Source organism: Lepidochelys kempii, chromosome 9, assembly GCF_965140265.1.
Source record: "Lepidochelys kempii isolate rLepKem1 chromosome 9, rLepKem1.hap2, whole genome shotgun sequence".
NCBI lineage: Eukaryota > Metazoa > Chordata > Testudines > Cheloniidae > Lepidochelys > Lepidochelys kempii.
The window spans coordinates 81,851,424-81,966,830 of record NC_133264.1 but is presented as its reverse complement, the minus strand read 5'-3'; the positions used below and the strand labels follow the sequence as shown (position 1 = coordinate 81,966,830).

At 44.6% G+C, this 115,407-nt stretch overlaps 2 protein-coding genes across 4 annotated transcripts; one reads left to right on the top strand and one right to left on the bottom strand.

The window, feature by feature from the left end:
- Positions 1–9,789: 9,789 nt before the first annotated feature.
- Positions 9,790–96,844, bottom strand: SLC16A2 (solute carrier family 16 member 2). Its single transcript, XM_073361105.1, has 6 exons — positions 95,860–96,844; positions 29,758–29,902; positions 19,052–19,514; positions 17,486–17,629; positions 14,200–14,428; positions 9,790–12,716 (listed from the first exon to the last, which is right to left on the bottom strand). Exons 1-6 carry the CDS (start codon positions 96,344–96,346, stop codon positions 12,496–12,498), a joined length of 1,689 nt encoding a protein of 562 aa, XP_073217206.1. The 5' UTR covers positions 96,347–96,844; the 3' UTR covers positions 9,790–12,495.
- Positions 96,332–111,316, top strand: LOC140917724 (uncharacterized). Of its 3 annotated transcripts, none has more exons than XM_073361107.1 (3): positions 96,332–96,652; positions 107,928–110,117; positions 110,706–111,316. In XM_073361107.1, the coding sequence occupies exons 2-3, from the start codon at positions 109,535–109,537 to the stop codon at positions 111,224–111,226; spliced, it is 1,104 nt and encodes a 367-aa protein (XP_073217208.1). In that variant the 5' UTR covers positions 96,332–96,652; positions 107,928–109,534; the 3' UTR covers positions 111,227–111,316. The 3 variants fall into 3 exon arrangements, with proteins under 3 accessions (XP_073217208.1, XP_073217207.1, XP_073217210.1); XM_073361106.1 differs by lacking the exon at positions 96,332–96,652 and adding an exon at positions 96,753–97,077; XM_073361109.1 differs by lacking the exon at positions 96,332–96,652 and adding an exon at positions 98,290–98,327.
- The last annotated feature ends 4,091 nt before the right edge of the window (positions 111,317–115,407 follow it).

Genomic DNA, 115,407 nt, shown 5'->3' with positions numbered 1-115,407 from the left:
CCCCACCCCGCCAGCTGCAGCCCCAGGCCCCCCCAGCCCCTTACCCTTGCCTCACTCCTCCTTGGAGCCACGGACCCGCTCCCGACCCCTGGGGAGGAATGCGGGAAGGCATGACCCTGAAAAGTTTGGGGATCAGTGCCATACAGACTAAATGGTGGCACAAACTCAAAATGCTTAATTAATACGATCTGCATTGTGCAGGGACTGTGATCCAGGTTATGTTCAGAGCTGAGCTGAAAGGATTGTAAACTAAATCACTGGCACTATGTCCTGCGGCTAACACCTCTCCAGGTGCTAGCTTTGATGATCGAAATCATTACACTTCCACAGAATTCTCACCTGGCCTTTATTTCTTCAGTGCCCTATGCCTGCTCACTGCTGGGCATTAACGGGGCAAACTGTTGCCTAATGGTGAGATGTGTAATCCCTTCAAGGGGTATGAGCAGCCATTTCTCTATGTATATATCTGTAAAAGAGGACCCACTAGATCAATGGATGTATGGGGATACTAAAAAAAAAGTCACCAAAGCAACTCTGTAGATGTATGCAGGGGGATAAATTTTCAGGACAAGATAGAAGTTACATCCACAAAAATGCGTCTGCACATACTGCACCCAGAAAAAAACCCGTCATAGTTGTCTCCTCCAGAGCTGTTAACTGTGTGCAAAAAACAGGGAGTAAAACATACAAGTGCCCAACTTGTGGCTAACTCTTCTTTCCCTGCAGCCTCGTGATAGCCAAAATAAGAGGACTGTGCTTATTAAATGAAGTGACAGTGCATTCACAGTGTTTCCATTCATAAAAATTGAAAACAAAATGAACCAGTTAGGGCATCTTGTTTCCCCCCCAGAACCTGCACAACATAAAGTCCTATCTATGAGATTCCCTTTGAAACGACATTTACCACTCCCTCCTCCTGCAACTTCTTTTGATCTATGGATATGCAAAAACTAATTCCACATTAGTGGGTTTTCCTGGGAGCAAGATTAAAAAATGACCGGTCTGATCTCTCTGCTGAAGATTTCTGTTAGTACCAGCTCTCACCTGCTGCCAATTAAAACACAAGACAGCAGAATAATTGCCATGTTACTATATTTCTTTTCAAGATTAACTTCGGGCATCATACAAATTTAATGTTCTGCTGTTGCTCTAACAGTCCACTACAGCTTCTCCTAGGTTTAATCACCCAATCTCTAGGAACAATTCTATAATCTGGTTTGTGGCAAGAGGTAATTCAGACACACTCTCTGACCCCACCCAACACAATGATGCTTGCCCTTGGGAGGCATTACCATATGTCAAGTTAATGCCAACAGGAAAGAAAAAAAGCACTACCCCACATATAGCGAGATGGGACACGTTGACTACGTGGTGTTCTTAAATGACAGGAATGGCTTTTGGACATAGGCCGCTTGTATTACCTTAATTCTTCAACCCACTCCAGAAACACAGTAGGTATGTTGTTACAGCATTTCCACGCAGCTCTAACTGGTAATAAGAAAAAGAGGACTAGTGGCACTCTAGAGACTAACTAATTTATTTGAGCATAAGCTTTCGTGAGCTACAGCTCACTTCATCCGGTGAGCTGTAGCTCACGAAAGCTCATGCTCAAATAAATTGGTTCGTCTCCAAGGTGCCACTAGTCCTCCTTTTCTTTTTGCGAATACAGACTAACACGGCTGTTACTCTGAAACCTAACTGGTAATATCTTTCTTACTTATAATTTTGGCTTCTACAAGGATTCCTCCCCCACTCTGGTCAGACTTGCTCTACTCTGGGTCATTCTGTTGACAAATGTTTAGTTGTCACAAAATTAAAGTTGTGGAAAGAGGAAACGCTAGTGTGGACACAATATTATGTACATTGCTCTATTACCTTGGCCTGGTGTCTCCACCACATTGGAATTTTCCACAGGGGTCATGCAAGCAGACTTGCAGTTGTGCCAGCAGGGGGAGCTGGAGGTATGGCATAGGTAGAGTTGGGGGAGGGAATTCTCATATCTTACCCACCTGATCATCAGTAGAAGTGACAGGGTACATAGAAGTAATGGCCAGAATAGTGGCTCCTACTCAGCTTGACTTTTGCAACCATTCTCGCTCCTCTTCCCACTGTCTCTCACTAAAAGGTTCTCTCTCCATTTTTCATCAATGATTTAGCAGGTAAATCATGAAGCAGAATTTTTAGCCATTAGTGCAGGATGCCTGGAGCCTGTCAGCTCTGCCATGGACTTGGTGTGTCGCATAGTTATGGGCCTACGTTTTTAAAAGAATCCATTCATAGTAGGCATCTGAGTATATATGTGCTCAAGTTGAGTATTCAGGAATGTTAGCACTGACAGTGAGGGGACCCTTTTCAACATGTACACTTCAATCTCTCTGCAGCTGAATTATTTACTAAACAGGGCTATTGCAAGGCTTAAATCAGCAAATGCTTTGTAAAGGGTTTGGAGAACCTGCAACAAAAATCACTCAGCCTGTGCAAAAGGGAGTGGAAGCAGCCCACACCTTCCCTGGATAGGGAGCTTTCAGGGTACGGCAATCGGTATGCTGAGAGAGGTAGTGTAGGAGCAAAGCTTCAGTTCTGTGCTCTACGGCAGTGCTAATCAAAGTGGTGGTCCACGGACTGAGACATTGGCTGCCGGTCTGTGCGCACACTGGAAAAAGAATTTGCCGGTCCCCCACATCAGATAGCTTGAGAAGCACTGCTCTACAGGACTGGACGGATACAGATCAAGGAAATAATATGTGCCATCAAGGAAACACTGGCAACTGACAGAGGAAAACAGATCACAATTGTTGGATGCTTTAGCCAGAAATTCAGAAAGGCCAGTAGCCAGAACCCATGAATCGCTGTTCCCCCAACCCCCACCCTCTTTTTGGTGTGGGTGGTTGAGTCAGTATTTGACAGCTGCAGTGTGAAATCTGCCAAAAGCAGAACCCAGTAACTGGCTAGGTTAAAAACAACCTCCAAAAACATGCTGTTAATGAGTCTGCCCCTCCAGAAAACTTCTACAGAATTTAATACAGATGAAACCACTGTGGAGTTCCATAGACATTCTAAAAGCCTAGAAAATTTAATGGGGGATTGAAAAGTTTCCCGCAGGATTTTTTTTTAAATTACCTCTGCAAAGTGTCTTGGGTTGTTTCAGTTTATATGAAAGAGTCTAGAAAATAAATGCTGTCTTATATTGTTATCTCTGAAGTTCCTTATCTTTGAAAATTCCACAACTGAATGTAGGCGTGTTTTGATATCAGTTTATCTGTCTCAGGGAGAGAAGCTCACTTGATTCAGAGTTTACATACTGGATCTATGGAAAGGCAGAAAAAGGCTGTGCGCGCAAATCAGGAGGGAAAGGGAAATACAGCAAAGAGAAAAAAAGCAAAAGCCCAGTCCGTTTTTTCTCTTTTAATTCTATACTTCCTTAAAACATTAACAAACATTTACAAAAATGTGTTTTTTTTATATCAACAATCAGAAGTTCTCATCTGAAAAGGACAGTTGTATTTTAAACACATCCAAATACTTCACTTCCAAGTACAAAACTTTAGGGAATATAAAACATTTATCTGGAGGAGACATCAAACTCTGGCCTTTAGCTTTTATAAATTAGATTTCTTTATCTGAATCTTATGATCTCATAAGGGCCTGATTCTGTCAAGTACGAATCACCCACTATATGGCTCTGATTCAACAAAGCACTTAAGTACTTGCTTTATGTTAAGCACATGGTTAAAATACAGCTCCATTCAGCAGAAGTTCTTAGCACTAATTCAGGAACACATCTATACTGGACAGAATTGACTTCAATGTTAAGTTAAGAACATACATAAGAACTCTGCTAAATAGGGATGGACTTAAGTACATGCTTAAGTACTTTGCCAAATTGGGGTCTAAGTGCTGAAATGCCCTCTGCTTCCATTGACCTGAAGCAATTTCAATGGGTGCTGAGGGTGCTCAGCACCTGGCAGGCTGCACCCTTCAGGTGATGAGCTGGATCTCCAAGCAGAGGACAAATGGGAGGATTTGTAAAGCCTACCTAGGAAAAATAAGCATTTTATCCACTCTCTTTCTGCTGGGGACTGCTGGTCATCACCCTCAAAGCAAGTTTTACCAGCAAATCAGCATGGAAAGCTGGCTAAAGCAATGAATCTCAGCCTCCAAAATGCCTTACAGGGATGCTGAAGGGGTCATCTTCCACCACCTCATTGGGGCTTGAAAGACATCCTGTGCACATAACCCAAATCCTCCTTTAAACAAACAGACACCCCTACAGAGAGGGCACAGGGGACCATTTGTTATAGGATTATGAAGATCTTCACAATGGGTTCAGAAACTCAGCTTTAAAAATTACCAGTCCCATCTGTTACCCAACAGCATACATTCAAACCTCAGCCTCTGGTGTTCACGCACAGAGTTGCTTTTAGGTGGCTGGATTTCAAGAGGGGAAAATGGATTGCCCAACATCTCCCAAGCAAAGTCCCTCCTCCAGCTTTGATGAATTCCATTACATGAAATTCCTGGGTCTGGTGAAATAGGATATGCTGGGAAAGTACAGGGAAATTTGATTTGATGTGCTCAAGAGGCAACAAAACAACAAACCCAAATGCATTTAAACTCTAGAAAGACCATTCTGGAAAGCACAAAGCCATTTCAGGATCAAAAGTTCATGCACAGATTGAGGGAAGGCTGGAAATCCTACCAAAAAGGACAGTTTGAAGTCTGTCTGTGATCAATGAAAAGCAGAGTATGTCAAATCCAAGCAGAAATCTGACTCGAGTAAACAATCAACCTGCACTTCTATTATAAAAACAACCCCTCTCCCCCCAAAAAACTGTATACAAAGTTTCATTCCTTACTAAACAGAATGGCTAATTCTAGAGACTAACAATACGCTTAATGCTTTACATTTACGATTGTCTTGGCAGTTGGAATTGAAAGTAGCTAAGAGAATGAACTTTGGAAAGTACATTATAAAATGAAAAAAATCTTTAGATATAGAAAACATAATTCAAAGGCAAATTTTTCGCATACTACAACCATGTTTTTTTTTTTTGTTTGATATGCACCTCTTGCATTTGACAAGGACTAGAGTGCATACACTGAACATGCTCTCTGTTCATTAGGTCCTGCATTTGCAATCAGTAATGCAGATGTTTTGTCGACAGATGTGTACCCTTGAAGGGAAAAGCACTTTGAATCGGAAAACTATGTGTGTAAGAGGTAAATGGAGCTGGCAGGCTACTATTAGGTTACTGAACGGTAAACAAACAGCACAGAGTTTCGTTTTTAAAACATTTATTTCAGAAATGATTCAGTTTCATAAGCCTGACTAGAAGCCTGCAAAATCTGCAACACAACAGGACAGAGTGTGGTTAGCGTCCCTGGTATTCCAGCTGTTTGGAGACTAAGAGTACATGATGGCAACGGTAAAGAGATTTCAACATTATTTACAACAATGAGACGGTCATGTGGGATCATTCTGCTAAAGTGAGTGCAGAGGCGATCTCAATGTCACTAGAACAAAAGTCACCGGGGCCACTGTTTTGCGACTCATGATGCCATTTGCACAAATGCCACACAGTGAAAACAGCAGCATCGGACACCAACTTGGCACAGATGTGACCCCACAAGATGCAACACACTGGAGAATGACACCTGCTGTCTGAAATGCACTAATGCCATCAGGAAGTCATGCCAGTGATGATGATTAATGGGAGGCAAATCTAGGAATTCAATAAATATGGAACTATGTTCTGCTCTCAAAGATGAGCTGGGATGTCCATGTATGAAGTAACTTCCGAGCCAGAATGCAAACCATGTTATAGGCTCTGGCTGACGAGAGTGGAACCTTCGGATACTCAAATCATTTCACCACTGCATAAAAACGTCACTATAGAGGGAGGTTTGCACTGTTACGCACTGGAACAATTTGGGATTGCCATTTTTCTCCTTTATGAATGAAGTTTCCCTGTAAGCAAGTTCTGAGAGGGTTGCCCTGGAAATAATGTGTGAAACTGCCTCATATGGTTTAATTGTTATGAACCAGTTCTGTCTGATCTGTTGGCTTAGGGACTCAATAAGCAATTTTACCAAATCAATGGATCAAAAACAAGGAACTATGTAAAAAAATTAAAAAAGGAACCAAGCAGGCATTAGTGCCACAGTTTAACTTTAGAATGTTGGTATTACCCAGACTTGTCAGCCAGATGAGTGTTTAAGGATGACTTGTATAGTGCATATTTCTAAATCCTCCAGCAGGTTAAAGGACAGCTGGAAATTAGAAGGGTTTTCCCTAAAATTACAGAATTTGACATTTCTGAAAGCTTGTTTTTCTCTAGGGAGATATATTGGCCATCAGCTCTAGTGAATGAATGCTGAGGGGATGGGGCAAAAGACATGAGGCACTGCTTTGTTTGGGGAATGTCCTCAGCTCTTTTAAGCTCATTCATATTTTCCATTTCCAGTTAGATGAGGAAAGGTTATTCTGCCCCACTGAAAACTAGTGCAGCGTAGAATCAAGCAATGCAATACAAATAATTAGTTTGTTAATAACTCTGCCGAAATTAGCATTATGGTTTCGCCCAAGAGAAATTATAAACCAGAATTGAAGTTCCGATCTCCTAGTTCAGAGGTTTTGGCTCAGCACATGGTTATTCTGAGGGACTTTTGGCAACGCCCATTCTGACCAAGTCAGGCATAATGCAGAGCAGCAACAACCCAGGCAGCTTGACAGGTTTGTATAAGCTACTGATGCCCAAATCAGACAGCCCTCCACACAACTATGTGCTAGGTGCTCACCTAGATAGACAGATCAGGTCCTTTTCTGCTCTGTTATTATGATGCAACCCCAGTGACTCACTTTTACATTGGTAACACAACAATAGTAATTGAGAGCAGAATTTGACTCCTTCATTGAGTCTGTGTTCATGCCACCTCTGAAATACGGATGGGTCTAAAAACTTCTTGAAGAAATGGGCCATCACTGGTTAGTGACATTCTAGCCCACCAGTGTGTATTGAAGATGAAATTCATCCCAGCACAGAAGGCTTCTGAAAGACTCCATATGCTCTGAAGCTCTTATATGGGATGTAAATGGCCTGAAGGGTTTTTTCACAGCTCCTGTAATGGGTAGATTTCACGGACAGGCAGTTTTAAGAATGTGGATTATTGAATTTTATTTCTTAATATGTATTTAGGGTAAACAAAGCTGAACATAAAACCTCAATGTCATTGATGCTGAAACGGTTTCTTTTATATAGAAAGTCTCAATCTTATTTTTAGAATTGATGTATCTCGAATAATTAATTTTGAATGATGGAATGCAGCAAATATCCAGACCACCGACAAATGGTAACCCCTCAGTTTCCCCACTTTCATATAAACTTAAACAGATTTTTAAAAGAAAACATGATCCTTTGATCCCTGCTAGCATGTTCCGTCTTCTCCCAGAGTGGCAGGAGTTAAATCTCATATACCAAGTTTTAGCAGCAACCACTGAGCATCTTGCAGGTAAGGGTTTAGAATGGAAACTCCAATATATCCTTAACTGGTGTGTCCATACAACATTTCCTATTCTGATATACTGTAATACAGGATTATGCATTTGTCTTCAGCTCTCTGTATCCACTGCTAACTCTACTGTGACACACAGTTCAGCCTACCCCTCCCTGCTTGATTTTCCCATGGTCTTATCGCTGAAAGAGAAGATAATTTCATTAACTGCAGCCTGTGCACTATCACTTAATACTCCAAGGTCAATACTGCTTAGGTGCTAGAGAGGCTTCAACTAGCAAACCCCTCACCCCAAACAAAACAGAACAGGAAACAGACATTTCAAGCTGTCATGGCGATGGCCTCTGCTGTCACACCGACATGACATGATTCCTAGACTTGATTTGATTCAGAAAGATGATAATTTAATAAAAGTATCTACTGATGAGAAAAAAAAAAAACCAAACAGGGCTGCCACACTTTGCAGAGCAACGGGCAGGCAAGGATCAAGTCTTCGCTGTCAGCTGGAGTACGACTTCACCCTGAACGAGAGGATCTAGTGATGCTGCACTCCAGGGGATGATCCTATAGTTTTTACTCTGGCAAGTTTGACTTCAAACAGGAATTCTGTCCTAGTAGGAATTTCAGAACCTAGTCCTTAGCAGGAACCATAAGCATATTAGCTCCCCAGACAATGCACTGGGAAGAGTAGCCCATGCATCTCACTTCATTTTGGCTACACTGGAGAAGCTGCTTGCAGTCATAGTTTGGCTTTGCAACAGTGGACTCCAATGGGCACAAAGCAAGGGCAGGGAATTTCTGGGAATTTAGTGCAATTGCTACAAGGTTAACAACACTCAGACGTTCAGCCTCATCTCTACTGCATACCAATAGTGTGCAATAATTTATAGAGGCTTCCTGACATTCCTTATTACTTACATAAGCAATTTACTGAACTATAAGCGAGGAGCTTATTTTACAGTTAAAGGCAAAATTCTCTTCCTGCATCTATCTGGCTTAAGACTGCTCCAATGTTTGGCTTTCCTTACTCTCATCTGTTTTTGTTCAGAGCACCAAATATCAGAGTCTAACTTCAATGTATGGATCATGAGAGAGGAGAATTTTGCCCTAATTCTTCAAATAAACATCTCTCCTGTAGAAGAATGTGGTCCCTTAATTGTTGATTAAGGGTACGCCTACAATCAGAAAAGCAGTTGAGGTTAGACTACTGTTTGCTAGCCCCCACCCTTTCCTCCCAAATCTAGATAAACTAAGTTTGTTTATCTTTACTATGGCACTCCCCATGTACCCTGCAGAGAATGCTAGCTTTGATACAGAAAGCTAAAATGAGGATACAGAAAGCTAAAATCTTCTTAAATAAGTGGATCATAATTTCATGGTGCTGTTACATTCTAGCCCATAAGAATCCACGTGCTTTGAGAGTTTTCAGAAAGGAGATTATTGCTCAATGGGAGATCTTCACAGGTAAGGAGAGTATTGGGGCATGCAACGCTGAGACAATTCTGGACTTATCTGTAATTGGTCTCCTAGGAGTTAGAAAAGTATTACTATTTAGAATTAATCTGTAGACAACACAGAGTGCCCTGTTGTTTGATAGGAACCCTGACATGCATCTGTTTACTGTTTCAGAGCACTGCTTGTGCTATCACAAGTCACTTATACCCTCTTTTTTACATTAACCCCCCTTCTACCTCTCCATAGCAAAGCCTCAAAATTGAGAATAAGCTAAAAAACCCTCGGCTAACGCAGACATCACACACGCGCGCACCCCCCCCCATAACACCCCCCCACAGGGCATACACACGCACACACCCCCCCGCCCCGCAGGACATGAAGGGCTTGAAATGCAAAGTCATCTTCGCCTCTTCTCCTAAACACAGAGATTTATGGTCAGACTGTGATGCTCTTATTCTGCCAATGGTCCCCTTGACTCCAGCGTAATAAAGAAATCCCCAGTGTGAAATCCCACTTAAGTCGATAGACTATTAGTAGAACAAAGGCATCACAGCCTGGCCCATATCAAGGCACTGATATGAAGTACAAGCCTGTTCAACAAGCACCTATCCAGGTGACGCAATCTCCCCAGGCTCTGATATGTGCCCAGTCTTGCTGGGTCGCCTGCTTCCTGGCATAGATGCCACAAAATAAGAAACCGGTTTAGCAAATTTGCTTCATATGTTAGACTGCGTCCATTGAATAACAGTAAATAAGGTCACAGAAAAGCATGCATATCCTTTGAGGACAGGGGAAAAAAAGACACATCTTGTTTGGGTTAAGTTATAAGTGCTACAAAATACCATTTAGTTCTCCAGATATTACAGGGCCTGAAATTTACAAAAGATCAGAACACAAGACCTTAGCTTATACAGGCAATGCTGGTAAAAGCAAAAGGGGCATATTGAGCCCTCAATCCACATGCCAAACTCCCACCAATGCAAACGTCAACAGGACTTGTAGGCATGGACTGGGGATAAGTCTATGGCTCAGTGTTTTGTCTTTAAGCTTACAGACTTCTTCACTCACAATGAGAACAAAGAAAGGCTACCATAGTACGTCCATCTGTTAATTTTTGCTCTAACATTTTTAATGGTAGCAATTTTTTTTTTAAAGTTCATGGCTTGTAAAAAAATGTTTGTAGATGTATGATCACTTCGCACGTAGAACACAATTTCTCCATTTTTGGCCAACAATATCCCCAACCCCCCCACTGACGTATCTACAATACAGAAACCTAGAAAAACCATCTGTGACTCAGATTTCCTATGATATTCAGGGCTCCCACTGGAGGTAGATCCGCAGGGAACCTCATTTCTCTTGGTTAACAAGCAGCTTACTGGTTTCATAACCGTGGAGTTAGGGAAGCTCCCTTTCTCTTCAGCCCTATATTGTATTTGCCACCCCTGCCCTGGTGATAACTAGCTTCTGTGCAGTGCTGAGTTTTGCCTTCATTCCATGCTGTGAATTTGCTTCTGCTGAATTTATTTTTATTGCGCGTTCTCTCCACGATCAAGATGTACTGAAGTCTTTGATTCTATGAACTAGATGCAGTGCAACCCCAGAGTTAGCAAGTTCTACAGAACTGGCTTTCTCTCTGCTAGCTCATAGGAGGGCAGAGAGCACCAAGGCCTTACGGGCGATTTTGATTTGCAACGATCCCGCTGGATAGCTGACACTACTCTTCCTACATCAAGCACAGAGCCGTTCACAGCACACAAATGCACAGTCAGAGATTAAAAGCCACATATTGCATCAGTGGCACTAAGAGAAAACACTCCTCTCTCACAATGCAAATCACTTAGAAGGACACCCAGCCAGCTCATCTATCGGCCTCTGCACAATCCCCGCCCCTCCCAAACCGACCTCTCACTCTGGCCCACTGCAGGGCTCCTGCATGGGCACAGAGTTGAATACTGCAGCAGACCAATTTTTGTTTTTAAAAAATGTTTGGTCTTTTCCCACAGCTCCTGTAACACTGACATGTTGATTATTGTTGAGTAACACAGAACAGACACATGTGAGTTCATCTGCACGGCTGTGCATTACCCCTCTGCTCACACAGCACACGTTTTGACAGCCCTACAGGTACGTTAGGGGATTCAGAATTCTGAGTGAAAACTAACCCACACACTGCAACGTAGTTACAAAAATAATACTAAATGAGGAGTTAACCAACTGGAATGGCTCAGGCCAATGCTGTCTTGTGTCAACATGAGGACTCAGCTCCAAATAACTGTTCCTCTTGGAGGATTCAATGCTAGTAATTTCGTTGCCTTGCAAATTTAGTATTTTAATGATTACAGCATCCTAAGTTAGCCACTGTTAATTCCCCTTGCAATGGATGGCTTGGAAGCCTACTAATTTAGTTACTGGTCAAGAAAACGGAGACGAATGACTGAGCCACTGGGAAATGGTACAGATTCCTGGCTTTCAGAGCAGTAAATTTGAATGGATGGAACTAGCCATCCATAGTAGCTGCACAAAGCCAATCATGCTTTTTTTACTTCCTTTTCTTCCCTTCTGTTTTGTCAGCACCCTCTCTTTTTCGTGCAGTGACCCAAAGCCCTAAATCTTTGGTGGGGACCAGTAACACACTGTGAGTCACAGCAAGTGGTCATAAGCATTCTTCCACTGTAATGCAGCATACTCCAAGAACAGATGGAAAGACAGGAGTGTTGAGACCAGTGAAACTCACATCTGAAGTAGCCAATGTGTTAACTTACCTTCACTGTCTACAGCCAATTAGGATAAGATTAGATAGTAAGCGGCTGTTCCCTTCTTGGTGTACATTAATATGGGACATCAAGGAGCGAATGGCAGGAATTTGAGTCTGCTGACAGACCATACTACCGAGGTTCACTGATGGTCCATAAAAGCATGCTGACAGCTTCAAAGATAGATTCTTTGAAGGACAGGGAGAGACAGAGCACTCTCATAAAAGATACAAAGATTACCCCCACTGGAATTCTTTTGCCTTCACATGGGATCAAAAAACAGTCAGAATTTGTTAACTGCAGATTGAACTGAGGTGGCATGGAATGGAATCCCACTCCAAGTCATCATCTAAGCAGCACTGACACTGCTGTGTGATAGGATAGATCTGAAACTAAAATCAAAAGGGTTAACAAGCTCCACGTGCAGCCTGTTTTAAAGGCGTTTAATTAACTGTAAACCATTGCTGTGACAAACAGAAAATTGGGGGCGTGGAGGGGAAATGGAGTTAGAGCTCTAGTGAGAATTCTCTTTAGAAAAGTGCTGGTGAAAGACACAACTTTCAAATCAAAACATCCTGAAAAATGGCTCCGCTAGCTAATGCTTGAACGAGGAGAACTCTTTTCTTTATGTATTTGGTGCCGCTCATCTGCAATCTGGGAATGTCCTGCTCCTTTTAGGAAAGGGCCTGTGCTCAGTCAAGCGAGAAGATGCTGGTGGTGATAACGTGTGTGTGTGTGTGTCTGGGTGTGGATGGCTGCATGAGGAAAGGCTTTATCCGTGTGCCTCAGTAGCAGGACAGCCTGGAAGAAGCTCACCGTTCATGACAGTCTCTGAAACCAACATCTTGTCTTTGCCAGAATCCATCTGCTGCTTCTTGAGCATTCTTTGATGGATCAGAGGAACAACAGACAGGACCAAGCCCCCAATAATTGGGGGAACTCCAGCTAAGTAAAAGGCTAAGTAGTAATTCCCAAAATAATCATGGAGGTATCCTGAAAAACAGAAGGACAATGGTTGTTGCTTCCGTCTGATGGCTAATCTAAGCTTCCTAAATCAAAAGAGGAGACAACTTAGTCTCTCTCCAACTCCATCATAAATTAGACTTGGAGGGATTTGATATTTAAAGCATGGAATAATATTGAAGTTTAGTTCCACAGAGTGGAATCTTCTGGTATTTAAAAAATTGTATCAGAACGGCATTTTCACACTTAGAAATTTAAGAATCAGAATCTCAAATGCTAATTGTTATTTAAATCAGAGCTGAAAGTAGAATCTCAGATTCACCACAAAAATAAAATCAAGGTATTTAATAATCAGACATTTCAGATAAATTTCTTAAATACTTGATTGCCAAACAAATATGACAAGTAAAGAGGGTAAGGACAATCTATAAGTGCAATTGGTTCGTTCTTAATTTCCTTCCTTTGTAATATTTGGTTTGCTGATGCATATTTTAGTTAATTTTTTGGTTGGGGAAGAAATGAACAGCTACTGACATGTACCAATTATAAATGAATCCCTCCAAACCCAATCATGACTCTGCACTTCTACTAGTTCAGTGAGTTCAGAGATGGCCAGGCTTCTGAGATTGATGCATTTACTGCCATCATAATTCTAGGGCTGTTGTAAACTCACTAGGAAGGGGCTGCTGGGAATTTTCCTACATAGGAATTGTATAAATGAAAGACACCTTATCCTGTGTTTGATAACCCACTTCTGATGAATAGTGCTATAAAGCTTATAATTCTGCAACAGCCAGAGTTTCTTGCTGAAAACAGCTGGTTATCAGTTTATGCCCAGTTATCTATGGATTGACAACCTTAATTAATTTTTTAGCTTAGCTAGTGCAACTGCAGATGCTCTTCTTGTTCAAGGGCCTGTCCTGCAGAGGGTTTACACACACATTCAATTTAAAAAACTTTGAGACAACTCCCATGCTTAAATATGTATCCGGTCTTTCTAGGATCAGGGCCTAAGCATATAATCTTTAGATTTGACTCAATTTAGGGCCTTATCCTTTGCCGATCAGGCAAAACTCCAATCCTAAATTTCATATGAGAGCAGAGCATAAGTGGCACCTACATAACTTTAAGTCCAGATCTCTGCCAGGTTACTGGAATGTTCACTAACTCTGGGCAATTTTGGTATTAATTGTGCTAAAAAAATCTGTTGATTAAATTGCCTTGAAAATGAATCATCCTCTGCTCATTTTTTCAATTACTCAGCTGCCAGAAGGGAAAACTGCTGGCAATTAAATAACAGAAAAAAGGGCTAACTGTAGACGTATTTCAGCCAACGTCAAAGTGGATACAGGATCAAATAAACGTAAGAAACTGCATCACATAATATGAGAACAGGTGAAGGTCACAATCCTACTCCTCTAACAACACATCATCCCTCCAATAATTTAATGCAAAGAAATCGAGACAGAATTCTAACTAAATATTGGGGCCCTATGTTCTGATGGTTACTGACCTGCTATTGGTGGGCCAGCTGTCATTGGAATGGCCATAAGTCCCAGGAGATAGCCAATGGCTTGAGAAGCTTGCATGGGTCCAACCAGTTCAAAGGCTATGGGGGCCATGATGGTTATAAAGAATCCATCACAAAGTCCCAGAAAGAGGCAGACGACAATGACCCCCTCAAATGCTTGGCACTGAGGGATCATCATGCACATGAGGCCCAGAAGCATGAAAGAGGCAACCTGAAGAGGCAAAGTATAGACATCACCAAGGTAACTGTGACAGAAGACAAAATCATGACTTCCTAATACAAATCCAAGGGCAGCAGGGGCATTAGAGACAGATTATTATTCCCCATAGTCCCAGTCTGTAGTTTTCTTCTGGTGACTTGAGAGCATTTCATTTTAAGAGAAGAGAGCTTTCTGGAGAAGTTATGCAAATAATTTAGGAACCCACTGCCAGCTCCCTAGCCTTCTGGCTACAAGTGTCTGGACCGACCTTGCCAAGTACGACATCCATTAAGCAACCAGTCTCTTTTCCAGACCCCACATACTCTCCAGAATGGCCACACCTTCTTCACTGCCCCCAATATTTGCTTCCAACTGAACTGCTTAATTGCCTGGCACTCTCCTAACCTTGACACGTTGCTTCCGGGCATCCCACCTGCCCTCTGCCTTGGAACACTCACTACTTATCCAACAGGGCCAGATTTCCAAAGGCATTTAGGCACTTAAAAATGCAGGAAGGCACCTCACAGCATTTGCAAAAGCACCTGAGCAGATTCAGCACCTAACTTCATTGAAATCTATGTAAGTTGCCTGACTCACTTAGGCTCTTTTGAAAATGCCAGTAGGAGTCTGGCCCTAAGTAAAAAGTGCTCCATGCTGTAAGGGTTAGCCCAGCCATTCTAAACAGCAGCAATGCAAAACTCTGCTTATCAAGCTCTGACTTTGCCTCCCCTATGCCACATGCTTGAGGTAACATGGCCCAGAACCCTAAAGAGAACACTTAACTACAGAGAATGAAGAGTTTGTAGAAATAACGAAGAGGAAAAACTTGCAGGGGAAGAAAAGCCCAGCATATTAGCAAACCTATTAAGTGTTTCACATCACGCAATACAAAGGCCCTCATTAAGGTGATTTTAAAAGGGTGCAAATACTGCCCATTGTATTTGGTTACCTTTTTACAGCCTGTAGGATCTTTGCCAGAGCTGCAAGAATAAATATTTAGATCTCCTGGTTCTTGGAACTGCATGCAAGCCTCTAGTCTTGGTAAAGCTATCTAGTTTGAAAGATAACACTAGTATTTCCTTTCCTGCCTAAACTATAGAAAGAAAAGGCAGGAATGCTACTCAGATTTTCTTTCTCCAGAAGCTACAACCCTAATAGAAATGAGGCAACACACCTATACAAGGGCAATAAAGACCGTAAGTGTTTTAGCCCCACATTGCAGATCTACCTGACATTACACGTGAGGCTAGATTCACAAAGGAGTGTATGCGGTTTTACGCTCAGCATCGACCTGCCTAACTTTCAGGTGCCTAGAAAATCACTCGGATTCACAAAGCCTGAGTTAGGCTCCTAGGAATGGGATTCTCAAAAGCCAGTCAGCTAGGTGGCTCTCCGCCTAAGCGAGCCAATGAGAGGTGCCAAGGCAAAGGATGGGTCTTAAACCCCGCCCCCTCAGGGAGTTAGTTCCGAAATTCAGACTACAGGGAGGCACCTCCCTCTACTTGGGATTCTCAGCTGCAAACCATTTTTTTTTTGGCCTACTCTGTTTTTGCAAGAAACTGCACCCGGGGGGGTGGGGGGGTGTTAGGGTACTCACCTGAGAGATGGAAGATCCCTGTTTGAAGTCCTTCCTCCGTTTACACAGAGGGGTGACTTGAACCAGGATTTCCCATGTCCCAGGTGAGTACTTTAACCACTGGGCACAGAAGTTAAGAGGGAGGTCCCTCTCCTCTTCCCCCATCTTTCCAGCTGTTTTGTGCAAACTTGCCTATATGGGCCCGATCTGGTAGGTGGGCTCTGCAGGTGAAGTAGGTGGAGGAATGCCTATCTCCCCCCAGTCTTGCATTGCTCTGGGACTTAGGGCTGCAACACGCATATATAGAGGCAGAAATATAAGCGCTCAGGGCACTTTTACTGCAAAATTTGAGATGCCAAGCAAGTTTAGGTGCCTACAGGGTTCAGCAGCACCTGAGCGGGGGTTTTGTGATTCCCATTTGGGCCTGTTTCTGGGATTTAGGCACCTAACTCCTTTTGTGACTCTAGCCCATGCTGCTTAGAAGGGCTCAATTCTGTCCTAGTATAAGTGGGAGCAATTCCTTTGAAGCAAGGGAAGTTGCTCCTCTTATAGCAGGACTGAATTTGACACTGAAAGAGAGACGAGAATATAGTTCTGTAGAAGACCTCTCGTACTTTAGTTATCCCAAAGGAACAGGTACCATGAAGGCAAACGTAGCAACAGCTCACAGTCAGTCACGGGGCTTGCCTACACGGTGTGGTAATGCACTCTTATGGGGTGTGATTTCTAAAGCACATGAATGTGTTGTGCACTAATTGGATCTATGGAGACCCTGCTGACAGTACCACTTTAAAGAGCAGGAAGGACCTTGAGTGAGCACCAGCAGGGGCTACACAGACCAATTAGTGCTCAACACGTTAGTGTGCTTTAGAAATCACACCCCCGTAGTGCACATTGCCACATGGTGTAGACAAGCTCTTTGCGATCAGAACCAGGGTTTTTTTTTGTTTTTTTTGTTTTTTTTTTTAATTATGATAAGGAATACAGAGCAGGACACCAGTGTTACCCCCTACTGTCAACCCAATGGTGCCCTGGGATCCTCTGTTTTTCCTTGGAGAGCCACTACACCCAAAACCTTGAGAAGGACCTTCTAAGAAGCCTTGAGAAGGGCTATCTGATGGATCAGCCACTTGATTTCAACGGTCTGCTCACAAAATCCAGAGAGGAAGGCAGTGTGTCTAGTGGTCAGGGAAAGATGCTAGGAGTCAGGACTCCCTGAGTTCTAGTCCTAGCTCTGTCAGAGAGGTGCTGCAAGATCCTGGGTAAATCACTTAACTTTTCTATGCCTCAACTGACCCTTCTGTAAAATGGATTTAATAATATTTCTCTACCTCTCGAGGGGTTGGGAGGGTTAATTGTTTGTAAATCACTCAGAGATCCCCGGATGAAAGGTGCTAAGTGCAGAGTACTGATATTTGTATGGACAAATCATCCCATGGTAGTAAAACGATCATTCTTAGCATGCACTTTTGTGAGGATTAGGCATAGCATACCTGCAAGAAAATCTTTTTCAGTCCAGGAATACAGTCACCAATCCGGCCAGAAACCAAGCGCCCAAGCCCTGACGTGGCTCCAAGGCAAACCAAGAGAATCCATTCTTTTTTGTTTTCCTTAAACTCCTCCTCCACATACTTTATCTAGGGGGGAGGGAGGAAAATAAGGACATTAATCCTCAACAAACCTATTAATTGCACACACCAAAAACGGACTTGCTGGGACTGTCAAACATTAAAACAGGAATCTCTAAGAGGAAGGTCTATTTCTGTGTACTAATTATAACCATGTATAGAATTCCCCTCAAGGGATTAATTGGTATTAGAGAATGGCTGCATAATGCTAGATCCACTGTAGGGCACCAAACATAATGGCAGCCCTTACGTAACAGGCTACCAGCATCGCCCACCTTATCAGTGATGTCCAGTAACTGCACAGACCTATTTCCCTCACGGCTTCTTATGGCTTCAATTCCACAAAGGTAACAGCACGGCCCTAAGTTATGTATTACGTGGTGGCTCTTACATTTCCTAGGTGGTTCTCTGCTTGAGCCAAATGGGTCAGTTTGGTAACCTATTCTCATAAACTGCAGCAAGTGCTCTAACCTCAGCACTCAAGGGCTTAAAGTCCCTCAGCCTCACGCCTCCAAAGTCCACTTCAGTGGCATGCGGTAATTGTCCTACCTGCCATGACTTACTACACAGATGAAGTCCATGGGGAGGCTCAGCCAATCAGAATTCTCTATTAGTGAAACACTCCAAAGCTAGCTCCTGCCTCTCACTATTTCTGTTCAAAGAGAAGCTTCTGCATCGCACTCCACCCTCTTATCGTCAAGACTATCCGCAGCTCCATCCATTCCTGTTTTCCTCTCATCCTGTGTCCTCCTTCACCTCTCACTTCCCTGCTCTCTTTGCTCCTCAGTTGTCAGCGTGGCCCATCCCTCTCATGTTTTTCAAAAATCATCCCACTTCACATGTGCCAAGCATCCTCCCACTCCTCCGCAAAACCCATTTCTTACCTGAAGCCTCCCTGTCCTGACCTTCTCACCCATAATGCCTCCCCATAGCTCCCTCCATTTTGAGCCTCTATTGGACTTCCCTGTGGTGGAGTGGAAGCTCTTTGGAGCAAGGGCCATGTACTGTCAGAGGCTTTGTGAAGCACTACATGCAATTACAGCACTTTAATCAATGGGACTTTTTAGCTGGAAACATGCTTGGGTGTGATTGTTCATAGCTCAGGGGGCTATCGAGCCACCTGTCTGAGCTGTGGAAAGGTCCTTCAGCATGGCACCCACCACCTTAGAATCTCTAGGAAGGAGCAATATTCTTAGTCTCTCCCCTCATCCCCTTGCATCTCCCACACATTGTGGTGATGCTCCCTCCTGCTGAGTACTGGAGATGAGGCTCCTACTGGAGCCTATCAACAGCACTCAGAGCACAGCCAAGATGTGGGGTGGGGCAAGGGCCTACACTTGAGGAGCAGACCTGCTAGAAAAAGATAGAGATACAAATAATTCTCCCCTCCCACACATGCGGTCACCTCTATCACCCCTAGAATGTTCTCACCAGATGCACGTAAGGTACAAAGTATCCCAGGACAGCTGTCGCAATCCCAAAAGCCCAAATTCGGTACGTCTGTCTCCGGAAAACCCTCATGTTGAAATACTTCCGCATCTGAGACCCGCACTGCTGTTTCATGTTCCGGCTGGCCAGTTTATCTTGTCTATCATGGTAAGAGTCACAAGATGGTGGCAAGATGGGCCGGAAAGTCAGAGACAAGAGAATCTGGATGAACATAAAGGCGCTGAGGACTTGGAAAGTGTGAGCTAGCCCGATGGTGCTCCCGATTGTTTTCAAAAAGAAGGGAAGGGACATTGAGAAGAGGCAGCTCCCTCCAGCCACGACGCCGTTTGCCAAGCCTAGACGGCGTTTGAAGTAGTGGCCGAGGATGACCAGGGAGGGCTGGAAAGCAAAGGAACTGCCGCATCCAAAGAGGATTCCATAGGTGAAATAGCGGACTTCAAGGGACCTATTGGTAAAAAAAAACCAAAAAACACCTTGGTTAAAATTGCAAAGAGTAACAGATATTACTGTGTATTATTTATCTTCCAGTAGAGCCTAGAGTCTCTAGTCAAGATCAGGTCCTATTTTGTCCTGGGCACTGTACAGATACATAGGAACAGACAGTTGCTGCCCTGAAGAGTTCATAATCTAGACAGACAAAGCAAGGTTTATCCCCATTTTACAGATGGCCCATTACATCTCATGGGAGATGAAGTCTGGCTTTGGAGGAGAATAGTCCCATGTACCAACTGAACTACAAGTCTCATAAAAACAATGAGGAGTCTGGTGGCATCTTAAGGACTAACAGTTTTATTTGGGCATAAGCTTTTGTGGGTAAAAAACTCACTTCTTCAGAATCAACATGATACTTGATACAACCCTCTGATATTTGGTGCAACTCCCATGAGGCACCGTGGCAGCATATCTGAATTGGAATATTGTAATTTCCAGACATCTGTTTTTTTAAAAAAACAAATAATTTTCCATGGAAAGAAGAAACTTTTTGCAAAAAATTTCATTGAGACAAAGATTCGGTTTTCCATAAAAAGACCCAGTTCCAGCTGAAAATTTTCAACCAGCTCCAATTTAAAAACAGGAGGCCCTGACCTCTAATGGTTAAAGAGCCTCTGGCACTTGCTTCAAGAACAGAACATGAGCATTGCTGCCCAAATTCCAGTTCTGCACTCTAAAATCCTCTGGTAATTTCAACTGGATATTGTTTTCTTCAATTCTGCCCTGAAGTTTTATTGTGAGCTATTACACAGCTGCTGTAACCCACTCCAGAGGTGGCTGCATGTTAGTAGGGAGTGAAATGATTGCCCTACAGACCATGTGTCAAGTCCTTGGGGATCCCTTAGGATGAAAGTTTATTACATTTTTAAAAACTCCAATTGCTAGTAATAAAGCAGGTGAGGAGATTCCAGCTCAGAAGAAACAGAGCAACAGGAAGTCAGAAAATATTTACAAGTATATCATTAATTCTATTACAAGTCTGTCTCCTCATCTAGTGCAGCAGACCGTGATTGCTACACTAACTTACTCAAAGACAAACCACCGTTCACGAAAGCCAAATTTCAAGCTCCTCCAAAGCCAAACCACATCAGAGAAACCTCAGAAGCAGGGTGTACTGATGAGTAATAATTTCATAGCCATTCCCTTACCCTTCACACAACTGCTTCAGGGACAAAGCTCTGACAAAACACACAAATGCCGCTGCAGTCTGGGATTGAGCCATTTAAAGTGGAATACAGACATTAGAAGGACATCTGGTTTCCCTACCACTCTCATAATCCAAAATTATCCACTGCTGGCAGTCTTAGCTGAGATAAAATGGTTTCTAGCTCTGGAGCAAGTTTCATGTTTGGAAGAAGTGGAGATGTTAAAACCACAGATCCTGTCTGCCCTGCAAAGGTGTTAAAATATCCTCTAGAATGATTTGTCGGAACAGGGGCTTGCCTCTGGATCCTTGTCCAGGACTTTTCTTTCCAACTCCTTGCTGTGAGCTGGCTGCTGTCCTCCTCAGACGGGCTGCATTTTAGAAGTGGGGTATATTTCACCAGCTTAGTATTTACAATAATTTCTCTCTCTAGTGGCTGCCCCAGACTTACAACTCCCAACTGAAAGAGCTCTCCTTTAGCCCATGTGGTAGAGGCCTGGGATTTTGGTACCAAAGACTGTGTTTCTATTCCTACAGAGAAGTGTCTGGCTCTGCAGGTAGTTCTTGGCAGGTACAGACAGTCTGTGCTTCTGGGGTCCTTTGGGATGGAAGGCACTCAAGGCAAAATGACATTACAAGGAGAATCTGCTCAATGACAACATGTGACACTTGCATTCACCCTGTATCAGAAACCTGCCTAACTGCTCAACAAGAAAACATTTTAGAAGGAAAAGCAGCAGCCACAGAAAGCAAGAGAGAAGAAGATTTCTTGACAAAAAAATTGGAAGCACTAAAGAAAATGCTCTGGAGTTACCATAGCAACAGTAAAACAACAACAACAACAAAAAACCCACCAAAAAGCCATCCTCTGAAATAAAAACTGTCAACCATGATTTAATCCCTCACTGGATTATCAATATTTATGATGAAAGGAAACAGTAACAGCACAGGGCAAAAATTCCATTTCTAAAACACACTATTGGAGAAACCATTTGACATGAAAGACTTTGCTGCAGACATCACATGATTATTTCACCATGCACATACTGGGCAGCAGAGGGAGAGGATGAGAAGGGAGAGATTGGTGACCCTGGTGGGAATAAAGTGCTCCCACGCTAACCCACCCCGGTCTGATTCAAAGGTTGATCTCTCATTCCCTGGGCTCACAGCAATGCAGTGGTATTGCATAGGCTGCTCAGCTGTGGGGAAAGAGCTGGTCACCTGGCCCAGCAGCAGAGATCCTGCTGGCTGAGATAGGAGCAATGTTGATAACCCATCCTCTGTTCAGAGGAGATCACTGAAATGTAGAGGCCTAAGGGGAAGAGAAGGGGTACAAGCTGGGTAGAAAAAGGGTGTCTCTCTCTCTCTAGGGAAATCTGTCCCTTCCAGAACACCTCCAAACCAAACAGCCCACAGAAGGGCAGAAATTAAGGAGAGAAGGGCTCTGGATGAGGCCTGATCTATGGAAGGGGAAAGCCCACTGAAATATTAAATGTTTCTGATTCTATTGTTTCCTGCCTTTGCTTAACAAAATCCAGCTAAGATTGAATAAAAAGAAGATTAAACACAGCCGATGTTTATCTCGTCTTGAGAGCCCATTAGAGCCGCAGCAGCCTCCCGCTAATTAATAGTGTAACAATGCTGGTTGAAAGACATAATTGAAAGTCTCCACTACTATTACTGCCACGATGTATGCCAGCTACTGGGATGGAACAGGGAAGAAAACCCTGACAATTAAAGCAACCTCCCAAAGCTTTTCTTTGAAATCACGGTTTATTTAACAGTTTTCATGTAGAACTCCCTAGTATGTGGCCCCAGACAGAAATAGACTCAAACTGCAAAATTAGGGACTAGGATTTCAAACACTTTAAAATTCAGGGATGTTTGGATCTGGCATTTTAGATTAGCCCAGGTAGGGGCACAAGAAAAATTTGAATCCAGATGCTGAACCACCACCCATGTTCATAGGTGTTCAGAATTGGCATGCTAGTTCAGGCCCATCCCGAATGTTGAAACTCTTATCCCAGCACTGATTTTTCATTAGAGGGAACCAGGAAATGCAGAGGCCCATGGAAATGGGGGAGGGGGGGGGAAGGGAACACGATGTTCCTTAAATGTTAATAAGTTCTGGCTTGAGGGATGAACCAAGGTTTGAGTCAATTCCTTTTTGATCCTATCCCTCTGCCTGTCCCTCTTTACCATCTGATTGTGAGGACTGTCCTCCCTCCTTCCCTCTTGTACAGCCCGAGAAACAGATCACAGAATTAAAACTCATCCCAGTAACATTTCGGCTTGCTCAGCAAGGAGGTGTGATAGCAAGTGACTGGTACATTCATTCCCTAGGGCTGCTAAGGGGAAGAGGAGTGGGTCTCTTTCCATGCAGAAAACTAAGATCTGCAAAAAGGGGAGGTTTGGGTCTGATTTATGAAATCAGCTCAATCCTGATTCTCCTCTCTGCTTTGAGTACCAAAACAAAGTGAAAACCACCCTAGTATTGCACAGTTTTATGCATTACAGAGTTTTTAAACACCTTCCTCTGAACTAACATAGGACACTGCCCACAGTCAAAGACATTGCCATAGTGATGGAAGCCCCCTGCCGCCCCCATTATTTGGGGCATTTAAAACCAGCCTGAACGAAGCACTATAGGGAACAATTCTGCATTGAAAGGCAGATGGTCTAGCAGCTCTTCACTGCTTCCAGTTTCTGTGATTCTACAGCAGACTGACCATTGGTCTGTTTCAGTGTAGTAACTGCAGTATGTGCCTATAATCTACAACATGTGTCACCTGAAACTGTACGGTGTGGCTATATTAAAAAATCCCTTGTTAGGGGAGAGTGGAAGCTGGTAGTTCCAAATTTCAGAACTGGACTTTACAATCCTGATGGAGCACATGGAAACTGCTAAACTGCACCACTCTTCCCCTGACTTCTGTTCGACATTGCCTAAGGCAGTCCAATAAAAAGGGCCCCCTCCCTGCGACACAGCTATAGAAGGCTTTAATTTTATCCTTACAAGATATCTGAAGGAATTTAAACCACCAGTGAGAAAGCAGGAAATATGCATTTCACCTTTGAAGTGCTCCTAATGGAAAGAACCTTTTTGTTTTTCTTTTAAAACCCCCCAACTAAAAGCAGCCTCCTCTGAAGAGTTGCTTTGCTTTGTATGAACATTTTATCGGCGAAGGGAAAAAAGTCTGAAACTTTTGTAGAAGTACTTGGGAGGAAAAGAGATGATGGGGTAAAATGCTGTATCTCTCTGAAGCTATCCACAACTGCACTTCAGTTCTATTTATTCCACTGCCATGAATTTATATACAGCATTCCCCATAGGATTTATCAGGCTCTTGTAATGTGTGTGTGTACACGTACGTATACATACGCACACCAGAATATAAATAAATAAAACACACACACACAATGTTTCCAGTAGACTGGTCTTTTGGTGTTTTCCATATCAAGAGGCAGCAGCTCATCCTTTTAGAGCAGGCAGATCCAAGTTCTAGCCTTAGTGTCACAAGGTAGTTTTGGGTAGCAAAGGTGCTTATGCTCCCAGAGAGAATTTCTGGGTAGGTCTACACTGGCGGAGTTGCATTGCTGCTCAGAGAGCGCTGAAGGGAAACCGCTGTTGTGTGTTCACACTGTCAGCTGCCTGCGCAATAGTGTGTTCACATTTGCAGCACTTGCATTCAGAGCGGTGCACTCTGGGCAGCTATCCCACAGAGCATCTCTTCTGCCGCTAAGAGTTGTGGGAAGGCAGAGGGGGTCGCAGGACATCCTGGGTCCTGTCCCAATGCCCCGTGGTGCATTGCTTCGCATCCCAGTAATCCCCTTCCATCCGCATTTGGCGCCATCTTTCAATGGTTTGTGTACTGCGTGCTTGTCCTCTTTGGTCTGCAGGAATAGATCCTGCACTGCTGACCAATATGCTGCATGTCATGTCATGAGTGGTAGTGGAGTTATTTCTTAAACTACAAAGACAAGAGGAGTTTGACATTGATATTGCTACATGTAGTCGGTGCAACACGAGATTGCTTGTGGCATTCATGGAGGTGCTGACTACAGTGGCATGCCGCTTTTGGGCTTGGGAAACGTACTTAGTGGTGGGATCACACTGTCATGTACGTCTGGGATGACAAGTCGTGGCTGCAGAACTTTTGGATGAGGAAAACCACATTTATGGGACTGTGTGATGAGCTTGCCCCAGCCCTGCAGTGCAAGGACACGAGAATGAGAGCTGCTCTGTCACTGGAGAAGCACATGGCGATTGCACTGTGGAAGCTGGTTAGCATCGGTTGCTAACCAGTTCAGAGTGGGAAAGTGGACCATTGGACTCGTGTTGACGGAAGCATACAGGGCCATTAAATCGCATGCTGCTCCGAAAGACTGACTCTGGGAAAGGTGTGTGACATTGTGGATGGCTTTGCACAGTTGGGCTTCCCTAACTGTGGAGGGGTGATAGATGGCATGCACATTCCAATTCTGGCACCAGACCACCTAGCCACTGAGTAAATTAATCGGAAGGGGTATTTCTCAATGATTCTCCAGGAGCTTGTGGATCACTGTAGGCGTTTCACGGACATTAACGAAGGCTGGTCCAGAAAGGTGCACGACGCACTCATCTTTCGGAACACTGGCCTGTTCAGGAAGCTGGAAGCAGGAACTTCCTTCCCGGACCAGAAGATCACTGTAGGGGAAGTCAAAATGCCCATTGTGATCCTGGGAGACCCTGCCTACCCCTGAAAGCCATGGCTTATGAAGCCGTACACCGGGCACCTTGACAGCAGCAAAGAGCGGTTCAACAACAGACTGAGCAGGTGCAGAATGACTGTTGACTGTGCTTCTGGCCATTTAGAGGCCTGCTGGCGCTGCCTATATGGGAGGCTGGACTTGGCCAATGACAATATTCCTATGCTTATAGCCTATATAGCTTATATGTGCTGTACGCTCCATAATATTTGTGAAGGAAAGGGTGAAAGCTTCACGTAGGGCTGGACTGCTGAGGCTCAGTGCCTGGAGGCTGAATTTGAACAGCCAGAGACCAGGGCTATTAGAGGGTCGCAACATGGGGCCATACTGATTAGGGATGCCTTGAGGCAGCAATTTGAAGCTGAAAACCACTAACTGTTGCTATGCTCGGGAGTGAGGTGCTTGTAATGCTAGGAGGTGACTGTGATTGGTGCAGACAAGGCACTGTGAAGGTTTAAGAAAATTGCCTGTTGCTTTGCAGGGTTCTGTTTGCTTTCAGTTAATGGAATAAAGATTGTTTTCAAACCAAAACCATTATTTTATTAAAAAACAACCACCACAGGAGAGACACAAACAGAAAAAACACATCAGCACTGTGGGGGAAGAGAAGGTCCTAGGAGGAGGTGGGATCCCAGGATGGTTAAAGGTTTGTGTATGTCCAGGGATCATACGCAATCTTGTCCTCTGGAGTACAGTGAAATGGGTACTGTTCTTCAGCAAGGCTAAACTGCAGAGGGACGGGTGCTGAGTGCAGTGGGTGCTGGGAGTCCCCAGGGCTGGACTGCGACGGGGCAGGAGTGGAACGCATAGGGTACAGACTGGAGCCAGGAGGTTGATAAGTGTGTTGGCGGTGTCTGGGGGGCGCATGGGAAAGAGTTTTGCAACAGCAGCTGCAGGGGAGGGCTGATGCAGAACTGCTCGGTTTGCAGTGCTAGTAGCACCTGGAGAGTGTCCGTTTGGCAATCCATAATGTTTAAGAGCCGCTCTGTGGCTTCGTTCTGGCGCGCCGTGTTCTCCTTTCGGTCCCTCTTCTCGCTGTCCCGCCACTCCTTCAATTCTTGTTTTTAAGCTGCAGAGTCATCATGTTTTTCGTGGCCGCTTTCTAACTCTGTGCAGCCATTCAGCCGGCGATAACAAAGAGGGAGCTGGGCTCCCTAGGTCATATCTCTGAAGCCAAAATGCAACATTTTACAGAAGCAGTATTGTTTGCAACACAGACCACTGATTCAGTGATTTAAAACACAGCCGCTATTCACATACCTGTCAAAGGGGAAACCAGTATTCTAGGACCGTACTGTACACTGGGCACATGGCTCTTGGGGAGAGCCAGCACTTTACGGGGGGGGCCTTATAATCATTCCTGTTCCCACATTTTCCACAGGCTGTGTTCGTTATGGAAGATCTCTCGTTGTGGAGGGTGAGCAGGGAATCAAGGGAAGGTCTTCTCCAAGACTGCGACTTCCGACCTGGCCCTTATGTGGCTCGCCTGCATGCAACAATGGTCCCCCCCAGTGACGGCAAAGTAGTGTGGGAAAGATACCCTTGATGGGGTAAGAAACAAGGCAGCTCTGCCAAAGAACGTGCAGCAGCGGATTGCCCAGTATTTCCATGAGAGTTTCGTGGAGATCTCCAAGGCAGATTGCCATGAAGTGAGGGAGTCAATCAACACCCTGTTCTGCCGCTGAGACTAGGCATGTGGTGGTACACGCATCATACAGACACAAGCCTGCTTTCTGCAACCCTCCTGCCCCCAACAATTCCCAAAATCAAAGCTTCAGCAATTCCTAAAATCAAAGCCACTTACCAGGGGCCTCCTCTTTTGTTTGCGCTTTGCCAAGCTCCAACCGCTGTGACGGGCTAGCCTCCTCCAGGGTAGGGAAGAGCTCCTGGCTGCATGCCTCTCTGACCTCCAAGTCGTTATCTGCCTCTGGGTCCCCCTCCACATCCTCGTCCAAGATTTCCTCCTCCTGGGTTGGTCCACTCTTGACTGGCATGTGAGCCACTGAAGTATCCACAGGGGCCTTCACAGTGGAGATGGGGTTGCCACCGAGTATTGTGTCCAGCTCTTGGTAGAGCTGGCAGCTTGTGGGCGCAGCACCGGACGGGTGGTTTGCCTCCCGTGCCTTGTGGTGGGTGTTCCGCAGCTCCTTCACTTTGACGCTGCACTGCAGTGTGTCCCGGTCATGGCCCCTTTCTGTCATGCATCATGAAATCTGTCCGTAGGTGGTATCATTCCTACGGCTGGAGTGCAGCTGGGACTGGACAGCCTCCTCTCCCCAAATGCCGATGAGGTCCAGCAGCTCAGCACTGCTCCAAGCGGGGGATCGCCTGGTGCGTGGAGCAGGCCTGGCCACCTGGAAAGATGCGCTGAGACCACTGCACCCATCACCGAGCAAACAGGAAGGGGACTTTCAAAATTCCCAAAGAATTTAAGGGGTGGGGCTCATGATTGGTCACCTGGGGGCAGAGCAGTAGAGTTCAAACCGATGACCAGAGAGGCAAGAACAGGCATTGTGGGACCCTTCCCAGAGGCCAGTTGCAGCGCTATAATTGACGAAGGGGTCTATACTGGCTCCGCGGTGCTGTAGCCCCAGCGCAGAAAGCTGTGTGCCTCTTGTCGAGGTGTTGGTTTTTTTTATAGCACTGAAACCGTGCAGTTTCTGCACACTAAGTGGCTTGGCAGTGTGTACACCTCCAGAGTTACACCGCAGAAAGCTGCTTTACTGCACAGAAACTTGCCAGTGTAGACAAGGCCTCTATTATTCAGTGATTAACAGGCTCTATGACACACTATGAAGCAGTTCCGATTCCACACAGTAAAACGTACATGCACATAACAGGAGCATGCTAGTAGAAAACCAAGTTATGGGCAGGATTTGGGGAATATCAACAAATGGGTAAAATTCAGGCCCAAATTCCTCCATGCACTGATCTAGGACCAAACAGCCACTGAACTTTTGGCAACATGTGCTGCCTGGACTCCACTGTCTGGTGCTGTTTAGGAAGCCAGCAGTGTATGCCTCCACTTGTACATTCAATGCCGGAACTGCACATGGCCCCCTGATGTACTTAGATTGCGTGACATAATTTCCCATTGAGATCTCTCTCCTCTTATTAAAATGTCTGTTTCAAGGGTCTCCTTGGGGAGACCACTGGGGTCCTTTCCCATGCCAAAACAGAAAGGAGATTGAAGAGTTGGGCACAAAAGCAGCTGCTCTGAGCCTCAACTATCTTCATTGCCCCCTCCTGTCAAGGGTTCCCTCTAAGGGAGTGGTGAAGTGGAATGCTGCAGACAAGTCACCTCCTTTCACATCAGTATGGTTTTAAACAGTTACAGGGAGTGTTTTAATTAAAACTGAAAACAAACCCATGCGAAAATTGTTAATATATAATCAATCACCCTCTCACACACAAACAAACTGAAAATCTGTGATGCTGAAGCAGTATAATGTACCATCAAAGCTTGTTAACATTTTTATGTTAATGAAATCAAGCCCTAACAGAAATCCACAGAAGTTTACAAGCACTGAAAAAATGAATAATACTGTGTTTTTTTAAAGCAGCATGTTGCAGACACAAAGACATTCCAATGGACTAATATGTTCTGCTTCAGAACACATTTACATTCCTGATTTTCCTTCTACTGCATATAGCCAAAACCCCAGGCAAATTCAGTTTGTGAGTCCATTGTGACTGGTGATAAAAAGACAGGCTTCAGTCTCTGGACATCTCCATTTTTTTATGCTCCAGTGGAAGCCAGTCACTTTCAGCCATACTTGGGGTCAGGTTTGATTTTAAACATTAATTCACTTTTAGTATCCAAGGTCAATTTTTTTAAAATACGATTTTGAATCTGACAGTGCCCCCCTTTAAACTGATTGTGACAGTACCTCAGGTTCTAGCACCATGCGTGGAGGTGCAAAGCTGTTCTGCTGACATTCTGCAAGTCAGACCAGAAGGTCTCACATTCCAATTCAGGAGCATAAAAGGCTGAGAACCTGTGATAGAGGAGAGACGTAGGAGCAGACCTGCAGGGAGAAATCCTGGGCACAGCCAAGTTCCAAAGACATTCAGGCTAAGGTTTGTGTCTCATTAAGACAAAGAAAGAAAAACTTCAGGAAGGGGGATTAAATTTGGACAGTAACTCCCTGTGTGCAGGCAGGCTGTGGCAAGCACAGGGAGAGCACCCTCTTCCACTACACCTGATCCTTGCCAAAAGGCAGCAATAAACTAGCACCGGATTTGTCAACAACAAAAGCTTGCCAGAAAGTTACATGCCACCTAAAGCAAGTTTCAGCCTTACTTCGTAAAAGAGCTGGAAAGGAGTCCAATAAAAGCAATGGCTGCCCCCGAGGCTGCTGTCGTCCTGCAGCCAATCCGGTCGGTGAAGATACTCACAATAGGCGAGCAGAAGAAAATCATCCCCATGGCCAGAGCTCCAACCAGCGCTAGGAAGAGAAACAAAGGGAGGTGAAGATCAGCAACTGCTTTGGAAATAATATGCCAATGAAAGAGAGACCAATGCAGATGGCAGTGGAGGGGGATTTTGTTGATAGTCTCAGTAGAGTGGCCTATCTCCATTGCACAGCCAGCCAATCCTTGCACTACTCTTTCAAGAGACATGGTCTCTTTTGGCCATAGCTGAGGCATGCTAGCCTGGCATGTACAGAGCTTTGCACTGTCATTGACCTCATTGTACCTGTTGTGTGGATAGAACAAGTAGGTGTTTGTGAGAGGGAGGTGTGCCTAGGTTTACGCTGTATCCACCTCTGCTGGGTTTATGTATTCTAGTAAGGCAACCCAGATTCCTCTCCATTTATCTAGCCTGTCTTATAGTCACTATACTGATGTCTCCACTGCTATGATTTCTGTCCGTAAAATATTCTGGACTGGTAAGAAAAACCATGTAGACCCAGGAGAGAACATCAGATCTTCCTAGTCTCTGACACTTACAGGCTTGGTATCCTGAGGTACTAAGCACCCTCAACTCCTAGGAACCTTCTTGAAGGCAGAGGGCTTTCAGCCCTATATTTTAGCTACAGTTACTATCCATCAATACTCATTTTCCTAAAGGGCCAGAGATTTCTAAACTTCCCTCCTGGACATAAGGGTTTTCTGAAGTCACTGCAGATGGCTTTTAATTGCAATGTTCTTTCCTACTCCAGCAACAATATGTACCCTACATAGAACAACTGAGAGATATTAATTACAGCAAACATCAATTTTCTAAACAACATAAGCTAGTAAATAATTAATGATACTCAAATGACACATCAACCAGATACAAAAAAACAGAAAAATGGCAAAACTTAAGAGAAAAAGGTCTGAGCCCCACCAAGAGATGTTGGCTTGGTCCAAGAGTAATAAACAGACCACACATACATATGGTCTGGGGCTGTGCTCACTGACAAATCTTTTGCCAGTGTTTTCTTCCAAGGAATGCACCTTGTTTTAGACAAGGCGATGTACAGTACCTGCACAAAGCCATATAAGATGTGTGAACAAGACTATTATCACAAAACAAATCCAACACCCCTGATTTCATTGGAAAGACTTTAGTCAGGGGTATGATCCAAAGCCCACTGGCATCAATGGGCATTTTTCCAGTGACTTCAGTACACTTTGGACCAGGACCATGATGACCTAGGATTTAACACTGCCTCACATGCCCTGTTGGAAGGCCTTTTATTTTCCATCTTTCTTTACACAAATCTGGAGGAAATTACAATTTTTTTTAAAAATAGGTTTTGCTGCTGAAAAAGATTTTGGGCCTGTCAGGTTTGATGTCTTTAAAGGTCTCTTTAAACCCATCCTTTCTTTAAAAGAGGAGATATAGAAAGGCTACCTATTAAAAAAAACCTCCATCCATAAATGGTGAGGAGAACCAAACAAGAAATGCACTGCAGAATACATTAACCCTTGTATGAGGAGGTCTCCTGTCTGGAGCACAGAGTTCTTTCTGAGGATAGAAGGAAGAGAATATAGAAACTGCCACTCTGGCACAGATCAGTGGCCACTGGAAAATGCAGGATGATGTAGCGGGAGATGCAAGTCCCCTCCATAATGCACATAACTGTATAATATTTGCACTCCTTGGTCGGGAGAGGGGAGTTTCTTTTGGACCTCAGCTGATGACTAGCTTATGCATAAGGATTGAAAACCATTGGTATTTTATTCTAGGTAGTGTAAACGCAGATGGCTGCTCTTATTTATAGAATTACCTATCAAAAGAAGTATTATGGGATACAAAATTAGTCAGAAATCAGGTTGATATTATATGCCTTATTCCATAAAACAACAACAAGGCTGTGAAATAAAGCACTCAAAAGAGCAAATTAGTTTTAATTTAGGACACCTTATGGCTGTGAATTATGATAGTCTTTATTTACATAATCACATGCCACTCTTTCTGCAGCACCTCTGCCTCCTTCAATGTTCAGGTCAGATGGTGTGCAATGAGCTAAACAGCTGTTCAAAACAGACATAAGAAATTACATTTTAAATTGCTGACCGTGTGGTCTCCTTTCCAGTAGTCTCTGCACCGACCCCTGCCTCATTCATTGGCCAACCTGTATAATGAATGAGGCAGGGGTCCTGCCAAAAAAGAGAGACAATACAATGTGCAATTATGTAATTAGAGACAACAGGCCAGATCTTCAGCTGGTATAAATTGGTGTAGCTCAATTTCCTTCAATGTACTGACACCAGTTGACACCAGCTAAGGAGATCTAGTAGCTGCACAAAGGGGCAAACTTAAGGTTGTGCGCACAACACTGCCATTTTCGGACTTCTGAGTGCTTAACTTTGTATTGTTAATATTTTTAAATGGAATTTCTTAAGTGTTTTTAAGAGAAAATAAAGAATTTCCACAATGCTGAACTGTAGTATTTGATCAACAGCCGTAGAATGATCTTTCCTGAGTACCACAGAAACTCAGTAAGTGCACAGTTTTGAGTACCTTCCATATATCCATATCTGAATGTAGGGTAGTGTCCATAATCATGATAGCATGCAGCAATATAGGTCTTAAAACTACTGAAAGATCTCTCTTATAAATCACCGTGGTTTGCACTGGTGGAAATAAGCTTCTTTATGGCAGCTTCCAGAGTCATGTACTTCTGGGCACCAGACTCCACAGTGCAACTTTTAAGACTGTGACACTAAACAAGAAACTTCCCCTACACAAGTGGTCCCAGTTACACTCCAAGCCAAACTTCAGCAAGTATTCAGCAGGTAAGGATTTGCTTGCACCTGCAGTGAGGGCTCTGCAAATCTTTTCATCCCGGCATACAACTGAACCCAAAGAAGTACAATACAACTGGTCCTTCTATAGCTGAGAGAGCTTCCGAAAATAACCAGGTCCCTACAAAAAGAAAGTTAAAGATAGCGCCGCCCCTCCCAGTCCCCCCTCCCCCCAACAATCCTCTTCCTCTTTCCTAAAAAGCTCGACACAAAGAGGCACTCTCGGGACCTGAGAACAGCTGGCCTTTTCAAATGATAAGTTTTTAACAACCATTTTATTCAAAATAGTGTTCTGACAATAAATTGAGATAGAGGAAAAATCCTTTAAGGGAAGAATAACTGAGGCACAGCAGGAGTTCTCTAGGACTCACTTCAGCCTGAAAATACTCCCATCTGGCACTGGAACAAAACAAAATTAAAGAGAGAGAGAGAGAGAGAGAGAGAGAGAGAGAGAGAGAGAGAGAGAGAAGGAGAGATCTCCCTCTATAGCCAATACTCTTGGCTATAAACAAGGTGCACAGTGTAACGAATGTACTTCTAATAGGATTAGACGGCATCATTCCAAAGAGCTATCCAAAACAACCACGAAAAGGGTGGGAGGGCCAGAGGGGAAGAGCCAGAATGAAAAAGACTCATTAAATTGGAGAATATATTTCAGGAAATGTTCCCTCTATTTAAGCCAAGCCAGTAAAACATTTGACAGCCCCATCATGTTTGAAGTTTGCTGAGAGATGTGGTTATTATGGGAAATTAATCTGAGAAACATGGAAATGCAAGCAGAAAACCAGGTATTACATTTAAATAGGCCAGATTCTGATCTCAATTACTCCAGATTTATACATGCGTAACTGGTATAAAAATCCTGCTCAAAATTCAGACTCACGTGGCCAGCTCAAAACAAACCTCAACCAGGAGAATCAGCAGCTTCAGCTTTGAACTTCTAAAAATTGTAACTTGTGAAGGGAGGCATTGTTTAACTAAAATTTATACTAGATTTGTAACAAAAAATTCCCCTACTCTATTACTCCACCTTAGAGAAACTGCTTACCATATGCAGTGGAAAAAAATAGTGTTCTGACATAACAGTGAGATAAAATAGGTAATAATAATAATTAACACGTCCAGGGTGCTTTTTGTTTTCGAAGTGCTTTACAAATATTAACTAGGTAATGCTTACGACGTCCCTGTGAAGCAGGGAAGTGTTGTTGCTATCTCAGTTCCACAGACATGGAATGTGAGGGAGAGACTGGTTAAGTGCCTTGTCCAAGATCATAAAGACACCGCTGGGAGTAGATCACGAGAAGTTGCTGGCTCCCAATCCTGAGGCCTATTTAATGCTGGTTTGTGTTTAACACCAAATGAGGATAGGGACAAGTGGATGAATAGTTAACTCTTGTATTTTACAAAAAGAAAAGGAGTACCTGTGGCACCTTAGAGACTAACAAATTTATTTGAGCATAAGCTTTTGTGAGCTACAGCTCACTTAGCTTATGCTCAAATAAATTTGTTAGTCTCTAAGGTGCCACAAGTACTCCTTTTCTTTTTGCGAATACAGACTAACATGGCTGCTACTCTGAAACCAGTCTTATACTTTAGAGTCACAGGACTGGTATGCACAGGAGCGGAGAAGTAGAGCTGAGCCCTTCATTGTGATAGGCAACAACTGAATTGAAGATGGCTATTGGGTCCAACAACTGAGGCGGTTTTGCCTTATTAATTTCAGCAAGAGGTCAGAGGATAGTCACAGTAAAAGGTCAAAGATGATGAAAAAAATTAGTTAAAAAAAAAGTGTCCAGCACATTGTTTAGTAACACAACTGTTAGAATGTCACTAAACCAGCTCTTGTGCTGTGTTTATATCTGTCCATTATCATTACTGTACGAGCTAAAGCAGAACTGACTGTTGTAAATCTATCTTAAACTCTCCACAATGGAATTAAGCTTCTCACGGAGTCTTAGCTGTTCTGGTCCTCTGGGTCATCACAGCCTAGAAATGCTGATTTCTGTGGGACCCATGTAGCACCATTAACAGGAAATTCATCCTGCACTTCAGTGGGCACTAGACTGGGATCTATTAGTCCGCTGCATGGGCCAGGATTTCACTTGGCAGCTCTCAAGAATCTTAGTGAATTTAGAACTTGATCCAGACCCCCGCCCCCCCCCCCAAGTCAATAGGAGTCTTGCTTTTGACTTCAGTGGGTTTTGGATTAGGCCTCTAGTTCCTACTCCACCCCCAAAATCCATCAGGTAATATATGTAAAATAAACACAATCCTCAGGACCCTAATGGAATCTTATCAACATAGCATGTTCCAGTGGAGCACAAAGTATGTTGTACAAAAATTGGACAAAACCCAATTTAAAGCTAGATTGGAATTTATTTAAGTATTGTGCAAAATCTGGACAGGAATTGGGTTAAGACTGGATCAGTCTCAAGGCCTTTCAGGCTCAAACATTTACTGGAATAAATGGTAAATGGTTTATTTTGGAGTCAGCCTTTGGAGAGAAGAAAGGCCTGACTGGTGGGCATTCAGAATCTTCCAAGTCCAACAGAGACCCTGTGCGATTCTGAAAACAAGACTAATATTACCAAAGTGTGCTCATGAAGGCAGTGGAGAGAACAATGCTCTACTGACAGGCAGAACCTTGTAAGCTGTCGTGTCCTTGCAAAGCCCCCTGTGTGACACGGGACACGCTTTATGAGAATACAAAGGTAATTTCAATATATTAAGACGTTTTCATTTGTGTCCCTTGGCCTTTCAGATGCAATGGAATAGATACAAACGGAGTGTTCGTTGCACGTGGATGCAAGTTCATTAAACAAAGTATCCTGATGGTTTCTAGTCTGATCCCCAACACTGATTGAGAACGAGGCCTAGCATGTGTTTTCCTGATGAAGATTTTCGGTCAAAATCTGCCTCTTCCCCAGACAAAAAGATGCCTTTGCAACCAATACAAAAATTCTCACACAAAAAAATTAAGCCAATCAAATGATCTTTTGGGGACCAACTCACATTTTTAACATGTGGGCTTGGCAACACTGCAGCTGGTAGAGTCAGCAACCAACATATTGTCACGTTCTAATTGCTGGCTATGTGTTGATGCCTCTGGTATCAAATTACATGCAAAGCAAATTGCGGCTGTACGTTCTTACTCAACAGCCACAATAGTTTCCACTGGAGGATAATAAACCAGCAGCCATGTGGGGGGTGACTTTCATTAAAAAAGAGTACCGAAGTCTGAATTCTTTGAAAAGTTACCTTGCTAAAGATGCCTGCTGCTTTGTCCAGGTTAATGATTGGCAAAAATCACCTACAGGGGGAAAGCGAACAGCAGCAAGAGAATGTGGATAGCTGGTTGGGGCTGCCCATGAGGGCAAATCACAGCACAAAACTTTCTCCACAGCAGGTGGGATGGTCTTAGATTGATGCTCAGGGTGTTTGGTGGGTGAATCACAGCGCGCCCAGATGAGATCTCTCCCGAATATGGAGCTGGAGAAGGAACATGTGGGGATATCCTCCAACAATCCGGAAAGAGGGCAGCATAATACAGAACACTGCAATGGAAACAGTCCCACCAGTGGCCCTCTTGCATGTCAAACCACAGAATGGCAATGCAGCAGCCAACAGGGCATCAACAGCTTCCAAAAAGCTCCTCCCCACGTCGACGCTAATAGGAATGAAGTGGGAAATGGACCCAGTGCAGGGTGCAAACAACAGAGCATCATCATCAGAGCCCAGGGGAACGCAGAAAATCTGCAGTGAGCAATTGAATGGGGTGCACGGCAGCAGGCAAGGTACAGGACAAGCAGTGCACATGAAAGCTTCCCCCCCACCCCACATGCCAACATGACTCAATCCTGACCTGAGGTAAACACCCCTCAACGTGAGAGGTGAACTCAGTCTCCAGGGTCCAACCATTCCTGGGACTGATGATCAAGAAGGTGGTTTCCAACAGGATCTGAATGTTTGTGTTTGAAACGTTTGCTAACAGGAATCACAAAATCCATTCTTCTCCAGGAGACAGGGAGCTAACGGTCAAGAGAAATCTGCTACAGCAAAAGGCAAAGCTTGCTCCGCAGGTTAAATCTGCAGGGGATTTCTAAATCACATGATAGGGAGGGCACGTAGTTTCTTCTCCATTTCTTTCTAACTATCTATTCCAAAAGGGAAAACCACTTTTTAAAAAGGTGCACATCCCCCCATTTTCTGACTTAATTGAATCAGGCTTTCAATAATGTAACAGCTCTTGCTTCCAGGAATGGAACTGCAACAGGCACAGGCAAGACTAGTAAGTTGCACAATAGAAAATTAGTCTTAAATGATTTTTCCAGGACAGGAAACAAAGGAAAAATATTGTAGTCATTTACAGACAAGGATCCAAATTCCCTCTGGTATTGAGCTCATTGTTCGCAAAGCTTTCAGAAAAACATCATTAATACTAACCATGGGGTACACTAAATCTAGTCTTTTTATTCATTATAAATGAATCTCCAGAGAAACAAAGGGAAGAGACCTCCTTTTCTGACCATAGCATGGAAGACTGCTCAAGAATTGGTAGGTGACTTCAGCTTGAAAGCTTGTCCTAAGCTTGAAAAGCTTGTCCCAAGCTTGAAAGCTTGTCCTAAAATTTCCCACTTTTACCTCCATCAGTGCAGAACCACCATGGGTAGACAGGGTGGGAAGGCTAGCGTTCAGAAGATGCTGGCAGCTGTCAATGTTTTAGGTGCTGTGTCATGTAGACCTGCTCTCTGCAGAGTAAGAGGAGGACACGGTGCTGAAGGCCAACAATCACTTGGAATTATGCCTACACTGGTGCTCTCATCATTGCTGCTCCTGATGTAATCAAACTGGTGACAGCAACAGCAACAAATATCAGGGAAAAGAAACTCTTGTAGACTCAGGTTTCAATATATGAGTTTATCTGTACTTTAATTTATAAAGGAAAGCTGGCAGTTCAAGGCACTGGTAATGAGATCTGACAGACCTTTTCACCTGTAGCCAGCCCCAAGAAGTCATAACCCAAAGTAGCAGCACTCTGCTGGCTGCTTGGTGGCCTCTATGAAATGAAATAGAGCCGCGGTTCTCAACCTATTTACCATTGTGGGCCACATATGCAGCACTGTGTGTGTTATGCGGGCTGCATCCACATGATATACATACTACTTGAATTGCCCTGAGGATGTCACATGTGCTGCAGCTGTGTGCTGATTGGGCCGCAAGCAGCCTGTGGGTTGTGAACCACTGAACTGGAGGAACTCAGTCCAGTTTCTAGCAGACATGGTCAAACCCAACCCCACCCTTTGGCACTAACTGGCCATATGGGTTGGCAGTCTCATTAGGTGGGTGAAGGACCAAATGGGCAATGAAGAGTGAACTCTCAGTCCTAGAGGCCTCCCTCCTGCCCCTGCTGCCTATGCAGTACATGGTATGTGGCTTCCATCTCTAGAGCTGTCAATCTGGTTCTAGCACTAGAAATCACTAAAACCATTCACCAGGGCTCCAAACACAGCCCTAATCAGAAGCTGCAGTTTGAAACAGCAGCACCGTGTCTTGACGAGAGTGGGCTTTTCCTTTCAGGACATTCTCAATGCAGAGATGGACCTGACGTACAAAGCCTGGGTCCGAAAGGATCCTGAAAGCTTAGACTGATCTCTTTGCACCTCATGGTAACAAGGCCCAGCATGTATGAGATAACAAGACAAAGACTATCATAATGCCACTATGTAACTCCCTGTTACACCCACACCTTGAATATTGCATGCAGTTCTGATTGCCCCACCTTAACAGTGATATATTAAACTGGAAAAAATACCAAGAAGGGCAACAAAAATGATTAAGGGCATGGAATAGCTTCGGTACGAGGCGAGATTAAAAAGACTGGGAACGTTCATCTAAGAAAAGAGACAACTATAGGGGGATGTGATAGAGGTCTATAAAATCCTGAATCCTGTCGAGAAAGTGAATACGGAAGTATTATTCAGCCCTTCACATAACACATGAACCCGGGGGTCACTCACTGAAATTAATAGCCAGCAGGGTTAAAACAAATATAAGGAAGTACTTCATCACACAATGGACAGTCAACCTGCGGAACTCATTGCCAGAGAATGTTGTGAAGACCAGAAACATAACTGGGTTTGAAAAGAATCAGATAAGTTCATGGTGGATAGGTCCATCAATGGCTATTAGCCAAGATGGTCAGAGATGCAACCCTATGCTCTGAGTGTCCCTCAATCTCCAACTGCCAGAAGCTGGGACTGGACGGCAGGGAACCAATCATTTGATAACTGCCTGTTCTGCTCATTCCCTCTGAAGCATCTGGCACTAGCCACTGTCGAAAGACAGGATACTGGGCTAGATGGACCACTGACCCAGTATTGCTGTTCTTGTGTGTTTTCTATTTGGACCTGATGTGCAAAGCTTGGGTCTGCATTCAAACTTCTTCCAAGTTCAGGAGTGCATCCATTTTTTAACTCAGTGCGACTAACTACATCTGTTTCTTTCCTCATAGTGGGTGAGGGCGAGGGGAGGGGAGGAGAGAGAGAGAGAGAGAGAGACAGACACACACACTGAGACTCTGCTGGAGAATTACCAGAATCCTTGCTGGTACCTTAATGCTACCACTGTATGGTAGCTCGCGGCCTTGCTGGAACAGATGGATACAATCAAATCTGAAGGACCAGTAGGAAAAGGGAGGAAATGAAGGACTGCTGGTATTCTACACCTGAAAGCCTTACCTATGGCACAAATTGCAAGTGCAATAAAGAAACAAACTTGGACAATATGGTCAGGGGAAAAAATGTGCAAGCTACAAAAACTCAAGATGATGTTATACTGGCCATGTGCACATGACCACTGAACCAGTGATCAGCACTGCAACTACACATATATCTGGCAAACAATGAGGATGGCTACACGATTTCCTGGGTGCAATGCCCATCTGGTCATCCTATGCTATCATAGGAGACTGCATTGTATCATCACCTCCCAGCTAGTAATGATGGTCATCTACTGAGCTCAACACCTGTGTGCCCATCACACATTTTTATTCAGTTGACCTCTGCATTTCAGCAGTGGGCGTTGTGATACTTCTGCAGCTGTTAAAATCCCCTTCTTTGTACAACAGTGGATCATCCCCTCCCTTGTTGCATATTGAAGGGCTTCTGTATTTACTGGGCATGGGTGGTGGAACAGCTGTATACCATTTGCAATTCTAATTTCTAATGCATTTCCCCCGCTTCCTACCAAATATTCCCTGTGCACTTTTAAGGGTTAAAGGTGGATAAATAGGCCTCCCATACTTGGGCCCTTTTAAAATTACTTCTCCATGGAAGTCAAGAAGGCGGCACACACAGAGACTATTTTAATCCTGGATCAGCAAACACAGTGTGACACAACAAGCGGCACCATTATAACTAGAGTCTGAATGTATCCCCTCAATAGAGGGTCTCACCTATCTAAAGTGGCCCCATTACTAGAGTATCTAAGCACAGTCTTTAATGTATTCATCCTCATGTGAGGTAGGGCAGTGCTATTATCTGAGGCACAGAGAAACCAAGTGACCTGCCCCAAGTTACACAGTGCGGGCAAGTCTACACTATGGCAGGGATCCACGCTCTGAGATCGATCCACCGGTGGTTGACTTAGCGGGTCTTGTAAAGACCTGCCAAATCGACGGCAGATCGCTCTCCAGTCGACCCCTGTACTCTACCCCCGACGAGAAGAGTAAGGTAAGTCGATGGGAGATTTTCTCCCGTCGACCCCCCGTGGTAATTCAACCTAAGGTACGTCCACTCCAGCTATGTTATTTATGTATCTGGAGTTGCGTAGCGTGGGTTGACTTACCGCAGTAGGGTAGACATAGCCAAAGTCTGTAGCAGAGCTTGGAACTGAACTTCAGTCTCTGAAGTCCCAGCCTAGAACCCCAACCATAAGCCCATCCCTCCTCTCCTACTTGCGTATTCCTGTCCCATCCCAGTGTTCTGGGAGGAAAGAGCAGCCTTCATCAACGCCAGCTCAGCAGCTACACATATGGCTGAAAAGTGGATCTTTAAAAGAACCCATTGCATTTCTAATCACATTCCAGCCAAACTTGCTTAGCTTTCAAAACTGATGTTTTTGCCTGGCTCTCCCATGACCCTCCCCCACAGCTCTGCTTGAATACCATTAAAAACTGTATCTCCCAGCAATTGCACAGTGCACATGATGAAGTCTAACCACTAGTTCGTTCCTGCACTTACCTAAGCCATGTACTTTTCCTCCGGAGATATTAGCCAGCTCTTATGCTGGTGTTTAAACACAGAGAACTCTAAGGAAGAAAGATGGAACTACAACAACTTATTAATTATATTGTTATAGAGATCAGGGCACAAAGTGGGCCTGGGATCTCATATAACTTGGAACTTCTGGACTGGAGAATGAGGCATCAAAATTCACCAACCATAAAATACCTTTGTTTAGCTAACAACTGTCAAACTAAACATAAGAACATGAGAATGGCCCTACTGGATCAGACCAAAGGTCCATCTAGCCCAGTATTCTGTCTTCCGACAGTGGCCAGTGCCAGGTGCCCCAGAGGGAATGAACAGAACAGGTAATCACCAAGTGATCCATCCTTTGTCTCCCGTTCCCAGCTTCTGGCAAACAGAGGCTAGGGACATCATTCCTTCCCAACCTGGCTAATAGCCATTGATGGACCTATCCTCCATGAATTTATCTAGTTCTTTTTTGAACCCTGTTATGGTCTTGACTTTCACAACACCCTCTGGCAAGGAGTTCCACAGGTTGACTGTGCGTTGTGTGAAGAAATACTTCCTTTTGTTTGTTTTAAACCTGCTGCCTATTAATTTCATTTGGTGGTCCCTAGTTCTTGTGTTATGAGAAGTAGTAAACAACACTTCCTTATTTACTTTCTCTACACCAGTCATGATTTTATAGACCTCAAATCACATCTCCCCTTAGCCGTCTCTTCTGCGAGCTGAAAAGTCCCAGTCTTATTAATCTCTCCTCAGATGGAAGCCATTCCATACCCCTAATAATTTTTGTTGCCCTTTTCTGAACTTTGCCAATTCCAATATATCTTTTTTTGAGATGGGGCGACCACATCTGCACACAGTATTCAAGATGTGGGTGTACCATGGATTTATATACAGGCAACATGATATTTTCTGTCCTATTATCTATCCCTTTCTTAATTATTCCCTGCATTCCGTTCACTTTTTTGACTGCTGCTGCACATTGAGTGGATGATTTCAGAGAACTATCCAGTGACTCCAAAATCTCTTTCTTGAGTGGTAACAGCTAATTTAGATGCCATCATTTTATATGCATAGTTGGGATTATGCTTTCATCATCAGCATTAGACTTTAATAGTTATTTCATCTTGTTCCCCTTTAAAAAAATAGCAAGGTTATTGCAATCGCACAGTGCACATGATGAAGTCTGTGCTGTGATGTTCTTCAGCACATCATCTGCCTTCCCAGGAAGCAAAACATGAAGAGCATTCAGGGCTCAATGCAAAGTCTGCTGCAGTGGGAGCTGATCCAGGCTCTTTAGGGAGAGCATTCATATTGGTAAGGGAAGCCCAAAGTCCCACCCTGGGGGAAGTTCCCATCGTTATTTAATGCCCAAAGGGGATGTTAATTTGCTTAGCTCTCAACTGAAGCTAGAGACCTGGCTTCCCCAAGCATAGTAAGCAGAGAAGGTCCCATTGCATGGTCTTCCTCGAAGAGAGGCATACTGATACTCTCGGACATGAGAAGGGGATGGCAAACCCGCAAGAGGCGACACACAGTCCATCTGGTTCTGACAACGTGCCACAGGTGGCTGCTTAAAGGCAGCCACTGATTCATTGCTTAGTGTGTGTCACTGGACAAAGAGGAAGGCACAGTCTCTGTCTCCAAGGGAAACTGACAAGATAAATAATCCTATTTAACAAACAGAAATGCCCTTGCATGTGTCATTGGTAATACCTGCCATTTAAAACTGAGACATTGGAATGAACATTTACTCTGTGTTCTTGCTGCTGGCCGATTACTTTTTACACAGCACTCCACTTGGCCAGTGAAAATGATCTGGTCAGCTTCACTTTTTGATTCCCATGTACAATACTGTCGTGTTTGGAGTTCAGCAGACAGGCATGCACACAGAGCTTATAAACACCCCACATTTTGGGTCTAAGTAATTCATCAACATCTCTTTTATTCATTAGATCTAATCCACTCATGTCCCATAAAAAAGATACCAGCCCATCATATGCTGGGGCATCTCAGCATGTCACTGTCACACACTGATGAGGCCTCATAAGTACAGGAAGGAAACTGTTTCAACATAGTTTCAACAACAGCAAAGTTCAGGTGCCCTGAAATCATGACTCCCCTACCTTAAAACCAGAGGTCTCAATGAAAAAATATGGATCAAAATTGGGGTGACCAGTTTTCAGAAACTCCTGGAAGCCATTGATAGTGCCTCTAAGCACTACGGTAGTACAGACAATTAATATTACGGCCAGTTTACTAATCATGGATTCGACTGGATTTTTTCTTGCAGCTTTGACTCAAATCTACAAACATCCATGTTAGTTTGTAGCTTGTTAGTTTGTTCCTTAGCAAAACAAACAAACAAACAAACCCACCCTGCTGAAAGTCAGCATGAGACCAAGAAGGACTAAAGAACTATTTTCAACCTCCCATTCTTGGAGGAATTACAGCAGATTAAGGAAGAATGTGAAAGCCATAGAAGGGGTGTTACCGCACTAAAGACTTTAGCCATCACCACCACTACATGGTCCTATGACAAATAAGAATTATTAAACTGCTTCCCAGAAACTGAAATATCAAGTGTGCATCACATATCCTCCAAGTACAGGATTGTTTGTCTATATTTAACTGCTGCAAAAGCCTATGGATTTGGAACCGAGAAGCCTATATTAGTTTCAGTTATATTTCTAGAAATCAAATTGCCTCCTCCCTTGATCTCTGCCACCCCAAGGATTCAGGAAATAATTAGAGTTAACCCAAAATCAACCCTACAGATGTGAAAATCCCTGCACTTCCAGGCATTTGAACAGCCCAGATCTGGAATTTGAGGTGAAGCCCAGCTACCAAAGAGATTAAAATAAGGGGGCGCTCCCTCCTTTTTCTTGGCTTGGACAAGCAATGTTCCCTCTCGACTCCCTCTTTCCTTGGCTCTAGTACGAGCTCCCCCTCCTGTTTCAGCCTACGTTAACCACTAAGTAAGGGATATCAGTGTATGTGAGAAATAAGCCCCAATATTAGCAAGGCTGTGGTCTCTTTAACTAGAGATGTAGACAACTCAGCTGTTTCATTTGGCCAGAGGCTGGTGCAGAGGTCTTTTCACATGAGGTTCACACACACTGAATTTTTCTCTGAGTTTTAGGTTTGACCAAAGCCCCAAAGAGAAATTCAGCCCAAACCACAGTTCATATGGTTTTCACCCAAAACTATAAATCATCCCAAATTAGTTCAAAATACTGTTCAGGCTCAAGCCTGAGCTGAATTATGGCTTTGTGGGGAAACCCGAGGTATTGTAATCTTGCACCAAGCTAGGTTTGGTAGCTTTGGGAGATGGGATTCTCTCTGAGCTTTAGTAGACTCAAAAAGACCCTGAAGACATGCAGAGACTGAATCCCCCTGAAATTGACCAAAATCAGTGAAGAGCAACATGATTCCTCTACAGAGCAAAGCCTCCTTGTTCACATGTTATTTCCCACTGTTCCCAAAATTCCTTTTCAAAATATACCCCCAGAGACAATAAAGTACAAGAACCACTGCCCAAGTCAAGAACAGTGACAGGAATATTGTCTTTTGCAAGACACCGAGTGAAGAGTTATATACTATGTATTATAATATGGGGAATTTCTGATGTCCCTGCTAACCTGAGATCCCAAAGAGCTTTACCAGCCTTTCTGTACCTGTGTGAAGCAGATGGGGACCAGAGACACACAAGTTTGGGCAGCGGAGTTTCTCTCATGTCAGTGGCAGAACCAGGAACAGAACTCGACAGTCCAGGTTCCTGGTCCTGTGCTTTAATCACATGCTCTTTACCACTATTTCCTTTTTCCATTATATCTGATCACCCAGTCAGTAGACATCTCCAGTCTAAGCAGACTGCTCCCCCAAGGAGATTCACTCACTCAGTTACTTCCTCTCTCTGCACTTTGGCATCATCATCATTCACTTGCACAGTGATGGACTGACAATATCAGGAGCACTGAACTGAACTGAAACACTGCAGAATGAATCAAGCAAGAGAATGAGGCAGATGAAAAGGGAGGAACTTCTGAAGCCAGATTTTCCAAGAGCAGCCCCTAAATTCTCCATTGCAATTTTATGGGCCCAAGTTTCTGTGAACATGAAAAATTCTCCACCGTTATAGGATGGTGTTGAAAACTGAAAAAATATTTATTGCTGTCAGTTATCGGAGCCCCTAGGTCTGTCATCTACTCTGGCTCTGCCTTGTATACTGTAACATTTTGGGGGCAGGACAGGACCTGATCTCATTTGTGTCCTGAGTGGTGCTAAGCACATTTCTACAGCACAGTAAAACATAACTGCCCTATTTCACAAATCATCAGTGTTCTCACCAACTCCAGTTCTCAAAGTCATCAGCAGGGTTTCATGTTTTCCCCAAAATGTTTCCAACCTCTTCCTTTTGGAAACACACATTTCCAGTAGGAATGCCCCAAGGATGGAATGGAGCCAACGATGAACAATGAATTAGAATGACTGCTTCCACTGTGGAAGAATGATTTTTGTAGCAACTGCGATCAAAGTACCCAGATTCACCAGGGTCCTAGTAACATAGCCTCTCTGAAGGTCTGTCTGTGGAATGGAGCTGGCATCCAACACCAGGAGAACTAGATGAGAAGAGTTTAAAGAAGAAGCTAAAGAGCAGCACATGCTCCTAGACAGATACAACCCATGTGTGTTGTGACTGCAAAACCCACCTGCTTAAAAAGGTTTGACCCCACCTGACAAGCTCATTCTAGAATCCTACGGGGGCAGCTGTGCATACTGGCAGGGTGAGAGTCAGAAACTGACTCATCACACAGCAGGACTGCCAAATCTAGCATATCCAACCATGGTACCTGTAGGCATGGAGCCTTGTGGCTGATGCCAACCTGTCCTGCAGGAAGGGAATGGTATTTTACAGGAATTCAATGGAATGTGCCTTGAGAGCAGGCAGGGTCCTGGAGTTCAGCTAGAATTTTAGGATATGTGGACAGCAAAAAAAGGCCAGCAACAGTCTCAGAGCCTGGGTCAGCTGATTCAGTCTGAAGGGGCTTGTGCTATGGGGCTAAAAAGAGCAGTGTAGACATTCAGGCTCCTGCTGGAGCCCAGGGTCTGAAATGTGGCGAGGGGGGAGGGCCTCAGAGGCCAGGGTTCAGCCCAAGCCCGAACAGCTACACTGTTATTTTTAGCCCCATACCGCAGGCCCAAGTCAGCTGACCCACACTCGGAGACTCGCTGCCGTGGGGTCTTTCTGCTGTGCAGACGTCCCCTTTGAAGCTTTAGGATTGTACCTGTCTCCCTCAGGGGCCAGTGTGCTTGCTCAGCAGCAGCATGTGCCCTTTGGAGTAGCTGCCCCCACTGACAAAGTCAGACAGGACTTAGAGCCAACCATGCCTCAGTAATAATTAACTCTGCTGTCTGACCCTATCCTTACACAACTGTCTAAGGCAGCAATAACCCCTGGTGATGGCAGACTGCTTATGTAAAGGTACAGCCTTTAAAAAGTGATGACCTGCACAGACTTCATCGCCCTTTGACTAAGCACGGGGATAACAGGTTAACTGTAATCTAAAAGCTCTGTATAAACTTTGTTCAGCTGGACATGGTTTAGCTTGGGACTTATGTCTGAGTATTGCCATTCACCCTCCTCTCCATGGGAGTCCTCCATCTCCCAATTTGAGCTCGGAGATGCTCCTATGGTTGCTTTTTGTTTGCATGCCAAATGGATGGCAGGATTGCCCTTCTTTGCTGCAATTAATTGTTCCCGGGCAACTCCATGGGTTAATGCATTACACTCTAGTTAATCCCAGTGTTACATTCTAGGTTCACCACCAGCCTTGGAGAACGACCCCTCCCCCGCCCCCCACTGCTACCGAAGAGGCAAGAGGGGGCAGTGTTGAGCTACATGAGTACCCTCTCTGCAGCAGCTGAATCCGCTGTCTCTCAGCAGTCCCAGCCCAGGCTAGCCTATATAGATCGAGCACTAGCCGTGGAAACTGAATAGCAAAGCCATCAGCTGGCTTGAAAAGATCGAGTTCTGACTGCATGTGAGCAAGGACAGCTGTGAGACAAACAAGCAGGAAGCACTGAACAACTGGGGAATTCTGGAACAAGTTCCACTATTTTACTGCTCCTTCCTTAGCACCATTTAGCTCTTAAAAAAGCAGGTGTTATTGAGCAACGAAATAGCAAGACCCCTCAGATTGCCTCTTCAATACAGGGAGGAGAGGTGACCCGGAAAAACAGGAATGATGCTGCGTAGAAACAACAGGGCAACACCCGATCTGTCTTCAGTCCTGGCCACATCTTTTAACTGTTCTCCAGCATCTGATATTTTGTTGTTTCTTTAAACAAAAGTAAACAGCCATGTCCAAAGTGCAATTGTGTAGAACTGATTGCCCACATATTCCTGTCTACCTACATTGTTTAGCAATTTCAAGCTGGATGTACTATCCTATCCCTCTTCAGTAGTTGTCCTGAAGTGTGGTGTAGTGTTGCTGTGCACTGTTTAAGCGGTTAGCGTTCCTCCCCAAAGGTGGCTGCATTTCAATGAAATGACGCTGCAAAGCTTAGTTAAGGTTTGCAAGACATTTTGAAATCCTCAGATGAAATATGCTAATAAAATAAATAAATAAATAAATAATGCTTAATTCCCCCCTTCCATAACCCACTTACTAAGAAAGTACCATTGGGCCCCAGAAGCTATTGCAGTGGGGCAGAGCTACATATTTGCAAAAACAAAGGGAAGATGGTAGGAAGGGCAGGACAGGGATAGTGGGACAAGAGACAGAGAGATAGAAAGAGCGAGGTGGAGGGGGAATTAATCTTTAAAAAGCAGCTTGATATCTTTATTGGTTTTGGAACTGAATCTCCCAGCCTTGGTGGTTTCTGGCTGACCCCACCTAGAACACATGACAAACCCTGCAAGAAGACAGTCTGGTGTAGTAGTTAAAGCCTAGGACCAGGCCATAATCTCAGCTCAGCCACTGATTCACAGTGTGAACTTGGATAAGACCTTTAACCTCCCAATGGCTCAGTTTTCCCATCTGTAAAATGGGACAAAATTATAGCTACTCCCGTTGTGAAGCACTTTGATACCTTCAGATGTAAAGCACAGGGAATAATCCTTCCTAGTGATTTTTACATTGTGCCTTTCCTCCCATTCTAGGACCTGCATTTACACACAGTAGATGTAAACCCGGAAAACAGCAGAACTTACTTTCCCCCTTCCATTTACTGAATGAGGGCTCACCTCAATCAGCCACTTCGCATTTCTCTGGATGCATAATAATCTCTTTTCCTTTGTGACAGTCTGCCAGAAAAGCAAAGTCATGGCTTCCTTCCAGAAGCATGTCAGGGAAAATCAAAGATGTGTTTCTCAGGCCAATGAGAAAAATGGAGCCTTGTTACTTCTAGGTCAATGGTTCAAATCCAGTGCAGGTCAGTAGTGACACTACAGATGTCTGGTGGCCAATGTGAAATGAACCAACAGCCTCTGCGTAATTCTTAACAGACAACTGTCCCCATCACAGAATCCAGCAGCACAACAGACACTTGGCCTTAGCTGGTGGTGCTAACTAGGCCAGATAGAGGCCAGAGTGCAAACTGATACACTTTTCCAAATTGGAAGAGACAGGAGAGTTCACTCCCTGCCAAACTATTGCTATTAAGAGAGAGAACAGACCCTTCATCTAGGTCCCACATTCTTTTGCACCACAGCTATTGTAGCTCTCGTCAACTCAAATTAATCTAAGAGGGACACAAAACCCAAACAACCTGCCTCTCTATCGCACAGTGGAATGCATGCTGAACAGGATAGGGAAAGGTGGCTCTTCTGGTCTAGGGCACTGAAGAGCGAGCCCTTGGTTTTCATTAAACTCTCCTCACACTCATAAATTATGCCTGTCATATGCCAACAATAAATTTTGAGGTGGGAGAGGGAGAGAAAAACCCTTCTCCCACAGGGAGGGGAGAAAAATCAGACAGAACAGAAGAAAGGAATCACATCTAGGTCAGAGTCTTCTGAAGACAATTCTTCCAAGGCTCAGATACTGGCCAATCCTCCCTTTCAGAGAGACATATAATGGGACCCTTGGAAGGTGAAAGCCTTCCTTCATATCATGGCCTTATCTAATCTAGGAAGGTTTTGCTGGTATTGCTACACCAGCAAATCCCCTTAGGAAAGCAGAGTCACATAGGTATAAAAGTGCTTATGCTGGTATAGATTATTCTGGTTCCCCTGACTGACAAGTGCTATACTGGAATAAGCACAGTTAATTACAGATCATTACTTCTACAACAAGGTGTTTATCAACATAGCTCTTTCAATTAAAAACAAATCACCTCTCCTAACCGACACAGCTATGCCAGTGAAATGTTTAAGTGTAGACTAGGAACATGTAGTTCCCCTAGTTGATTGTCAACCTGGCAGCTTGCTGGCCCAGACCAGACCCATATATTTTTATTGTGTTTCCAAAGTCATGAATGCAGCAATGCCCTGAGAAGATCTTCTCCTAGTTTCTAACCAGGGCTCTGGAGTAGCTAAAGCAGAGATCCCCCCTAATAATCCATTGAAAAATTTTCCACGAGATCCATAATGCAATGGGACAGGAGTTTTAGTTAGAGGTCAGTACCGAGTGGATGGGTGTGAAACCAGAATTAAAGTGACCTGGACCATAAATGCCTTGAATAGGACTGGTCAGAAAATGAGATATTTGCTTTCAGTCTGCATCAGAATGAGAACTAGGCCTCTGGAAGTTTTTTGCATAAAAACAGTCACTCCCGAATAGCCAATAGCTCAGGGTTTAGGGTGTTCACTTGGCATGTGGGAGACCCTGGTTCAAGTCTCTTTTCAGCCTGATTCAGAAACAAGGGCTTGAACCAGGATCTTCCAAATCCCAGGTGAAGAGGGGCTATTGGCTATTCTGGACTGGATCTCTTATTTGGATGAGGAATTCCATCCTGGTCCCGAGAAACCTTCCTGTCAAACTAATCATTATTGGGGAAAGTTTGGGTTTCAACAAATCAACATTTTCTGTTAAAAATGTTTAGTCAAAAAATTCCTGACCAGCTCTAGCTTGAGGCCACTGAGAATGGACAATCACAAAGAGAAAACAGGATTATCAAACTCTGCAGGGCAGACTCCGGATTGATGCACAAACACTCCTTGTTTCAAGAGTTGCCTATTTCAGAGGAATAGGACCATGCAGGATGTGTCTTGGTAACTGGTAATTACACACTAGCCTTTTCAAGTTAATATAGCCTCATGCATGCTGATCGTCCACCCTAGTCTTGAACAAAAGCTCTTTGGAAACTTGGCATCCACGGCAACCCCAACTGCATCCAAGTGCATCCACTCTCCTATCAGCAGCCAACCCATCACCAAACATGTGCAATGATGCATCAAGCAGACCAACCATTCTGATGGTGGTAGAACAAAGAGTGCACTGGCTCATCTCAAGAGAGGTCAGGACAACAACAACAAAAAAAATGCAGAATTTTCCTCTCTTAATGTAACTCAGGTTTATTTCAAATCATTCCAGGGATTATTTCTCTCTCTTTCGAATAACTAATATTTTAAGAAATATTAAAAAAAAAAAGTTACCCAAAACAGAACGAATAAACTAATACGAATACTACAGTAATGTGCTACTGAAGTATTTGGCTAAGGAGACAAATGCTGTGTGACGAGGGTAAAAAATGTCACACTTCTGTAATAATCTACCTGGTCTGGCTTTTCAAAAAAATTATTATAGCATGCAATCCAAAACAATGGGATTCTCAACTTTTCTATTTTCCTCTCACTAGAGCACTCTTCTCAGCAGCACTGAAGGCAAGAAAAAGAAATAGAGGGATATGTTTATTTTGTGCTCATCTCCAATACATGCACTGTTGAAAAAAGCACTTCAAAAAGCCTCTGATGAATGACGTGCAGGTAGGAGGTGCCTCACTGGCTTCAGGAGAAGCTGCCTTCCAGCTCGTCTAACAGAGCAGCAACCTGTAGACCCAGCCCCGGTAATGTGCACATTAGGATGCCGATAAAGTGGGGTCGTTTTTGTGCTCATGAGTTAGATCTGCTCTAGTAGCTAGCTCCTAATAGCAACTTGACCCTTCCCAAAATGAGAAAACCAAGGAATTAATGTATGATGTTGAGATGGCTTAAAAATAAACCACCTTCCATCTCCAAATTGTATTATTGTTGGGTAGAGAGTAAAAGAAGAACAGGTCTCTTAGGTCTATTAAGCATACTGGCCAAATACTGCATGACCTAACTTGACATTCCATCACCAACAAGTTGCGATTCCTCTCCAAGGGGAGGAGCACGTGGAAGGATCAGGTATAGGAAGAGGAGAGAAACCATTAATGGAAACAGCAAAAGAGATCCTGTGCCAACCCATACTTGCATACAGAAGAGCTGCAGCTCTGGACAGTTGGACTGCACAGAGAGAAATGCCTCTCCTCCATCTCAAGAGGCTCTCTTAAGGCAGTTAAGTCAGAGCCTAAGAAAACAGCAAGTGTCCATAGGACAGTAGGAAGAGATTAGAGACGTGATTTCAATGGAAAGCACAATTAAAACAAAATATCACTCCTTCCTGCCACCATTGAAACAAGCCCTTCCCTGCACCCTCCCATGACTGCTTCTTTCTTACACAATGTGAAGGTCTCTGAATTTCTGTGGTAACCAACCCCTTTACTGGCATTCAGCATTTCCTGGAACTGCCAGGAGGATGTATCAATATTCCACTGACAAACTTGGAGAGTGTGGGGTGAGAAGGGTTGTTCAGAGGCAGTTCTTTCTAGGACATGGTGCAGCCAAACTGATGGAGCTGCATGGGGAAGCTGGAATTGTCTGTACTGCGTGGATTCTGTAGAAGGAGATGCGGAGACTGTCAATCTAAATTCGGTTTGACAACAGTGCAGCTTCACTGGCCCTGAAACAAGAAAAGCCCTTATGCATTTTTTTCCTTAATGATGTCAAACAGATTTTGTTCGGGAGTTGATCTGCCTGCTTAGATACACACCCCATGACAAGCACTTCATCAGCATAATTTTGACCAATCAGTTTTGCACTTCGAGAACGGTCTGGGAAGCTAAAGAGTCCAGCAGATTCGTAGCAGTTTCCAGCAGTTCTCTGAAGCTGAACAGGTACACTGGTGTATGACTGAGTGGGCAAAGAAACCAAAATCTAACTTTTTCCATGCAGAGTAAGCAGATCACTAAGCAAGAGTCTGTACCTGGTTGCAAAGGGCATAGCATCAAGCAGTGGGAAGGGGACATCAGTACTGCAGAAGACAGATGGGGGACAACATTAGCAGGCTAGCTGGCAAACAACGTTCTTCTGCACTGCCAGAAAACACTTTACCCTCCTGGTGTCCTGTAGCTCTGCAAGAAGGGAACATTTTTTTAAAGTTACTTGTACTTCAAGCCTCAAATAGTAAATGTGAGCTTCACTAATCCTCTCCAAACCTAATTTTCTCTCTTTCCTAGAGGACCAGCAGATTAGCTCCTGTTGCTGAACTATTAATATTCACCTAGCTAACAACCCAGTATCTGCCAGGCTGGAGCCCAGATTGCTCAGCTGAGCAAATGTGCCAGAGCATCACTCGCTTGGGGAGGAGGAGGAGCTGGGAGACTCTTTAGATCCAGTTGAAAACATCTGTATTCTTCCAGCGACAGAGAAGCTTTTGTTTCTGAGATGGGAGGAAGAGGACAGAAGCATCTCTGTTGCAAATTATTGTATTTATTATACTCATCATCATCCTTTCACTGTTCCCTTGTTCTCACCAGCTCCTGCCCATTTGTTTGTTGTATCCACTTATTATCTTGTGCAAAGACCGTAAAATCCTTGGGGCAGAAAATGTCTTTACTTTTATCATGCATGTATAGCACCCAGCTCAACAGTCTTGATCCCCAATAAGGGCCTGTATGCTGCCACATACAGAAAAACAACATTTAGTGCTTATTTCTCTGTTATAAGGCAGTGAGTCTAGTGGTTACAGCTTGGGACTGTTATAGGGCAGCTAGATTACTACCATCAATACCACTGACTGCCCTTGGCTAAGTCACTTAACTTCTGTTTCTCAACACCCTTTCTTCAAAATGGGCACAGAATTACTTCCCCTTTGCAAGGTGCTCTGGGATCCTTGGATTAAAAGCTATATAAATGTTAGTGTGTATATGCACCATGGCCACCTACTACAGGGAACTAGGACTGTCACTGTATGACATACACCCTATGCTGTTAACTGCTTAAAAAAAAATCCTCCTTTGGCTCAAATAACCTCTCCTTCTGGATCCAGTGGATCTAAATTCCACCACTGCTGTCACTATGGCCGTGGTGTGACCTATGGAAAATTGTTCCAAGATTATTTCTCTCTGTAACTCTGATAGTAGCTCCCCTGAAACCATCTGGGTCTACAGAAAATACCTTTAAGGATTTATGAATTCTGTCTCAGCTGAACTGACATGCTTTGCCCTTGTCAGCGGGGGCTGCCCCCAAAACAACATCCGTTCTCCATCCAAACATCCGCCCCTCCGAATGGTCACATTTGAATCGAAAATATCATTTCCTGTTTTGGAGCTCTGGGTCACCGGCTCCCAGGAGATTAGGGCCACGTATTGTTCTGAGCAGGACCTTAGTGCTTCCTTCGTTCGATAGAACATTAAGTACCAAAAGTTCTGTGACATACCACCAAACGCTGGAGATGCTGGGTGTACTACGACATAGTGCTGGAAAGGATCATTAGAGGAATCCAGGGTAATAACCCTGAGCACTAAGAAGCAATAGGAGACCGACTGCTTGTGCCAGATAAGAACCAACAGGAAACTCTCCATTAAACTGAACAGCAAGACAGGACTGGGAGCCCCAGCAGTAAGACTACTGGGGTGGACAGGTGGGGGAGGGGTATTTCTGGCAGTTAGACTGAAGTAGTATCTGCTGAAGACGTAAAAGGCGGCGAGGTGGAGGCAGACAGTATGGTGAAGCAGGGACAGCCCAACAGTGGCCGAAGTTGGAAAAACCTACTGAAAGCAAAGCTAAGGTACACAACAGCTTGAGGATTCTCCTTCTAACGACCGTTCCCTTTGATTGAAAAACAAAAATGAAGCAACAGGACATATTTATAAATAATGATCTCCACAGCAGTCACTGCTGGGCACTTTAGGCATTTCTGTCTTTCTCCATCCCCTCACTTTCGCTCTTTTTTTTTTTTTTTTTTTTTTTTTTAAAAGACAGGAGTTAAATTACCTTTGACATACGTAACACTTCTAGCACCTTTTGCCTGAAGATCTTAAAAAGTGTGTTACAAACATTAAATTAAGCCTTGCAACAGTCTTGTCAATTAGGAAATTGTTATTACCACCCTCATTTTACAGATGGGAAACTGAGGTACTGAGGGATTGAATGGCGGAATTAGGTACAGAATAGAAGAATGGCCATATAGGGTCAGACCAATAGTCCATCTAGCTCAGTATCCTGGCTGCTGACAGTTGCCAGTGGCAGACGCTTCAGAGGGAATGAACAGAACAGGGCATTTAACAAGTGATCCATCCTGTCGTCTAAGTCCCAGGTTCTGGCAGTCAGAGGTCCAGCGCTAAGGGGTTAGACACACAGTGGTCTCGGTTTCCTTCCCTCCCCTCCTAATAAACTCTGAAGCAGATACAACTCCTCCCCCCAACATAACTTAATTAAAAGATTTTGATGGAAATTATTTGCTTAAGACTAATGAGCCCCCAATTCTCAAGATACAATCCATTACATAGAAAATATAATGAAAGGAAAAATCTACATAGCAATAGCAAAAAGAAAAGGAGTACTTGTGGCACCTTAGAGACTAACCAATTTATTTGAGCATAAGCTTTCGTGAGCTACAGCTCACTTCATCGGATGCATCCTTTTCTTTTTGCGAATACAGACTAACACGGCTGTTACTCTGAAACATAGCAATAGCAGCTGCCTTAGCCTGCTTTCAAAGGAGACCTTTCTCAAACTTTGCCAGTTATCTTTAAAGTTCCTTTGCCTCTGAGCAAACAAGACAGCTTCACAAACAAGACAGCCATCCATTAACTTGCACGCATCCATACGTTGAGTGCAGGCTCTTGGCTCTGTCTGCAACACCAGCAGCGCATGAATTGCGGCTGGCTGAGGAATGCTCCCTAGGCCTGGGCAAAGGCTTTTGAGTTCACTTGGAGAGGAGGCTGCTCTGTCTTCGTGCAAGAACTAGGTTCATGGAGCCTTAGGCTTGAAAAGGAAGAGATTCAAACAAGGTGTGTCTACACTGGAGCTAGAAGGTGTAATTTCCAGTTTGAGTAGACATCTGCTAAATCTGATTGAGCTAGGGCACTAAAATAGAAGGGGGAGGAGCTAGCCACCCAAGCACATACCTAACATTTGGGAAGGGATTATCTTTAGAACAGCTATCCCCTCCCACTGCTTGCACTGCTATGACAACACTTCTATTTTTAGCACAGTAGCTTGATCAGAGCTAGCATGGGTGTACTGGAAATTACACCTTCCAAATGCAGTGTAGACAAACCCTTGGAGATGAATCTGGTTGCAACTGTAGGGAAGCCTGGGGGGCTGATGGGCTTGTGTTGATTCCCTGGAACAGGAAGTGGTATTCTACCTCAGCTCTGCTACAATGATACAACTGAACTCTGATCATAGGCAACCAAAACCATTTTAGAAAGGGGGGCAGATAAGGGGGAAAGGTTTTTAAAATGCTCCAAGTTGCTACAGTCAACACATAATGGTGACCAAACTCTGGGAATTCAAGCTGCACAAGTCCACTCAAAGTCTGACATCTGTTGGCATTAAGAAGTGGAGCATACACCAAACAAATCTGATTGCTGCTGTATGTATGGAGCAATATATAATCAAATATTTAAAGAGACCTGGTTTTTATTCTTGGCTCTGTTCATTGGCCTGCTGGGTAACCTTGGATAAATCACTTCACCTCCATGCATCTATAAATTAGAGATAATGATATTCCTTTGTAAAGCACATTGAGATTTACTAATGAAAATCATTATACAAGACCTAGGTATTATTCATAAAGTTTGTATCCAGAGGGAAAAACACAGGGATATCAAAATAATCCTTTGATTTTTAATCTCCTGTTGTTCCATTAGTTAAGATGCAGATCTTAAAACAGGTTCTCAAACTTCATTGCACCACGACCCCCTTCTGACAATAAAAATTACTACACAACCCCAGGATAGCGGACTGAAGGTCTGAGCCCACCTGAGCCCCACTGACCCGGTAGGGGGACAGTGTACAAAGCTGAAACCCCCAGCCAGGGGGCCATAACATGAGTCCCAACATGCAGGGCTGAAACCTTCAGGCTTTGGCTTTGGCCCTGGGCCCCACCAAGTCTAAGCCAGCCCTGGTGACCCCATTAAAATGGGGTTGCGACCCACTTTGGGGTCCTGACCCACAGTTTGAGAACCACTGTCTTAGAACGTGGTTCCTGGGAAAGTGACCCATTCTGTTAAGCAAAGCCCAGTAACTAAAGAATATACTGAAACTAAAGAAGATATTTCCTGAAACAAGAAAACAGGTTATGCCCCTTTGATGCCATGTGTTCATGACAGAAGAACTGTAAATGAATTAGAATGGGGAAGCTGAATTCTGAAGTAATTGACCTTATTCCTCTGTGTGTTAGAAACCACCCACCTTTCATTTTAAAACCTGATACAAGATGAGAAATTTCATTTGAGAGGATTCTGTTTTTCTAGCCTGATGAAATCTAAAGTTTAATTTTTCAGCAGTGGATCCTGCATTTTGGCTGGTGGTTAAAGCATCACTGAAGGCTTTATGGCACACTCTGTCATCAGACATCTAAGTTGCTGCAGATGGACCTTGGATGCTGGTCATCCATAGAACAATTGAAAATGGTTGATTATTTCCACTGACAGCCATCTATAAAACCATTGATTTAGCTGGGCCCTGTATGTATCATCAGTGTAACAGAACATTTCCACAGTATGTAGTTTATAGCATATTCTTTCTACATAATGACCTCTAGAGTTGTTCTGGGAGATTATAGTGACAATGCATGAGAGGAATAAAATGGACATGGTACTGGATCAGAAGAAAGTTCTCCATGCCTTTCCAATAAAATCAAATATATCAAAATCAAGGTTCTTGGCCGACCCCTACAATGCCCAAGGATTGCAGCCTCCGGAGTAAATGTAGGGCTCACACAAAGTTACTTTCTCAGACCCATGCAATATCTAAACCCAGTGAGGTGAGTTAAGGGCAGATTGAAAGTCATTACACTCTGAAGTGTTTTGTTTTGTGTCAAATGTTAATGTGCTTCCCCCGAAGAAACTTATTTGCCTCCCACTGTACAAAACAGCTTTTTTTTCTTCTTCTTCTTCTTCCCAAATTGCAAGGAGTAAAACACCAAGAAGAAAGTTTTCTTTAGGCCAATAAAGACCAGACATTCTGTCTGGGTAACTGGAGGGCCCAATAAACATATTGCATTGTTGTACCAGAGGTAAAAAATAAAAGCTAACAACTAATTGAAATAAAAATACCAGATATGCTCTTTGGTTTGCAGGCTCCCCTCAACTTCCTCATGTGGAAGGGAACCTGTGTCCCTGCATCTAGGCTGCAAGGGAAGGAGAGAGGCAATGCCACTTCAGCTGAATGCTTCCACTTTTCCCCAGCAAAGCCATAGAAACCTCTCTGCATGGTTCCATCTCCACAGATGAGGTGAGGCCAGGGCAGGTGGCCCAGTCAAGCTCAACTACATTTGTCTCCCATCCCTCAACCTGGATGCAGAGGAAGCTAGTCTAAATTGCAATGGAGTCTACAATGACTTTTTCCACTTTCTTTTCTGGGACACAGAAAAACCTCTGGGGAGTGAGTGGTGAATGAGTAGCTGTGGTAGGGGGAGTTCCTGGCAGCATAGCTCCTGCAAAACCAGCAGGGTCATTTGAAGTCAGTGCAGAGGCAGGAGGTCTCCACATAGATGAGGCTCATCTCCAGAGATTAAGGGGGTTTATTCAACCATTGGCTTGTGTGCGCGCATGCGTGCCAACTCCCTCATCCTTCTGGAAGAAGCAAGGAACAACTATGGCAACAATCCATGCAGCAGAGCATTTTGGTTGCTAAGAAGCCGAAGTGTCTTTCGAATAATTTCCTTGTGTTAGACCTAGCCCCTTGCTTCGGTAGAACGTACCTAGGATGACCAGCCAAACACAAAATGACTTTTTAGCGTGCATTTTGGGTGGGGTTAAGACCGGCAATAGATATAGAACTGGGGAAGAGGACAGAGGGAGACACTACTGCTGGCTGAAGCTGAAGTCATGGCCTGGCTGATTAGCTGGAGTTCTGAACATGGAATTATTGCTGTTGCATTTCCTATTGCTCTTGCTATCTATGCTCAAGTTCAGACATACTTGTGAATAAAAAGAAAGACTAGAGACACAGTCTTATGGGACTCCCAGGAAGGACTCAATCCACTCTGGAATTCCAACTTCTCCTTTGGTAGTTCAGAAGCTCGCATAGTGTCAGCAGAACTCTGAATTAGCATAAGCAACGTGGAGTCATTGATTCAATTTTGCTGAACATCATCCTCGGAACAAGGCTGCATTTACCAGTGTTCAAGACCACCATCTAACCCTGGCTCACCATATGCATGTGATTTCTACAGTCACTGTCTGGTGTGCGCAACACATGAATGTGTTTCATAACGGTGCTGCTTTGGGAGAGACAAGGGGATGAGAGGGGAGCTAGGCCCGAGGATCAACCTACCTCTGGGCCTGGTTTTAGTGGCTCTGCTGTCTGGCCTAGCTGAGACGGTATAGCTGCAGGCTAGGCTTGCACAGAAGAGCAGTGATGTGCCAGAGGAAGGACCAGCAGTGAATCTGAGGAGAGGAAGCTGGCTGTCTCTGTGAAAAGGGCTGCCATGTACAATGGGCCTGATCCAAAGCCCACGGAAGTCAGTGGGAGTCTTTCCATTGACTCCAGAGCACAACAACCCTTTGATCCCCATGGCGCACACACTGAACAGGCTACAGATATAGGAGAGGAAGCAGAGAACATTTTAGGGCCCAGAGATGCTCAGCCAACTGACTCAGCCTTGCTAGTCCTGGGCCTTGAAATCCATGACTTTTACAATGGAGCCCTCACTCCAAGTTACCGCCAGAACCCCAGTCGGAAGTAGCAAGCTGATCATTTTAAACAACAAAATCAAAATAGAAGAGGCACCAGCAAATCGTACCAAACAATGATACTCCGAAGCCCATCTGCAGGATGTTTACACCTCCATGAGCAGTGCGCTCCCAGGCGGAGCAGAAATCTAAACAGCAGCGACAGCACAAGAGCTCAGAAATATCCTCCTTCCAAAGTGGGTCAGCGGGTTTGTTGCCTAGCACTGCTCATGGAGCAGGAGAAAAATTCAGAGAACAAGCTTCCACTCCACTGACCCTGCACACACCGTCTCCAGTTCTAACTCCCTAGCCTTTTGTGCATTGGGATCACACCATCAGCAGGGCCATCACCAAATTTTCCAAAGTGCTCAATTGACGGCGCCATTATTAATTACTCGTATTTCTAAGATCACTCTTACGGGTGCTCTTACGTACCTTTCCTCTGACACTCCTCAACACACATGTACCAGGAATACCCCACACGGGTGCGTTCCAAGGCCTGGTGCTTATTTTGATTCTCACTGCAGCACAGAGTATTTATCCAAACTCCTGGTTGTCGGGTTTTTATTTAAAATGCTAGGTAGCTCAGGAGAGCAATGCAAGGGCCAGGGGCCAATCACAGAGTTCCCTAGGGTCTATACTATAGTGGGCTGGCACAAGATTTCCCTGTCTCTGACTCCAAGAAAGATAAAGAGGTAGGCAAAATGTGGTCTATCAGCCACACATGATCCTAACTGAGGTCCCAGTTTTTAAGGCAGACCCAAAGCCAAGTATTCTTAATGCAGCAGACCCCTTAGATCACTGTAATAAAGGTAGCCCCTTGCATAGCAGCTAACCCATGGACAGAAGCCCAGGGCTCAGAAATCAGTTTTCAGCTGCATCTCTCACTGCTGCAGGAAAACAGGAATGACGGCAGGAGATGGGCCAAGTCCTAAGCAAAACTATTGGAAGTGCTGTGCTGCAAAAGGGCTAGAAGGACTAGAACAGGTGGGATGGAGGAGAGTCAGTGACCTTCAGACAGATGTGGCCCAAACCCTTCATTTGTAACGTTCCTGCAGCCTCACATGCAGAATGTGACTGAGATAAACACAGGCCACAAGACTGAAGTGCCTCTGGGGACGAAGACGGACACCAAAACATGAAGGAATCAGTTAACAGGAAGCCTGAAAGCGAATGGCTAAAGTATCATGGCGCTGGAGCAGCACAGGTGCGTGGATGTAGATTACTCTGCCAGTACCCCTGCTTGAGCTGACTCAGTTCTGCAGCTGGAGAGAGGATTTCATCTCCAGGGCTGTCAGACAGGCTAGCTCCTTTCTTCTGTACCAAATTGCCCTGGAATTATCTTGCCTCAAAATGGAGCTTATTTCAAAAGAAAAAATGATCAACCGTGAAATAAGCCCAGCCACAGAGGAACTACCAACAAGCTACACAGCCTTTCCTTCCTTTGAATTCAGTGTTCACAAGGGTGCCCAGGGCATTCAGAACAGAAAAACAGGGCTGGATGAAAGGTTTCTGAGAGCACGTCTATCACAGAACAATTGTAAAATACAATCCTAAGTGCACAGACTTGGGATTCAAAACCCAACACATGCTCAGATCTGGGTCCCATTTTATCAGTCCCCAGTGTTCAGGCGGGGTGGGAGGGACAGCAGGGAAGAGAAGGAAGTGGGATAAATAGTTCTGATTTTGGCTTTTCTTTCATTTCCTTGATGGATGCTGAGAGAGTTCCTCATGGGCTGGATCTTACAAGCCCATTAAACACAATTACAGCCAGAGAGTCTATGGCCATTCCAGCTCCCTCTTTCCATTGCAGACACAAAAGAGTTGCATTTAGGAAGCAGAGACCATAAACATGCTTCAGTCATGATAAAAACAATGCCCAGCAGGATCACAGTGGATTCTGCTGTGAAGTGAGATTCTCCCTTGCTCCCCAATGCCCACCCCACAATGTATTGCACCACAATAGATCAATGACCCATTTTGCCCCACCTCCCTTCTCCAGTCATACCAGAGGAGATCATCAGTCCACCCAATATACCATCCAACCTCCCTGCCCTACTGGAGCTGATAAAAGTTCCACCTAATCCAAGAAATGTGTCCAGTGCTGGTTACTTTAGAGGAAGGCAAGAAACCCACCAAATCCACTTAATCTCCAACTCAGCAAAGCTGAATTCTTTAAGTGCTTTGCAGAACTGGGACCCTAATTGTTAAAATGTTAACTCAGAGGATAAACCTCATTCTGAGATTTTCAGAGCTACCCTGATGATGTCATTTCAGTTGGCAGCAATGCAATAAGTGATGGATTTTTAAAAAGTTTAAAGGAAACACTGAAAATGCTTACAACATTTCATTATTTTCTGTCCTATTTTCCTGACTTTAACATCTTTTCAGAGAGGTTCTCCTTCTCCACCAGCCCCCTCAACCTCCCTCCCACAGGTCTGGAAAAACCTAATAAATACTTCTCATAAAAGTCACCCCTTTCCACATTTTTATGGAGCACTTTTCATTTAAAAGGGTTTGTATGGGCGACACTGCTGACTGTATTTTGGGCAGCACTGTGTAAAATCAAGAGAAGACACGCACACACACACTAGCAGAGTTATTTACCAACTACATTCTTGGGAGCTGAGCAATGTGCGATGGAAATGAGGGAACTACAATATCGAGGAAAGAGACGGTTAGGAAACCAAAACCCATCCAGAAGAGAGCAAATCGGCTGCCCCCCTCACCGCAGAGGAAGCGGGGGCGAGCAACAGAGACACATGAGGGTCCAACAAGGGGTGGGGGGCAGGAGAGCAGGGAACAATATTGAGTCACCAAAATCAAGAGATGCAGCTCCGTTTGCACGGGGCTCCAGATGGCCAGTTTGTGCAGCTGCAGCAGCGATGCGCACACACTCCACAAAGCCAGAGAAAGGAAACGGTTACCTTGTAACACTCACTCCGGAGCCTGGTCACGACAGCCCCAACTGCACTGCACAGAATTAGGCGGGAGAAATTGCATTTGTGTACACGAGGTTAGCCAGAAAGAGAGGTTGGGGAACTTTCTAACATTTTACATGGCTGGCTGCTGGTCTATGCACGTAGTGAATGGGCTGGCAGGGGAGGGTGTCTCTCAGGGATTCCCCTATGCTGGGATTTTTATACATTGATAGAGCTGCACTCATGCAAACCCCAAGCATAGATATGCTGCACTGGCATAAGTGGCAACTTGCACTGGTGCAATTCGTCTACACTTGGGGTGCATGGGTGAAGCTGCAGTTGTGGCTAAAAACCTCAGTATAGCCCAAGCCTCAGTCCAGTTCCTAGGGGGATGGGTAGGTGGCCACATGATGAAAGAAAAATGCCTTCACAATTGCTACAAAGCAGCCAGTTTGTTGGCAGTCTCAGCACATGGGCCATAGACTCAACACTGGCCACAGACAGAGCAATCAAACCCTTGCTTGACCCTAGGTGTTGTCCTGTAATCAATCCAAGTCAGCAGATACATGGAATTACGCAGACACGGGGGGAAGAGGTCCAGAATTCCGGCCTTCTAGTTCCAAAAATGCACGCCTCTCACACTTGAGCTAATGGAGCATCCCCAGGGTTGACAATGCTGTCAATCCAACACAAAGGTCACAACCCTCCTGAGGAATGTCCTATGGCAGTGCATGGAGAGAAGAATCAGATTGACTTCTACAGGGCCTGCATGGGAGAGTAGGAGATTGAGAAAACGAGTGTCTGCCGCTTGCCAGAAAGTTGCTCTGTAGTTCCCAAGGTAGTCCCCTCCTCCTAGGCATGCCTGCCTGGACATAGGTTCATTGGATGCTTCAGAGTCTCTCAAGAAAGAAAACGCCAATTCTGGATCCATCAGCTGTACCAATGGTTCTACTGGAGGGAAACCATGGCTGGACAATGGAATGGGAGAAAGAATCCTCCCATAAACGGCATCACCTGATGGAATCAGGACCCCCCCTCATGAGGGAAGGACCTGATGATGCTGGAGATCTGGGAAAACAAAATCTTGTCAGGTGGGACATAAAACTCTGCTCTCCCTGGAGTTCAAGAAGTCCTGCCCACGCAATCTGACAGAGCCAGAGTAGTTACAGTTTGTGCCACAGCTGGACAATGTAGAGCTGGTACCGTTGGCAATTGTGGCTCTTGATGGTTGCCTTTTATCAATGACATCAGTTCCCGGAGTTTAGGCTTAGTTGGTACCAGAGGCACCTTTGCTGCTGGAGTGCAGTCTTGTACTGATGTGGGCTTTCTTGTCATGATCCTGACACTTAGAACATCCTAGGTACTCATAGGCTGAGTAGGAAGACTTGCTCAACTCAGGCAGGGTTGTATCAGACTTCTCTGAAGTGGCTTTAGAGGAGGGTTTGCGCTCATGTTTATGAGAATGCTCCCTGCCCTCCTGACAAGGCCCCGACGGGGGATCTGTGGGAGTAGATTCCTTCACTTGTAAGTCAGACATCGTGGCAGGAGGTGCACTCCTTGCTGAGTCAGGCCAATATATGGGCGGGGGGGGGGGAGGCGTCCCTCAGCCTGGGTCTGACTGTGGTCTCATGGCCTTCTCCATTAAGTGCTTCTTCAGGTGAAGCTCCCACCCCTCATGGGTCTGACTAGGGAAAGAGCAGCAGACACTGCAGTTGCCGAGATGTGAGCTTCCAAGGCAGTACAGGCAATGTTGATGGTCGTCACTGACTGAGAAGGAGCTTGGACAAGAGGCACAGATTTTGAAGCCCGGATTCCTGTGCACAGTCCAGTACCCGTGACAGTACGTACCTCGCTATCAAACTTAGCTAAAAACTAACAGATACAATTCTAAAATAATTCACAAAATAGATGTATAGATCAAAGAATAAAGGAAGACAAAGCTCCAGACACTAGCGGTTCTGACCCAGGCCAAGTGGCAGTAAGAAGGAACTGGAGAGGCAGTTCATTCGTTCTACCCTTTATCTCCTTGTCTACTGTCATCAGGGAGCAAGGGCGCATGTGTGGACCAATGGACATTGCTATCAAGAATTCTCCAACCAGGGGTGCCTGGAGCACATCTGTACCCACAGTGGAATACATATAGTGAACAGCACTCTAAGTACTGTATTTCCATATTTAACTGCTGAGCTACCCAAGGGAGTCAGAGAGAGAGGCTGTGCTTTGAGTGCAATTTGGAATTAGACTGTGTCTACATTGAGGAATAGCTCTATTGGTCCTCAGTATAGCTACACCAGCACTGATCCTGACTGGACTAATTGAGGTTTACCCCTTCTTGTAATTGGGGTAAAGCCTAATCCATTCAACAGCTGCAAACCCTGGGTTGACTGGTCTACACTTAGTGCTTTTTCATCTTCCTTCTACAGCTGTCCAGATTGATTTTACAAACACAAAACCATTTTTTTTGGCTAATGGTCAGTGGTAGATCAAATCTGGCCCCCAAAATTTCTTTTTACAAAACCTAAATTTACCAAATCTGAGTTCAGTACAAGTATTTCCTTAATGTGTGTTCTTTAAGACAAACCTTCTCCAAAATTTCACTATGCCAGTACATGAGAACCTGAAAGTGAATTTGGTTAGTCTATTTGACTCCAAGTTGAGAGAAATGCAAGAAATGAGACAGCATAAATGGCAAAGAGTAAACTGGAATTTTGGAATGCAGTGAGTTTTCAGCCCCAAGAACTCCTCCATTTCTGTTACAGCTAGCATCCCCAGCAGGGGGAGAAAGAGTCATTGGGTAAATCCTGGCTCCAGTGAAGTTGATGGGAATTTTGCCACTGACTTCAATGGGGACAGGATTTCATGCCTTCTGAAAGAAAGAAAAAGATCCAAAATGTACATATCAGCAGCACTGGAACCTGAAAAGGCTCTCGGGAACGAGGATCTGGCTCCAAAGAGAAGAGAGATTCCAAACAGAACTCCCTCCTCGGGCACTGCCTTGAAAATTCTACCTCAGCAGCTTTCAACTTCTCATGCTAAAGGGACATTTTCATTGTAGTTAGTCCTAAAAAAACCAAATGAGGTATCATAGAATATCAGGGTTGGAAGGGACCTCAGGAGGTCATTTAGTCCAACCCCCTGCTCAAAGCAGGGACAATCCCCAGCTAAATCATCCCAGCCAGGGCTTTGTCAAGCCTGACCTTAAAAACTTTTAAGGAAGGAGATTCCACCACCTCCCTAGGTAACGCATTCCAGTGTTTCACCACTCTCCTAATGAAAAAGTTTTTCCTAATATCCAACCTAAACCTCCCCCACTGCAATTTGAGACCATTACTCCTTGTTCTGTCATCTTCTACCACTGAGAACAGTCTAGATCCATCCTCTTTGGAACCCCCTTTCAGGTAGCTGAAAGCAGCTATCGAATCCCCCCTCATTCTTCTCTTCCACAGACTAAACAATCCCAGTTCCCTGAGCCTCTCCTCATAAGTCATGTGTTCCAGTCCCCTAATCATTTTTGTTGCCCTCCGCTGGACATTTTCCAATTTTTCCACATCCTTCTTGTAGCGTGGGGCCCAAAACTGGACACAGTACTCCAGATGAGGCCTCACCAATGTTGAATAGAAGGGAATGATCACGTCCCTCGATCTGCTGGCAATGCCCCTATTTATACATCCCAAAATGCCATTGGCCTTCTTGGCAACAACGCTACACTGTTGACTCATATCCAGCTTCTTGTCCACTGTAACCCCTAGGTCCTTTTCTGCACAACTGCTGCCTAGCCATTCGGTCCCTAGTCTGTAGCGGATTCTTCTGTCCTAAGTCCAGGACTCTGCACTTGTCCTTGTTGAACCTCATCAGATTTCTTTTGGCCCAATCCTCTAATTTGTCTAGGTGCCTCTGTATCCTATCCCTACCCTCCAGCGTATCTACCTCTCCTCCCAGTTTAGTGTCATCTGCAAACTTGCTGAGGGTGCAATCCACACCATCCTCCAGATCATTTATGAAAATATTGAACAAAACCAGCCCGAGGACCGACCCTTGGGGCACTCCACTTGATACCGGCTGCCAACTAGACATGGAGCCATTGATCACTACCCGTTGAGCCCGACAATCTAGCCAACTTTCTATCCACCTTATAGTCCATTCATCCAGCCCATACTTCTTTAACTTGCTGGCAAGAATACTGTGGGAAAACGTGTCAAAAACTTTGCTAAAGTTAAGGAACAACACGTCCACTGCTTTCCCCTCATCCACAGAGCCAGTTATCTCGTCATAGAAGGCAATTAGATTAGTCAGGCATGACTTGCCCTTGGTGAATCCATGCTGACTGTTCCTGATCACTTTCCTCTCCTCTACGTGCTTCAGAATTGATTCCTTGAGGACCTGCTCCATGATTTTTCCAGGGACTGAGGTGAGGCTGACTGGCCTGTAGTTCCCAGGATCCTCCTTCTTCCCTTTTTTAAAGATGGGCACTACATTAACCTTTTTCCAGCCGTCCGGGACTTCCCCCGATTGCCATGAGTTTTCAAAGATAATGGCCAATGGCTCTGCAATAACATCCGTCAACTCCTTTAGCGTCAACTCTCGGATGCAGCGCATCCGGCCCCATAGACTTGTGCACGTCCAGCTTTTCTAAATAGCCCCGAACCACTTCTTTCTCCACAGAGGGCTGGTCACCTCCTCCCCATGCTGTGCTGCCCAGCACAGTAGTCTGGGAGCTGATCTTGTTTGTGAAGACAGAGGCAAAAAAGCATTGCGTACATTAGCTTTTTCCACATCCTCTGTCACTAGGTTGGCCTCTCTCATTCAGTAAGGGGCCCACACTTCCCTTGACTTTCTTTTTGTTGCTAACATACCTGAAGAAACCCTTCTTGTTACTCTTAACATCTCTTGCTAGCTGCAACTCCAGGTGTGATTTGGCCTTCCTGATTTCACTCCTGCATGCCCGAGCAATATTTTTATACTCTTCCCTGGTCATTTGTCCAATCTTCCACTTCTTGTAAGCTTCTTTTTTGTGTTTAAGATCAGCAAGGATTTCACTGTGAAGCCAAGTTGGTCGCCTGCCATATTTACTATTCTTTCTAAACATTGGGATGGTTTGTCCCTGCAACCTCAATAAGGTAGAGTACTTTGAAACAAAGCTGACAACTAGAAGTAGTAGGCAGCTTTCAACCATATTTTATTTTAAATGGTTCTTTGCAGAAGTATGAAATCTGAGAGCACCAACACCTGTGCACCAACTATTTATGATGCAGAAGTCATTTGAGGCAGTGGAATTGCATCTCTGGTGCATCTCTTGGCAATAGAGAGGGATGAAAATATGAAAACCTGGGCTGTGTAAAGACTGCAGAGACACCAAGCTATGAAAAGCCAAAGGAGGGAGAAAACAAGGGAGACATATGGGCAAGTAAAGAGAACAGCTCCTGTCCTCTGCCTAGAGCAGAGGAGATCTTCCCCTCCTTGGTAAACAGCTGGCATGGCTGGAAGCTGAAACTAGACAAATTTTGGACTAGAAATAAAGACAGACACCTTTTTAACCGTCTGTGTATTAACCCTTGCAACAACATATCCAGGGAGATGGCAGATTCTCCATCAACTGAATCCTTTAGAATGGATGTTTAGAAATACACTCAAGCTCAACCGCAAGTTAAGGGCTTGATGCAGAAATTATTGGGTGAAATTCCAAGGCGTCTGTTACACAGGAGGTCAGACTAGGTGATCATAGTGGCCCCTTCTGACCTTAAAACTTATGAAAAAAAAACCCCAAACAAACGAGTGCTTCCCTTCTCCTTGACTGGTGTATTATGAGCTTCCCCCACCCATTTCAATCTTCATTAATCACTGCACGGGGAAATCAGGAACTTAATGAAATGGAGTTTGTTTTAAACAAACACCTGGAAACACTCAATTTACTGGGACATGGCTATTTCCAATAGATAATCACATATGCAAGAGCCAGAGCATTTTAAATCTGTCACAGGGTTACCTTGTGTGCCCTCCCATCTATTTATTGTAACCACCTGTTGTCCATCTTCTTATACTTAGGCAATAAGCTCCTTGGGGCAGGAATCATTTTTTTTGTGTGTTTGTACAATGCAAAGCACTATGGGGCTGGGGAATTTAGGTGCTATTGCAATGCAAAATAATAAAAAAGAATCAGCTGTTAAAGTGGAGGAGAGAAGCAGATAGAGCAATGTAATCCAAAGCAGAGATAAACCAAAGCCATAAAATTCAGTTCTGGACTTAAATCAAAATTTATGGATGTTCAGATCCAAGAGCTTGTCTTGTTTTTAACTTTACATACTGGGCCTAGCAACAAAGCTGAGATCAGGATCTCGGCTCTCCCAAATGTAGGGCTGTTTGAATTGGAATCAAGTTTTGGACAGATTGCTGGTCCGAAGCAGGGCAGAGTTTAATAGCCCTTAAAAAAACTGAGACTCACCATCTTCTTCACAATCCATAAGATCGAAGTGACCATTTAATTTCATTTCTAGAACAAATACCAATCGTGTGCCACAGAATAAAGCAATATTGGTTTGATTTATTTTAATTAAATAAACCCTAAACAAACTTATGGCTTCTGCAAAGATTGTTTTTGGAAAGGGTATAACAATAGCTAGAAACAAAAAAAGAGCTGGATCTGGAATATTAAAGGGCTTTCACGGAGAATGCCCTTACAATGTCAAAGGCTTTGGACTCTCTTTAATGAACAATGTGTTTATAATGCAAGAATCACACTTAGCCCTGGGGCTTGGGAATCTTTATCAATGGAACATTAATGGTCCAATGTCAAAACAAATGACTTAACCCTCAAAAATCAAGCCTCCAGACAAAGGCCTGAGTAAATAGAAGATGCCTTGAAGGTCAAAAGATTCTGGCTTTGCCATCAGACCAGGCAGGGAAGTGAGCTTTAGAGCCGAGGGCCCTCCAATGAAGACATCCTGCCAGCAACCCTCAGATGTTCAAGTCTGGAGAATGCCAATAAGTATACAAATCAGCGGATTCTGATGGTCACAAGGGGATCTGGGGATGGAGACTGTTACTAAAGTAGCGAGGGTCAGAATTGTGCAAGATGAATTGTACCCTGAAATTTAAGGCCAATGTTCTTTCTACCTCAACCCATCTTTCGGAAACAAACACCAGCTGGCTACATAGCCTGGAAAAACAAATTGCAAAACAGATTATTTTCTTCTTTCTGAGCGGGAAGCAGGAGCCCCAGAAGCGGATGATTGACCAGATGGGTGCATTAGGTCCCCGAGCCATTAAATGGGATTATTAACAATATCAATGTTCAGCCAGCTTGGTAACGGAACACCACCATATGTGAACAGGCACCCGCATGCTGATCTTTCCAGACACTGGCTCATACCTCTAACGTTCTAGGCTGGCTGGCAGTCCCTGGGATGCTTCAAAGTGCAAGATGTCAGATGCCCAACCCTGAGTGATCTGTATGGCAAGATTGCCATCCACTATTCACCTGCTTCCAAATCGGCTGACTGCTTTCTGTTCTCACAGGGAATAGATTGGGAGGTGGACACCTAGGAGACACCAGGCCACAGAGGAATCAAGGTCAGTGCTAAGAACTTGGAGATCCTGGCTTCCAGACCAGCACACAGCCCAGTAGATCAGGCTACCTTTCTGTGAATAAACCAGAAACTGGAGTTGTGGTAAAATGTTAACAGGGCATCCTCTTTCACTGCAAGTTGCTGAACTGTGGCAAGAGGAATATGCAGACACCTACCAACAGCCAGAGAATGAAGGAATGCACTGTATGCTAGTTGAGTGCCTCTGACTCTGGTGTTTTCTAGCGCCTGGTGGGTGGGGAAGAGCTATACACAAATGCAGAGTCTGTGTGTATGTGAGAGAATGAACATGCATTGGTTTAAAAAAAAAAAAAAAAGACACGAGCAGCTGATATTTTGCCACCTGGATCTTCTCTTAGTCTCAATTCCTATTGCACTGCAGGTACTTGACAGGAGATATTTCATTTGTGAGGGACATTTACTGCTCCAAGGCATAGGCTGGTATTCGCAGATCCCCTGCTGACTGCGCAAAGGTTTCTGGTGGAAAGCAAGCACACAGGTGACTGTTCGCAGGAGGGTTTAGGAGAGACCTCTCCTCCTGCATACACACGTGGGTTCCTGGTAACAGCCATGTGCACAGGTAGGGGAGAATGGAGTCCTTTGTCTGAGGGAGTATTTGCTTAGGCAAAGAGGTTTATATGCAGCTCGGGAAACGTCTCTGCACAGACTCTTGCAATTGCCAGCTGTCTGCACACCCCCTATGGAGGGTTTAGCAACACATCCACGTGGAGAACACACACAGCTCACAAACCCTGGTTATAGCTGAAATTCCTGTGTGCCATAGCATGGTATGTACCTAATCTGCTTGTACGAAGAAAGCTGATTGGGTCTGATGCTAATGATTAGAGAGAGACAACAACCAAAACATCCCGTAGGTTTAAACTTAATTTAGGAGTGAATTAAGTCTTAAGAGTGCAAGGGGCTAACAGTACCAGCGATTAGCTTGAGCCAGACACAGCACAGACAGGTGCTGCGTAAGTTTCCCTAAGTACAGCTCAGCCAGTGCACCACAGTCCTGATCTGCTCTTCCAGGCCTCAGCTCCCCACCCGGGCTTTGCAGATGAATCTCAATGCTGTCCCAACAGGCACCCCTGTTGTTCCAATCCCCCAACCACCAATGTCAAATGCACCACACTCCTGACTGGCAGCACCTCTGCTCATCTATTCCCCCACTGCCCCTATTCGCTTCCTTTACAACTTCAGTAGCCATTCGATATTAACATCATCCAGGCCAGTGGTCATCCATCCTAGAGGATCTCCCAGCTGATTGTGATCTCCCTGCCTACCTTGGCTCACACTGCTCCCGGAGGCAGCCAGCACAGCCCAACGGCGGGGGGGGGGGGGGGGAATGGGGCGGAGGGAGAGGGAGGAGGCAGGGGTCTCCCTCTGTGTGCTACTCCTGCCTGCAAGCAGTGTCCCCGCAGCTCCCATTGAACGGGAGAGCTGAGGGGGCAGTGCTTGCAGAGACGGGCGGCGCGTGGAGCCATATGCCCCCCCCACTCCCAAGGGGCCACAGGGGTGTGTTGGCCCCTTCTAGGAGTAGTGTGGGGCCAGGGTAGAGAGGGAGCTTGCCTTAGTCTCACTGCACCCGCAGTCGACGGGGAGCCACCGGAGGTAAGTGCTGCCTGACAAGAGGCCGCAATTCAACCCTCATCCCTGAGCCCCTCCTGGAGCCGGCACCCCATACCTCCTCTTGCACTCCAAACCCCCTCCTGTACCTGAAGCCCACCCTGAGCCCCCACTCAGAGCCAGCACCCCAACCCCTCTCCTGCACCCCAACCCACAGCCCCCTCCCAGACAGCACCCCATATTGCCTTCTGCACCCTGAACCCCTTCCTGCACCCCAAAACTCTGCCCCAGCCCTGATCCCCCTCCCAGAGCCAGCACCCTGTACCCCCTCCTGCACCCCAACACTCTGCCCCAGCCTGGAGCCCCCTCCTGCACCCAAACAACTCCCTCCTAGAGCTTGCACCCCTCACCCCCTCCTACACCCCAACCCTGGGCTCAGCCCAGAGCCCCCTCCCACACTGCAAACCCCTGGGCCCCAGCCCAGAGCCTGCACACACACACCCTGAATGCCAACCCTCAGCCCCAGCTGGCAAAAGTGAGTGAGGGTGCGGGACAGTGAGTGACAGAGAGAAGTGTGGAGGGGGGGGGGGAGAAGAAGAGATGGAGTGAGCAGGGCAGGACAGATCCTGGGTTGCCCTTAGATTGAAAACGTGATCTTGGGTGTAAAAAAGGTTGGAGACCACTGACCTAGGCTCAGTGGAGTGCCCTGTGCATGCTTTGAGAGCAGGGAAGTGGATGACTCGTAGTCATTTACCAGTAAGCAGAAGTATATTGACAGACATTTGGGGGTGGTTTCACCTCCATTTCACTCCACAAAGTTGACCACAACTCTTTTACATGAAAAGCTGGGAAGAGAGAGATAGCAGACTGTTCACCTCTTGTTAAACTCACAAAAATGCATCCTTGCATAAGCGGGTGTTTTTTCTCCCCTCCAGCACTTTCTCACCATGGCAGTCACGCTGCTTCAGTGTGGTCTCTGCTGCCGGCCAATTTTGTTATTCTTTAAAATGATACCTTGAACCTTAAACACAGAGGGCTGCGTTTGCAAACAACCACACTGGCCATGCCACAGGCTTCTCTACCAGCCACACAGCCAGAATACTCAGGGAAAAAAAATTCTCAACTTTCAAGAAAATAAGGATGCTATTTTAAAATAATAGATTTTAAATTTGAATTGAATAATGTGTGTATGTGTCAATTCAGTGTGAGGTCTCCTCATGCTTAGGAATGTTCAGACTCAGGGTTTCGGGTCAGGTCTTAAACAAGACCTAGTTCAAGAATAACTTTTCCTTTACCTATCTGCCATGACCAGAGTTCTGAGTTTTGTCTTTCCCCCCTACAGCCTCCACAGAATCTATATCAGCTGAAGCAGTCCGAGGAAAGCAGCAGCCCCCTGCTCGGCAGTAAGATAGTAGTGGGATCAACCATGGCAGGAGACACCCAGAATCCTAAACTTTGGTGCTGGCAGGTAAAATACCTTTCAGTTTGTGCTGTTTTATTTGAACTGTCCCAGGGACCAGGGTTGAATGGGCACTGGAGACTCCGCAGGTCAGGAAGGAGGTGCGCTCTCAGGGTAATGTGAGGATTGGGAAACCTCGTACTGTGGACAAATTCTCCAGAGTTGTACCAGCACTAACTTCACATGCACACACACAAACGGGAGAGGGAGAAACCCAACAATGCATGCCAAGTGGAACAGGAAAAACTGGAGGGGAAGGAAACTGTATTTTCAAGCTACTCAGATGGTATTATAGACAATGGAGAGTCAAGTAAACAAATTAAAAAGCAATAAAGAAAGGGGTCAGCAGTCCCTTTGACTCCTAGCTCCTCTCATTTCAGCAGGTTTCTGATCAACTTTGTTTGACCGCAAGGAGAAGTTTCCTGTTTTGTTGATGGTGCTTCTGAAAAATCTATCCGGTCCAAGAGCAGGTTGCACGTGTCTCGTTTTTCTGTGAGCTACTCGGCTGCAATGATAAGGACAGAGAGGCCTTAAGAGAGAGCGAGCACTCATTGCATGCCTGAGCCTGAATGCAATGGGAAGAACACTGCCATGGGATAACAGACTCGGAAAAGTGAAGGCCCAGCCAAGTTTATTTTTAAAAGGCTGGATGGATTTATCCCCTGGCAATGTTCTATCCCAATTACTTTATTTTTTTATTCTACTCAAGGATTAAATGATAACGATGTAATTATCTTATGCAGTTTGAGGCAGCAGAAGCAGCATGAAGGGTGCTCGCTAGACAGTTAATACAAACATCCTGATTGCCCTTTAGTGCAGATTTGTTTTATTGGGGGGGGGAACACAACTTATTCACCCCTCTCTATAGAAAGTTACTAATATAGGGGGAAATTTTGCCTGAATTACATCCTGTGCAACCCGAGAGATCAGAAGGGGAGCAAATGAAGGCAGAACTTGGCCACTATATTTGTCTAGTAAGTAAGTTTTTTTTGTTGTTGGTTGTGGGATTTTGTTTTTAAAATGAAAGGAGGGGACTGCCCCATTCCATTCTTCCCGCCACCCCAAAAAATTCCTTTTCACTGAATTTTTGGAATTTACCACAAGGACAAGTAGACAGAAAAAAATTAATGATGCAGCTTTGTTTCCATATATCATGGCACAAGTGAAATCATCTCGCAATTAAATAATCCACCCACATTCACCTTGGGCGGCAGCTGTGACGCAAGGGGGAATTCACCCCTAGGCATGCGTAAGCAGTGGAACTGTCATAGCTGTTTCTTATGGGTTCCAGTACAGGCGAGCAGTTTTAAAATCCGGTCAGCGTTCCACAGGAGACCACCTTGGAAACACTGTGACTCAGCCCATAACCCGGCTGGGTTGGCTTTATCCACTTTCAAGGCTGGGCTGGTTAGCTCTGATCCTCCTTTAGTGGCACTGGCAGCTCTGAACCTTCTTTCTGCATCATGCGTGCTTCCTTAACTTTCACTGAGCCGTTGTCAAAATAAAAATCAATACACTTCAGTTTATGCTGACTCCCTTCTGCCTCATTTACACCATGGGACTGGAGGATCTCAGGCCAATCAAATGTGGGAGACCTATATAAGATTCTCAAATGAACACAAAGTCTTATGTTTTGTTTTCTTGGAGGGATCTTTTCCAAACAGGTATTCGGGCATTAGTTCTGATTGCCAAGAGAGAAGTGGGAAACTAAACAGTCTTCTGCCATTGATGTGGAAAACTACTACTACTTGGATTCATTGTACATAGATTCACAATATAAAACATTCCCACCAATAGACTTGGCCCATTACTTGCCAACAGCAAAGTTCTCACACACGTGAAGGCTGTGGAACACAAATACAAAAGGGATTTGGACACTGGGGACTTTTTGCAGAATTCTACTAACCTCAGACCAAGAGAAGGTCAGCTTCAATTAAGAACACACTATACCAAGCAAGGAACCACTTTCAGATTTACACCTAGAATAATGCATTGGAGAAGTCTTTGGTGGACATTAAGTATCTCTTATGTAATATATTCAAGCTTAGTCCATGCTCAGACTACTTAGCTATATGATGAATTTTTACAACCTCTAGTCGTCTGTTCATTCTCCGAAGTTATGTTTACACTCCAAGCTTTCCCTCTTATTGCATGACTACCTACTTTGCTTAAGATCCTTTGGTGAGGGACCTTGTCAAAGGCTTTCTGAAAATCCAAGAACATTATATGCATGGGATCATTCATGTCCGCACATTTGTTGACCCCTCAAAGAATTCTAATAGATTGGTGAGGTATGATTGCCAGTGCTCATCTTGCAGCTGAAACATTCGGGCAGCAGATTGTTTTGTTACAGAGCTATCTGAAAGCACAGCTGTTATAGGCCACCTTTGCTCATTGAGTCTTTCGAACATATCATATACCGAATTCAAGCAAGTTTTACAAAACTGGATCAGACGGTGTCACTTAACCTGAAGCTGTGTTTGTTTTCTTTCAAGTGCTTTTGCAGCCACGGTGCTGGGGTGGAAGTGTGCAACTAGCCTACTTGCAGCTGCAACAGCACGATCCACACTACTTGAAGAAAACCCATCATTTATGGCTAGCTGCAAAGTATGGGCAAAACAATTGACAGATTCCCATGTAACATACCTCGGTGTGTTTGCGAGCACAATGTTGCTTGCATTATTGTGTACTCACGCCAAGACACTGCCTGCCACACCCCATCTTTCCACTGTAGTGTTTAATTTTTCAGCAAGGTTTTCCACTGTATGTCAGTTTGTAGAACTGCGGATCTAAGCTCCCGATTTTCAATAGAATGGCAAGTGACAGTCATGTAGTTCTCTGTAGTTAATACTGTCCAGCAGTTAGTGGTGAAAGCTACTTTAACGGTGTTTTCCAATTTTTCCCAGAGAGATTTCAGTCTTCATAGCACTTCTCTTGTCATGGGGTTACAGTCTGTCTCACAGGCACACCTATTCAGGGTCTACAAAACTCATCAATGCACAAAAACCTGTACCTTCAACCACACTTACAGGCAACATATCTGTAGTGATCATGGTGCACAACAACTCCGCTAGTTTTTGGCACATTGTGTGTTGCATTTTTTTGAACTGCCAGAAACAAAAACAGTCAGTGTTGTTTGATTTTTGCATTCTTTTTCACATGAAACAGGGATGTTTCAGCTTCAAATGGTTCAGCATTGCTCCGGAACTGTTTGCATACCTCAGCTCTGTATTACACAGGTTACATTTAACGGTGTCTTCTGTTATCTTTGTGAAATGATTCCAAGCATTACTTCTTTTCAATCGCTCCATCTTCAAACTATGGGTGTGCTTACTGCTCTGGAAAAGTAGTTACCAAAAATCGCAATAAACCTTCAAACAACATCAAGTAGGTTAACGCTATCAAAGTGTGACATCAGTTCCACAGAAATGGTTCTAACAATGCGGAACATAGTTTCACATACACTATGAAATGTAGAAAAAATACACAGGCAAGAAAATACGGCCCACATAAAATAAGGACACTTAAAACCCAATCTCACAGCACAATTGCTACATATTTCTGGTATTGCTGTGGTGTTTTTAACAGGCACATTAGGTATTACAATGTCATGGAACTATTTTACCAATCTGTTTTAAACGCTAACTGCAATGTATTAACAGTAAGACTAATACTTATCATTTAACCACTTAATATTTTACATCTCTACTGCAGACAATGACAGACAGCATAGCTCTGCCCTGGCTACAATAGATCCTGCTGTAACTTGCCTCTGTTCACAGCCTGAACCTGCAAGCGCGCTGCGCACGAGAACTGCAGAACTATTAAAAAAAAAAAAACCACCCTCCAAAATCCTATAAACATCTCCCTGAGGAATGGAAAAATTAACTTCAGAAAGTAAATCAGGAACAGAGTAGAACGTAGAAACCTGTTCAGTGCCAGGAGACTTCAAAAGAAAAAGTCACCAGCCATCTAAAAGTCAATTAAAAAAGTCATTTTACTGGGGTGATTGAATGAGCCAGAACTACATTGAGGTGGGAACTAATATGCAATTAAGTCTTCTCACCAAAATCAAAACTGGCACTGTGGGATAGGAAAGGTCCTAGAATCACTGCAAACTCCCATAAACTATACTCTGAGTGGGGTGTGTATCCAGTACAGGATGTAGCAGGCAAGTGGGCTCGCTAGCAAGTCATTTATCTCGTTGGCTTATTCTATTTTTAAATATAAGTACTATCAGGGCTCCAAATTACCTTTGTGTACAACGTATGCATACTTGCATTTCTATGACTGTCACCTTGGTCTTCTCTCTCTTGTCTACACCCATCTGTCACGTATTGCCTATATTTAGGTTCTGATTCGGGAAAGCACTTATGCACATGCTTAAAGTTAAGTATGTGTTTAAGTTGCACTGACTTCAGTGAGACTTAAGCACTCTGCTGCAGAGGGATGTTTTCCTGAATCAAAGCCTTGGATTGTAAGCTCTCCAGGAGAGGGACTGACTCTGAGCACGTCCTTGCGCTGCCCAGCATAACAGGGTCCCAAATTGAACCTCTGAGCACAACTGTTGATATAAACAAATTTAAAATTTGTATTAAAACTAATGTTAAAATTATATAATATACAGGCTGAGAAAAGAGTGTTTGTACATCTGGGTATAGTGCTTAGATTATCCACAAATACCAAGTTTGTTTTTAAACTCATAAGATACATATAGCGCATAATCAGCAGTAACCTAAATTTAAGTGAATGAATTCAAGAATACACTTTAGATATTTAGCATCCAAGTATTCAGGTACATTACTCATGAAAAAAGTTATACAGAGAGTTTGTGGCAGAAAGCAAAATATAGCAATGAGTGCAGATCGTCCCTCAGTAATTGAGAATTTAGGATTGGTTGTCGAGCGTAGCGTTGACTGACTCCACATTCTCTCAGCACTTGCTCGTTACTGGGGTCTCAGCTGCCCAGGGCTCCGACGATCAGCACGTGAGTTTGAACCTCGTAGCCCCTAGCTCTCAGGGTGTCGGCCAGAGGGGCATATTTCTCCAGCTTTTGAGATCAGGAGTCATGGAAAGTCGGGGATCCTGTTTTCAAAGAGCACTGTGACGTCCACAATGACGATCTTCTTCCGGTCCTCATTGGTGATGACGATGTCCGGTTGCAGTTGGTTGTTGGTTCCAGGGATGGTGGAGTTCACAGCAACCTTCCCTATGGGTGGTGGGATGGCTCTGACCAGGCGATCTTCTAATACCCAACTTTACCCATAATCCAGTAACTGTACAATCTCCCTCCCACCAAGATAAATTATATCTCCTTGCTGCAATGGAAATCTGGGCCATCCATACCTCTTAAAGGAGAAGAATCTCCTAAGGAAAATCTATATATACACAAAGTATATTTTTTTAAAATAAGATATTCATTCCATTGTACATTCCAAGTGACTGCCTGGATTAACTGAGCTCTCACATAAATTACATTAAGAGGAGATGGCTCTGGTAGAGCATAGTCATTTCCCCCATTCACATGCTGTAATGAGCATAGTTAATGAGCCCCTGAGACAAGTACACTGAATCCAATTGCAACCCTCATCTCACCCCCAACAACGCTTCCTGGCAATTTTCCCAAACGAAGCACTGCAAACCTTAACCCTGAAGTCCCATTTCAAAGATCACAGAATTAGCTGGGATATAAAAATCTAGCTAGATTTGATAATCCTACCTGAGACACTGGGGACCCCCTTCTGTAGCTCCAAAAAACCCCTGCAACTCCCCATCTGCACAGATGGTACCAGGGCATTGTGGTAAGTAGCCTGGCAATTTACACACACTAATTAAGACAAATCAGTGATGACTAGTTAAAACATTAAGACCCACTGGAGCCCAGAAATTAAGTCATCCGTAGCTAAAGTACGCACCTTAACACACAGAAGAGGCAAACAGGCCTATAAAGGGCTGCCATCATGACAGCCTTCTATGCAGGCTGTAGGAAGTGTGCTCCAGAGAAACCACAGCTCCAACTATAAGGAGGAGAAATAAGGCTCTTTTCTTTACTTGTACATGGACAGTGTTATTTTTTGATGGCATCCAATTAGTTTAAGAGCATCTTCAAATTGAATTTCAACATAAAAATGATTTTGTGGCTGATTTCCACTCAAAGGTAGGCTGGAAACAAAGTATTTCGGGGTGTAGGATTTTATGGGATCCCTTCTCCGCCTTTTGTTTTTTTAAAAGCCTCCCAAATTCTTTCCTTGGATATTTCAAAGGTAGCGAACACATTAAACAGTTACTACCACTATAGTCCAGATCAAAATGAAAGGTTTTTTTGGTGTGTGTTAAATTTACACTACCTAATAGAAATGCTTTCATTAGTTATATTTAAATAATCACTAAAAATCACTTGCAGAACAAAAGACCATTGAACATTTTCCAACATTGAAGGAAACCCAAATCCAAGAATGTTGGGCTAGTGTAAGAGAACCAGGAAGTGAAATTCTTCAAGTTTGGTGTTACTTAACTGTCCAAGGCCCCAATCCTGCAATGAGAGGTATGCAGGTGAACCCTACCCCCATGTGGAGACCCACTGAAATCTATGCGGATTGGTACAGGGCTCTTAGCTGTGTGCTACTTATTGCAAGGTCAAGGTCCAAGCAAAGAAACAGCGTGAAAGGATGAACATAAATTAGAGTGTTAAAATTCTGTTTCAATAATAATAGCGTTACAATTTTTCATCTGGAAAGTGCCTCTTTAAGAGTTCCAATGTGCTTTTCTTGGAGATTATTTGGTTTTATTAAAGCCGATACCAACAGAAACAAGAAACATTCTGAACCCAGAACAAAAATGTCCCATTTAAGTACCTACTATTTTTTTGGAAGTTTTTCTCCTTCAATTTTAATTAAGCTCTCCCCAGGCTCAGCAGCTTGGCGTGTTTCGCTTTAAAGTAAGCTTAGTCCCTAGACCAGTTTCTCCCCACCCCCTATTGCTCACAGCTTCCATTGTTTACATAAAGCTTAAGAAATAAACGTGCTTTTACTAAAATACATGGATTACTAGTTGGTCAGTGATCAGAAACATTGTGACTGCTGATGTTCCCTCTTCATCTGGAGCCAAACAAATAGTAAGAGTTTGTATTGCTCCTTATGCAACAACTCACGGTCACTTTATAATTCACAAATGATGTTATACTGGGGGGTGCATAAGAGAATTCTCCTCTACACAACCAATCTATTGCTCCATTCACTCAGCTCAACAACCCAAGAGATAGGACGAGGTCTTGGGGGTGTAACAGACTGAAAAAAAAAAAAACACACAGGCTTGTTAGACTAGGTGTCCCTTATAAGAAACAATTGGTGTGTAGCTATCAACAATAGCAAATTAACATTTTAGTTAACTAATGCTGTGCTTTATTAGTATCTTGCAGTTAAGGCTCTGGACTGGGAATCAGAAGATCTAAGCCCGGTTCCTAGCTCTGCTATAGTCTTTTTCCTTGACCTTGGCCAAATCATTCAATCTCTCTGTTCCACAATTCTCCATCTATAAAAGGGATACTATTACTTTCTCAGTCTGTCTTGTCTATTTAGATTGTAACTTTGGGGAGCATGGAATGTCTTTTGTGTAATTTGCAGGTTTAGCACATTACAGTTCAATTTCAGGTCCGACCGTAGGTGTTACTGTAATATAAATAATTACACACCAAAAAAAAAAAAAAAACCCTATGTTAAAAGAGCATTACTTACGTTGCAAAGTCAAGCACTCAATAGTAAGGAAATGCCAGAGTTAAGGTTGCCTGTGCAACCAATTTTATGGGGAGCTGGGACAAGGGGAAATGGCTTCCCCAAAAGAGGGTTCTGTTTCCATTGCATATATCACCACCAGAGTATGATTTATATAGCACACAACAAGCATTGGGCTGGGTATTATACAGGCATTTGGAAAAGTTAATTTCATTGCAGGTACTGTGTGGGTGTTATTGTTTCTTTTTCTCAGTTTGAGGCACTGTCCCAGATGCAGGAAATGTCAAATAAGCACCAGCGAGCTATGCCATGTGGAGAACACCCAGTACATACTATTTGAACACCAAACTACCTGACACTAAAGAATGGACTGGCCAAGCATTCCTGGAAGCAGGGCCTTGCGGGCCCAGAGCAAGGTGCTCAGAGTCGGGATGTCAGTTTCTTAAAGGTTAAAAAAAATAATAGTTCCCTGTTACTCTTAGGATACCGACTTGAGTTACTGACAGAATGTGTTGGTAACATGGCTACGTGATAGCTGTTATTCGGCGGAAGATGTATAATTCCTTTCCTAGAAGGTTTCCCCTCCTTTGTTTCCCCAAGAACCATTGCCTGCTGCAGTGACCCTCCTTTCGGCCAACTACGCTTGGAAGCATTGAACTTTGGCAAGGTAGGAAGGGAGGCTGCTCAACAGCAACACATGTTCTTCCTTGCTCCACCATCTGAAAGCTCCCAGCCCCAAGAGCGAGGTACCTGACCCTCTGACAAGCACTTTAGGCTGGCCCAGCAGCCACCCCCACCTCACACCCAGCAGTCTCACACCCGCTCGAACTGAGCCTTGGGTTAAGACATTCATAACCCTCAGGCAACCTAGGTGGAAGCATTCCCCACATCCAGAGCCTGGTGAGCCTCCTTTCCTATCAGGATCTACAACAAGCCACGGGACCCACCTAAAATAGGAGGGAATTCCATGGCATGATGGCTTGTAGGGGACATATGGCAGAGGTTGCCCTTGTAGACTTGAGTGCACCAAATCTGATCCTTCACCGCTTTATGGAACAGTCCAGTTGAATCCAGTGGCGAACAAGTTCCTTGTTCTTGGCTTCCACTGGGTGACTGTAAGAGACAAAAATCCCTTCCACAGTAAGGCTTTCACTCCAGATTTCATTGCATGGGATTTTACAGGGATTTCTATAGAAACCTGTTTGTTTCAGTCATGTTAAAATTCCATACAACTTTACCATAAGGGAGCGAGGCAGCTGAATGCAAACACAATCCAGGTGCTCACTCAGTTGCATAAGCCTAGCTAACAGCTATAGGGGTTATATGCCACATTCCTCCTTTCCCCGTGCCCTGCAGTGCAGGCAGCTTTTTGCAACACTGTGTCATGTTTAATAAATTACCACCTGGAACCGGCTTCTCAGCAAAATGCTCCTTCCTTCCCCTTTCCCCAAGGAAAGGGCTTTGATCCAGTACACCAGTTCATTTAAACGCAATGAAATAGCTTGGCCTAGAGGTACCAGTGCTGTGCACTGCCACATAAGCAGCACACACAAGTTTGATTCATGGACCTGGCTCTTTCTCCCATGCTGAGCACACTGTGGTAGCAACATGGTCTACCACCAGCCTGTCAGGATGGGGAGATCACTGCTGAGTGACATGAGTTGGATGACCACTACTGAAAGATGAGTAAGCTGATCAGGGCAGGGATTGCAGCATCCTATACACATTTGAACAGCAAATAAAATGGGAAAGACACAGACAGGTTCTGAAAGGGGCTGCTGGAGACTGGGCCTTGAGGGGGAGGATTGTAAAAGGGGAAGGGATTTTTACCAATCCCAGGACAGCACCTCTGCTGCAGGGGACCTTACAAGAAGGAAGAATAAATAAGTGAAATGAGATCCACTGCTCTGTTCATATCTACACAGGTTTCATGCAGGAAGACTCCCTGCTACATCGCTGGAAAATAGTGCTGCTATCTCTTTAATGAGCTGCTTGTTTACGGCACCTGGCAAGACCTGTTATACCAGGTAACTGTCTGATATTTGAAACGCTTACAGTTGAAAGCGTGTTACAGCAATTCAGAACATACTTAATGTGGGGTTTGCAACATCCCCAACCGACTCAGGGTGGATGAACAGAAATGAACCCCCAGCAAAGCAAGTCACCCCTCAAGTCTACTAACAAACTACTTCTATTGACTGTACACACTGTAGTTTGTCTGAGATTGCTCTAAGAAAAACCTGGGATGAGGGAAAATGTGCACAACATTTACACACACGTGCTATGTATACACACACACTCTATATGGCGCATGCACAGCTTAATTTTCAGAAGTACTGAGCACCTAGAGATTCCATGTACTTCAACTGGAATTTTGGGTGCTGAACCCTTCCATAAAATCGTAGCGTGTGTCTGCATATATAGTATATCCACATACACACCCAAAATGCAGCTATACTTTTATAAACACAGGTAGATAACTTCAAGTTCACGAAGGTTTCCAAGGGACATAACTATAACTGCAAACTCCTTGGGTCAGAGAGACTCTTTTTTGGTATGTTTTGTACAGCACCCAGCACAATGGAGCTGCAGCCCCGAGGTGCTACCACAATACAAGAGTAATGAAATCAGGCATTCACCAAAGAAAAAACAAACAAACAACAAAATAAGCGATAACTCACTTAGATTGAAGGAAACAACGGTATCTGCAATTAATTAAGATGAGTTTTCCAACTTTGAGGTTCATAAGCATCAGATTTGTTCTGTATAAACGATATAGATTTTATTATAACATACGTACTATGTTATAAAACACACATGGGTCCTATGAAAAAAGTGCACTGTTGTTGGTCCAGTAAAAGACAGCACCTCACCTTGTCATTCTAGCCATTGACATTTGGATCTTTACCGAGCAACAATATATAAGACAGTCACTAGGATTAAAAAAAAAAAAAGTTCCCAGGTGACTAAATTTAGAGTCTGCTGATAAAAAGGGTACTGGTGCAATGCTACATTCAAAATTCTCCAGGATATACCAGCTAGCAGCAAGAATCACCTATTGGGATTAGTTCCCCATTAGCTCTGTAACATCGTAGTTTGTTTACTGCCATTCACGTCACAAGCAATGATTTCCCTCTGCCTACAGCCCATCACATCCCCATAAGGCCAGGAAGCGGTTAAAAGTCCACTGAGTCCTTGCCCTCATCCACATAGCCACCGACTCTGTGGGCACTTCGGGCTGGAGCAACCACAGGGAAAAAAAAAATAAAATAAAATAGTGGGTGCTCAGCACCCACCCGCCACAGCTGTTTGGCAGCACCCCGATCAGCTGATTGGAGGCACTGCCAGACAGCTGATTGGCAGCTGGGGGAAGGGCTTTGGGGCAGGCGGAGAGGAGCAAGCAGGCGGGGGCCTCAAGGAGGGGAGCAGGAAGAGGTGGAGCAAGGGCAGGGCCCTGGGGCAGGGACAGGAAGAGGCGGGGAGAGGGCGGGGCTTCAGGACAGACCAGGGGTGGAGCACCCCCATGGAAAAGAAAAAACTCAGTGCTGATGCTCATCTACACTGAGTTTCTTAGGGTGGGGTTTTGGTGTTTTGTTGTTTTTTTTTTTTTTTTTAAAACACACACACAATGGATAAGGGGATCTTATTAAGTTGCCATGAAAATGTCAGTTTCTAGTGCAAGCCTGCCAGCCTGTTCACAACAAAATCATAGCCAAAGTTGGAGGACACATGGGGTAACGTGTACCATAAAAAGCAGCCCCAGCAGAATATGCACTTGGTGAACACTAGGAGCTCCTGGCACACCTTTGGACAGTACTGCTGCCCTGGGTTAATCAAGTCATTGATAACTACATGAAAAATTGGGGGTAGGTAAGAAAACACCTGCTGGGATGAGCATCACTCGGAGGCAAGGCCCTACACCCTACTTGATTATGCAACCAAATTCTAAGCAAGTTTCCTCTTTGTTCGGATGCTGCATAATTCCAGGATTGTGCCACAGGATGGCTCCATTCTGCAGTCAATGCTTCTGTGCTGAAGAGTTTCCTGCTCCTTGCAGAGCACAACAGGACAGAAGGCAGTAGAGGAGGGAGGCAGGTTTGAGGGACTGAAGAATATGCAAGCACCTCTGGGTGACCTGCATTGTCTTTAACAGACAGGGAGGAAGAGACCCTGGGGATGGCCTGAACTGGTCTGTGTGAGAGAGATGCAGAACATGATCATCTAAACTGGCTTGGCTGTCAAAAGCCATTAAAATTAAACCAGATAATTTTTCCAAGATGGAAATGACACACTAGAACGTGGTCCACTGCCCACATATTCACCCCCACTCTAGCCACTCACAGTCCACCCCACTTCTCGTATGCCCAACACCTATTGGAGAAGGCACCTGCCTAGTAAACATCAGAGCTCTGCTAGGTATAAGCCTCCAATTACAAGTCTCCCCCACCACCCCAGAACCAAGCACACAGATTTAGGATTCTTGGCACAACATTTAGGACTAATAAAGAGCATAGGGCACAGGCCTTGCTTAAAGGACACTACAGTAATTTATTATTCCATTGTAGGATTAGCTGAGCAGATATTTAAACACACTGTAGTACTGGACATTTTCACTGGTAAACCACGTTCATCATTTCCCTACTAGGCCTTTAACCTGAAACATGCTTTCAGGATAGAGTAGCAATGCTTGTAACCTCTGATTAGCAACGCACTTTTCTCTCTTCCCCCAGCTGCAGGCTCCCACTTCCAACTGATGACAACAGATGAGCCTCAGTGCTAAAAGACCTAAGCCGTAAGTGCTTGGATATGGAACATTTAACTACTCATCTGCAGGAAGCGTGGTCTCACACCGAGCACAAGAGTGGGAGTTGCAATTCCTATGGTTTACTCCTGGTTCTCCCACTGTTTGACCTTGGGCAAGTCACTTTGGTTTGTGCCTCAGTTTCCCAGTATGTAAAAGATGGATATTTCCCGATCCCCTACAGGCATGTTATGAGGCCTAGTGCCCAAGGATCTGATCCTGAAAACCTTTAGCTTCTCAAGAAGTCTCAGTTATTTCAGCAGGTCTATCCATGTAAGTAAGGGTCTGAAGTAGCAGCCCCCTAACTTGTGTACAAACTGGCTCATATTGTTCTCCTGCCCTCAGCATGGCAATAGTCTCCCAAAGAGGACATTGTATAACACACAAAGTGATTGCTAGCACAGGTGCAGTTACAAATCATGTATTAATCAAAAGCAAGAGGAAGAAACAAAAATACAATCTGCCAGTCGCCATTAGAAATGCTGCCCCCTAACAAACAAACAATTATGAATCACCATGAACATGACAACACCCTTGTGGTAATGTGAACATCTTCACTTGATTGGAATTAGCTCCACCCTTTTTCCTCTCAGGGGCCTGCAATAGGGATAAATAGGTTTTGCCTTCTCTTACAGGTAGAGAGGGACATCCGCACTTCAGCCCCAAACCAGTTGGCAAGGCTACATCAGGGCACTAACTCAACCTTCTTAGATCATTTGATGCTATAACAACATCATTTTGTCTTATCCTGCACCTTTCCTCCAAGGAAGGAACACTGCAGCTTTAACATCACAAGGCCTAATTTGCTTGGTGTTATCCTGCCCCTTTAGGAATTCATGTCAGGGCTTTAGAGAATTATTTATTCCCTACATAAATCAATTTTCCAATATCAAAATTTCAGATTCTATCAATATCCATGGTTACAGAGAACAGCTGGTACTATCCTGTTTGGGATACTAAGAAACTAACTTTCTCAGAACTAGAACACAAAGTTACAGGATTTTATGGGTAGGCCAGGGCTATCTGGGTCGGTAAAGCTTGAAGACAGACAACATTTTTTAGCAGATATTTTGAATTCTTCCAACATCCCTGGGCTTTTTAAACTAGATATACAGTTCAGAGCTTGTATTGAGCAAGAGATTAATCAGGCAAACCACACACCCTTTAGTAATTTATACCACCCGCACACAAGAGAATCAAGTAACAATTCTGTGCCAAGTGTTATTTCTTGAAGATTGGCTGACTTAGAATTCAAACCCTCTCTTTTTCCCTTTATGTAGCTCTAAGGTCATCTTAGGGCTGGAGTTTCTGGGATTTGCAACTCTCATTTTCCAATGATCACAGCCTTCTGCACAGGGCTCTCTAGTCGGTTTGCATCCATGCACCATCAGGTTAACAAGGCCCAGTACTTTGGTCTTGCACAGTCACCGTTATTACATGGAGAAAGCGTTGACTTACAAAATCCTCCTGGTCACTGAACAGGAAGATGCATCCAGAACAAAGCAATGGAACAAACCCATGGGCTGCAGGCAGACAAAATTACATCAATCACTCTCAGGAAGCCAACTCCAAAAGAAAAAAAGAGACAGGCGGTATTCTCAGTTACACCAGAGTGAATCCCATTTACTTCACTACAGTTACTCTGGATTCAAACCGGTATAAATGAGACCAGAATCAGGCCCACTGGTTTCTACCACCGAATCTAAAAGGAGAATATTCCGAGTTCGGGTTCCTTATCTTCTCTCTGCCCTCAGAAAGCAACATCATAAAAAAAGCCAGCTCACTACACCACTACACAGTTAACTAACTTCACTTGGCTCTTTGAGAGTAAGGTCTTTTAGACTCGTAGACTTTAAGGCCAGATAGGACCATCATGATGACCTAGTCTGACCTCCTGCACATGGCAGCCACAGAACCTCACCCACCCACTCCTGTAATAGAAACCTACCCTCCAGCTGAGTTACTGAAGTCCTTAAATCATGATTTAAAGACTTCATGTTACAGAGAATCCACCATTTACACTAGTTTAAACCTGCAAGTGATCTGTGCTCCATGCTGCAGAGGAAGACCAAAAAAAAAAAAAACACCAGGGTCTTTTGTGCATAGGGTTCTCTGTTCCTATCCATATTCCAGTCTCACCTCTGGAATGAAGAGTATTACAGCCAGAGGCAGGGTGCTCCCAGTGGTGGGCCATCACCGGTTTTGGAGTCTAATAATTTGATCAGGCTTTAAGTTGGTTTATATAAAAAGGGAAGGGTATGGGGGATGCAAGATTTACTAAAAAGCAGGAGGTGCTTATATTTTGTTGATTGGAATGAACACTGGTACTGCCAACCAGTAACACCAACACTGCCAAGTGTTCGACAATTGTGAGTCAGACATAAAAAACCCCATGAGATTTAAAATAAATAAATACCAAGGTCCTTTTTGTCCCCCTTATGATTTCAAGATTTTAGGGTGCACTCAGATCACATTCTCAAGCTTTTCTCCACAACCAGGATGGCTAAGAACTATTTTTTTAAATGACAGATAAGATTTTCACATAATCACTTGACTGCAAGGGCTGGGGCTTTAATAAGAACACCAAATATTCTGAGCCTCACAATAAGATCGGAAGAGTTGGCAGCATTGCAGTATGCATTTCTAAATAACACTTTGCCTGTTTCTCAGCAGCACTGAAGATTTTTTTTTTATATCTGAGGAAGGTAACTTGAGAGTAAACAGCTCTTTATTAGAATGGTTAATCTAGTAATTGAGAATTGTCTAGATGCAACCTACTCCTCCACTCTCTCATGCTGCAGTGCATTAAATTATTACATACAAGGTTGCTTGTTATCATTAAAGTCTTGTATTAATCCTGTTTCTTGTTCTTTTAGTTTTATATTTGCATTTTTAGCTATTGTGAAATAAAGAGGGAAGTTTTAAAGCTTTTCACTTTACTCCAATCGCTGCAATGAGGTTACACCTGAGACTGGTTACACTTCATTTGAAGTTCCTGTGAACTACAGGGCAATATCCTCCATTATGCTGATCAAATTCAAAAGACTTGTGTCTACTCATTCCATGTACACACCAAGAGGATGAGCATCAATCCAAGGCACAGCCAAAGGCTAAACCATGCCCCTCAAAAGAACTAAGAACTCACAGCTGTGGTTAAAAATAATTTTTAATGAGAACTCTTCATGCATTCCTAATAAACTCTGATTCTAAAAACTGAACTTTAAAAATCTAGTTTACTTAATTGTTTTTGCGGCAGGGGAACTAACAACCTGATCCAGAACCACTGACAGATCTCAGGAAAATTGAAATTAAAGAATGGGGGATAAAGAAGGGAGAGCGAAGAAGAGAAGGTTGTTTAAAAAAAATTCAGGGGGAGTGAAATGAAGAGGTTGGGAAAGATCAGTAAGATGGAGAAGACAAAAAACATATGGAAAATTGTGAAAGGCAATATGATTACTAGGGAGAATCATTAGGAGATGCTATGTAATCTGATGGTTAGAAGAAGATCCTGGGAATCAGAATACTTGGGTTCTATCCACTGACTCAGTGTGTGGACTTAAGGGTAGCGACTTTCCCTCTGTTTACACATCTGTAAAATGGGACTAATGCTACTTCCTTATAGCGTAGGATGTGGAAATGTAATCAGTTCAAGTCTGTACAGTGCTCCGAGGCCCTTGGGTGAAAAGCAGACAGAAGTCTAATAGTTATACAATTGCCTTAGAGCAATTAATATAAGATGTCAAGTCCATCTGAAATGAGCCTATCTGAAAAACTGTTCCACATCAACAGCTACGGTGCCACCTTCAGGAGAGGACAGATAAGACCTTTTCAAGAAACAACATGTAAAACCTGAAGCCCAAGTTCTATAATGTATTTGAAATATATGGTCAACAACAAAAATAAGAAGTCCTAGATATTAAAATCATATTTAATTCCTTGTGTTAACAAATTTTCTAAAAGTCTGTTTACTTTTCATCATCTGTCACAGGGACACTTCAAATGTTTGAAATTTAAATGACTTTTTCATGTAAGAATTAAGTAGGAGTGAAAACAATGATGTCCTGCTTACAATGTTAGCAAATACCCTAAATGGATCTATTTTCTTTGTCACTCAATGTAAGTCATAGGTTTAGTAGCCTAATGGGTGACTAAGCTATAGGCAAAGAGAGGAAGACATTGAGAGAGAGAGAGAGAGAGAGAGAGAGAGAGAGAGAGAGAGAGAGAATGAAATACAAATAGGAAAAACTAAAGAACATTTTCATGGAGAAATACACACACACACACACACACACACCCCACTCCATGAAAATAGTCTTTAGCTTTTCCTATTTGGCTGAAGAGTCCACAAAACATTACCACAAAATCCACCCCCAAACAGATCCTGAATTTAAATCCTGGAGTCTAAATTTAGATTTACACAACAAATAAAGAGTGCTATAATGACAGATTTTTGACTCTGACACCGTCCCTGCAGTTTACACAGCCCTGTACAGTGAGGGATCTGAAAGAGGGTTTGAAGTCATCAGTGCAATGAAATATTGCTAAAATTTACTTGGGTGCATTTTCAAAAATGACCTCCCAGAATTCACCGTATCATTAGGGTTTTCCCTTTCTAGCCCACAGAGCCAGCAGGGCCCCACAATGAGGTATGCAAAGCTTTTCTGTATGTATTAAATGAGTCAGTTCCTCCTTTCTGCTCCTTGTTCTTTTATTCTCAGTAGAGAAACAGTTTGGCTGTTAGAACTACGTTTTCTCCTCTCACTAAAACTTTTCTCTGAACTAGGATCTTAGCTTGGTTTCTCTGTTCTGATGAAGCCCTGATCCATTTTTATCAGTAACATGAACCTGCTGTTTGTCCCTTCCACACACCAGTTTTGATAAAGCAGGACAGATTAAACAAACTAGTTTATCTATCCTAGGAATTAGAGGACATAACACAGCATCAATTTTTAAGCAGAAATTCCCATAGATCTCAATGGGGAATTCAGATTCAAAACAACAATAAAAATCTAAATGACAAGCCCTATAGCCTTCCAGACAAAAAAAGTCCATTGGGACATCTTGTCCATCTTGTTACCAAAGCAGGGTTGTTCATGGCTGGTTCATTTCCTATTCTGCCTTAAACATAAAAGATGAAGACAGGATGGACATTCCTCCAACATGATCACAGAAACTATACAGTGTAGAACGTGCACTCTTGATTTTAAGAGGCAATCCCTACTCAGTGATGTACCAGAAAAGCCCCCCAAAGTTGCCTGCTAGTGTATCCTAGGCGAAGCCAGCCACAAATGTAGGGATCAATTTAATTCTGAGCAAGAACCACTACGATTAAGTATTTAATCCCATTTTTACTCTGAGACACCATTTGGTCTCTATAGGACCAGGAAACCTGGAATCAGAAGCCTGACTCTGCACAGAGCTGTAACAGTGGATATTCTTTCACTGCTGGACAAAGCAGCAAAATAGTCCCATCTCTTGTGCAAAAAGGCAGTCAAAGGACTGCTGCACAACACACTGAGGAACTACTACCGTGAGGAATAGGCTACAGAGGCACGTATGGGAGAGCTATGGAGAAACCAGACAAACTTTACAGTCCATTTATCAAAGTGCTTGCAGTTCCTATGTCAAGGCAAATGAAACAAAACGTAAAGCAAATAAAGTTAATCTATATCTAGATGATTGTAATAAATAAAAAGGGAAGAGGAAAAATCAATGCAGTCCTTCTAGTTGCCTTGCCAGCTCTTGTTAAATCCCTGAAACTGCAACACCTACTGTGGATTTATAGAAACAAGACACACTTTCAGAATGGCAGACAGGCAGGTTCCCTGCCATTTCACGGCAGATCCTCAGTGGATGTTTGAACTGAAGTTAACCACATGCAACGCGCACGACTGACATTCTGTGTTCACTAAACCCAACGGAAACAGGTGCCTCTCCTGCCCAATGCACCCTGCTGCCCCATGTATCAGGGACACTGCTTGTGCTTGGGCGACACCAGCTGGGAACTCTTGGCTGCCTCAACTGTGCCCATGCTGGTGGGGCATCCCTGTCTGACCTGCAGAATCCAGAACTGGCCTGGGTTTCTAGCCTAATTTTCCTTAGCGGTCACATTTTAAAGTGGGTCACAGATTTAAATAAAACAGCACCTCCCTACTTGTTTAAGGGCCTCCAATCTAAAATGGATCAGTCAGGGGTCCTGAAGACCCAGTGCACACTGACCCTTTAGAAGAACTGCTATTCTGGTTAGGTTTGCTTCCCCAGAGGGGAAAAGCTAGTGCATTAAGACACTGCCCCAACATTCATTTCCATGGGAAAGGAATCCCCATTTCACCCACTCACTAATCCTTCTCACAAATACCCGTATGAGACATGGGAATACTGTTCCCTTTTTACAGGATAAGAAACTGAGGCAATGAGAGGAGACTCACCCAAGGCCACAATGGGAGTCAGTCGCTCCCATGATGCATGCTAGGGAGTCTAACAAACCCAATAAGGACCAGGGCTCTTTTTACTAGATTATCTAATCACCGTTATCATTTTTCAAGTATCCCAAAGGTACGCTATTGCTCCATGCTTCCTTATAGGCCACAGCTGCTAGAAGTGACTGATTTTTGCTCTTCCCTTGGGTAAAGATTTTACTCTAGCTTCAATTTTTCTCTACAATACTCCTCCCCCTCCACAAAATGAAACCTCCAAATGTGTCTCACTATAAAGTCATCTCTTGCTACACATAGCCAAGGGGTGTGCTGGATATCCACAGCGGTACATGCTGATCATCACTGGATTGCTTGTTTAGATATGCTCAACAGTATATTTCTTTAAACAAAGGAGCTATGCATTCAGTGTGTTGTTGAAAGAAGGTTGTTTTTACAGCCTGACCCTACATTTGAGCTCCAAGGATTCTACATTTTATGAGATCAGAAACAAGAGAATGCAATGCAAACAAGAAATAAACCTCGATAATTACAGCCATGTGTCTGTGCTGCTATTGCTTAGTTTGAGTTAGCACCTTTTTAATATAAATATAAGCCCTATTTTTCAGGAGTATAACTTGGCTGGAATCCTACTCTGCCTTTACATCTTAAAAGCTCTCTCCAAATATTACATCATTCTCATAAAAACCTACAAGATAGGCATGTATTAACCCCCATTTTTACAGATGGGGAAACTGAGGAAGAGAGGTTAAATGACTTGCTCATGGCCACAAAGTGACTCAGTGTCAGAGCTGGATTAGAGAGCAGGAGTTACTCTTAGTCCAATACTTAATCTATTGGGGGTTCTCACACTGTGGTCTGTGGAGTACTTGCTGATGGTCTATGGAAAGCTGTCAAGTCGCACACTTTTGGCTCAGTTTACAGCTCAGAGCACCATGCCAACTGAGAAGGGAGATGAAATGCAGAGCATAAATAGACAGTGTGATTCTTTTCAGGAAGGCCATAACACTTAGCAATCTGAAAGCAGCTACAAATTCTTTCCTGATTATGTTTCCACAGGGATAGTATGTAATTGAAAGTGGGGAGGGGCGGAGGTGGTCTGTGAAACTAAGAATTGGGGAGAAGGGGTGGCATGCAGGTAGTCCCATACAGCTCCCTTGTCAGAAGGGATGGGGAGTGAAGCTATGGGCCAGACTCAGTGCTGCTTCTAGCAGCATTAGATAGCAGGTGGAATTCATCGAAGCAATCCAAGCATGGAGTAGAACATGTCAAGAAGAGTAGCAGTTGTCCATCTCCACTCCTATCCAGATGCGCCTCCCCATGACCCATGGAGTCCCAGCTTCAGGTCTTAGCACAGAGGGACCTCAGCAGGCTGCTGGAATTGCAGGTGTATGGACTCTCTGAGCCTATACGTTTAAATGCCAAAATACCAAGATTTACTTAAACAGAGGATTAAATAAATAAATAAATAATCCTCCATTGCACATGGGCAGTCATTCCCTTCTCCCTGAACGTTAGAATTTTGTACACGTTTAGTACGTAGCGAACCACGTACCCGTCCAGTGATCGGAAAGCAAGTGAGAACTGACATACAAACATATAAAGGCAACATTAGGCTAGCAGGTCAAAGCATATGCATTATAAACGGTCTCTTCGCTAAGCACACAGACCAAAATTCACATTTGTCATATAGGCAATTTAATTACAAAGCACTGGATTGACTCACACACACACACGTTAGAAGAAACAGGGGCCTACTCCTGCATGCCCATGGCAGAGTTTTTAATCACTTTGACCCCAAAACTTCAGTTTTCAATATTTTTAGCTAGATCTTTTTTAAAACTGTGCCTCGGGTTTTGTTGGTAGGATCACAAGAAGGAAAGAGATAACCAAGTGTTGATTTCCTGAAGAATACAAACACGGAGATGCATTTGTGTATTCCACCACTTACAATTTAAAAGACAACCCATGTTAACATTGTTCTGTTAATAGCTTAGAAGTGACAATGCGAAGATTGTCCATACATCTTTAACTCTGCCGCCATGTGGATATGTACTATGTTACGATCTTTAATTACATGATTATATTATTTCTCAACAATATCATGCTGTTAATTCTAGAATCTAAGAGGTGTAGCATCTTGTAGTTTCTTTAATTCCTGTACATTCATTGTCAATCATCTAGCACATCAGTGCAATGTGGTCTAGAGAAGTGTTTCTCAACGACCAGTCCATGGACAAGTGCCGGTCCCTCAGATCTCCTTGACACAGTTTAGGACGGCAACAAGCGGGTCCCTGGTATCAAAAAGGTTGAGAAACACTGGTTCTAGAGGATAGGCCACTGGATTGAGAGTCAGGAGATCTGGCTTCTATTCCCAGCTATGCTATTGACCTGCTGGGAGACTTCACGCAAGTCATTTCACTTCTCTAAGTCTCTGTTTCCTCTCCCACGCTTTGTATGTATTGTCTATTTGAGTATAAGCTTTGGGACAGGGACTGTCCCTAGCACAATACAACCACAATCTCAGCTGGGGCCTGTAGCTGCTACCATAATACAAACAAATAAATAATTAAGGTACAGACTCTTTTCTATCTTTAGACAACACAATCCTGAAAACACTTCATCCTGCTACTAACTTTTCTTAGGTCAACATCCCTATTGAAATTAGGTGACTAAAGTTACTAGCAGGCATTTTTACAGGACTAAGGCAGTTTGTCAGCAGCCTTCCTGGGGTGCAATTCAAAGGAGGTAGTTAAAAAGCTTGTTTAGCTGGCAGGGAAAAAAAATCAGATGGCCTATATGTGTCAGCTAAGTTTCCCTTTTATTCTGTAGTATGTTGTGTAAGAACAGTTAATGGTACACTCTTCATATAAATTGCTTTAATGGTCTGTGTAGACCATTGCTTTAATGTGCAGAACAGTGGCATGCACATTGTTCTACACATAAGATTGTAAAATACTGCTGCAGTTTCCACGGTAAACATCTGATGAAGTGAGCTGTAGCTCACGAAAGCTCATGCTCAAATAAATTGGTTAGTCTCTAAGGTGCCACAAGTACTCCTTTTCTTTTTGCGAATACAGACTAACACGGCTGTTCCTCTGAAACCTGTTATATTTGAGAAATCTTTAATTACAGTCACATAGTGGATATGCACAAGGCATGTTACATGTGCAACCTTAACTTTATCATTTTGATCTTTTTGTGCTTCAGCGCAATCCTATAGTCTCAACAGGGTTTTTTTTAATAAAACTTCCTAGGCAGGGTTTTTAGTTTTGGCTTTTCTTTTTAAGAAAGAAGAAAGCTAGTAACAATTCCTGTGTTCCTGAGGAAACACAGAACTATTTGACTGCACAGTGTCAGAATATTTTTTAATATAAATGCAGACAATATACATTTCTGCTACCCCACAAACCCCCCCCCCCAAAAAACAACTAAACTGTTTTTGGGATTTTTGTTTTGCTTTTGTGGGTGGGAGAGGAGAACTGAAACTTTCCAAAAAGATTCACCTTTGGGCACAGAACAAGCCTGGTAATTCAGTCCAAAGGTGGAAGTTCTAAACTAGTGAAAAAACAAAGGGTCAGAATGAAAATACTTATGCAACCGTAATATGTTGCCTATGCCCGGTAGTAAAATATTTCCAAGGATTTCCTCTTTCTGGAAATGTTTGTTTCACTGTGGACAGCAATGGAGCTTTCCTATTTGATTTGGTTTTCCTGATTCTTTCCCTGGGGATATCTTTGCAGGAATGGAAGACATTTAATATATAGATTATAACCCAAGCTGCCTCCCTCTCCCCCAAGTTACAGCTGCTGCAAGGAGACACCTAGATTTAAACAGCATGCAGGTTCTGATATAAACCAACCAAAGCCAAGCAGCAGAAAGGGGAGTTCCCAATGCACCGATGCTGGCAGGAGCACTGCAGGAGTGACAGCCTGGATTGGAACTTGCTCCTACAGCAGACAGTCTGATGTTTCCTATTTAAACAAGACACTTTTACAGTGGCGTTTCTAGGGCACCCCTGCCCCCGCCGGGGTCTGTGTGGCTCACGGACACCAGACGAAGTTACATACAGTTCCCTTTGCTGGTGCCAGGCCCGGGAAGATCTTAGATCTGGTTACGGGGTGATTTTTGTGCAAGCCACTTATCCCTCAGTCTGCCACCTCGCCCTCCCCGGCTCTGCCACCCCGGACGCCGCCCGCAGCCCCGCGGGGCCGGGGAGAGGCCGGTCTCGGGGAGGGGGGCCCCGCCGCCCTCTCACCTGTTTTGAACTCCAGCGTGGGGTCCTTCTCGCCGCCGCCCAGGTCGCCCTGCAGCATCACGTAGAGGATCCCGAAGGAGTTCTGGATGCCGAAGATGGACCCGTTGCACCAGGTGGCGGCGAAGACCACGATCCAGCCGAAGCCGCCTTCGGGAGGCTGGAAGCCCGGCCCGGCCCCCTGCAGCCCCCTGGCCCCGGCTGCCTCGCCATCCTCCTCCGCCGCCTTGGGCCCCTTCGCCTCGGACACCGCCTGCTCCTGCTTGTGCAGCGCCATCTCGGCCGGGCTGGGGCAGGGGCTGCTGCCGCCGCCGCTGCCTGTCGGATCCCGGCTGCGGAGCCCGTCCAGCAGCTGGTCCCACATGCCCTCTCCTCCTCCCGCTCCGCTCCCCCTGTCATCCCTCGGCTCGCCCGCTCCTCCTCCGCCCGCCGCCGCCGCCGGCGGCTGCCTCCTCCCCGCCTCTCCGCCCCCCGCTGTATCCTCCTCCATCTCCCGGGCGCCGCCGCGCAGCGCCCTTCAGCGGCGGCGGCTGCCGCAGGCCGGGGAGACGGGGCCGGTCAGCGCGTGAGGGGCCCGGGCCCGGCCTGGAGAGGGGCGGGGGAAGCCGCGGGACACAAACCCTCCGCCCCCGCAGCGCGGAGAGAGGGGTCGGGCTCAGCCGGCAACCGAGGCCAGCCCCCCCCCCGCTCAGCCCCGCCGGGCGGATCCGAGTCTGTGCCTGGACCTTGATATTCACGTGGCGGGGGTCTCCTAGCCCAGCTTCCCCCGCCCTGATTTCCTGCCTCCCCTCGCACAGTAAACAACGCAGGAATCGGCGGGCGGCGTCCGACCCAGGCGCGCCGAGCCCCGGGATCCGCTCGCTCCCGCTCCCCAGCGCGCCCGGTGAATCCCCACGTAGAGAGCAAAGGGGCCAGCGCCCCCTCCCCCGGGCTGCAGAGAGCAGCGCTGTGCCTGTCCGCCCAGCCCACCCCCTTCGCTGCTGCTGGGGGCGGGGGAAGAGACGGGCTTTAAAAACAACCCCCCCCCCTTCCTCCCCACGGGTGTAATTCGGCTGCCCCGGCCCTCAAACGCCTCCGACCGTGCGCCCTGCCTAGGGCAGTTCATTGGCAGCGGCTCCCCCTTTGGAGTCAATCAGGGCATTGTTGGTGGAGCGCAGAGCTGCAGGGCCCCGAGCCACCGCAGGGGCTGCCAAGACGCCCCTCCCCCGGGGCAGCCAGCTGGTAGGGCGGCACGTTTGTATAATGTTTGGTGGTGCCCAAAAGGGGTCCAAGTCCCACCCCTGCCTAAGGGTCTGGGAGGGAGTTTGGGTGTGGGAGGGGTGAGGGGTCAGGCTCTGGGAGGGAGTTTGGGTGCAGGCTCTGGGCTGAGGCAAGGGGTTGGGGTGTGAGGGAGGGTGAGGGGCGTGGCGCTTACCTCGGGCGGCTCCCAAAAGCGACCCGCACACTCCTCTGGCAGCAGCTCCTAGGTGGCGGGGCCTGGGGGGTCTCCGTGTGCCGCTGACCGCAGGCACTGCCCTGCTGCTCCCATTGGCCACAGTTCCTGGCCAATGGGAGCTGGGGAGTCGGTGCTGAAGGTGGAGGCAGCATGCGGAGACACCCCTGCCCCGGGGCTGCAGGGACATGCTGGCTGCTTTAGGGAGTGGCACAGAGCGAGGGCGGGCTGGAAGCCACCTTAGCCCCACTGCGCTGCTGGTGGTGGTGGTGGCTGGGGGCCCCCGGTTCCTTTTAAATTGTGTGGGGGCAGCAGGCGGGGCTGGGGGAGAGACCCGGCCCCAAACATTGGTGGAGTCGAGGCCTGAGTATTCCTGGAGCACGGGCACCACGGGCCCATATAAGTCACCGCCCCTGCCAGCTGGGTAAACCCTCACCTCACCACAGGAGGCCTATGCCTTGCCAGGGCAGGGCACTGTGCCTTCGCCACTATCTGCAGCTGAATCCTCCCTGAGAGCCCCAGTTCCTACCCCCCGTGCATGGGGGCGGTGGAGAGGCTGCAGCACGGAGGGGCAAGTGAGTTGTGTTAGGGGCCAGCCCAGCAGATGGGTTTGAGGCACAAGTTACTGGCTGCTGGACTTACAGCAAGTGATTGTTATTATTTTGCCACTTTCCATACGGTGCCACATGGGTGTTCATGGCCTATAGAGGCAACCATAGATGCTGTAGGCCTCATACAGCAAACAGCTACACACATGATGTCCATTAGCACTACTCACATCAGGAAAGTTACTTTTCAGCATAAGGATTCACGGATCAGACCCTATCTTCGTTCTCATGCCTAGATAGTAGGGCAAATGTAGACATAGAAATCCCTAAAACTGACAGGCCGCTGAGCCAGTGAGCTTACCAACCTAAGCCCCCCACTCCTGCAAGTGATTATGTGCTCCGTGAACCAGCACAGAGCCCCTTGACTTCGTTGGACTCGGAGCACGTGTGCGGGTCTCTAGTGTTCAGCACTCTGGGGCCAAAGTGCTTGGGTGAGAGCCTTTTCCTTATACAGTGACAGACACAGTTCCAGCTGCCTTTCATCACAGACATGGCCCTCTGCAGTGCTCCTCCCCTGGACTTCCTGTCTAAGAAGCTAAACCTCTTAAAGATACAGTCCCCAATACATTACAGTTTCCTTTCCCAGCCAAAACTTGATAATAGTAACACTTAACCTTTGTGTAACACACAATTTCAAATACTTATATGTGACCTACTAACTAAGTTTACTAACGATGTTCAGTTGATCTCTGAAGTGCTTTGCACTGTTGCTTCGACATGTGGATCTCCTTTGAAATTCCAGTCCATTTGTTCAGGCAGTTTTATGTCCTGGAGCTTTGTTGTCCTGATCTGATTGTTGCCTAACTGAGCCCTTCAGGCAAAAACAGAAAACTCAGGGCCCCTCTCTCCCTCCCTTCCGGAAGCAGGGGAAGGTGTAACCCATTCCCCCTCAGCATATGGCTGTCTGGGGTGACAATCATAAGACTTCAGGGCAACCTCATGTAACATCATGGATATTGTCTTGTTCATGAAGTGGTGGCAAGAGCCCAGGATCTCAAAACATGCTGCTTTTTTTGTTTGGTTTTATCAGTGTCTGTCATTACAGATAGCTGGTGGGTGAGATAATATCTGTTATTGGACCAGCTTCTGCTGGTGAGAGAGACAAGCTTACACAGAGCTCTTCTCTGGAACTTGAATGCTTCTCTTTCACCAACAGAAGTTGGTCCAATAAAAGATATTACCTCACCCACCTTGTCTCTGTAATATCCTGAACCAACATGGCTACAACTACACTGCATCTATCATTACAGGTATTCCCATTCTCAGTTTTCTGTTAAAAGTCTGCAGGTGACAAACCATGTTTCATTTCACAATGCTACGTACAGCTCACATTCTAACTCTGCAGTCATTTTCAGTAGTTGCTTTATTATTTTAACACCACTTTCCACCAAACCAATAGATGCGGGACAGTGTGCTAGCACTTACATGTCTAAACCCAAACCTCATTGCAAACTACTTAAGCCAGTGGTTCTCAAACCTTTGTACGGTGACCCCTTTCACATAGCAAGCCTCTGAGTGCGATCCCCCCTTATAAATTAAAAACACTTTTTTATATATTTAACACCATTATAAATGCTGGATGCAAAGCGGGGCTTGGGGTGGAGCCTGACAGCTCACAACCCCCCATGTAATAACCTTGCAACCCCTTGAGGGGTCCTGACCCCCCAGTTTGAGGACCCCTTATTTAAACTCATGCTCGCTGAATTGCAGCCCATTGTCAGATGTTACTATGTCAGGTATACCATGTCTAACAAAAATAGACTTGACATGCACAATCACCTATTTAGCTATAGTGTCTTTGAGTAAAGCTATCTCAGAGAAGTGAAAATAATAATCTAGAATAAGTACATAGTTTTTTCCAATCAGTGTAAACAAATCTACATCTGCTTTTCCCCAGAGGGCCAGTTTTTCCTGAGCTACCACAATGAGCTCTTTTGGTTGACTTGGCCTTATTTTTGGCATATGCAAGAAGCCTTGACAGGTTTCTCAGTGTCACTGTTTATTTGAGGGCAATATAAAATGTTTCTAGCCTTTTTCCTAGATTTGTCAATCCCTAAATGACATCCATGTATCCTTTTTATTGTACTTTTCTGTAACACCGGAGGGATCGCCATCTTTAAACAAAGATGGTGTCAACAAAATCCCAGGTAGGCCTGAGAGTTCCCCCCCTTAATTGGTGATAGGGGCTGCCCTATGATAAGAGCCTTAATCACTTGATGCAGGGTCTTAGCCTGAGCTGTTGCTTTGGCAATCACAGACCACATTTTGTTTGAGACTGGACAGGTTTTTTAATCAGATTGACACGTACAAATTCTAGCTCTGGACTTTGCACCCTTGCACTTTTGTCAAATGCTCTAGAGAGTATATCTGCAGCCCCGATCTCTCCCAGATATGAATTTGATTTGGAAAACATACATTTATAGCTGAAAAAATAACCTCTGTGTTCTTTTGACAATGGCAATAAGTAACTGATGGTCAGTTTCAGCGAACAGGTCTCATTCATCACCCATTGGTCTCCTGTTTTGACCATGCTGTTTGTAAGAGGGCCGTGCTAATACCTCCTTGGTGGCATCTGTGGACAACTGAGTTTTGCACTTCCTATTATAGTACCTCAGGACTGGGACCTCTTTAATTAAGTCCTTCAGTTTCTCGAATCCTTTATTAAAATTTGTAGTCCATGTTCATTGGACGTCTTTGCATCGTAGTGCTCTCAGGTTGCTGGTTTGAGCAGCTAGATTAGGCACAAATTTCCCTACACAGTTCACCATGCCAAGGAATCTTTGTACCCCTTCCTTGTCTGTTGGGGCAGGCGTGTTGGTGGTGGCTCAGCCTTACCGCTCTCCACCTTTATACCGTGCCGTGTTAGGTTCTCGCCCATGTATGTTATTTTTGTGGAGTGGAATTTACATTTTTGTTTGTTTAGCTTTAACCCAGCAGCAATTGCTCTTTCCAGAGCTGCCTGGACCTTCTGGTAAGGCACTTCGTATTTTTTTTCCTCCAGAACAAGACAGCAGCTGTGTAGACTTTAGTATCCTCTCTACTATCAGAAATTTGTTGTGTTTTCTGGTGAAGCAACCGAAATGGAAGTCTGTGGAAACAGGGAGTGCTGACGTGAGTGCTGTGCATGGACGTGGCCGCTGTTTTTCTAAGGGTGCCAGCCAGAACCCTGCTTAAACAGCCAGTATAGAAAAATACTTGGCAGAAGCCATCTCCTCCTAAATTTCTCCCCTTGTAGGGAGTGGAAATGTTCCATTTTTACATAATTAGTTAATTCTTTTGGGGCCATTTTTTTTTTACCATGACCCAACAAGTATACCCACTCTATCAGTTCGATGATTCCCAGCGTAATGAGATGACCTGGCATCTCTTTTTCATCCTCTTTTTTAGGGATGGCTGGCTCAGCTGGGGCCTCCCTTAGGAAAGTGTGGAAAACTGAAACATCTCAAAATGCATGAAAGTGCACCTGGTGAAAAACTGAATTTTTTCCATAGCAATTTATGGATGTGAATTGTGGGACGTTATTGCTGCTGACAAGAAGAAAACTGAAGCTTTTGAAATACGGTGCTGGCAAAGACTCTTGCATATTTTCTGGACAGAAAAAAAAGATGAATGTCTATATTAGAAATATTATTGGAGAGAAGCAGACTCTAATGTCGGAAATCAGCAGCTGCAAACTTATGTACTTTAATGACATTAGCCATAGAGATGGAAATAATCTTGATAAAGTTATTATGGAAGGAATGGAGAGTCTTCGTAGTAGGAGATGACCAGCAAGGAGATGAATGGATGGTGTGCTGCAGATCACTGCTGAATGCTCAGAGTTAGCGATGGATCATGAAGGCTTCCAAAAATTCAGCTACAGTGACACTAATATTCAGACATGAATAAATGGATTAAGATGAAAGGAACTTTCTCACAAGCGTGAAGGGTGAGGCGGTTGGGCTCTTTCAGCTCTGTTCTGTATCCCCTTGAAGATGTCCTCAAACTCTTCCTCTATTGCTTTGGTCCCCTGCCCTACCGGTGAGTACACTCTCTTGATGAGAGCAAGGACTTGGCATACTTTTAACCTAATACTGGATGTTCTTTTCACTTATACTATTACAGATTGTATCTGTTCCAGTTCGTTATTTACCCTTCCATCAAATTCGCATATTCCTTTAGTGGGAATCAACTCACCACTATAAGCCCTGAGTTTTATCCATTTATCTTTCACTACCTGTGACTTTTCTTTCAGTGTCAATATCACTGTTTCTGGCACCACGTAATTTCTTTTTGTACCTTTTTGTCAAAAACATAGCTCTGAATAGGTTTCATTTTTGCTTGGAGTGCAGTACTGCACAAGTTTTCGTGGTTAGCCTCTTGTTCCTGAGTTAACTGAGTTAAACACATCAAGTGCCCCAGAACCTGCTGTGTCAGAAATAAGGCTGCCTTCTGATTTGCTTCCTTTCATGGGCACCCATTGCTTGCAGATATAGAGTGAAGCCCTATTTAACTGTCTTCCAGTTGTCTGCCCTATTTCCAGAGTTTCAGCTCTGATGTAGCCATTAGCAGTTCCATTCTTCCACTCCAGTTATTTTCTTTAATTTCTGTTTATTCCTGGTACCATGTAGTGTCCAGCAATCACTCTGGGCCCAAGGAGCCTGAAAGAGATCATCTGGATTCCATAATGCAGTTCCAGTTGCCTCTGTATCACTGAAGATGGAGTTCTGCAGCACTGATCCCACGCACTTCCTATCTGAGAAGCTAAACCACTTAAAGGTGCAGATCCCAGTACCACATGGTCCACTCTCATGGAGCCATTTGCAAGATTGGGGCCTACAGTCCCAGTATTTTAAAGGGATCCCCAAACATGGACGTTTACTGAGTCCCATTGGCTTCAATGGGATTGGATATCCCTTTGCAGGATCAGGGCCTAACTAGCCCCACCCTAAGTGAAAAGTAGCCATGTGGTGCTAAGTTTTCCAAGTGAAGAGGTACTTGCATTCACGATCAATACAGATAGTTCTGGGTATCCTTAGGATATAACATTATTTTCCATATCTTTGTGAGACACCATAAGACACAGGCAAATACTCATGTTTTGTTAAGCAAAAGTTTTAGGATACATAATATTACCAGAAACATTTTCCAGGAAATGAATACAAACAAATAAAAATCAGTGAAAACAGATTTATGTTTGGATTCAAGCATTCCCCTGCTGTGTTTGCAGCCAAAACATTTCAGCTTTGGACTATGGATGAGAGCCATAAAGCAAAACTGACTGTAAACAAAAGTGGCAGTTCTGCATCTATTTTCACTGTCCAAGATGAGTGAAGAACAGAAAGTAAAGAAATAGAACAGAGGGCAAAATGTAACACAGGATGTTGATTTAGTTGTCTGTTGTTTTTTAAAATATAATTTTTAACTTGCCAGCGTCTTTTAAAATGGAAAAGTTTTGTGAACTTGTGTAATAAATGAGCTGAGTGCATGTGTTCATGTATCCCTCTAGTGGCTGGCCCCTTGCAAGGTTAAGAGCCTGATGCTTAAGCAGAGCTAAAGGAGTTATGTATTGGTCTTAAGGGCTTGGACTTTGGGGATCCTATAGTCCTGAGTTATTAACATTATTAACTTGTTATTTGTTAAGCACAAACAATGTGCTGTGTTCCCATGGCCATATGCATGTGTCATGGATACACAGGGTCTCACCACCTCTGAGACTGGGCCTCTGGGCTCCAGCATTCCTATTTCATGAGCATTCCTACTCCATGAGCTCTGCCCAGCAAGCCCAACTGTGGGAGACTCTTGGTCAGAGACTTTTACACTCTTCAGGGACCAATGCACCTCAGCAAGTATTTGCAGTGACACCTGGCAGCCTTTCAATACAGAGTAGGATTTATTGTTCAGCTGGGACACAGCAGCGGGAAGTCCTTAGGTTAGCATAGAGACATACAGGTTGCGATATAGTCCATTCCAGCCAAGCCAGTGCTTCACCTAGCCAAACTACCATGGAATCCATTTCTTGCTCTGTCTCTCCATCTCTCTGTCAGTCCCAGGTGAGAGCTGCTGAGTCTCTTTGAAAAGCTAACGCTTATCCTGGCCAACTGAAACCTTTCCATCCCATGTCCAACTCCTGCAGTCCCTTGCTGAGTTCACAGATTCCACCTGCTGGAGATATTCGTGGGTTAAGTATCAGTAGCTTCCACTGGGGCTTCTATTGACTTTGTAGACCCTCCATTGATACAGGTCAGCTTCTGCCGGTCTTTTAACAACCCATTCAGTCCACCCCAGACACAACACCTATCATGTTTCTTGCTCTGTGTCAAGAGCAGGTTTTTCACCCTTTTGCACCCACTGCGTAGCAATGCAAAGTATGGCGAGAAATTGAGGCATGCCTAGGAATAATAAAAATATTTCAGAGAATTCCCACTTTGTCACAGCATGCAACCACATGTTCATACAGCTGATTGAAACCTGCTGGGGATGTGCTTGGCATTACATTTATTTAATTTTTAAAAGTACCTCCCATTTCTATCCTTTATTAAATAATTACACACAAAGGTGTCAGTATTAAAGTAGGTCTTCAAGCCCGCTTGCCTCAAGTTATTTATATTTCAGTGTATGCCAAGCCTTATGCTTTCTTTGCCTTTCCATTTGTGTCAGTATCAGACTGCTATCAGATTGAAAGGATATCTGTTCAAGCCCCATAGTGATCTCTCTTTACCTCCAGGATCTCTCTTTACCTCTCTCTCTCTCTTTACCTCTCTTTACCTACTAAGTAAAGATGTCTGGAAAAGTAATTGGGAGAGAGTGCAGTGGAATTATCTGTTCCACAGCAGTGCACACAGAGTCAGTTCCTGCTTCCCTGTTTCTTCCCCTGGCAGAGGCATAGTCAAAGGCAGGGCCACAGAAGAGAGAGAAGACTAGGGGCACTAACTGGGTTCTAAGGAGTGGGATGATCCCCCAGCTGAGGAAATGTTTGTTTTGCTTGTGTGACCTTGCCTTGATTTGGGTTTTTAAAGAGCCTTTCTTTCTGGCTGTTGCTGTGTTTTGTTTTTTTTGTTTGTTTGTTTGTTTGTTTGCTTGCTGAGCTGTCATTCCACCAGCCTGCAAATCAGTGACTATTGGATCTTATAAACTTTCCATTACAGACTGCTTTCTCCCACACGTCAGAGATGGATTCCTGACTGTTCCTGCATTGCTCTTGAACCATGCTTGTGTGAGAGACAGACTGAGTTTGAACAGAGCACACCAAGGCATTGTCGCTGACACACAGGACAGGAGTACAGCCCCTCTGCAGACTCCCATTTTGCTCCACAGTTTACATTTAAATGTATTTAAAAGCAAAAATAATCTTCTCCCTTCCCTGAATTCCTTCTCCCTGTAGAACCCTCATGGTGAACCCCATCTTTTGTCAGCCTCCCAGCTTTCGGTTCTTCAGTTTTATCCCCTTCCCACTTGTAGATTGCTCTTCCTTAACTCCATGTTTGCGCTGTAACATGTCTGTGCATGGAAGGTTTGTGCATCCTCCACTGGATGGAATGGGACCTGCTCAGAATTGACTGTAAGTGGCTGGCCTGGAAAGAATTTATGATAAAAATAGGCTCTCTGTTTAGAGTTCAAGTTGCAAACAATCCCATTGTTTCTGTGCCACATTTCAAAAGTAGGTTCAACCTGCGTTTGAATCATTTCTCCTGAGGCCGGCCACAGTGGTACCGGGGCTGTTTGCCAAGGTTATTGCACCAGTAGGCTTCTAAATAACCAGTGAGCTTCTACAGCCAATATCACATCAAAGGATTACTGCTGTGCCTGGAACCCCTCCCATCATGTTGTATATATAAATACTGTTGCTTTAAAATTAGGGTAGACCCTGAAAGAGGCAACATCCTAAAGCAAGGGCTGATGATGCTGGAGACAACAGGTGTCAACTCATTTGAATTAGGAATACATTTTAATTATTTTTTATTGTAGTACCAGCCAGGGCTCCCTGGTGCTAGGTTCTGTACAGACACTTAGTAGCTCCATGGAGAAATGATTATATTCTCCCTGGATATTAAAATTGTCATTGCATTCTCTCACTACATTTTTAGAATAATGCTACAAACTTTCTAGCTCTATAGTGCGTGTCATGAAAAGCAAGAATAAATATGTGTGACGTTGATTTCCCTGAAGACCAATACTAGAGTATCCACCATGCTGTTGCCCCGGGTGATTCCAAAGCAAAAGGTGGATACTTGCTTAATTGCTTATAATTGAAGTTACCAAAAAAAAAATGCCCTGCAAATTAAGAGCTGCTCCTACAAATAGATGCTCTCCTTCATTACTGTATTATGTCCAGTAACATCATGCTCTTCTCATCCACTGACCTTGAGGGCAGGCTAATTTAGGCCCAAATTGTATGTTTGGTAAAAAGTCAGTGTGGAAGAAGGCCCAGGGGAAGGTAAATTTCATGAGGAGAACCTCCAAATTCTTTATTTTGTGAGGGAAGGGGCATGGAGGTTGCAGTGGGATCTGCTGAAGATCAGGGCATCTATGAAGTGCCCTTGGTTGTCATCTAACTTCCACAGGTCCCTGCAGCTTCCCCCAGATCTGAATCAGGAATTCTTCCACTGGTGGCTGTGTTTCAAATCCCACCCCCTCACTCACCCACCCATAACCTATTGGTTTTCTATAGCACCCATCAGCTGCTCAGTCAAATGAGTTTGGCATAAAGGGTTCCCAAGTTGGCTTCATGGAGCCTTCTCTGGTTATAAAAGGCTCTGATTCATCCTCGGGGGTTTTGTGTGTTTTATATTTTGTTTATCTAAATCATTCTGGCTTTATCAAAAGGAAGGTCTTGCTGCATGCCCTATGGGTGGCCAGACACTGGATTAATCTCATCTTCTCTGGAAGCTCATTTCACAGCCAAACCGTTTCAATGGAGTATTTTTTATCTCCAGCTTTCATGGCATGAGCTGCATTGTCCCAGAGACAGCTGTCTTAGTGGATGGTGGAGAGTAATGCAGTCATTTATGTAGCTGGGTCCCACTGAGGGCTTCGAAGATCAGAATGAATGTCAACCTGACGGTGAGGTGATGGGCTGTTTCTGGCATGAAGGAGCCTACAGAGCAGGTCATAGAGCTAGGACTCTGATATTTTCAGCAAAGTTCGGTGTCTCCACGATTTTTTTAAAAATTAAAAACGGTTTTTATTGGATTTAAACACCCTCCCCCCACAGTATTTGGCCTCGAGCTAATGTGCTAGAGCCACAAAATGAAACTGACTAGAACAAAAGGGAAACCAATTAGTTTATTTTCCTTGACCAAGCTAAGTGAAATACATAAAGGATAGGAGACTTTGAAAGCTCTCTGCTTCTAATAATCTAATATGTCATGAATAACACAATTCAAGAACACTGTTTAAACACATGGGGTGAAATCCTGGCCTCATTGCCACGGACTTCAATGTGGGTAGGATTTTACCCATGTTTTTAGCCTGACAGTGTCCCTTTAAGAACTGTATCATTAAATGCTACATGTAACTAAAAGTGTTGGTGGAGGCTCTGTCTATCCAGGTTTTTGTACTGGCACCCATCAGCCAAGTGGATATTCATCTTGAGGCAAATCAGCCATTGTCTCACTAGGATTTCCCAGTGACAGCAGCTTCCAGAACTCAGGCTTTACCAAGTGAGCACAGCAGCTACAAAAAGGTGGCACATTGGCTCTCACCAGCTTCCCTTGTTTTATCACGTGAGAAAGGGTGGTGCTGAAAAAGAACCCCTCTGCTCCAGAGCCAGCCTCCTGCAGGGTAGTGTCAATGGAAAGACTCCCATTGCATTCAGTGAGAATTGGATCAGACCCAGGAAAAGTCCCTGAAGAATAGTGGCAAATTGTGGCTATCAGAGGCAGGCAGAAGGCAAGCAGTTCTCCAGCCATTCTACAGTCATTAGGGTGGAACAATGCTGTGCATCAACTGTGGTTGGTTTCAGAAATTTCATCTTTCCTTGTATTACTAGAACTTTCTTACACCAAGTTACTGGCAGCCACAAAAATATGTTGTTTTGTTTTGTTTTTCAGAAATGAAAAAGTGACTGCATAGAAACATCTTATGCAAACCTCTTAGGAAGCCTAACAGCACGATGTGTCTGACTAAGAGGAATACACAATTCATTTTCACTGAAGCAGCAGAGACCTGTGATCTGGTACTCGGACTTTATCCCAGCAACAGAGTTGCATTGACCAGACATCAAAAGCAACATGTTGCATTTGGTCAAGCAGCACAAGTTGTCAGTATTTGGAAACTGATTATGTTAACAAGTGGCTACCAGCAGAGAAATTTCCATGCTTGCACGTGGTTACTTTTTTTTCCTCTGTGACTGTCATTAGCAATGCTTTTCTCTTTAGATTTCAACTGTTCTTAAAACAGCCACTTCATCTGGCCTGACAAAGACAACAAATACATGATCTCAGTAGAGTAAATGATTTCAGGGGCAGAGGGGGAAGAAACAGTGACAGAGCATTCCTTGGCAGGAGCATTGGAACACTCAGTTCAGAGAGCAAGAGCTGCAGGAATAAAAATACCAGTAAGAACACTAGATCTCTGAATGCCTGAACATATCGAGAGATCGCCTTTACTTTTAAAGGAAAGGTAATGTGTTGCTGTATTGCCCTATCCATATACCATAAATAAAATGTGTACTAATGACACTCTAATACATTTACATTTCTTGACAAATTCTAAATGGCACTGATTTTATTCAGGTTTCACAAGATTATACAGTAATATTTTGATGCAACTGTCTTCACTATGAGATAAACAGACAACTTTAAAGGGAATCTACCAAGTAATCTGGCCAAAACAAACTGACAACTTAAAAGCATTTGATTCTGATAAACAATGTCCTATGGATTCTAAAGGTGTGACATTTCAAAGCACTCCGCTGATGGACTTTGATAGGAGCTGAGCTAGGCCAATGCTGAACACTTTGGAAAATGGCACCCTATAAAGTCTTGGGTCCATTCAGTCTTTCCCACATTAATTAAAGGCAATGAAGTTACCCCAAGGATGAATTTAGCTCATATATATTTAACCCACAGCTATTACTTAGTAATCAAAATAGAAAAAGCAATCACTGTTCAGCAGGAATTATAGGGCCAACATTTCCAAACCAGAACTTTTAATTTTGCTATAATTTTAAATTGGCTTTAATCAAATGAGGTTGAGGCCCCTTTAAAAGACAGGCCACCATATTATCTGCCCTCTTATGTATAGCCAGGAGGTGGAGCTATGCTAATATCCTCAGTGATGGGTATTGATACACAATCAGAGCCCTGGTCTACACTAGGACGTTAGGTCGAATTTAGCAGCGTTAAATCGATGTAAACCTGCACCCGTCCACACAATGAAGCCCTTTATTTCGACTTAAAGGGCTCTTAAAATCGATTTCCTTACTCCACCCCTGACAAGTGGATTAGCGCTTAAATCGACGTTGCTGGCTCGAATTTGGGGTACTGTGGACACAATTCGATGGTATTGGCCTCCGGGAGCTATCCCAGAGTGCTCCATTATGACCGCTCTGGACAGCACTCTCAACTCAGAAGCACTGGCCAGGTAGACAGGAAAAGAACTGCGAACTTTTGAATCTCATTTCCTGTTTGGCCAGCGTGGCAAGCTGCAGGTGACCATGCAGAGCTCATCAGCACAGGTGACCATGATGGAGTCCCAGAATCGCAAAAGAGCTCCAGCATGGACCGAACGGGAGGTACGGGATCTGATCGCTGTTTGGGGAGAGGAATCCATGCTATCAGAACTCTGTTCCAGTTTTCGAAATGCCAAAACCTTTGTGAAAATCTCCCAGGGCATGAAGGACAGAGGCCATAACAGGGACTCGAAGCAGTGCCACGTGAAACTGAAAGAGCTGAGGCAAGCCTACCAGAAAACCAGAGAGGCGAACAGCCGCTCTAGGTCAGAGCCCCAAACATGCCGCTTCTATGATGAGCTGCATGCCATTTTAGGGGGTTCAGCCACCACTACCCCAGCCGTGTTGTTTGACTCCTTCAATGGAGATGGAGGCAATACGGAAGCAGGTTTTGGGGACGAAGAAGATGATGATGAGGAGGAGGTTGTAGATAGCTCACAGCAAGCAAGCAGAGAAACCGGTTTTCCCGACAGCCAGGAACTGTTTCTCACCCTAGACCTGGAGCCAGTACCCCCCGAACCCACCCAAGGCTGCCTCCTGGACCCAGCAGGCAGAGAAGGGACCTCTGGTGAGTGTACCTTTTAAAATACTATACATGGTTTAAAAGCAAGCATGTGAAAGGATTACTTTGCCCTGGCATTTGCGGTTCTCCTAGATGTAGTCCTAAAGCCTTTGCAAAAGGTTTCTGGGGAGGGCAGCCTTATTGCGTCCTTCATGGTAGGACACTTTACCACTCCAGGCCAGTAACACGTACTCGGGAATCATTGTAGAACAAAGCATTGCAGTGTATGTTTGCTAGCATTCAAACAACATCCGTTCTTTATCTCTCTGTGTTATCCTCAGGAGAGTGAGATATAATTCACGGTCACCTGGTTGAAATAGAGTGCTTTTCTTCAGGGGACACTCAGAGGAGCCCATTCCTGCTGGGCTGTTTGCCTGTGGCTAAACAGAAATGTTCCCTGCTGTTAGCCACAGGGAGGGGGGAAGGTTGAGGGAGTAGTCACGCGGTGGGAGGAGGCAAAATGCGACCTTGTAATGAAAGCACATGTGCTATGTATGTAATGTTAACAGCAAGGTTTACCCTGAAAGAGTGTAGCCACTATTTTATAAAATGTGTCTTTTTAAATACCGCTGTCCCTTTTTTTTTCTCCACCAGCTGCATGTGTTTCAATGATCACAGGATCTTCTCCTTCCCAGAGGCTAGTGAAGCTTAGAAAGAAAAAAAAACGCACTCGCGATGAAATGTTCTCTGAGCTCATGCTGTCCTCCCACACTGACAGAGCACAGACGAATGCGTGGAGGCAAATAATGTCAGAGTGCAGGAAAGCACAAAATGACCGGGAGGAGAGGTGGCGGGCTGAAGAGAGTAAGTGGCGGGCTGAAGACAGGGCTGAAGCTCAAATGTGGCGGCAGCATGATGAGAGGAGGCAGGATTCAATGCTGAGGCTGCTGCAGGACCAAACCAGTATGCTCCAGTGTATGGTTGAGCTGCAGCAAAGGCAGCTGGAGCACAGACTGCCACTGCTGCCCCTCTGTAACCAACCACCCTCCTCCCCAAGTTCCATAGCCTCCACACCCAGACACCCAAGAATGCGATGGGGGGGCCTCCGGCCAACCAGCCACTCCACCACAGAGGATTGCCCAAAAAAAAGAAGGCTGTCATTCAATAAATTTTAAAGTTGTAAACTTTTAAAGTGCTGTGCTTAAAGTGCTGTGTGGCATTTTCCTTCCCTCCTCCACCACCCCTCCTGGGCTACCTTGGTAGTCATCCCCCTATTTGTGTGATGAATGAATAAAGAATGCATGAATGTGAAGCAACAATGACTTTATTGCCTCTGCAAGCGGTGATTGAAGGGAGGAGGGGCGGGTGGTTAGCTTACAGGGAAGTAGAGTGAACCAAGGGGCGGGGGGTTTCATCAAGGAGAAACAAACAGAACTTTCACACCGTAGCCTGGCCAGTCATGAAACTGGTTTTCAAAGCTTCTCTGATGCGTACCACGCCCTCCTGTGCTCTTCTAACCACCCTGGTGTCTGGCTGCGCGTAACCAGCAGCCAGGCGATTTGCCTCAACCTCCCACCGCGCCATAAACGTCTCCCCCTTACTCTCACAGATATTGTGGAGCACACAGCAAGCAGTAATAACAGTGGGAATATTGGTTTCGCTGAGGTCTAAGCGAGTCAGTAAACTGCGCCAGCGCTCCTTTAAACGTCCAAATGCACATTCTACCACCATTCTGCACTTGCTCAGCCTGTAGTTGAACAGCTCCTGACTACTGTCCAGGCTGCCTGTGTACGGCTTCATGAGCCATGGCATTAAGGGGTAGGCTGGGTCCCCAAGGATACATATAGGCATTTCAACATCCCCAACAGTTATTTTCTGGTCTGGGAATAAAGTCCCTTCCTGCAGCTTTTGAAACAGACCAGAGTTCCTGAAGATGCGAGCATCATGTACCTTTCCCGGCCATCCCACGTTTATGTTGGTGAAACGTCCCTTGTGATCCACCAGAGCTTGCAGCACTATCGAAAAGTACCCCTTGCGGTTTATGTACTCGGCGGCTTGGTGCTCCGGTGCCAAGATAGGGATATGGGTTCTGTCTATGGCCCCACCACAGTTAGGGAATCCCATTGCAGCAAAGCCATCCACTATGACCTGCACATTTCCCAGGGTCACTACCCTTGATATCAGCAGATCTTTGATTGCGTGGGCTACTTGCATCACAGCAGCCCCCACTGTAGATTTGCCCACTCCAAATTGATTCCCAACTGACCGGTAGCTGTCTGGCGTTGCAAGCTTCCACAGGGCTATCGCCACTCGCTTCTCAACTGTGAGGGCTGCTCTCATCTTGGTATTCATGCGCCTCAGGGCAGGGGAAAGCAAGTCACAAAGTTCCATGAAAGTGCCCTTACGCATGCGAAAGTTTCGCAGCCACTGGGAATCGTCCCAGACCTGCAACACTATGCGGTCCCACCAGTCTGTGCTTGTTTCCCGAGCCCAGAATCGGCGTTCCACAGCATGAACCTGCCCCATTAGCACCATGATGCATGCATTGGCAGGGCCCATGCTTTCAGAGAAATCTGTGTCCATGTCCTGATCACTCATGTGACCGCGCTGACGTCGCCTCCTCGCCCGGTATCGCTTTGCCAGGTTCTGGTGCTGCATATACTGCTGGATAATGCGTGTGGTGTTTAATGTGCTCCTAATTGCCAAAGTGAGCTGAGCGGCCTCCATGCCTGCCTTGGTATGGCGTCCGCACAGAAAAAAGGCGCGGAACGATTGTGTGCCGTTGCTCTGACGGAGGGAGGGGCGACTGACGACACGGCTTACAGGGTTGGCTTCAGGGAGCTAAAATCAACAAAGGGGGTGCCTGTACATCAAGGAGTATTTCAGGCAGGACTGCACGGAGGGTTCCAATAAGAAATGGTGCACCTAAGTTATCGTTCTTATTGGAACAAGTAGGTTAGCCTGGCCTCTGATTGATACATGGCTAGATTTACCTCGCTGCACCTTCTCTGTGAGTGACTGCAGTGTGATCTAGAGGAATGAGTCCCCTAGACAGGGGAGGAGGCAAATGAGTACAAAACAAATCTGGTCTATTTCTTGTTCTGACCCACTCCATCTATCTTTTACATCTTTGGCTGGCAGCAGACGGTGCAGAAGGACTGCATGCCATCCACATCTCATGGCTGCTCGGCAGAAGATGGTACAGTACGACTGCTAGCCATCTTCATCTCTTGCCTGCCTGGCAGAAGATGGTACAATACGACTGCTAGCAATCCTCATCTCTTGCCTGCCTGGCAGAAGATGGTACAGTACGACTGCTAGCAGTCCGTATCGCCTGCCCGCTCACCATAAGACGGTTCAATAGGACTGACTGCAGGACTAAAGAGAATGACCTGGTCAGGTCACTCCAAATTTAGTCCCTGCGCCCATGTCTGCCCAGGCGCTCCCAGCCGACGTGGCCAGGAGCACCTTGGACACGACGAGGACGACTACCAGTCGTATTGCACCGTCTGCTGCCAGAAGGCAATGGGTTGCTGCTACTGTGCAGCAAAGCCATACTGCGTCTGCCAGCACCCAGGAGACATAGGGTGACGGTTACCTGAGCGGGCTCCATGCTTGCAGTGGTATGGCATCTGCACAGGTAACTCAGGAAAAAAGGCGCGAAACGATTGTCTGCCCTTGCTTTCACGGAGGGAGGGAGGGAACGGGGGCCTGACGATATGTACCCAGAACCACCCGCGACAATGTTTTAGCCCCATCAGGCATTGGGATCTCAACCCAGAATTCCAATGGGCAGCGGAAACTGCGGGAACTGTGGGATAGCTACCCACAGTGCAACTCTCCGGAAGTCGACTCTAACCTCCGTACTGTGGAAGCACTCCGCCGAGTTAATGCACTTAATGCACTTAGAGCATTTTCTGTGGGGACACACACACTCGAATATATAAAACCGATTTCTAAAAAACCGACTTCTATAAATTCGACCTTATTCCGTAGTGTAGACATACCCAGAGAAGTTTCAGAGTAGCAGCCGTGTTAGTCTGTGTCTGCAAAAAGAAAAGGAGGACTTGTGGCACCTTGGAGACTAGCAAATTTATTTGAGCATAAGCTTTTGTGAGCTACAGCTCGAAAGCTTATGCTCAAATAAATTTGTTAGTCTCTAAGGTGCCACAATCAGAGAAGTAAATGCAGCGGAGCCAGGCTGTCTGTGCTCCATTAAAAGAAACATACAGGGGAAAACATCACTGTTCAAAAATCAAGGGGCCAAAGCTCGGGAGGGACAGAACTGTTACTTTTCCAATGTCTGAGCAATGGGAAGTAGTAAGTTAAAACAAATAAATATTAAAGCAAATTAAAAGTAACTTGGCTGTGTTTCTTGAATAAATGTGTCATCTGCATATTAACACACTGTGTGTGTAGTGGAGTTATATAATCTTAATCAGCCAGCGGCAGTCCTTCTCTAACAAGTGCTGCAAATTTTCAATGCCATCCATTATGAAGGGCAATTTCCGATAGTATTTCAGAAATTTGATTTTTTTAAAAACAACAATGCATGAGTGCAAAGTTTTTTTTAGCGCAGGAGCAGTCTGGTCAGTTTCATTCCACCCCATAGACCTACACTTTTTCATCATTGCAACCATTCAAAGTGTCTACATTTTATTTCTCTAATAATAAGATAGTGTCTCCATGAGATCTAGGTGCCACAGCTATTCCAGGGGTAGAAGGACCTCTGATAACAGAGCATAGGAGACATGGGAATAAAAATACAAATTAATATTTTATATAACAATAACAATAAAAATCAGAGAGGCTAATTATAGAGATGATGATGATGATAATCTCAAGGCATTTCAATGGAAATCATTTATTACTTGGGATTGCATTTACTCTTTTAGTCACTCTGTAAAGGAATTATTAGTAAAAATTTTAAATAGCATAGGGCCGAGAGCCAATCCCTGTGGGGTCCCACTAGTAATACACCTGTTTGATGTTGAGTCCCCATTTACAATTACATTTTGAGACCTATCAGTTAGCCAGTTTTTAATCCATTTCATATATGCCATGTTCATTTTATACCTTTTTAGTTTTTTAATCAAAATGGCATGTGGTACCGAGTCAAATGCTTTGTAAAGTTTAAATCAATCAATATTAAATCAACACTATTACCATTATTAACCAAACTTGTAATCTCATCAAAACAGATATAAAGTTAGTTTGACAGGATCTATTTTCCATAAACCCATGTTGATTTGCATTACCCTCTTTTGATTCTTTATTAATTGAGTCCCATATCAGCCACTCCATTATCATGCCCAGAATCGATGTCAGACTGACAGACTATAATTACCCAGGTTAA

What these genes read in the sequence shown, in the direction of transcription:
- LOC140917724 (XM_073361107.1), top strand. Translation starts at nt 109,535, where the DNA reads ATGCAGAGCTCATCAGCACAGGTGACCATGATGGAGTCCCAGAATCGC. An exon ending in AGGCAGAGAAGGGACCTCTG is followed by an intron (nt 110,118 to 110,705) that starts GTGAGTGTACCT and finishes TTTCTCCACCAG; the next exon opens with CTGCATGTGTTTCAATGATC.
- SLC16A2 (XM_073361105.1), bottom strand. Translation starts at nt 96,346, where the DNA reads ATGGAGGAGGATACAGCGGGGGGCGGAGAGGCGGGGAGGAGGCAGCCG. An exon ending in TGAAAAAGATTTTCTTGCAG is followed by an intron (nt 14,429 to 17,485) that starts GTATGCTATGCC and finishes TTGCCTCTTCAG; the next exon opens with GTTGCCTCTTTCATGCTTCT. An exon ending in AGCTGGCCCACCAATAGCAG is followed by an intron (nt 12,717 to 14,199) that starts GTCAGTAACCAT and finishes TCTGTTTTTCAG; the next exon opens with GATACCTCCATGATTATTTT.